At 44.1% G+C, this 144179-nt stretch overlaps 1 protein-coding gene across 1 annotated transcript; it reads left to right on the top strand.

Moving 5' to 3' along the window:
- Positions 1-29081: 29081 nt before the first annotated feature.
- LOC137369264 (histone-arginine methyltransferase CARM1-like) lies at positions 29082-140027 on the top strand. Its single transcript, XM_068030213.1, has 13 exons — positions 29082-29327; positions 56420-56545; positions 66077-66183; positions 75311-75415; positions 76781-76891; positions 99435-99612; positions 100594-100684; positions 105799-105880; positions 116745-116830; positions 117587-117676; positions 120057-120194; positions 125485-125574; positions 137908-140027. The coding sequence occupies exons 1-13, from the start codon at positions 29171-29173 to the stop codon at positions 137918-137920; spliced, it is 1374 nt and encodes a 457-aa protein (XP_067886314.1). The 5' UTR covers positions 29082-29170; the 3' UTR covers positions 137921-140027.
- Positions 140028-144179: the final 4152 nt, after the last annotated feature.

The raw sequence follows: 144179 nt of genomic DNA, 5'->3' as shown, positions 1-144179 counted from the left end.
AGCAGAATACAGAAAGAGCAGAAGGAAGTTGAAAAAGGATGAAAGAAGGGAAAAAAAATGAGGAAAGATTACCGAGTAACATAGAAAGGAAACCAAAAATATTTTATAAAATATTGAAAGTAAAAGGATAGCGAGAGGAATGGTGGGGCCACTTAGAGAAAGAAAAGGAAATGTTCTTATGTTGCCATGAAATAATTTTGTTGAGGCAGAGGGCATGATAGAGATACTAAAAGAGTACTTCATATCTGTCTTCACAAAAAAAAGAGGATAAAGTTAGTCACTGTAGAGAACAGAAAGTGGAGATAATGGATAGGATAAAAATAGAAAGGAGGTACTGTAGTGTTTAATCTGGGTTTGATTGTATTAGTCTGTCCACTGATCTGTAGTTGCTGTGCTTGATTGCTTTAGCCTATGGGTGGAGCTGAAGAGTTGAAACTGAAACTAAAAAGAGGCAAAGCTAAAATGTTCTACTAAACACAGACTGTTCTGAAGAAGACATTGTACTGAGATCTTGTAGTGCTGAGATAGTTTAAAGTGCTGTAAATAAACCAGTTGGTGATTTAATACAAGTATGATATCTGCATTGCACTGAGATAAATCAGATATATATATAAATATGCAGCAACCCGGCTTAAACATAACAGGTGCTGAGTAGGTTGGCATGACTGAAAATTAACAAATACCCTGATCCAGATGGAATGCATCCAAGATAGTTGAGGGAAGCTAGGATAGAGATAGCAGAAGCTCTAACCACAACCTTTCAATCTTCCTTGGATATTGGTGTCAAAGGACTTGAGGATTGCAAGTGTTGCACACCTTAAAAAAAAAAGGGTGAGGGATAAACCTGGAAGCTACAGGCCATTCAGTCTAATGTCAATAGTGGGAAAAGTACTAAAGACCATTGTCAAGAACAAAATTAATTCTCAGTTGAAGAAGCATGTGTTAATAAGGAAGAGTCAGCCCAGATCCCAAAAGCTGAGATTGCATGACTTCAGTCTGAGCTTCCACTGCAGCACTCAGACATTGGGTGACTTCTGTTTGTGTTGCAATGGAAGCTGAGACATGGGCAATCAGATGCCACAAGTGCTCTCATGGAGTTGCCCGCTACTGGGCTCCAAGCTGTGTGCAAAGCCGCATGCCAAGTTGCTGCCAGACTCCTCCATTCTCTTAGGCAGCGACAAAAGACTCTCTGACAGCCCTGCCAATGCTCCAAGCATTTTAATGTGCATGCCTATCAACCTTCTCTGTAGTTCACCCCATCAAAGTACTCATCTGAGTCCTCTGAATCAGAACTCACGCCACCTCGCCCTCCAGGTTTAAGAAATGGGACCTTTAATAAATGATAATTCTTATGGAATTAGTGGGCCTAGTATTGAGATTGCCTGGAAAGAAGCTGTTCTTCTCTCTTCCTCTGTTAAGAAAGGTTCTATAGCAGGAAGTCAGGACAGCGTAGGCCTGTTATCTCTGCCAAGGACATGATTCTAGCACAGGCTCTGAAACAAGACATTCCTAAAGCTGATAAGGTGGGATCTCATGATTAATGGTTAAACAATGTTCTAGCAAGCGATGAGCCATGAGATGACCTTCATGGCCTCCAGATGGAAATAGGACAGATTACCTTGAATATTAAAAAAGTGATTGACCTGGTACACGTACAGGCCACCAGAAATAAGTACATAAACAGGTGCTCGGGAGGGAAATCCTCAGTCGTCTTTGGATGCGAAAGATCCATGCTGGTTCCGGCCTAACACTTTTGGTTCGCTCAAGAAGACTAAGGACCCCGAGGACTGAAGGGACCACCACCACCTTGGCCAGTTCAAGGAAGCAGAAGACAGCTGTTAACAGACAGGAGTCTGCCACTTCCAGCTGCAGGATCAGCTACAGATAGACTGTCACTTCCAGCCGCAGAGATCAAAGACAAAGAGATTGTCACTTCTAGCTGCAGAGATCAGCTACATTCGCTCACTCGTTCTCCATGATTGGTGTACCATTCTCATCTGTCACAGGTCATATACTTTTCCTGTCTTTTTAACTTATGCATCATCATATTTAAACTGCTGCTTCTCAATATGCATCATATTTTAAATTGCTGCATCGTAACAAATAACTTTAAGATCACATTATAAACTCGACTCCCTTCTTTGGGTATCTGTGACTCCGGAACCTAAATCTTACACAGGGAGCACTCCCATTTTCCCCTGCCCTGGCGGCATGCCACTTGTGTATGGTGACTCACCACATGCAGATCCCACCTCTATGCTACCCTCTAAGGACACACAGTGCCAGTATCTGAGCTGGTGACTGGGAGTGTCAGATTGAGTGATGGTGTTTCATCATCATTTTCTTCTTCCTCTTGCACTTCATAACTCTGCAGTGCTGTCTGGCCAGGTGTCATTTCTTGGGCATTTGAAAGAAGCAAGGCATAAGAGTAGGGTTGCGGATGGGAACAGGGGGAAAGCAAGAGTTGCATCGTTACACTGTCTGCAGCTTGGGAATCGGAAGAGATTATGAGATGAGGAATAAGTGGAATGTGAGAATTAGATATGAACAAACCATCATCTTCAATCGTTTCAGCCCACCATTGACCACAGCCCTCAGTCATGGCTGCTCCAATGATGGCGAGGAACATCTCCTCAATTGGGGTGAAGATATACAGTCATGCCTATCACCTGTCAGTTAGGTGTTGCTGCATCTGGTTATGCACCATCTTGTCCTGCAAGAGAAAGGGAAGAGTGGTGGAATGTGTTTGGGTGATGTGGTTGTCATGGTTAAATAGCTGGCATTTGTCCAAGCTGTGAGATGTGGGGGTGAGGATTGCAGCACTGCTAAGTGTGTGAAGGTGAGGAAAAGTTATTAATGTAAGGTATGAGTCATGATGGACGGAGATTGTTGGCAGGTAAGTGAAGTGAAGTGCATTGAGCAGTGGGCAAGGCTAGTGGTGCAGTTGGTGGAATGTACCATTTGAAGATGCATTTACTAACTTTGACCACTTGATTGAGGTCATTGAATGTCTTTCAGCCCTGAATCCAGGTCCTCGGGGCTACACTCCTGGCTTTAACCTGCATGGCTATCCAATCCCATTGCCTTCTCAGAGTTTGTCTGGAAGGCCTCCTGACCTCCTATGGGTAGAACACCTCTCGCTTCCTGCACCAAGGCCTCCAGTGCTGCGTCAGAGAAACTTAAAGCCTGCTCTCTGCCATGTTGTTCCATTCTTGTGCACAAATTCACTTATGCAATGAATTCCAGCACTTGCTCCATCTAAAATGCACCTCTCCTTTAAGAGGTGCAGGCTTTCTTAGAGTATCAGGCTAGCTTAAACTCATAGTAGTCTCTCAAGATTTTGCAGCCCCTATTCAGTAGTGCAGCCACCCAACAGTGTGTTAGTGCTGGCTGCACCCCGCAGTCATGCAAATGAGCAGGCAGTGCAAAGTTTGTGTGCTACATGAATGAGAATGAGTGGGTGCAGGTTAATTGTGCATCGTGATCCTCGCATCCATTTTTTGGTCTTAACAATGTTTTTCTCCTATATCTTTAATCATCCAGGGAGCTTCAGTTTTGGATGCCATTATTTCCCTCCTCATGGGAATGTGTCTAGTCTACCCAAACAATCTCCTCCTTGAAGGCCTCCCATTGCTCATATACTGTTTTTATCTATCACTCTTTGATTCCAATCTACCTGGGTCAGATCCCCTTCCAAGTCACTGAAATTAGCCCTCCCCCACTTGAATATTTTCACATTTAATTGTTCCTTTGATAACTATTCTAAACCTGATGATACTATGATCACTGTTCCCAAATGCTGTTCCCCCACTGAAACATGCTCCGCTTTCCCTACTTCATTCCCCAAAACAAGTCCAGCACTGCTTCCTTCCTGGTTGGGCTAGAAACATACTGATCAAGAAAGTTCTTGTGTATGCCAACCCCCTCTTTACCCTTTATACTGTTATTTTCCCAGTCTATATTAGGACAATTGAAGCCCCACATTATCATTAATCTAAAGATCTTGCACCTTTCTGCAATTTGTTCCTCTGCCTTTCCCACTATTTTGTGGCCTATAGTACACACTCAGCAGTGTAATCATTCCTCTATTGATATTGATCCCTATTTTTAACCAAGTAGATTCTGGGCCGAATTTTGTGGCTAGGCTGCAGGACCCGCCGTCGGGACTGGAAGCAGGAGCCGCTTGCGTTGGACAGGGATCAACTGGCCGCACGCAATCATCCGCTACCAGCCAATTAAGAATTGGCAAGGCCATTGAGAGATTGGAGGTGGGCAGAGAGGCAGCAGAGGCGGCATGAGGTTGCACTGCAGCACAAACTGGCGCCATATTTAAAGGGCTGCCAGCACTCAGTGAAATGGGTAGTCGTAGCAATGGGGTGAGGCAGCAGCATATCCTGTCAGCGGCATGACTGCATCTCGGTGAGAGGTGCCCGTCTGACTCCAGTAATCACCCCAAGTCTGGCCACATGCAGGATGCATTCGTGTGCCCCCATTATGGACCGCTGGGCTGCCACTAGCATAGGCATTGTGCTTGTCTCTGTGACACGACTAACCATGTTCAACTTTCTTCTTGCAGGTGAAGACATTCGATAACTTAAAGGAATAGGGTCAAGACTGGTGGAGGGTAACCATACCTAGTCATCGTTCTAACCCCCATGGAGGAGGAGGCTTGGAAGTGGCAATGCAGCACAGCTGTGACTACATCACCGATGGCAAGGAATGAATGCAGACCCAAGAGAATGAGTGGCCAAGTGAAGAGGGTCAAGGGAGCCTCTGCCGCATACGAGGCTTATGTGCTTTTTTTTATTCGTTCATGGGATGTGGGCATCGCTGGCTAGGCCAGCATTTATTGCCCATCCCTAATTGCCCTTGAAAAGGTGGTGATGAGCTGCCTTCTTGAACCGCTGCAGTCCATGTGGGGTAGGTACACCCACAGTGCTAATAGGAAAGGAATTCCAGGATTTTGACCCAGCAACACTGAAGGAATGGCGATATAGTTCCAAGTCAGGATGGTGTGTGACTTGCAGGGGAACTTACAGGTGGTCGTGTTCCCATGCATCTCTTGCCCTTGTCCTTATAGGTGGAAGAGGTCGTGGGTTTGGAAGGTGCTGTCAAAGGAGCACTGGTGCGTTGCTGCAGTGCATCTTGTAGATGGTACACACTGCTGCCACTGTGCGTCGGTGGTGGAGGGAATGAATGTTTGTGGATGGGGCGCCACTCAAGCAGGCTGCTTTGTCCTGGATGGTGTTGAGTTCCTTGAGTGTTGTTGGAGCTGCACCCATCCAGGCAAGTGAACAGTATTCCATCACACACCTGAATTGTGCCTTGTAGATGTTGTACAGGCACTGGGGAGACAGGAGGTGAGTTACTCGCCGCAGGATTCCCAGCCTCTGACCTGCTCTTGTAGCCACAGTATTTATGTGGCTGCTCCAGTTCAGTTTCTGGTCAATGGTGACCCCCAGGATGTTGATAGTGGGGGATTCAGCGATGGTAATTCTATGGAAAGTCAAGGGGAGATGGTTAGGTTCTCTTTTGTTGGAGATGGTCATTGCCTGGCACTTGTGTGGCACAGATGTTACTTGCCACTTATCAGCCCAAGCCTGGATATTGTCCAGGTCTTGCTGCATTTCTACACGGACTGCTTCAAAATCTGAGGAGTCTCGAATGGTGCTGAACATTGTGCAATCATCAGCGAGCATCCCCACTTCTGACCTTATGATTGAAGGAAGGTTATTGATGAAGCAACTGAGATGGTTGGGCCTAGGACACTACCCTGAGGAACTCCTGCAGTGATGGCCTGGAAATCCAACGATGGCCCCAAACCCAATGGCTCTCTCAGCTTGACTGTCCGGATCGGTGGGAAAACGCACATATTCACTGGCCCTCTTGAACAGACCATCAGTCACCATCTTGATGCATTGCTGTGCTGCAAACTGCGAGATCTCACACATATCTCCAGTGGATCCCTGGAAAGATTCAGAGGCGTAGAAGTTCAGCCACCGGCATTGGATGGCCACCACTTTCAGTGAGGCTCGGTTCGTCCTCCAGCATGGCACACAGCTCAGTGATGACCCCCTGAAGAGGCGGAGTATTCAGTGACACTGCCGCTTGGATATTTGAAGGTAGCTGAGCCTCTGATGGTACACTCTCTCTGGAGGGTAGCCTCTTCTGCACTCAGGAGGCTGATTGTGTGCTCTTCTGCACCTTTCTAGTGTGTCCCCACCCCATCGAGACAGTTGGTCCTAAGGTTGCTGTTTTCCCACTGGCTATGGATGGACCTCCCTCTCTCTCTGCTGCTACTCCTCACTGGAGGCTCTGAAGCCTGGATGAATGAGGCCCATGGCAGTTGGCCCCTCTCCATTTCCCAGACTAGGCGCAGTGGTGAGCACCGCAGCCTCACAGCTCCAGCAACCCGGGTTCAATTCTGGGTACTGCCTGTGCGGAGTTTGCAAGTTCTCCCTGTGACTGCGTGGGTTTTCGCTGGGTGCTCCGGTTTCCTCCCACAGCCAAAGACTTGCAGGTTGATAGGTAAATTGGCCATTATAAATTGTCCCTAGTATAGGTAGGTGGTAGGGGAATTGTGGGGATGTTGTAGGAATATGGGATTAATGTAGGATTAGTATAAATGGGTGGTTGATGGTCGGCACAGACTCGGTGGGCCGAAGGGCCTGTTTCAGTGCTGTATCTCTAAATAAAAAATAAATAAATAAATGCACCATTGCATTCCCCCCTGCCCCCAACCCCCGTTTCTTGTGCTCAGGTTGCTCAAGTGCTAATGCCAAGTGGGTTTCTGGCAGCACACTCCTGCAGTGCTGGCACCGTTTCCCCCTCCAGCCTGCAATTGCCAATGTCTGCACTGCTCTACATGCCCTGGCACACCATGGTTGCCAAATGAAGCCAGCACAGAGCTCCCACTGCTTGCCCCCTCCTTTTACCAGGCAAGACTCTGAAACCCTGTTCCAGTGCACCGTTTGTAAAATTGAAAACCCCCCACTCTCAAATAACGAATTAATGCCTTAATTACTTTCCCACCACGTTTCGGCACGATGTCCTCACAACATGGCAGCCACTGTCGGGAATATCCGGCAGCGACATGAAGACGTTGGGCTTCAGTCCCGGCGTCCTTTATCCTGATATTCCACCCCCTCCCACCTCCCAGCCCATCCCCAAAAGGCCTAGAAAATCCAGCCTTTTGTCTTTCAACCTTCAAGTACGTCATCTCTTTCTAGTGCTGTAAAAGTATCTTTGATCAAACTGCCACCATGCTCCTCATCTTTGCTGAATACACTGTAGCCAGGAATATTAAGTGCCCTTTCCTCCTCTTGTTTGAGCCATGTCTCTGACATTGCCACTATATCATAAACCTGTGTGGCTACATCTCAGCAACCTTATTTACCATGCTCTGTACATTTACGCACATGCACTGCAAACCCATCCTAGGCTGCCTCGCATTTCCCCCTCCCTTCTGTTTCTGAGCTTTATTCTAATGCTGTTTGTTGCTCCAAGTCCTCTGTGCACCTTACATCTCCTCTCTAATGCTTCATCCTGGTGCTCCCCCCCACCCCCCACCCCCCAAAATTAGTTTAAACCTTTTCCGCAGCATTAGTTAACTTCCTTACAAGGACATTGGTTCCTGCTTTATTGAGGTGTAATCCGGCCATCTTGTGCAAGCCACCTCTTCCTATCCTGCCTGATGGCCACCCATTTGCTATTCTCCTGAACTCTATGTGGCTGTGGGTGGTCACTCCTGGAACATGTGAACCATAAATTCTCAGCCTCCCATGTGCAGTGTAGTGACTCCAGCCATTCCTCACAAACCCTGAGCTTGAGTTCAAACAGCTTCTTGCTGTGTCCTGGTGTTCCTACTTAGCACAGGAATTACAGGCAACAGGTCTCAGCTCTTCCATCAGCTATTTTGTGAAACTTGCTCTGAATTTAAGGGGAGTTCTATATTGTGCAATAATTTCTCTCAGGGGATTCCATTGTTCCTATGTTTGAGGAGGACATAGCAGAGGAAAGGTTGGAAGCCAAGTGACCATGGCATCATACATGCAGCCAGGAATCTTATCCGTACCACAGAGTCTACAGACCACAGAATTTCTAACTGGATTTTTCTTATCGCCAGTACCGCAGAAGGTTGGATTTCCCCTGACACCGAGACAGAGAAAAGCCAGCTGCTGGAATCTGATTTGCAGTCTCTTTCCACCTGGATCACTATCTGTAGCTGTGAAGGTGACAACAGCAGTTAACGTTTCTGCATCTTGATGCTTCCGGGCAGTAATTTTTTCCCTTTCAAGTATTTATCCAATGTTCTTTTGAAGTTACTATTGCATGTGCTTCCACCATCTTTTCAGACAGTGCATTCCAGATCACAACAAATCGCTGTGTAAAAAAAATGTCTCCCCCATGTCAGCTTAAATCTGTGTCCTCAGGTTATTGAGCCTTCTGCCCTCTTCTTTACTGTTATCAAAACCCTGTATGATTTTGAACACCTCTGTCAAATTTCCTCAACCTTGTCTGCTCTAAGGAGAACAACCCCAGGTTTGCCAATGTTTCCACATAACTGAAGTCCTGCATCCCTGGTACCATTCTAACAAATCTCTTCTGCACCCCCTCCAAAGTCTTGAAATCCTTCCTAAAATGTGCTGCCCAGAACTGAACACAACATTCCAGCTGAGGCCTAAGCGGTGTTTGATAAAGATTTAGCTTTTGTACTCTATTCATCTCTTAATAAAGCCAGGATGCCATATGCTTTTTGAAGTCTTCTCAACTTATCTCGTCACCTTCAAAGATTTGTATACACACACTCCCAAGTCTCTGTGTTCCTGCACCTCCTTTAAAATTGCACCAATTAGTTCATAATGTCTCTCCTCATTCTTCCTACCAAAATACATCATTTCACACTTCTCTGCGTTAAATTTCATCTGCCGCGTGTCTGCCAATTTTACCAGTCTCTGTCCTCCTCCAGTCTGTTACAATCCTCTTCATTGTTTACTACATTTCCAAGTATCATATCATCAGCAAACTTTGAAATTATGCACCGTATACTCAACTGCAGGTCATTAATACACAGCAAAAAGAGCAGTTGTCCTAATACTGACCCCTTGGGAACACCACTGTCTACTTCCTTCCAATCTGAAAGACAACTGTTCACTACTCTCTGCTTTCTGTCCCTTAGTCAATTTTGTATACATGCTGCCATTGACCCTTTAATCCTAAGGGCTTTAATTTTGTTAATAAGTCTATTATGTGGTACTTTGTCAAATGATTTTGAAAGTCCAAATAAACATCCACCACACTACCCTCATCAATCCTCCCGGTTACTTCAAAGAAACGAGCAAGTGCATCAAAAATGATTTTCCTTTAACAAATTCATGCTGACTTTCATTTATTACCCCATACTTTTCCAATGCCAATTAATTTTGTCCAGGATTATTGTCTCTACAAGAACCCTACCATTGACATTGGGCTGACTAAGAATATTAAAACCTAAGAAATAAGGGCAAGAGTAGACCATATGGCCCCTCAAGTCTGCTCCACCAGTTAATATGATCATTCTTGATCTTCTGCCTCAACTCCACTTTCCCGCCTGCTTCCCATATCCCTTGATTCCCTGAGCGATCAAAAATCTATCCACCTCAGCCTTGAATATACACAATGATGTAGCATCCACAACCCTCTGACTGGCCTGTAGTTGCTGGGTTTACCTCTATCCCTTTTTGTGAACAGGGGTGTAAGATTTACAAACGTCCAGTCCTTTGGCACCACTCCCATATCCAAGGAGGATTGGAAGATTGTGGCCAGAGCCTCTGCAATTTCCACCCTTACTTCCCTCAGTAACCAAGGATGCATCGCATTCAGACCAGGTGGCTTTCCTAGTTTGAGGACTTCCAACATTTTAAATACCTCCTCTTTATCTATTTTTATCCTATCCAATATAAACTGTCTACACCTTTATTGCTACATTATCAGGACCTGCTTCTGTCGCTCCCACTTGCCCAGTTTCTGTTTCACCATGGCTGCTCACTCTTTCCAGTTTTTGCCTCATGCCCCGGCCCCTCCGAACCATATCCCCAGCACCTTCAGGTAGTTTGACCCTAATAGGGATCAATTGGCCCAGTTCCCAAAGAACATGGCCTCACTCTTGCCACGATTTACTTTGGCTCCCGAAGCCAGTTTGAACTGGTCACAAATGCTCATCAGTCTGCGAATTGACAGCGGATCCAAGCAGAAGACGGCAACATCGTCCATGTACAGGGAGGTTTTGACCTGAGTGCCTCCACTGCCTGGGATTGTCACCCCTCTTATGCCACATCCTTCCTGATGGACATAAAGTTTTATACAGCACAGGAACAAGACAGAGGAGAGAGGACAGTCCTGCTTGACTCCAGGTTTGATTGGAAAACTTTCCAATTCACACTGTTACGACCAGGTGAGAAAGAGGACTAAGGTCCCCTTTCAACCTTCACCTGGTCTTACTGTAACAGGGTTTTATTTTTAAACAGCTCCCCCTTTGGTGAATCCTTGTTCACCGCTTTCCAATTATAAGGCAAAAAAACTAGCACAAACAGGCTTTCTTAGGTTTAAAGAAGAAAAGTTGAAATTTATTAAACTTAAACTCCAATTCAGTTAACGCCTACAGATACAAGTCGTGCCCCACGCTCGCATGCATACGTGATACACACATGCAAATAGAGACAGAACAGAGCAGAAGAAAAATACAGTGGAAAGGTTTGAGGCAATATCTGAAGAGCTTTTGTTACGGTTCTTTGAGCTCACTGTAGAGTCCTTGATTGTAGGTAGATCTTGCTTTTCGTTGGGGCCCAGTATTCTTCTTAAACCTTGTTCACTGTAGGAGACTTTTCTCTCTTGGGGTTCATGTGTCCTCAGTGGATTCAGAGGCTTGTGAGTAAGAGATGGGAGCAGACCGACAGGAGAGGCTGTGGTGAGTCAGCCAGGAGAGACCTTCTCAGTCCAGGAACACACTGCTTTCTGTACAAACTGTTTGTACAAATTCAAAAAACTCAGATTGCCCAGCAAGTTAGTCATGTGACCAGCTGGTTTGTTCATGGCCGTTTGTGTATTCGGCCATCTTCGCAGTCAACCTGGAATGCGAGCTCCCCCACCTTCTACATCTGGTGATCAAAAGCCATTTGTGGGTTGAATGTTAGGGAATGGCTGCTTTGTCCTTCCTAACACCGTCTGCCAATATGCAAACGTCCCTTCCAGCCACGGCCGATCTGTTCAACAAGTCCTCCCCTCACTCCAGTAACAGTTTAAAATCAATGTTCATGACAACGCCCTCTGTGTACCTTTTGGAAGAAGAAACATGAGCACATCTCATCCTGCACCACGGAGCGGACTCTGGATTGGAAGATGATCTTCGAGGCCTCCGCAGCAAAGAGTGAGGCCTGCTCGCTCTTCACCTCTTGGAGATCCTCCTTGATCTCGACCCCCATCAACTGCAGCAGCAGATTCCGCATGCTTTTCTGGAGTCGGGATATTTCCCTCTGTCCCTCATTTACCTTCTGAATACCTTTGAGGATGAAGAACCTCTTGATGTTCACCTTGATCGCTTCCCACTAGAGTGTCGGGGAATCAAAGAGGGGTTTTATGGTTCTCCAACCTTTATAATCCCTGATCAGTTTCTTGATACTTTCTCAGTCAACAGTTTCACGTTCAGCTTCCATGTACCTGTGCCAACCCTCTGGTCTTCCTGTAGATGACAGTCAGCCAGAAGGAGGCAGTGGTCAGAGAAGAACACTGGCTTAATGGGGGGCATGTTTGTTTCAACAGAAGGAAGAACCAGATGTGTCAATTTAACTCTTGGCTGCATTTATTTTAAATAAATTACAATAGTAAATAATATATTTATATATTAGTCAGTTGCCAGCATTCGCCAGAGCTGGCGGGCAGCCATAAAGACAGGGCTAAATTGTGGCGAGTCGAAGAGACTTAGTAGTTGGCAGGAAAAAAGACAGAGGCGCAAGGGGAGAGCCAACTGTGCAACAGCCCCAACAAACAAATTTCTCTGCAGCACCTGTGGAAGAGCCTGTCACTCCAGAATTGGCCTTTATAGCCACTCCAGGCGCTGCTTCACAAACCACTGACCACCTCCAGGCGCGTATCCATTGTCTCTCGAGATAAGGAGGCCCAAAAGAAGAAAGAAGAATATTTATATTAAATTATGTTGATTGTAATTCACATTACATGTTCATTTCATCGAACTTTACTGGTCTTCAGTAAGAATGATCCAGTTCATCTTGGCATTACTATCAGCTGCTACTTGTGATGCTGCTCACAGCTGCCCTCATGTGGGCAATGAATTTATAACACTTCGATGTAGATGAAGCTTCATTTTGTCGAGACCAGAGATTCCCAAACTCTTTTTTCTGGCCTCTGCTTCGGAGATTCATGCCTGTGTGTGTGTTTCTTCCTAAGAAACAGAGTTAATGTTATAACTGTGGAATCGGGGCCACGGGTTATGAATGTACATCCATTCCTGACCTCTCCCCATGACTTTCAATCTGTTAAGTTAATGGAATCCACATTTATAAAATTGTCCTCGTTACCTTTAAGTAGTGAGAACAATAATTGGATGGTGGCCATTTTACACCACATGGACTGCAGCAGTTCAAGAAGGCAGCTCACCACCACCTTCTCAAGGGCAATTAGGGATGGGCAATAAATGCTGTCCTAGCCAGCGACGCCCACATCCCATGAATGAATAATTTTTTAAAAATTGGTTTCTCTCTTCCTTTCTCTGGGCAAAATGTCACATTTTGGTCGCCAGATCAGTTAGAATGGAAATAGGGAAATGACAGCATCAGGGACAGTAGGGAGAGGAAGCACTAACAATAAATTACCTCCAGCAGCAAGTACTGGCTTATCAAATGAAAGCAATAATCTGTTTCATAGAATCCTAGAATGGTTACAGCACAGAAGGAGGCCATTTGGCCTGTTTTGTCCATGCTGACTCTCTGCACCAGAAATTCAGCTAGTCGCACTCCCTCACTCTTTCCCTGTAGCCCTGCAATTTTTCTCTCTTCACATAATTAACCAATTTCCTTTTGAAAACCACGATTGAATCTGCCTCCACCACACTTTCAGGCAGTACATTCCAGGTCCTAACCACTCACTGCGTAAGAAAGTTTTGCCTTATGTCACTTTTGGTTCTTTTGCCATTCACCTTAAATCGGTGTTCTCTGGTTCTTGACCCGTCTGCTAATGGGAACAGTTTCTCCCTATCTACTCTGTCCAGATCCCCTCATGATTTTGAACACCTCTATTAAATCTCCCCCTGAACCTTCGTTCTCAAAGGAGAACAGCCCCAGCTTCTCCAATCTATCCACAAACTGAAGTGCCTGATCCCTGGAACCATTCTCGTAGATCTTTTCTGCACTCTCTCTTGTCTCCTGTCCACAACCTTGGACAGAATTGGACACAATACAATTGAGGCTGAACCAGTTCCTTGTTTTTGTACTCTATGGTCCTATTTATAATGCCCAGAATCCTGTATGTCTTTTTAACCATTTTTGCAACCTGTCCTGCCACCGTCAATGATTTGTGTACATATACCCCAAGGTGCCTCTGTTCCTGCACCCCCATTTAGAATTGTATCTTTTAGTGTCTATTGCCCCTCCTTGTTCTTCCTACCAAAATGTATAACCTAATAACTACATTTAAATTTCATCTGCCACATGTCCACACATTCCACCAGCCTGTCTATGTTCTCTTGAAGTCTATCATTAGCCTCCTCACAGTTCACAATACTTCTAAGTTTTGTGCCATCTGCAAATTTTGAAATTGTGCCCTGTACACCCAAGTCTAGGTCATTAGTATAGATCAAGAAAAGCAGTGGTCCTAGTACGGAACCCTGGGAGGCCCACTATATACCTTCGTCCAGTCCACAAAGTAACCGTTCACCACTATTGTCTGTTTCCTGTCACTCAGTCAATTTCATATCCATGCTGCCACTGTCCCTTTTATTCCATGGGTTCTAATTTTGCTGACAATACTGTTATGTGGCACTTTATCAAATGCCTTTTGGAAGTCCATGTACACCACATCAACTGCATTACCCTCATCAACCTCCTCTGTTACCTCATCAAGCAAGTTAAGATAAACATGATTAGCCTTTAACAAATCCATGCTGGCTTTCCTTATTTAATGCACACTTGTCCAAGTGACTATTACTTTTGTCCCGGATTATTGCTTCTAAAAGCTTTCCCACCACAGAGGTTAAACTGACTGGCCTATAGTTAGATTATGATTAGATTAGATTAGATTAGAGATACAGCACTGAAACAGGCCCTTCGGCCCACCGAGTCTGTGCCGAACATCAACCACCCATTTATACTAATCCTACACTAATCCCATATTCCTATCAAACATCCCCACCTGTCCCTATATTTCCCTACCACCTACCTATACTAGTGACAATTTATAATGGCCAATTTACCTATCAACCTGCAAGTCTTTTGGCTTGTGGGAGGAAACCGGAGCACCCGGAGAAAACCCACGCAGACACAGGGAGAACTTGCAAACTCCACACAGACAGTACCCGGAATCGAACCCAGGTCCCTGGAGCTGTGAGGCTGCGGTGCTAACCACTGCGCCACTGTGCCGCCTAAGTTGCTGGGTTTATCCTTGCAGCTTTTTTTGAACAAAGGTGTAACATTTGAAATTCTCCAGTCCTCTGGCACCACCCCATCTGCCACATGTCCAAACATTCCACCAGCCTGTCCATATCCTCTTGAGCTGGATCATTGCTTCGGAAACACACTGATCTAGAAAATTCTCCTGAACAAACTTCAGAAACTCTTCCCCCTCTCTGCCCTTTACACTATTACTACCCCAGTCTATATTAGGATAATCAAACTCCCACATTATAACTATTCTGTAGCTTTTGCACCTCGCTGTAATTTCCTTGCAAATGTATTCCTCTATATCTTTCCCGCTAGATGACGGCCTATAAAACATAAGCAGTAATGTAACGGTGCCTCTCTTGTTAGCTGTAACCAAATAGACTCTGTCCTTGACCCCTCTAGGACATTCTGTCTTTCCAGCACTGTAATATCCCCCCTAATTAATACTGCCACTCCTCCTCCTTCCTTTCCTTCCCTATCTTTCGAGAGCACCTTGTATCCAGCACTGACTGTTAAGTGTCCAGCTGAAGCAGTTACTCTGAGTGCTGGGTTCATGATCAGAAAGAATGACAGAAATTCCAACTATTTAAATAAATGGTTTTTTTGGGGGGTACGGGGTTGGGGTGGATTTTTAAGGTGGCATTTTTAAACTGAAGACGAGGGAGTTTGAGACTCAGAACTTCAACCTCAATGCAATTACTGCCTTTTAATTCTCTCATGTTTTCTGATCACTACTCTCACTTATAACATTTCCTTAATATTGACAGCTCTGGTGAAATGCAAGAGTAAAGGTCAATTTCTAACTTTCATCTGAAGATAGGATTGACGACTTTCCCAGATTGTTTGGAAATGTCCAGCGATGAAAGACTAATCCCCCAGGCACTGCAGCAAGCAAGCCAGGAGATCAGTAACGTTCACGCTTCCTGGTTTGCGCCTATGGTTTTCACCTTTCTTTGTCCGCTCGTGATTGGCTCTCTGCTTGTTAGAACCTCTTTCATGACAGCTGCTGGAATGAAACCCTTCTCACTGTCACCACCCTACCTACTGTCTCTGGCACTCAAAGTTCTGCATGCAAGCTGTTACAGCTGTCTGTCTTCTGTTCACAGGCTCCCAGCAATTCCCAGTCTTCCATTTCAACAAATAGCCTGGAATTCCTTCAAAGGTTGTATGGTGAATTAAATGGAAAAAACAAAAGCTGCAGCGGGGTTAATTTCTCTGCTTGTCTCCAAGGGGGCAGAGCAAAACATTCTCAGATGCGCCACTTTACGTAACTTTAAAAAAAAATTCTCCATTTTTACAACCAGGTGAGAAAGGGGTCTGGGCTTCCCTCTCAGCCTTCACCTGGTCTTAGAGTAACAGGGTTTTTTTTTAAACACACTGCTTTTTTAGCTCCCCCTTAGTGAATCCTTGTTCACTAACTTCCAATTATAAGGCAAAGAAACTAGCCACACAGGTTTTCTTAGTTTTAAAGAAAAAAAGGTTGAGAGTACTCTGATTGGCAGGATGTAACTAGTGGTGTCCCACAGGGATCTGTGTTGGGGCCTCAATTATTCACATTATTCATTAACGACTTGGATGATGGCATAGTAAGTCATATATCCAAATTTGCTGATGATACAAAGTTAGGCGGCATGGTAAACAGTCTAGATGATAGCATAAAATTGCAAAGAGATATTGACAGACCAGGTGAGTGGGCAAAACTGTGGCAGATGGATTTCAATGTGGGCAAGTGTGAGATTATCCATTTTGGACCAAAAAAGGATAGAGCAGAGTACTTTCTAAATGGGAAGAGGTTAAGTACAGTGGATGTCCAAAGAGACTTGGGGGTTCAGGTGCATAGATCTTTAAAATGCCACGAGCAAGTGCAGAAAATAATCAAAAAGGCTAATGGAATGCTAGCCTTTATATCTAGAGGATTGGAGTATAAAGACACAGAGGTTATGCTGCAGATGTACAAAACCCTGGTTAGACCCCACTTGGAGTACTGTGAGCAGTTCTGGGCACCACACCTTAGGAAGGATATATTGGCTTTGGAGGGAGTGCAATGTAGGTTTACAAAAATGATACCTGGACTACAGGGGTTAAGTTACGAGGAGAGATTACACAAATTAGGCCTGTTTTCACTAAAATTTAGACGGTTAAGGGGTGATCTGATTGAAGTCTTCAAGAAATTAACAGGAAAAGACAGGCTAGATAAAGATAAACTATTTCCACTGGTTGGTGATACTAAAACTAGGGGGCATAGTCTAAAATTTAGGACCAGACCGTTCAGGAGAGATGTTAGGAAGCACTTCTTCACGCAAAGGGTGGTAGAGGTTTGGAACTCTCTCCCACAAACAGCAGTTGAAGCTAGAACAGTTGTTAATTTTAAATCTAAGATAGATTTTTGTTAAGCAAAGATATTAAGGGATATGGGCCAAAGGCAGGTATATGGAGTTAGGCCGTAGATCAGCCATGATCTCATTGAATGGCCTACTCCTGTTTCTATCTTCCTATTCTTCTTTCTTCTTCTTTTGGCCATGGATACGCGCCTGGAGGTGGTCAGTGGTTTGTGAAGCAGCGCCTGGAGTGGCTATAAAGGCCAATTCTGGAGTGACAGGCTCTTCCACAGGTGCTGCAGAGAAATTTGTTTGTTGGGGCTGTTGCACAGTTGGCTCTCCCCTTGCGCCTCTGTCTTTTTTCCTGCCAACTACTAAGTCTCTTCGACTCGCCACAATTTAGCCCTGTCTTTATGGCTGCCCGCCAGCTCTGGCGAATGCTGGCAACTGACTCCCACGACTTGTGATCAATGTCACACGATTTCATGTCGCGTTTGCAGACGTCTTTATAACGGAGACATGGACGGCCGGTGGGTCTGATACCAGTGGCGAGCTCGCTGTACAATGTGTCTTTGGGGATCCTGCCATCTTCCATGCGGCTCACATGGCCAAGCCATCTCAAGCGCCGCTGACTCAGTAGTGTGTATAAGCTGGGGGTGTTGGCCGCTTCAAGGACTTCTGTGTTGGAGATATAGTCCTGCCACCTGATTCCTATGTTCCTATGTTTATTAAACTTGAACTCTTATTCGGTTAATGCCTACAGATACGTGACGCGCCGAAGCTAGCATGCATACACGATATACACATGCAGATAGAGACAGAAAAGAGCAGAAGAAATAAAGTGGAGAAGTTTGAGGAAACTGAAGATGGTTTTGGTTACTGTTCTTCGAACTCACTGTAAAGTCCTTGATTGTAGGTAAGTCTTGCTTTTTGTTGGGGCCCAGTATTCTTCTTAAATCTTGTTCGATGCAGCAGACTTTTCTCTCTTGAAGTTCATGTGTTCTCAGTGGGTTCAGAGGCTTGTGAGAAAGAGATGGGAGCAGACAGGAAAGGCCTTCCCACTCCAGGAGCAGACAGTCTTTCTTTCTAGTTCAGACTCTTTGTACAATTCAGAAAAACCCAGGTTGCCAAACAGGTTAGTCATGTGACTAGCTGGTCTGACCACATCTGTTTGTGAATTCTCTGGTCTTAGCCGACCCTGGAATGTCTCTTCTTACATACAATACCTGGTGCTCAAAGTCCATTGTGGGTTAAATTGGAGCAGGGAATAGCCCTTTTGTCCTTCCAAGCACTGGCTGTTAGTATGCAAAAAATGTTTTTCCAGGCAAGGGCCTGGTGATTTTTTTAAACAAGCCCTTTCTTCACTTCAGCGATAGTTTTAAATTGAATGTCCATATGGCAAAATTAATATGCCTCATTCTTGGCAGGTGGGGGTCTAGCATGACACCATCGATAAAGAACTAAACTCCATTTTAAACTGTTCTTTTCCCAAATTCCTTTTGGTATCCTTAGGGTTTGAAAACAACAAAAATCATGAATAACATTATTAACTTCCAAGGAAAACATCTCCATCAAGGATGACAGCATTTTAGATTAAACTCCAGTTGTTTCCAAACAAAGGTTTCTAACCCAAATATGTTTTCTTCATACAACCAGGATGATTCAAAATTTCAATTCACAGCAATAAACATTTAAAATTCAAAATTGCCAATGTTATATGAGCAAGCCTTATATCTGGAACTAAACTCCCTCATACCTTGACGTGATAACATGGAAGTTCATTGTTGCCACAAATGAAATTCCAGTTTTCCCAAATTAACAGGTAAGTTAACCCTAACAATTTAAACTTAATTCAGACCAATGTTTACTTACTACACATAGAACAGAATAGCATATGCTTTTTTAAGAAAAGGTAAATTACATCATTTGTCTTGAGCTTTCTTCAGGTGCCTTTTCAAATGACTGTAATAAAATTTTAAAAACTAAAGAAAATGTTATTTAACATTCTTACAACAAAAGACTTAACACCAGCCTCTTAAACAAACTTTGAATCTTTCCCATATCTTTTATTTATCTTTTCTCTCCCTTAAACCAATTTCCAATCCCTGACATAAAAGCAAAATACTGCGGATGCTGGAAATCTGAAACAAAAACAAGAAATGCTGGATTCACTCAGCAGGTCTGGCAGCATCTGTGGAAAGAGAAGCAGAGTTAACGTTTTGGGTCAGTGACCCGAAACGTTAACTCTGCTTCTCTTTCCACAGATGCTGCCAGACCTGCTGAGTGAATCGAGCATTTCTTGTTTTTGTTCCAATCCCTGACGTTTGCTACTTAAAAACAGTCAGTAAGACATGTCTTTAATTTAAACTGCAAAAAAGCAATAGCAGATTTTAAACTTTGGTCCAATTAAAGCAAAGTGTTTTAAAACATGAAATAGAGTTTCTGCCAGGATTTCAAGCCTTCAAGGCTGAAGCTTATCTCTTACAAAATTGTTCATTGCCTTTTCACAGTTACAAAATCAACTTTTAAAATAAAAATAAAACATTACACCAGCATCTTTAATTTAAAATATAATTCAATTTTTAATATCCCATTTCTGGGTGCACAATGTTAAATTGAAATGAACAGACTCAACAATCACATTCACACTTTCCAAATTCCAAGCAACTTAGAAATATTGATTCCTGTAATGGGTTATCAATTCAAAGTACCAAAAATCTGTGTTAAATTCCCAGTCCCGAGCCCAAGGAACACATAGGTTCAACTAGTTCACAACCAAAACATGACTCAGAAACACTGAAAAAATAGAACAAGTAACAGACTCATGCTTTCAACATTAAAGTCAGATTACAAAGTGTTAACGACTGTTAGCTCTACGGAACACAAGCTACACAGATAAAGACATTCATTCGTGGAAGCTTCCAACATTCATACAGACTCGAATAAAAAACACGATAACTTGCTTTTACTCACTTTAAATTTCACTAAAATTTTCTTATTTAATTTGTCCTACTTTCCTCAGTCTGATACATCTCACTTCCCCACTCCGGCTCTCCCCAATCTATGTTTCCACCATCGGCCTCGTAGGTCGAGACAGTGCCTCCCACGGTTACAGCAGACACAATTGTCCCAATCTACCCTGCAGTTCCAAATCTTTTCTTAAACACTCATTCTCCTCCTTCTGTTGTTTCAACTGACTTTTATTTTACTGAGTGTCAATCACGGCTGTGCCAGCGTTCAGGTTAGAGACATGCTGCTGTTGTAACAGAGCAGTCGTACGCTTGTAGCACAGCTCCAAATCTCGAACCCACTGGTTCAGTCGTTCAACCTCTTTATCTTTCTGAGTAGTGGCCTCTTGGATCTGCTGAATGCTGTAAGCAAGAAGGTTATTTGCCTTTTCTATCTTGAACAACTTCTGGCATATCTTATCTTGAATGAAAGCTATAACTATCTTGTATTTTTGCTCAAAGACCTGTTTAACATCTTTAGACATCATGACTTCATTTATTAGCTTTATATATTCTCGTATAAGTGCCTGTGAACGCTGATGGGTCTGTTAAGATCTTCACTCTCCCTAAATGGGTTTTCCCTCCCAAGATGCATGTTGGCCAGACTCATGGACTCAAGATCCTCATTTTCTCACATAAACATTCACAATGCGCCAAGTCCCATCTGGGGTGCCAGATGTAAGATTAGATAAGATAGGGATGATTTACACCTCCTTCTCAGGTGGGAACAGACTTGCAGCACAAAGCTTGTTGGGAGTCGACTTTATTGAGATAAAGGTAAGGACAAGTTTGTTACGTTTTCAGATAAAGCATAGTCAGAGGCTCGGGCGGCGATTAACAGTTCAACACAGATACTACCCATATTAGAGACTGAACAGCAGACTGTACAATTCTTGCTCTTGCAGCTTCTGGTCTTCAAGTTTTTTGGTTGGTCTCTCTTGTCTCTTTTTTTTTGTTTCTTTTTGCAGCGGCGACGGAGAGCGAGGTGGCAGCTGGGTAAGTAAGTCCTATATATTTGGGCAGCGGCTGAACCCGAGACACTACACCTGTAGTGTCTCCCACCCGCCCTCCTCCTCTAACCAAAAAAAAAGGACTCGGTGGTGTGTAGATAAGGTAAGGCTTTTTCTATTTCTTTTTTATTTTTCGTGTGATTGGTAAAAACTTTTCGTTCCTTTTTCATTTATCTAAGTTAAGACTAAGTTAAGCTTAAGATTAAAAATGGCAGGAGATCTCAGACCCGTGTTATGCTCCTCTTGCTCAATGTGGGAGCTCAGGGACACGGCTGATGTCCCTGGCTCCTTCACGTGCTGGAAGTGTGTCCAGCTGCAGCTCTTGTTAGACCGCATGACGGCTCTGGAGCTGCGGATGGACTCACTTTGGAGCATCTGCGATGCTGAGGAGTTCGTGGATAGCACGTTTAGTGAATTGGTCACACTGCAGATTAGGATTGCTGAGAGAGAAAGGAAATGGGTGACCAAAAGGCAGAGAAAGAGCAGGAAGGCAGCGCAGGTGTCCCCTGCGGTCATCTCCCTCCAAAACAGGTATACCGTTTTGGATACTGTTGAGGGAGATGGCTCACCAGGGGAAGGCAGCAGTAGCCAGGTTCATGGCACCGTGGCTGGCTCTGCTGTTCAGAAGGGCGGGAAAAAGAGTGGAAGGGCTATAGTCATAGGGGATTCGATTGTAAGGGGAGTAGATAGGCGGTTCTGTGGTCGAAAACGAGACTCCCGAATGGTATGTTGCCTCCCAGGTGCACGGGTCAGGGATGTCTCAGATCGGCTGCAGAACATTCTGAAGGGGGAGGGTGAACAGCCAGTTGTTGTTGTGCACATAGGCACCAATGATATATGTAAAAAATGGGATGAGGTCCTACAAGCAGAATTTAGGGAGTTAGGAGCCAAGATAAAAAGTAGGACCTCAGAGGTAGTAATCTCAGGATTGCTACCAGTGCCACGTGCTAGTCAGAGTAGAAATGAAAGAATAGTCAGGATGAATGCGTGGCTTGAAAGATGGTGCAGGAGGGAGGGGTTCAGATTTTTGGGATATTGGGACCGGTTCTGGGGGAGGTGGGACTATTACAAATTGGACGGTCCGCACCTGGGCCGGACTGGAACCAATGTCCTTGGGGGTGCTTTTGCTAACGCTGTTGGGGAGGGTTTAAACTAATGTGGCAGGGGGATGGGAACCAAATGAGGAGGTCAGTGGACAGTAAGGAGGTAGTAACTAAAGCCTGTAAGGAACTAGATAATGAAATCAGCGTGACTAAGGGGAAGAGTAGGCAGGGAGCAGATGATGAACACAAAGGGACTGGTGGTCTGAGGTGCATTTGTTTTAATGCAAGAAGTGTAGTAGGTAAGGCAGATGAACTTAGGGCTTGGATTAGTACTTGGGAGTATGATGTTATTGCTATTACTGAGACTTGGTTGAGGGAAGGGCACGATTGGCAACTAAATATCCCAGGATATCGATGCTTCAGGCGGGATAGAGAGGGAGGTAAAATGGGTGGAGGAGTTGCATTACTGATCAAAGAGGATATCACAGCTGTGCTGAAGGAGGGCACTATGGAGGACTCGAGCAGTGAGGCAATATGGGCAGAACTCAGAAATAGGAAGGGTGCGGTAACAATGTTGGGGCTGTACTCCAGGCCTCCCAACAGCGAGCGTGAGATAGAGGTACAAATATGTAAACAGATTATGGAAAGATGTAGGAGCAACAGGGTGGTGGTGATAGGAGATTTTAATTTTCCCAACATTGACTGGGATTCACTTAGTGTTAGAGGTCTAGATGGAGCAGAATTTGTAAGGAGCATCCAGGAGGGTTTTCTAGGGCAGTATGTAAATAGTCCAACTCGGGAAGGGGCCATACTGGACCTGGTGTTGGGGAATGAGCCCGGCCAGGTGGTTGAAGTTTCAGTAGGGGACTACTTTGGGAATAGTGATCACAATTCCGTAAGTTTTAGAATACTCATGGACAAAGACGAGAGTGGTCCTAAAGGAAGAGTGCTAAATTGGGGGAAGGCCAACTATACCAAAATTCGGCAGGAGCTGGGGAATGTAGATTGGGAGCAGCTGTTTGAAGATAAATCCACATTTGATATGTGGGAGGCTTTTAAAGAGAGGTTGATTAGCGTGCAGGAGAGACATGTTCCTGTGAAAATGAGGAATAGAAATGGCAAGATTAGGGAACCATGGATGACAGGTGAAATTGTGAAACTAGCTAAGAGGAAAAAGGAAGCATACATAAGGTCTAGGCGGCTGAAGAAAGACGAAGCTTTGGAAGAATATTGGGAATGTAGGACCAATCTGAAACGAGGAATTAAGAGGGCTAAAAGGGGTCATGAAATATCTTTAGCAAACAGGGTTAAGGAAAATCCCAAAGCCTTTTATTCATATATAAGGAGCAAGAGGGTAACTAGAGAAAGGATTGGCCCCCTCAAGGACAAAGGAGGAAAATTATGTGTGGAGTCAGAGAAAATGGGTGAGATTCTAAATGAGTACTTTGCATCGGTATTCACCGAGGAGAGGGACATGACGGATGTTGAGGTTAGGGACAGATGTTTGATTACTCTAGGTCAAGTCGGCATAAGGAGGGAGGAAGTGTTGGGTATTCTAAAAGGCGGACAAGTCCCCAGGTCCGGATGGGATCTATCCCAGGTTTCTGAGGGAAGCGAGAGAGGAAATAGCTGGGGCCTTAACAGATATCTTTGCAGCATCCTTAAACACGGGTGAGGTCCCGGAGGACTGGAGAATTGCTAATGTTGTCTCCTTGTTTAAGAAGGGTAGCAGGGATAATCCAGGTAATTATAGACCGGTGAGCCTGACGTCAGTGGTAGGGAAGCTGCTGGAGAAGATACTGAGGGATAGGATCTATTCCCATTTGGAAGAAAATGGGCTTATCAGTGATAGGCAACATGGTTTTGTGCAGGGAAGGTCATGTCTTACCAACTTAATAGAATTCTTTGAGGAAGTGACAAAGTTGATTGATGAGGGAAGGGCTGTAGATGTCATATACATGGACTTCAGTAAGGCGTTTGATAAGGTTCACCATGGTAGGTTGATGGAGAAAGTGAAGTCGCATGGGGTCCAGGGTGTACTAGTTAGATGGATAAAGAACTGGCTGGGCAACAGGAGACAGAGAGTAGTAGTGGAAGGGAGTTTCTCAAAATGGAGACGTGTGACCAGTGGTGTTCCACAGGGATCCGTGCTGGGACCACTGTTGTTTGTGATATACATAAATGATTTGGAGGAAAGTATAGGTGGTCTGATTAGCAAGTTTGCAGACGACACTAAGATTGGTGGAGTAGCAGATAGTGAAGGGGATTGTCAGAGAATACAGCAGAATATAGATAGATTGGAGAGTTGGGCAGAGAAATGGCAGATGGAGTTCAATCCGGGCAAATGCGAGGTGATGCATTTTGGAAGATCCAATTCAAGAGTGAACTATACAATAAATGGAAAAGTTCTGGGGAAAATTGATGTACAGAGAGATTTGGGTGTTCAGGTCCATTGTTCCCTGAAGGTGGCAACGCAGGTCAATAGAGTGGTCAAGAAGGCATACGGCATGCTTTCCTTCATCGGACGGGGTATTGAGTACAAGAGTAGGCAGGTCATGTTACAGTTGTATAAGACTTTGGTTCGGCCACATTTGGAATACTGCGTGCAGTTCTAGTCGCCACATTACCAAAAGGATGTAGATGCTTTGGAGAGGGTGCAGAGGAGGTTCACCAGGATGTTGCCTGGTATGGAGGGCGCTAGCTATGAAGAGAGGTTGAGTAGATTAGGATTATTTTCATTAGAAAGACGGAGGTTGAGGGGGGACCTGATTGAGGTGTACAAAATCATGAGAGGTATAGACAGGGTGGATAGCAAGAAGCTTTTTCCCAGAGTGGGGGACTCAATTACTAGGGGTCACAAGTTCAAAATGAGAGGGGAAAAGTTTAGGGGGGATATGCGTGGAAAGTTCTTTACGCAGAGGGTGGAGGGTGCCTGGAACGCGTTGCCAGCGGAGGTGGTAGACGCGGGCACGATAGTGTCTTTTAAGATGTATCTAGACAGATACATGAATGGGCAAGAAGCAAAGAGATACAGACCCTTAGAAAATAGGCGACGGGTTTAGATAGAGGATCTGGATTGGCGCAGGCTTGGAGGGCCGAAGGGCCTGTTCCTGTGCTGTAATTTTCTTTGTTCTTTGTTCTTTCTCTTGTTGTCATTCAGGGACAAAGTCAAGACATCTTTTATCCTGGATGCTATCAATTAAGCCTCCCTTTCTCCAGTTAGTGATTAGTCTTGTATTAACGGATGACTTTCTTAACCTTTCAGATTTATGAGGTAATACACCTTTGTGCTGACTATTGTATTCCATGCTTTTACATTCCAAAGTTCCTTATCTCATTACAAGATAAATCTACATTTTGTTCTTACAGAAGCTGTTTTCACTGACTGCTCTCAAGGTCTCACCCTTTTACTGCAAGTAAGCATTTTAAAACTTGACATAATCTCCCAGAATCCCTCTGCCTTGACATCTTGTCTATACTGTGCCCTATTTCCTAGGTTTTCCCACTTTAGCATACTACAAAGAAGGATTCGAATACAGCTCAATATTAATTTATGATAATAAGTTAGTTAGTTTATAATAGCTAGATTTTAACAATTAGTATTCTAGTTAGTAACTTTTTACTAACTTAATAATCTTACAGAGTGAACATTGATAACAACTGTGACTGACTAAGGATGATTTTGCGAATGGAAGGTGGTTTCCAGTGGTGTTCCACAGGGCTCAGTGCTGGTTCCCTTACTGTTTGTGTTACATATTAATGATTTGGACTTAAATGTGGGAGGCATGATTGGGAAATTTGCTGATGACACAAAAATTAGCCTTGTATTTGATAGTGAAGTGGATAGCTGTACTCTCCAGAATGATATCAATGGTTTGGTTGAGTGGGTGGAAAAGTGGCAAATGGAATTCAATCCGCAGAAGTGTGAGGTAATGCATTTGGGAAGTGCGAACAAAGCAAGGGAATACAAAACAAACAGGAGGATATTGATAGGGGTAGAGGAAGTGAGAGACCTTGGAGTGCATGTCCACAGGTCCCTGAAGATGGCAGGACAGGTAGATGGAGTGAAGAATGCTTACCTTTATTGGCTGAGGTATAGAATTCAAAATCAAGGATGTAATGCTGGAACTGTATAAAACGCTGGTTAGGCCACAGCTGGAGTATTGCGTACAGTTCTGGTCATCACATTACAGGAAGGACATAATTGCTCTGGAGAGAGTACAGAGGAGATTTACAAAAATGTTACCAGGGCTTAAAAATTGCATCTATGAGGAAAGATTAAATAGGCTGGTGTTGTTTTCCTTAGAACAGAAGAGGATGAACGGTGACTTAATTGAGGTGTACAAAATAGAGGGGCCTAGATAGATTAGACAGGAAGGACCTGTTTCCCCTAGTGGAGTGGTCAATTATCAGGGGGCACAGATTTAAGGTGATTGGTAGAAGGATTAGAGGGGACATGAGGAAAAACATTTTCAGCCAGAGGGTGCTGGGTGTCTGGAATTCACTGCCCGGATTGGTGGTGGAGGCAGAAACCCTCAACACATTTAAAAGGTACCTGGACCTGCACCTGCACCTGAAGTGCTGTAACCTGCAAAGCTATGAACCAGGCGCTGGAAGGTGGGATTAGATTGGGCGACTAGTTTTTTCAGCCAGCGCAGACACAATGGTCTGAATGGCCTCTTTCTGTGCCGTAACCTTTCTATGGTTGTATGGAACCACTCTATGCTAACTCTTTAAGTTGTCTAATACACGCATGACCAATCAACACCCCACAAACCACAAGACTCTTCTGTTGATGAAGTGACGCTCTATTCCCCTTTAAATTGTTTCACTGTAGTGTGGTTCCTTGTGTTAGCTGCTTCATCATTGTGACTAGCTGTGACTTGAACAGCTGCAGCAATCACAGATCCTGCTCAGAGACTGGTGTCAGAGAGAAGAGCAGGAAGCATAGAGGAATGGTAATCAAACTGATGAGCCCAGCACAATTTAAGTGCATTGTTTCTTTGGGCTAAATTTCCAAATTACCACTTAAATTACTGTTATGTAGTTTTAGTTTAAATAGGGCACTTTTTTATATTAATGATGCCTCATTTTGAGGGGAGTGAGGGTGCTCAGTTGTTCAGCTCGAACAAAACTGAATATTGTGAACTAAAACCTCAATATATCATTGGAATTTTGGCCTTGTTTGCTCAGACTAGGTTTAATCATTTGCTGTCATAAACTGCTGGTATTTTTTATTGGTACTTTTGCCTTGAACCTTCTGCAACATCAGTCATTTTCAGGCTCCTGTTCTTACTCCAAGGGCTGGATTTTACGTTGGGCAGAAGGGAGCTGACCACTGACGTAAAGGTCAATGGCAAACCCGCTTCCGGCCGGTCCAGGGATCTGTCCCGCATTTTACAGGTCCCCAGGCTTTAATTGTTCCGAGGCAGGACTTGCATCCATTTGAGAGAGTAAGTCCCGCCTCATTGAGCTGCCGGCCAATTATTGGGCCAGCAGCTCTTTTTCTCAGCCGAGGACATGGTACCAGGAGTCTGGGTAAGTTGGAATTTGCCTCACTGGGGGTAATCAGTCGTGCCCTGACAAAGCAAGGATGGTCGTTTGGAGGGAAGGGGGCGTCGGGTCCTGGGGGTGGTTGGGGAAGTGGGGGTGGCCCTCAATCGGGCACTCTGTGCCCATTTGTCTGGGTCCACCCCCGGGGCGCTGAGAGGCTGCCAGGTTTCACTGGGCGGACTTTCACGCCTCCCGGACGCCGGCCTTAGTTGGCCTGGGGCGGGCGGCCCGTTTCTCGCCCCCGCCAGCCCACGTAAAGTGGGGCGGAGGCGGAAGCGGGTTGGGAAGGCCTCCCGGAGCCTCGCGCTCAATTTTACGCCACACCCTGCCACCATCCGGCTCACTGGGGTGGCGTAAAATTCCAGCCTAAGTGTTTGTTGTTTTCCTCTCTCAAACTCTGGATCCTAAGGGTTTGGTCTTTCTCTCCGTTTCAAATGTCATGAGATCAAACCCAGTCCAACCAGAGTTGACAACCCGAATGATCATAAGTATAAACATTAAAATAAAAACAGAAAATGCTGGAAATACTCAGCAAGTCTGGTAGCATCTGTGGAGCGAGAAACACAGAGTTAATGTTTCAAGTGGAATGATCTTCCATTAGAACACTGGAACCCTGTTTCCCCACAGATGCTGCCTGACCTGCTGAGTATTTCCAGCCAAGGCCTCTGACAGTCAGAGGACTGTGGATGAACAAGCCTCTACTGAGCCCACAGCTGATGACGAGCCTCTGGTGCCTCAGAATATGCACTAATGTCCCTCAGTGCCCACTCCTGCAGAGAGCCCAGCACCCAATACTGTGCCCACTGAACCCATGCACCCAAGCTATAACCCACCGGATCCTTGCACCCTACAATGAGCCCAACCGTGCAGAGTGCCCAGCACTGCAGGCCGACAATGGCGTCCGCTTCCCTTTATCCACTGCTCACCATGGCTGTCTTCCCGCAGCATAACTGAGGCCTCGCCTTGCTACCACCACCTTTAAATGGCCGGGGATCAGAAGGCACATGATCCCCGTGCGCCTTTGACTAAATTTAAAACCCCGCATAAAATTGCAATCACTTTAATGCAAATGTATTACTGCTAGCTCGTCAGCAGTTTAAATTACAGCGCAGTCAGTTCGGGATGCCAATGCTGCCTTGGACCTTTCCTGCTGCTGACAAAATCCAGAACTGACATCACAACGTCGGGTTTCCAGGAGAGTGCATCCATCACTATTTTTCCCCACGCCTCCACTCCACTAAGTTCAGCCCATTGACTGTGAATCTGTTCCCCCTATCTATTACTTGTTAGGATTTTTTAAAAGCTATCTTTAATTTGTTGTAAAAGGCTTGTTGCTTTTGCAGACCTGGGGTTGTCCATCTAATATACTGTGTTGACTGGGTGAAAGATGTTGCCCCCCAAGCTGTGCCAGTGAGAGAGATGCAGGGAGCTGGTCCCCCAGGGAGCTGCTGCTGCATTCGGGCCGCTTCAGGACACCGGTTCTGCCAGCAGGGGACGGAAGATGTCCAGGCTTCCCGAGCACAGTCTTGTTTTGATCGCGCTCAGGTTGGCTGGTTGCGCCGATCCGTCTTTGTGCGTTTCTCTCTGCTGATGGCCACCTCGGTGCAGGAGCACAGTGTCTCGATGCTCTTTGTCAAGGAGGATCAGATGGGAGGATTCCAGTTCTCCAACTCGCTCGAGAGTCAACAGCCGCTTAAGCTGGAAGTGAAAGCGGAGGAGGAAGGAGCGGACCTGCGTCTGATTGACGGTAAGTTTAGTTTTAGCTGAGCGCCGAGATGCTGCGAGACTGACCTGGCCATGAGACTGGTTCAATTTGAATGGCAGGGCAGCAGTAACACTGCACTTCCCAATGTGACACCGTAGGCCCGGGTTCCAGTGCAGACTAAACTCATTCTGACCAAGACTGTGGTGCAGCCTTTCATCCATACACAGAGCTCTGCTCACTCCATTGCTATTTCCTTAACTCTAGAATAGAGAGTACAGGGAGAATCTGTTTTATGCTCACATTAAAAGGGACTCGTTATGGAGTTTAGAAAGTTCCCACATTACCCAATGGATTAACTGATCACACCAGGCTGAAGTCATGCTACAATGGTATAAATTCAGACTGGATTACTGGAGGCAATCTAATACCCCAACTGTAATGCAGTTAGGAATCTGACTGGAACCTGACAATCGAGTTACACAGTTATCATTTGTATGGTAGCATAGTGATATGTTACTAGAGTAATATTCCTGAGACTTGAGTTCAAATCCCACCACAGCAGTTAGGGAACTTGAGTTCTGTTAATTAAATAAATCTAGAATAAAACATTAGTAACGGTGACCATGAAATTACTGGATTGTTGTAAAACCCAACTAGTTCCTTGAGGGGAGGAAACCTGCTGTGCTTACCCAGTCTGGCCTGTATGTGACTCCACACACATAGCAATGTAGTTGCCTCTGAAGTGGCCACTCAGTTGTATCAAAAACTGCTATGAAAAACTGTAATTGACACAGACTGCAGCAGTTCAAGAAGGTGGATGGTCATCTGAAACCACTTGGTATCATTGTGAAGTGGCAGTATAATTCCAACCAAGTAGTAGCTTGGAGGGGTTTCCAGTATACTAACGCAAAGTCACTATATTTTCAAAATACTCACAAGATCTCACGATAATTAAGGATGAGGACATCTATATATCCCACCTTTATATATCCAGAAACCCTGCCCCATCACCTCCATCTCCTCCCATTACAGCATCCAATTATTTCCTAAATGATTTCAGGGGTTTTGCCTCTGCTATTGTGTGGAAGTACATTCCAAGCGTTTGTAAAGAAAAATTTCCTGATGATATTGATCCTAAATGTAACTCTTACTGATTTGAACGTGTGTCCCCTTGTCCTACGCTCTCACATTTAATTTAAAGTAGTGTTCTGGATTGTCCTTTTTCATAGCATTAACTATCTTAGAAAACTCAAGAAGACTGACTCCCAGACACCACCTTTCTTGGCTGAAAAAAGCATCTTGCATTTATATAGCACATTTGTAAAGTATTAAAACATCCTAATACACTTAATAGGAGCATTATCAAACAAAATTTGACACATAAAGAGATTTTAGGGCAGGTGACCAAAGAGATCAGTTTTAAGGAGCCTCTTAAAGGAAGAGAGAGCGACGTGGAGAGGTTTAGAGAGGGAATTCCAGAAGTTAGGGCCTTGGCAGCTAAAGGTATTGCTGGCAATTAAAAATCGGGAATGTTCAAGAGGCCAGCATTGGAGGAGCACAGCAATCTTGGAGAATTGGTATGGCTGGAGGAGGTTACAGAGATAGAGAGGGTTGAGGTCATGGAAGCATTTGTAAATCAGGATGAGAATTATAAAATCGAGGTGTTACCAGTCCCAGAGCCAGTGTAGATTAGTGAGCATGGGTGATGTATGAATGGGACTTGCTGTGAGTCTTTTTTTTATTCTTTAATGGGATGTGAGCGTCGCTGGCAAGACCAGCATTTATTGCCCATCCCTAATTGCCCTTGTCGTGAACCGCCTTCCTGAACTGCTGTAGTCCATTTGGTGCGGGTACTCCCATAGTGCTGTTAGGAGGGAGATGCAGGATTTTGATCCAGTGACAGTGAAAGAGCAGCAATATTTTTCCCTGTCAGGATGGTGTGTGGCTTGGAACAGAACATGCAGTTGGTAGTGTTCCCATGCATCTGCTGCCCTTGTACTTCTAGGTAGTTGAGGTCGTGGGTTTGGAAGGTACTCTTGAAGGAGCCTTGGTGAGTTGCTGCAGTGCATCTTATATCTGGTACACACTGCTGCCATTGCGCATCGGTGGTGGAGGAAGTGAATGTTGAAGTTGGTGGATGGGGTGCCAGTCAAGTGGCTTTGGCCTGGATGGTGTCGAGTTGCTTGAGTGTTGTTCGAACTGCACCATCCAGGCAAGTGCACAGTATTCCATCATACTCCTGACTTGTGCCTTGTAGATGGTGGACAGGCTTTGGGGAGTCAGGAGGTGAGTTATTCGCCACAGGATTCCTAGCCTCTGACCTGCTCTTGTAGCCACAGTATTTATGTGGCTACTCCAGTTCAGTTTCTGGTCAATGGTAATCCCAGGATGTTGATAGTGGGGGATTCAGCAATGGTAGTGCCATTGAATGTCAAGAGGAGCTGGTTAGATTCTCTCTTGTTTGAGATGGTCATTGCCTGGCACTTGTGTGGTGCGAATGTTACTTGCCACTTATCAGCCCAAGCCTGGATGTTGTCTAGGTCTCGCTGCATGTGGGCACGGACTGCCTCAGTATCTGAGGAGTTGTGAATGGTACTGAACACAGTGCAATCATCAACGAACAACCCCACTTCTGACCTTATGATGGAGGGAAGGTCATTGATGAAGCAGCTGAAGATGTTTGGGCCTAGGATACTACCCTGAGGAACTCCTGCAGTGATGTCCTGGGGCTGAGAAAATTGACCTCCAACAACCACAACCACCTTCCTTTGTGCTAAATATGACTTCAACCAGTGGGGAGTTTTCCCCCGATTCCCATTGACTCCAGTTTTGCTAGGGCTCCTTGATGTCATACTTGGTCAAATGCTGCCTTGATGTCAAGGGCAGTCACACTCAACTCCGAATACAGACAGCAGTGTTTTGGTTGAGCTTAAGGTTACAGAGGCCAACCAGGAGAGCATTGGAATAGTCTTGAGGTAACAAAGGCATAGATGAAGGTTTCAGCAGCAAATTAGCTAGGGCAGAATCAGAGTCAAACGATGTCACAGAAGTAGAAGCAGGCAGTTTTGGTGCTGCAGTGGATATGGGGTTGGAAGCTCAGCTCAGGGTCAAATATTCGATTTCGAACAGTCTGGTTCAACCTCAGACTGTGGTCAGGGAGAGGGCTGGACTTGGTTGCTAGGCAACGGAGTCTGTGGCAGGGGCCAAAGTCAATGGCTTTGGTTTTCCCAATATTTAATTGGAGGAAACCTCTGCTTATCCAAATTTCAGACAAGCAACGTGACAAATCAGGGGCAGTGGAGGGGTTGAGAGAGGTGGTGGTGAGTTAGAGCTGGGTGTCATCATCCTATAGTTGGAACGCGAGGTTGTGTTTTTGGATAATGTTGCATGTAGATGAGAAGTAGGAGGAGACCGAGGACGGATCCTTGAGGGACTCTAGAGGTAACCGTGCAGGAACAGGAAGTGAGCCATTGCAGGTGATTCTCTGACTACGACTGGATAGATAGGAATGGAACCAGGTGGGGCCAGCCTTGTCAAAGGCTGCAGACAGGTCAAGAAGGATGAGGAGGGATAGTTTACCAAGTTTTTTCAGACTTTCCTTATAACTTTGACCTTTGATACTAGGGAATAGCCTTGTGTCTCTTCTCTGCAGTGCTTCCAATGCTTGTCTCAGCAACGAGAACTTAAGGCAGTACTCAAGGTGCAGTCTGACCAGAACGCTGTTTGAATTAATCATGTTTTCTCTAACTTGTATTCTACTGTTTTGGCTACATTGCTCAACATTATGCTGACTTGGTTAATCGCTGCTCTGCATTGGTTGGACATGTTTAACATCAAGTCTGCCTTGACTCCCACTTCTCTGTCAACTTCTTCCTCAGCTCTTTCAATGCCATTCATGGAATACACATGTTGCTTATTTTCCCTTCCTGTCATTGTACATGAAACACTTAGGGGTGTCCCTGAGAAATGTGATGAGGTGCTATATAAATGCAAATCTTTATTTACATTATTGTGATTTGTTATATATAGTGGTTATGGAAGTTCCAAGGGTCAATTCCAGATCATTATTTTGCTGATCTTCTGCGTGAAAAAAATGCAGAGAAAAATAACAGAAGCTGCTTTAGTAACTGACAATTACACCCAAAAGGATCTCAAAACTCAGTAAAAGCACCCTGTGAAATTGAAGTGCATTTTACTTAACAAAAATACTCTGGTGTAGTCACAAATAAAATTCAGTGACATAACAATTCAAATTGTGAGAAAATATTATTTTAGCTGAACTCCCTCATGATATCTATTAATAAAGTTGAAAGGTACCTCCATGGAATAAATCAAATGCAGCCTCGATGATCCATCACAAACATTCTTTTATTCAAAGGCCTCCGATGTGTATCTTTGGGAGGAACAAGAATCTCTTTCAGCAAGATCTTCAGATTCAATTTTAACAGCTTTATTAATCCTGCTCTCCCTCTGTAATTTCAAAGCTAGAAATTCCCCTCCCCCTTCCCCTAACAGAATTGTTTAGTTCCTTCCCCACTGCTTTTTTACACTGCACAATCTTGGCAGTGTGCCAGGTGTATCAGACACCCGTGCTTCAGTTTAGGTGAAAGGCATAGCCCTTCTTTGTTCCAGAACTTGCTCCAGTGTTCCATGACTGTGAGCCCTTCCCTCCTACACCAGCTTACAGGCACATGTTAATCTTCCTTTCCTAAACCTGTCTAGTAGGCAGCATTACCACCTTTGCAGTCTTGCTTATCAATCTCCTGCCTAACTTGAAAACTCTGCAAGACCTAAAATGTACTTCTATCGATGTCATTGGTTCCTCAGCCACAGTGAAGTGATGGAAGTTGGAAATGCATAAGAGGCCAGAATTGGAGGAGTGTAGATATCTCTGAAGGTTGTAGGGCTGGAGGAGGTTTCAGAGATAGGGAGCGGTGAGGACATTGGGGGATTTGAATACAAAGATGAGCATTTTAAAATTGAGGCATTGCCAGACCAGGAGCCAATATACATCAGCAAGCACAGGGTGATATGTGAATGGAACTTGGTGTGAGTTAGGATAAGGGCAGAAGAGTTTTGGATGAGCTCAAGTTTACAGAGGGTGGAAGACCCGTATATCCAAGTTTTCTGATGACACTGAGGCCGGGATTTTACAGAGCTCCTGACATTGGGCTCCATGGCGGGAGGAGCCAGAAGATCGTTCTGGCAGCAGCCTGCAGCAGAGCCCGACACCGGGAGGGCCAGGGCTGATCTTCCCGGCGGTGACGAGGCCCCATGTGGCCACCCCACCCCCGGGCCGCTGGGTGACGGGACCCAGATTTACATATGTAAATTAATTAAAAACATACATTTAAATAAACTTACCTCCAAGCTTATCGTTGGGCTGTGATCTCTGAGTGGTGGCCAATACTAATGAACTTTCATTTTCCTGTCTGGGGAAAGCAGGTGCCACAGTGGTGGGGAAGGGGGGAAACGAGAGATTTTTAGTGCAGGGGGCAAGGGGGCGAATGAGGTCAAACTTTCATCATTAGTGTGACGGAAACCACATCTTCCAAAATGAGACCTATTAATTTCGTTATATGGAACATTATTATTTGAACGCCTGCTGGACCTTGAACATAACTTGTTTTAAAAAGACCATAGAACTGTGGCTGAACACATGTCCGCACATTTGCATTCTAAAGGACAGTTGCATGGAGAGATAATGGGAGCACTCTCTGATCCAATTAGCCAGATGGGTTTTGTCAATAGTGATGATCAAGAGACATTGAGCCAGCGTTTTTTTATTATTTATTATTTATTTATTTATTTAGAGATACAGCACTGAAACAGGCCCTTCGGCCCACTGAGTCTGTGCCGACCAACAACCACCCATTTATACTAACCCTACAGTAATCCCATATTCCCTACCACCTACCTACACTAAGGTAAATTGGCCATTGTAAATTGCCCCATCTCCTGCAAGTCTTCGGCTGTGGGAGGAAACCGGAGCACCCGGCGAAAACCCGCGCGGTCACAGGGAGAACTTGCAAACTCCGCACAGGCAGTACCCAGAATCGAACCCGGGTCCCTGGAACTGTGAGGCTGCGGTGCTAATCACTGCGCCACTGTGCCGCCCATTTCAGTGCGCCCCCCGCCAACCCCCACTGAGAGTGCCTGGTAAGCTTGGAGGAATCTACAAATCTCACAGGCGAGACAGCTCCAAACAAGGAGCTATCTCATGCTGGCCAACCTGGGTTTTTTTGAATTGTGCCCGACACGCACAGATTTGGAAGAGACTGCAATTGAACTTCAAGAAGAGGGAACTCCCTCTCTCTGTCTGTCTCACGTAAAGTTCCAGGGACCCACAGAAGTAACTCAAGCTTCAAGACAGAAGAGTCCTGCAGGCTTCTGGTACCAGCTAAACAAGTTTGAAAGTGTGCACTGAGCCATAACGAGAACTGCATGACTTAACTTCAATCAAAGACTTTACATCCAACACAAAACCAGTAACTGAACTCCATCTATTACTTAAAGCCTTTCCCCCTTAATTCTTTCTCTTCCTCTGTCTCTATTTGTGTGTGTGTTTATCGCATATGCATGCTAGCGTGGTCATGGCGAGTATTCTTAGTAGTTTAACTGAGTTAGAGTTTTAAGGTTAATAAACTTATACCTTTCTTGTTTAAATCTGAGAAAACCTGTCTGGTTGATTTCTTTGCAATTACAATTAGAGAACAGTGAGCAAGGACTCACTGGGGGGGAAGCTAAAAACATTCTGTTTTTAAAATTTAAACCCTGTTACGGCCAAACCAAGAAAAGGCCGCGGGGGGACCCTGCCTCACCTAGTCGTAACATTAGTGTCAGGGATGATGGGAAGGGGGTGACCTGTGCACTTGGTTCAGTTCTTTGCGGGCGAAGGTCATGTTTGAAAGGTAATTGTTTTGGGGGGACAGGGTAAATACTTAATTTTATTGTTATTGAGGGGGTGGGAAAGGGGCAGCAGTTTATGATCAGAGCAGTGGGGGGCTATCACTTTAAAATTTTAAACTAGCCGGCTGCCCTTTTAAAATGGCGCCACGCCTGCACACAGGCAGCTAATGCCATTGCCGGTGTTGGAGAGCCCACCCCCTCCACGTGATTGAGGGGGGCGAGCTAACCAGGTCATTAACATGGGTGCGGTGGCATGGCGGCACGCGGGCCGCCAATTTTTTCGCCCACCGCTGGGAGCGGCAGTGGGTGAATAAAGTACTGCCCCAAGTTAGGTGACACAGTAAATAGTGTAGATTGGAGCAGAAAGTTGCAAAGGGACATTGATAGATTATGTGAGTGGGTAAAATTGTGGGGAATAAAGTTCAACATGGGGATGTTTGAAGTCATCCATTTTGGACATAAGAAAGATGGATCAAAGTTTTTTCTAAATGGTGTAAGGCTAGGAACTGTGGAGGAGCAGAGATTTAGGAGTCAAAGTACAGAACTCACTAAAAGCTAGTGGAGAGCTACAAAAAGTAAGTTAAAAGGCTGCTGAAATGTTGGCCTTTATTTTAAGGGGACTTGAATACAAAGGGGTGGAAGTTATGTTACAGTTGCATAAAACACCAGTTAGACCCCACTTAGAGTACTGCATTCAGTTCTAGGCATACATCTCAGGAAGGATGTATTGGTGTTGGAGAGGGTGCAGTGCAGATACACCAGAATGATACCTGGGCAATAAAGGTTATATTATGAGCACAGTTTGCATAGCGAGGCTTTATATTCCCTTGAGTATAGAAGATTAAAGGATGATCTAATTGAGATGTTTAAGAGAGGATCTATTTCCTTTGGGGGAGTGTCAGTCAAGTGAGAAAAGCCTTAAAATCAGTGCTAGGCTGTTCAGGAGTCTGGAAACCCTTCTTTAAACAAAGAATAGTGGAAACTGAAACTCTTTTTTTCCTGTCACCACTCTCCCCCCACCCCCCCCCCACCAAAAAATATCTATTTTTGGGGGGCAATTGAAAAATGTGAAATGGAGAATGATGCACTTTTATTAGGAAAGGGTATTAAAGGCTATGGAACCAAGGTGGGCAGGTAGAATTAAGATACAAATTGGCCATGAACTAATGGAATGGCGGGACAGACTCGAGGAGCTGAATGGCCTACTCCTGTTCCTATCCTGTATCAGACTCCTTCAGAATTTATACCTATGATCAGCCAGCAAGGGCAGTATCTGATACATGGATAGTTAGTTTCCCTTCATTTATCTATGCTCTTGTGGTGAGTAGTGCACAATGAAGCTGTTTACATAAAGTTGATAACATCAGATTTTCATTTGATGTTCAAATAGTTGGTATCATTTAACCAGCTATTAAAATTATTTTTCATAAGATCAGGATCATGTCAATATAATTTCAGATGATGAGAGATGGGTTGACAGTTATGATTTTATTAACCTCTGGCCTACAGATATGACCGCAAAACCAGTGAACAAATCACTGCCCAAACAGCACAATGTAAATTAGTTTACGCTGTGTTTCTAGCATTTGCCAGCACCGTGGAGGTGAAAGTAGCCATTTATTGCTTGTTTAGCCGCCGTGCTTGGAGAACTTGGCAACAAATTTTGGGATCCTGATGACTGGCAAAGAAACTGTTATCTACTATTTAGTTTAGTTTAGTTTAGAGATACAGCACTGAAACAGGCCCTTCAGCCCACCGAGTCTGTGCCGACCATCAACCACCCATTTATACTAATCCTACACTAATCCCATATTCCTACCACATCCCCACCTGTCCCTATATTTCCCTACCACCTACCTATACGAGGGGCAATTTATTATGGCCAATTTACCTACCAACCTGCAAGTCTTTTGGCTTGTGGGAGGAAACCGGAGCACCCGGAGGAAACCCACGCAGACACAGGGAGAACTTGCAAACTCCGCACAGGCAGTACCCAGAATCGAACCCGGGTCCTTAGAACTGTGAGGCTGCAGTGCTAACCACTGCGCCACTTTGCCGCCCACATTTATTTAAAATGAAACAACCATATCAGTCAAAACAAAATTGACACAACTAGAACATTCAAAATGGAGCAGTGATTATGGTTAGCTTTTGTCTTGTTTGAGTTAGAATTGGATCTGCTAATTTGGTAATTACTTTTACTAATGTAAGTAATCAATGCCGTATGAATTCCTTGAAAATTTCTTGAAAAGGAAGGATGTACAGGGTTACGGGAAGAAGGCGGGGGAATGGCACTAAGTGAATTGCTCTTTCGGAGAGCCGGTGCGGACATGATGGGCCGAAAGGCCTCCTTCTGCACAGTAACAATTCTGTGGTTCTGTGATTCAGTACAGGATGTTACCAGTCTTTACGAGCCTATCTCTTGCTTGATTTGGGTACGCTGGTGTTTTTAGTTGAAGTCAGTGTCTGGAGGGAGTTGTTATGAAGGAACCAGTTTCTCCAAGCTCAACAGTACTTCCTTTATTATTGTGAAGCCTTCCACAGTGGTATTTTGGGGTAACAGATTTTCAGAGGCAAAGTTCTTCCTGGACTTCAACCTTTTGGGTGGTGGAGTGTGTCCATGCAGTGGGTATCTAGGATCATATACCTGTTTTTGTGTGTTCTCTCTTTTTTTACTGCAGGTGATGGTGATGCAACCTCTAGGATTCAGTATAACGAGTTTGAGGGAGTTAAAGTCCCTGTGGTGATCATAGAGGGTTGATTGAGCTTTCTTTCAATTTCGTGTGCATTGTTCAAATATGATCCTACTGGGGCACAGTTCTCCACAACTGAGTAAGATAGAACATAGAACAGTACAGCACAGTACAGGCCCTTCGGCCCCCGATGTTGTGCCGAACCTTTAACCTACTCTAAGATCAAACTAACTACCTACCTTTCATTCTACTATCATCCATGTACCTATCCAAGAGTCGCTTAAATGTCCCTAAAATATCTGCGTCTACCACCACCGCTGTCAGCGCATTCCACGCACCCACCACTCTCTGTGTAAAGAACTAACTTCTGACATCTCCCCGAAACCTTCCTCCAATCACCTTAAAATTATGCCCCCTGGTGATAGCCCTTTCCACCCTGGGAAAAAGTCTCTGGCTATCCACTCTATCTATGCCTCTCATCATCTTGTACCCCTCTATCAAGTCACCTCTCATCCTTCTTCGCTCCAATGAGAAAAGCCCTAGCTCCCTCAATCTTCCTTCGTAAGACATGCCCTCCAGTCCAGGCAGCATCCTGGTAAATCTCCTCTGCACCCTCTCTAAAGCTTCCACATCCTTCCTATAATGAGGCGACCAGAACTGAACACAATATTCCAAGTGTGGTCGAACCAGGGCCTTATAGAGCTGCAGCATAACCTCGCGGCTCTTAAACTCAATCCCCCTGTTAATGAAAGTCAACACACCATACACCTTCTTAACAACCCTATCAACTTGGGTGGCAACTTTGAGCGATCTATGGATATGGACCCCAAGATCCCTCTGTTCCTCCACACTACCAAGAATCCTGTCTTTAAGCCTGTATTCTGCATTCAAATTCGACCTTCCAAAATGAATCACTTCACACAGAGAGTAACAAATGAAACTAGCTGTTCTTTATAATGACATCAGTAGATTTACAAAGAGTGGCGATGACGATTAAATATTGAATTATATTTTATACATAGTCTTGTTGAGGCACTTTTTCTTTGTGGTTTATTTCCTAAATGCACAAGTATTGAGGCACTAGCAGGGTTGTATTCTTCAGCAGCAGACACCATTTCTCTGGTGTTACAATGATAAGAATTCAGTGAGACACAAGATTCAGGAGCCATCAAGACAAAGAGAATAAAATTCCCCATACACCTTGCTTTGTGTTTTTGAGGAATCGCTTTCAAATTGCCTCACTCTCAGACTGGTGTCAACTGTGGCTCAGCTAATAGCAACCTCGCCTCTGAGTCAGAAGATCATTAGTTCAAATTCCACTCCAGAAATTTGACACAAAATCTAGACTGACACTTCTGTGCAGTAGTGAAGGAGTGCTGCACTGTCAGAGATGCTGTCTTTCAAGGCCACAAATGCCTTCTCAGGTGGACTGAAAGGATCCTCTGGTACTGTTTCAAAGAAGAGCAGGGGTGTTCTCCTTGGTGTCCTGGCCAGTATTTATCTCTTAATCAACATCACTAAAACAGATTATCTGGTCCTTATTGTGCAAAATGTCTTCCCCACTTCCTTCTAGAACAGGGACATCCAGTGGTCATGAACGGCGCTATATAAGTGAGCAGATTAGCAGATCCAATTCTAACTCAAACAAGACAAAAGCTAACCATAATCACTTCTCCATTTTGAATGTTCCAGTTGTGTCGATTTTGTTTCGACTGGTATGGTTGTTTCATTTTAAATAAATAGTAGATAATAGTATGTAAGTACAGGTCTTTCATTAAATGCTATGGAGGTGGTATTATGTCAACACACATTGTATCAGCAAAACAACAGGAATGATGGGTGTGTAGAACTATGCAGTAGGGTGGAAGGAGGCTTGTGTGAAGAATAAAGATCAGTAACCATGGATGATATGCTACTGTGCTGCAAATTCTACTTCGTTTTTGCTGTGCATTAGTCATCCCCGGGAGCTCTTTTTTATTCATTCATGGGATGTGGGCATCGCTGGCTGGGCCAGCATTTATTGCCCATCCCAATTGCCGTTGAGAAGGTGGTGGTGGTGGTGAGCTGCCATCTTGAACCGCTGCAGTCCATGTGGGGTAGGTACATCCGCAGTGCTGTTCGGAAGGGATTTCCAAGATTTAGACCCAGCGACAGTGAAGGAATGGTGATATAGTTCCAAGTCAGGATGGTGTGTGACTTGGAGGGGAACTTGCAGATGGTGGTGTTCCCATGTATTTGCTGCCCTTGTCCTTCTAGTTGGTAGAGGTCGCAGGTTTGGAAGGTGCTGTTTAAGGAGCCTTGGTGCGTTGCTGCAGTGCATCTTGTAGATGGTACACACTGCTGCCACTGTGTGTCGGTGGTGGAGGGAGTGAATGTTTGTGGATGGGGTGCCAATCAAGCGGGCTGCTTTGTCCTGGATGGTTTCGAGCTTCTTGAGTGTTTTTGGAGCTGCACCCATTCAGGCAAGTGGAGAGTATTCCATCACACTCCTGACTTGTGCCTTGTAGATGATGGACAGGCTTTGGGGAGTCAGGAGGTGAGTTACTCGCCTCAGGATTCCTAGCCTCTGACCTGCTTTTGTAGCCACGGTATTTATATGGCTACTCCAGTTTAGTTTCTGGTCAATGGTAACCCCTAGGATGTTGATAGTGGGGAATTCAGCGATGGTAATGCTGTTGAATGTCAAGGGGAGATGGTTAGACTCTCTCTTGTTGGAGATGGTCATTGCCTGGCACTTGTGTGGCACGAATGTTACTTGTCACTTATCAGCCCAAGCCTCGATATTGTCCAGGTCTTGCTGCATTTCTCCACGGTCTGCTTCAGTATCTGAGGAGTCACGAATGGTGCTGAACATTGTGCAATCATCAGCGGACATCCCCACTTCTGACCTTATAATTGAAGGAAGGTCATTGATGATGCAGCTGAAGATGTTTGGGCCTAGGACACTATCCTGAGGAACTCCTGCAGTGATGTCCTGGAGCTGAGATGATTGACCCCCAACAACCACAACCATCTTTCTTTGCGCTAGGTATGACTCCAACCAGTGGAGAGTTTTCCCCCTCATTCCCATTGACTCCAGTTTTGCTAGGGCTCCTTGATGCCATACTCGGTCAAATGCTGCCTTGATGTCAAGAGGAGTCACTCTCACCTCACCTCTTGAGTTCAGCTCTTTTGTCCATGTTTGAACCAAGGCTGTAATGAGGTCAGGAGCTGAGTGGCCCTGGCGGAACCCAAACTGAGCATCACTGAGCAGATTATTGCTAAGCAAGTGCCGCTTGATTGCACTGTCGATGACACCTTCCATCACTTTACTGATGATTGAGAGTAGACTGATGGGACGGTAATTGGCTGGGTTGGATTTGTCCTGCTTTTTGTGTACAGGACATACCTGGGCAATTTTCCATATTGCCAGGTAGATGCCAGAGTTGTAGCTGTACTGGAACAGCTTGGCTCGGGGCGTGGCAAGTTCTGGAGCACAGGTCTTCAGTACTATTACCGAAGTATTGTCAGGGCCCATAATCTTTGCAGTATCCAGTGCCTTCAGTCATTTCTTCATATCATGCGGAGTGAATTGAATTGGCTGAAGTCTGACATCTGTGATGCTGGGGACCTCAGGAGGAGGCCTAGATGGATCATCAACTTGGCACAGCTGGCTGAAGATTGTTGCAAATGCTTCAGCCTTATCTTTCGCACTGATGTGCTGGGCTCCCCCATCACTTAGAATGGGGATATTTGTGGAGCCAACTCCTCCAGTTTGTTCTTTAATTGCCCACCACCATTCATGGCTGGATGTGACAGGACTGCAGAGTTTAGATCTGATCGGTTGATTATGGGATTGCTTAGCTCTTCTCAGTGACCATCTGGCAATACTAAAATCCAACATGGTCAAGGTCACAAACTGAATACCAGATCATCTGGAAACTATCCCTGCCAAGTGCAGTGGACCAACAAGGATAGGACAATTATTGCTGATATTCCTCTGTGGAAAACTGTAACGTTTGGACTCTGAATACTGTTGGGAAACTGCTCCTTTCATGGAGCACACTGTGGATAGGATGTGATTGGCCAGTTTCTTGTGTGGATGAGGAATCTCAGAAAAATGACATTCATGAGTGAACTGGTACGTCTTTTCCCATAAATTTAACTCTCACTTATCCACAGTCGCTATTGTGTTTTCTGTTTTTAAACTGTCATGCTAGGCCCACACCTGCAAAGAATGAGGCACATTAATTTTGTCATGAGCATTGTTATTAAACTGTTACTGGAGTGAAGAAAGGACTTGTTAAACAAATCAGCCGTGGCTGGAAAAGACATTTGCATATTAACAGATGGTGATTGGAAGGTCAAAGGACCATTCCCTGACACATTCAACCCTTGATCACCAGGTATTGTGTATAAGCGGAGCATTCCACAGACTGCTAAGGTGATACAATCCAAAGATTTGGTCAGACCAGTTAGTCGCATGACTAACCTGTTTGGCAACCTGGGTTTTTCTGAATTGTATAAACAGTTTGAACGGAGAATATCTGTTTGCTCCGTGACTGAGAAGATCTCTCCTGTCTACTCCCATCTCTTTCTCACAAGCCTCTGAATCCACTGAAGACACATGAACCCCAAGAGAGAAAAGTCTCCGACAACGAACAAGATTTAAGAAGAATGCTGGGCCGCAACGAAAAGCAAGATCTACCTACAATCAAGGACTCTACAGTGAGCTTGAAGAACCGCAACAAAAACTGTTCAGATATTGCCTCAAACTTTTCCACTTTATTTTTCTTCTCTTTTCTGTCTTTATTTGCATGTGTATCGCGTATGCATGCTATCGTGGGTGCGTCTTGTATCCGTAGTCGTCAACCAAATTAGAGTTTAAGTTTAATAAAATTTCACAAAAGCCTGTTTGTGCTGTTTCTTTGCCTTATAATTGGAAAGCGGTGAACAAAGATTCACCAAGGGGGAGTTAAAAACAGTGTGTTTAAAATTAAACCCTGTTACAGTAAGACCAGGTGAAGGCTGAGAGGGAACCCTGTACCTCTTTCTCACCTGGTCGCAACACAGTAAAATGGTTTTATTGAGAAGAATGTCAAAAAGTACCACTTATTGATATGTAGGTGAAAATCCTGGAAATAAGTTTCTTGGGAATAATTACCAGAGATCTTGCCAATTCACTGTAGTTTTTACATTGTCTGTGCCAATTAGCTTGAATCTTCCTGGGACTGCTTTTCCATTTGTTTACAGTAGCATCATTCACATGACAATAAAGCAGTTGAACAGTCCTTTAACTATAAATGTTACCATAGAAAGTGTGGCGAGTCGAAGAGACTTAGCAGTTGGCAGGAAAAAAGACAGAAGCGCAAGGAGAGAGCCAACTGTGTAACAACCCCGACAACCAATTTTATCTGCAGCGCCTGTGGAAGAGTCTGTCATTCTAGAATTGGCCTTTATAGCCACTCCAGGCGATGCTCCACACATCACTGACCACCTCCAGGCGCTTACCCATTATCTCTCGAGACAAGGAGGCCAAAGAAGAAGAATGATTGAGAGCTTGGGAGGAGGCGGGGGCGGGGTGCTGTTGGGGAAAGACAAGGTCAAAAATGCAGAAGATGAAATTGCTGAGAATTGAAAGGAAGATGGATAAAAATAAGTGCAAATTCATTTGACAATTAATGCCCAATATTGCTATCTTTGATAGTTTTGCCAAAAATGTAGAATAAAATGTGCAGAAAATGTGCTAAAATTTGTGACGAGAATTTATTATGATGCTTTAAAAGGAAACTGTTTTGTGAGATCCATGGAGAGAAATCGTTAACAATTTAAATGTAAAACCAGGCTGTACTGTGATTCTTTCATTAGAAGTGAACTGAGACAAATCTGATTCCAATTACAATGGAAGCTGCATTTTACAAACTCGTTCATGGATAGTAGACTCACTTTATTTGGTCTGAGGAATGTGGCCCAAGGGTAACTGTGGCATCTGAATGTAATCAAAATGATGTTTGATTGACTTTGAGGTGGATAATCTTTCTTGTTGATCATTTTCCTTTCATGGTGGAATGAGATTATTGGCAGCAGTTTTGTATTTGGTCACTATGGCAGGAAAGTGTACAATCTATTTTCACCTTGAGCCCACCCAGATGATGTCACATTTTGCTTTCACCTAGTGCAAAGATCTGTTGATATACCAAACTGTAGCGCAAAAGTAACTTTGAATTTTTCGTTCTGATGGCTAAGAATCTGAATGAAGACTGGCAGTGAGTACATATACTGACAGGCTTGCATCTAACTAGCACCTTCTAATATCTCTCTTAAACATCTAAAAATACTTCACGTACAGTGAATTAATTTGAAATGCAGTCACTGTTGTTATGTAGACAAATGCAGCAGAACATTTTTCACACACTATGGACCCACTAACAGTGTGCGATTGGTTTTGGTGATTTTGGTTGAAGGAAGAATGTTGCTGTGGAGGACTTTCTGATCGTTTTCAAATAGTATCATGGAATGGTTCGCTCAGTACTGTGTTTGACAGTCAGCCTAGATTATGTGCTTAAGTCGTAGAGTAGGGCTAGAAGCCACACAATCTTATCTCACAAGGTGGCATTGGAGTATATCCCACCACCACCAAGTGGACTTTGGGCAGCCACTTGAGTGAATGCGCTGGCTGACCTCCTGGGAGTTCCAGTGGGAGATAGGCCCATTTTGATCTCTGGAAGCGGGGAAGCCAGTGTGGCAATGACCCAGGCTGGTTTTGTGGAGTTCAGGTGAGCACTCCTGCTTGTCCTGGATCTACAAAAGTATAAGGCAATTTACCTGTTGCCTCCTCTTCCGCCAGCCATCACCTAATACAGGGCTCTGCTAGTTCAGGCCTAAAACATCATTGGGAACCTATAGGACTCCACAAGCCTAGATTTCTGTGCCTCTGGCTGCCTATTTGGAGGACCCCAGCAAGATGCAGATAGCCAATTCAACAACAGGAACAGGGCGGTAAGTACTTCCATGCCATTTCCAGCTCTCCACTGCCCCATTTCTGGCAGGTGGAAGGCCTCAAAATGCAGTCCATTGTTACCAACTGACTTAAGCTCGTGAATTATTAGGAATTCAGTGCAGCTTCTAATGAAATATGTACTGACAGTTGAACTTAAAGACGGTTAAACCATTAAAGTAAATTTATCAACTATGAGGCTACCTGTTTCAGAAATCCCATATTTCTAAATTCCATTTTAAGAACACTGATACCTACCATTTCTATTCCAAATATTTCATCTGAGCTTGTATTCAAGCTAATCTGATATACTTTCCTTCAGAGCTCAGCCTTCCCTTTGAGATATTCTGCCACTGTTAGTTTCTGCCAGACCGAGACAGCTTGCAAATTCTGGCCCAGTCCGGGAAATTGAAGACCAGTCAGGAGCCCGGCTGTCTAGATCATAAAACTATGCTTGATGAAAAGTCCTGGATTCAAAATAGATAAAAAATCTTGTTAAATGCTAGCTCTGATTGGGAAGATTTAAGCAGTATAGAATAGTTCAAATTCAGATGTCAGTTCTGCTATTTTATTTCAGTGAATCTTTCACGTTGTTAAGTTGAGTGATACCAGTGGCAGTAAAAGAAACACTTTCCAGTGTCGGGGTCTCATTGTCAGAATCGAGCACTCTCAGGTCAGATAAAGAGAAGCCAACTGTGGAGTAAAAGTCTTGAGCAGACTTACATAATTGTGCTCCCAATGTGGAACTTTACATACCAGAATTTAAGTGTGGATGTTAGCAGACACCACATGATTTTCTGTCCATTAATTCTAATTTCTCCTGCCTTTGTTTTTTTACTCAGGCTGACCTTTTCACTAAAATTATTGCCAGGAAGAATTTTCTCCCTTAGATTGACTTAGTCACACCACTGTGAATTACTTTGTTTTCCATACCACCTGTTTCTGAATGGGAAGGGTAATCCTGTGCTAAATTGTGGAGTTTTGTGCTCTGGATTTATAGCAATGTGGTGAATACTACATTGTCTACCATATTTTACATAGGATCTTCAAGTAGCAACTAAAGTGACTCCATTGTGAGACTAGTGAATTTGGCCTTTTTTTTGTCTTGTTAAACGGAGTTGAAATCTACGATGTGTGTGTAGTCTTTTCTTCTACTTCCAATGTTTACTGGTCCTGTCAAGTTATCCCCACAAACTCAGTCCTTTCTCAGTGTGTCCTGTTGTCTTTAATGTGACCCTGGACTTTATCAAGCTTATACTTTGCTGCAGCTCCCTCAGAACTGCTTCAGTGCAATTAAAATCTGTAGGTTTGTATCCTTTACCTACTGTTACGGTGTTCAAAATAAAATATTAGACTTGCCCGATATGATATATTCAGTACCTTGTTTTTAAAGGTTAACTTATGTAACTTGTGAAAAAATTAAATTAATTGCATGAAAATTCCACCAGTTACTTGAGTTTTGTTTTTGAAAAAACGTTGGTGGGGCAGTGCCTCTTTACTATAATGTGGAGGGCTTTGGCCTCAGTGTGGTGAATCTAGAGGGAAAAACAGATGATAAGCAGCAAATCACACTGTACTAGAGGCATATTAATGATGAATAGATTGTGACACAGGCTGTTGAACTCTTGCACCATTGTTTGTTAGCCTGATTCTCTCAGTAATTTGTCATGTGTTAAAGACAGCAAAGGAAACACACAGCTGTAATACTGTTCTGGGTAGCTGTGCGATGCCTGTAACTTAGGTAACATAAGGACCACCAGGTAGGCTCTGTTCAGTTATCAGTCAGATAATCTGTGAGGTTTGCAATGAAAATTCAATGAAAGAAAACCACCTCTCATAATGATGGGCAGGAAGTTTAAAGGTTCTTTCAATGTAATCTATTGACATAAGTGAATGTGGATGACATATATAATTGATGTGTTTGGAGAGTACAGTTTTCAAACCAGGCAAGCTGCACTGTAGAATGAATATTGCTGGTTGCAATCTACAGTTTGCAGTCTCAGGCCAATAGTAAAGTATAACTGCAGCCGAAAAACAGGGCATGCTACAGATGCAGGATATTACTGTCATAGCATGCTGCTGCATTGTGTGTTTTGTAAGTTGCTAGGCCTTACATGGTAATTTCTCCATGCAGCTAGTTCCTGATTGCAGTCGAGGTGGCAGGAATAGTACTGAGCACGGACAAGGCATGCCCCACAGAAATAGAAAAATCAACAGGCCTGCCAAGCTGGGTCACTGTTACCTACATCCTCTAAAGTGGCTAAGGAGGGTAATACCATCTGTAGTGAAGTGAGAACAGGCTTGATTATATTAATCCCAGGTGAAATGAGGTGGCCTTTACCTGTAGATAAATGAAACTATTCTGTAAGAGTTGTATACTGCTGTCACTTGTCTAACGGTGAAATTGGTAAGCATCAGGAATCATTTAATTTCATAGAATTACGTAGGATGTACAGCACAGAAACAGGCCACTCGGCCCAACTGCTCCGTGTCAGTGTTTATAAGCCACACGAGTCTCCTCCCATTCCTCTTCATCTACCCCTATCAGCATAACCTATTCCTTTCTCCCTCATATGTTAATCTAATTTTGCCCTAAATGCATCAATGTGGTAGCATTCTAACCGCTCTCTGGATAAAGAAGTTTCTCTTGAATTCCATGTTGGATTTGTTAGTGTGTTCTGATGTGTTCTGATGAAAAGTCACAGACCTGAAATATTAACACTTTCTCTCTCCGCAAATGCAGACCTGCTAAGTATTTCCAGCACTTCCTGTTTTATTTCAGATTTCCAGCATCCGTAGTATTTTACTTTCATATTATTGGCTTTATTATGTGTATGGTAGCATAGTGGTTATGTTACTGGACTAGTAACCCAGAGGCCTGGACTAACGATTCAGAGACATGACTTCAGATCCCATCACAGCAGCTAGAGTCATTTAAATTCAGTTAATGAATTAAATCTGGAATAAAAGGCTAGTATCAGTAATGGTGACCATGATGTCTTATAAACCCACCTGGTTCACTAATGTTCCTTAGAGAGGAAACCTGTCGTCCTTACCCAGTCTGGCCTCTACGTGACTCCAGACCCACAGCAATGTGGTTGCCCATTACCTGTTTTCTCAAATAATCTAGCAAGCTATTCAGTTGTATCAAAACTGCCATCTTTAACTTCAGTAAGAATGAAACCAGACGGACTATGTGGTCATGAGCCCAGTCGACCCTGAAAACATCCTCCTCCCAACATCTGGGGACTTGTGCCAAGATTGGGAGAGCTGTCTCACAGACTAGTCAAGCAGCAGCTGCACATAGTCATATTCACAGAATCATACCTTTCAGCCAATGCCCCAGACTCCTCCATCACCCTCCCTGGGAGTGTCATGTCCCATCAGTACAGTGGTATACAGTCAGTGGTGATAATAGCTCCAGGAGGCCTCAACATTGATTCAAGATCCCATGAAATCTCATGGCATCAGGTCAAACATGGGCAAGGAAACCTCCTGCTGATTATCATCTACTGATTACCACCTATCAACCTCCCTCAGCTGATGAATTAGTATTCCTGCATGTTGAACACCAATTGAAGAAGCACTAAAGGTAGCAAGGGCACAGAATGTACTGTGGGAGGAGGACTACAATGCCCATCGTCAAGAGTGGCTCAGTAGCACCACTGCTGGCTGAGTCCTAAAGGACATAACTGGGCCTGCGGCAGGTAGTGAGAGAACCAACACATGGGAAAAACCTAATTGACCAGGCTGTCATCAATCTACCTGTTGTAGATTAATCTGTCCATGCCAGTATTGGTAGAAATGACCATTGCACAGTCCTGTGGAGACAACTTCCTATCCTTGCCATCAGGGCACCCTCACAATCTGTAACTCTGTGGCCCAGCATATCCCTCGCTCCCATTACCATCAAGCCACAGTGCCATCTTTGATTGAATGAAGGGTATCAAAGAGCATGTTAGGAACAGCACCAAGCATACCTAAAAATGAGATGGCAGCCTGGTGAAGCTACAACACAGGACTACATGCATGTTAACAACCGGAAGCAATATGTTCCAGACAAAGTTAAGTGATTTTTTCCCAAACAACAGTCAAATCCAGCTGTGAATAGTGGTGGGCAACTAAAGAGCTAATGGGAGGAGGAGGCTCCATGAATATCGCCATCCTGAATGATGGCGAAGACAAGCACGTAAGTGCAAAAGAGAAGGCTGAAACTTCAACCAGAAGTGCTGAGTGGATGATTCATCTCAGCCTCCTCCTGAGGTCCCCACTATCACAGAAACCAGTTGCATCTCATAGAGTTGCACCTCATAGAGTCACTTATGGCATAGAAGGAGGCTATTCAGCCCATCGAATCCATGCCAGCTGTCCATGGAGCATTCTGGTCCGTCCCACTCCCACGCTCAATCCCCTTGGCCCTGCAAGTTTATTTCCTTCAAGTGGCCATCCAATTTCCTTTTGAAATCATTGATTGTCTCCGCTACCGCCACCCTGGTGGGCAACACGTTCCAGGTCATTACCACTCGCTGCATACAAAAGTTCTTCCTCACATTCCCCCTGCATCTCTTGCCCAAAACCTTCAATCTGTGTCCCCCTAGTCCTTATACCATCAGTTAATGAGAAGTTATTCCTTGTCTAACTTATCTAAGCTTGTTGTAATCTTGTACACTGCTATCAAATCTCCCCTCAATCTCCTTTGCTCCAGGGAGAATAACCCCAGCTTTTCCAACTTAACCTTGTAACTATAATCCTCCATCCCTGCAATCATTCTGGTAAATCACCTTTATACCTCTCAAGGACCCTCATATCCTTCCTAAAGTGTGGTAACCAGAACTTAATGCAATACTCCAGTTGGGGCCTAACCAGAGTTTTATAAAGGCTCAACATAACTTCCCTGCTTTTGTACTCTATGCCTCTATTTATGAACCCTAAGACCCCATATGCTTTGTTAACCACTGTCTCAATATGTCCTGCCACCTTCAAAGATTGATGCACATGCACTTCCAGGTCCCTCTGTTCCTGCAGACTCTTTAGAACTGTGCCATTAAGTCTCTTTTGCCTCACCCTAGCCTTGCTGCCAAAATGCATCACCTCACACTTGTCAGTGTGAATTTTCATATGCCTCTTGTCTTCCCATTCTGCTAGCCTATCTATGTCCTGTTGCAGGTGGTTTGTATCATCCTCACTGTTTGCCACTTCTCAAAGTTTGGTGTCATTGGCAAATTTTGAAATTCTACTCTGTATTCCAAAATCCAAGTCATTTATATATAGCAACAAAAGTGTGGTCTGAGCACTGACCCTTGGGGAATATCACGGTCTACCATCCTCCAGTCTGAAAAACAACCATTTACTACGACTCGCTGTTTTCTGTCCTTGAGCCAATTTTTTTTAACCAATTGAACACTGACCCTCCTATTCCATGAGCCTCAATTTTGTTAACCAGCCTTTTATGTGGCACTTTATCAAACGCTTTCTTAAAAATGCATATAGACAACATCCACCGCATTCCCTTCATCAACCTTCTCTGTTACTTCATCAAAAAAACTCAGTTAGATTAGTCAAGCATGATCAGCCTTTTACAAATCCGTGCTGGCTATCCTTAATTAACTTTCCAGGTGCCTGTTGATTTTTTTCCCCCTTGATTATTGTTCTAAAATCTTACCCAACACCGATGTTAAACTAATTAGCCTGTAGTTACTAGGACTGTCCTTACACCCTTTCTTGGGTGTCACATTTGCCACTCTCCAATCCTCTGGCACCTCCCCGGTATCTAAGGAAGATCAGAAGATTATGTCAAGCCCTTCCGCTATTTTCCGCTATACAGTAAATGGAAAAGTCCTGGGGAAAATTGATGTACAGAGAGATTTGGGTGTTCAGGTCCACTGTTCCCTGAAGGTGGCAACGCAGGTAAATAGAGTGGTCAGGAAGGCATACGGCATGCTTTCCTTCATCGGATGGGGTATTGAGTACAAGAGTTGGCAGGTCATGTTGCAGTTGTATAGGACTTTGGTTCGGCCACATTTGGAATACTGCGTACAGTTCTGGTCGCCACATTACCAAAAGGATGTGGATGCTTTGGAGAGGGTGCAGAGGAGGTTCACCAGGATGTTGCCTGGTATGGAGGGCGCTAGCTATGAAGAGAGGTTGGGTAGATTAGGATTATTTTCATTAGAAAGACGGAGGTTGAGGGGGGACCTGATTGAGGTGTACAAAATCATGAGAGGTATAAACAGGGTGGATAGCAAGAGGCTTTTTCCCAGAGTGGGGGATTCAATTACTAGAGGACACGAGTTCAAAGTGAAAGGGGAAAAGTTTAGGGGGGATATGCGTGGAAAGTTCTTTACGCAGAGGGTGGTGGGTGCCTGGAACGCGTTGCCAGCGGAGGTGGTAGATGCTGGCACGATGGCGTCTTTTAAGATGTATCTAGACAGATACATGAATGGGCAGGAAGCAAAGAGATACAGAACCTTAGAAAATAGGCGACATGTTTAGAGAGAGGATCTGGATCGGCGCAGGCTTGGAGGGCCGAAGGGCCTGTTCCTGTGCTGTAATTATCTTTGTTCTTTGTTCTATTTCCACTCCCACTTCCCTTAGCAACCTGGGATGCAAACCATCAGACCAGGTGACTTATCTACCCGAAGCTTAGCCAGCCTTTCCAGTGCCTCCTCACTCTTGATTTTTACCCTATCCATTGCCTCTACACTCCCTGCTTCTACCGATATTTTGTCATTCCCCTTCCTTAGTAAGAACTGATACAAAGTACTAATTACGCATTCTAGCCTTGCCCAGTCTTCAGCCAATTTGACTCAATCCATGTGATCTCAAGAAATGGCTGAGCGCAGTGGATCCTGCAAAGGCTATGGGTCCCAATAAAATCCCGGATGTTGTGCTGAAGCCTAATGCTTCAGAATTAGCTGCGCCTCTAGCCAAGCTGTTCCAGTGCAGCTACAACACTGGCATCTACCTGACAAAGTGGAAAATTGCCCAAGTATGCCCTGTCCACAAAAATCAGGAGAAATCCACTCTGGTCAATTACCGCCCCATCAGTCTACTCCCAAACATCAGCGCAGTGATGGAAGGTGTTGTCAATAGTGCTTTCAAGTAGCACTTACTCACCAATAACCTGCTCAGTTTGGGTTCTGCCCGGCCCACTCGGCTCTAGACCTCATTACAGCCTTGGTGCAAACATGAACAAAAGAGCTGAATTCTAAAGGTGAGGTGAGAGTTTCTGCCCTTGATATCAAGGCAGCAATGGACCTAGTGTGGTATCAAGGAACCCCAGTACAATTGAAGTCAATGGGAATCGGGGGAAAACTTTCCACTGTCTGGAATTATACCTAGCACAAAGGAAGAAGTTTGTGGTTGTTGGAGACCAATCATCTCAGCTCCAGGACATTGCTGCAGGAGTTCCCCTGGGCCGTGTCCTAGGCCCAACCATCTTCAGGTCCATGTTAGTGATTTCCTCTCCATCATAAGGTCAGAAGTTGGGATGTTCACTAATGATTGCACAGCATTCAGTTGCATTCGTAACGGATAATGAAGCAGTCTGTGCTTGCAAGCAGCAAAACCTGGACAACATTCAGGCTTGGGCTGATAAGTCGCAAGTAACATTTTCACAACACAAGCGCCAAGCAATGACCATCTCCAACAAGCGAGTCCAAACACCTCAGCTTGACATTCACTTGCGTTCTCATTTCCAATATCCTGGGCATCACTGTTGACCAGAATCTTAACTGGACACGCCACATAAATATTGGGCTAAAACAGCAAGCCAGAGGCTAGGAATTCTGCAGTGAGTCAGGAATTCTTCCTGACTTCCCAAAGTCGTTCCACTATCTACAAAGCATAGGTCATGAGTCAGGAGTGTGATGGAATATTATCTACTTGCCTAGATGATTGCAACTCCAACAACAGTCAAAAAGCTCAATACCATCCAGGACAAAGCAGTCCACTTGATCGACACCCTATCCACCATCATAAACGTTCACTCTCTGCATCTTCCGCAATAGCGTTGCTGCAGTGTGTACCATCTACAAGATGCACTGTAGTAACTTGCCAACAACAACAACTTTTATTTATATGGTGCCTTTAATGTAATAAAATATCCCAATGTGCTTCACAGGAGCTCATAAAGCAACATTTGAAAGCATGTCACATATGGAGATACTCAGGCAGATGATGAAAAGCTTGGTGAAAGAGGTAGGTTTTGAGGAATATCTTAAAGGAGAAAGAGAGGCAGAGAGATTTAGGAAGAAATTCCAGACCTTAGGGCCTTGGCAGCTGAAGGCACGATGGAGAAATTAAAATCGGAGATGGTCACAGGCCAGGATTAGAAGAACACGTGTATCTTGGGAGGTTGTGGGGGCTAGTGGAGATTACAGAGATGAAGGGATTTGAAAACAAGGATGAGAATTTTAAAATCGAGGTGTTGCTTAACCAGGAACCAGTGTAGGTCAGCGTGCTCAGGGGTGATTTTTGAACAGGACTTGGTGTGAGAAAGACACAGGCAGCAGTTTTGGATGACTTCAAGTTTACAGAGGGTAGAACGTTGTAGGCCTGCCAGGAATATGTTGGAATAGTCAAATCTAGAGTTGACAAAGACATGGATGATGGTTTCAGCAACAGTTGAGCTGAGACAGGAGCAGAGTTGGGCGATATGACGGAGGTGGATATAGAGTCATAGAGAGATACAGCACTGAAACAGGCCCTTCGGCCCACCGAGTCTGTGCTGACCATCACCTACCCATTTTATACTAATCCTACATTAATCCCATGTCCCCTACCACATCCCCACCTTCCCTCAATTCTCTTACCACCTACCTACACTAGATGCAATTTACAATGGCCAATTTACCTATTAGCCTGCAAGTCTTTAGCTGTAGGAGGAAACCGGAGCACCCGGCGGAAACCCACACGGTCACAGGGAGAACTTGCAAACTCCACACAGGCAGCACCCAGAACTGAACCTGGGTCGCTGGAGCTGTGAGGCTGCAGTGCTAACCACTGCGCCACTGTGCTGCCCTTATAAACTTGAGAGGTCTAAATAGAGTAGATAAGAAGGCCCTATTCCCCTTGGTTGAGGGGTTTGGGGGGCAAAGATTTAGGATAAGAGGTAGGAGATTTAAGAGGATTCAAAGGGAGATTTTTTTCACCTAGAGGGTGGTGGAAATTTGGAACTCACTGCCTAAAAGGTGGCAGAGGAAGAAACCCTCGCAACATTTAAAAAATACTTGCATATGTGCTTAAACTGCCGTAACCTACAAGGCTATGGACCAAGAGCTGGAAAATGAATTTAGGCTGGACTGCTACTTGTCGGCCGCCATGGAGATGATGGGCCGAATGGCTTCCTTCCGTGCTGTAAGTTTCTATGATTCTGCTTCTGGTGACCTACAGCGCCTCATGGACGCCCAGTTTTATGTTGCTAGATCTGTTCTAAATGTATCCCATTTAGCACGGCGGTAGTGCCACACAACATGATGGATGGTGTCCTCAGAGTGAAGACAGGACTTCATCTCCACAAGGACTGTGCGGTGGTGACTCCTACCAATACTGTCATGGATAGATGCATCTGCGACAGGTTGGTTAGTGAGAACTAGGTCAGGTAGATTTAGGCGGCCTTAGGTGATTGCGTGGATATGTGATCAGAATCTCATCTCGGGATCAAATATGACATTAAGCTGGAGCTTTTTTGGCAGCGTCTCCAAAACCGGTGACCTCTAGCACCTAGAAGAACAAGGGCACAGATGTATGGCAACACCACGACTTCCAAGTTCCCCTCCAAGTCACACACCACGCTGACTTGAAACTATATTGCTGTTCCTTCATTGTTGCTGGATCAAATTCCTTGAACTCCCAAGCAGCAGGGTGGGGAGTACCTTCACCAGATGGACTGCAGTGGTTCAAGAAGGCAGCTCACCACCACCTTCTTGAGGGCAATTAGAGATGGGCGATAAATGCTGGCCTGGTCAGCAATGCCCTGTCAGTGAATGAATAAATTAAAAAATAGTTTCTCTGACGCCTGGTCCTGATCTCCCTCACAAATGGAAACATCTCCTCTACATATACTTTAAAACCCTTTCAGTCTTAAAGATCTCATATCGAGTCATCCCATTAGCCTTATCTTTTCAATAGGAATTTCAGTACTATATGCTTCTTAATTTAATTGAAATCGCTAACTGAGCCTTACAAGCAGCTTTTCTTGTAAGAAATACTGTTATTTTGACTCCACAACTACATCAGCGTGGATATACACCAGGACATCACAGGTGACAAGAAATAGGCCTCATGCTTGTGCACACATGAAAACAATTATTCCAAAGCATCAGTAAACCCAGAATTACACATGAAGACAGCACACATGCTGTTTGCCCATTTAGAAACAGTGTTTGTGCATTGCGATTGGTCCTGTGGAGGGGACAGAATGGAGCTGACACCGTCATAAATATTAGACGTTACTAAGAACTTGAATATACAGCTGGAGTCATATCACAAGATGCAAACCAAATGGAACCAAAGAAAGTCATCAGTGTTTTGATATTAGATTTCTTTTCTTTCAGGAAATGGAGTTTGTGTGTTCAAATGTTCCGTGAACCGGGAGACAGAAAGCTGCCGTGTGGGGAAACAGGCCTTTCTCATTACAGTGGGATACAGCAGTGTGCTGCTTCAGTTTAAATCACTTAATGGTGAGTATGTAATTGGGAGCTTGTTCTCTCCAGTCTGACGGTACTCCTGAGATGGATCTTTCACCTACAGTGCCTAAATGTGATGTAATAACTTGAACCAATATGCCCTCTGATGAGTTTATTTTACATTCGTGTTGATTTGTTTGGTTATGTAAAATTCTCCCAGTTTTGGATTGAATCTGGAATCATCTTGTCCATGTGTTTTGAGTGTCATTAAGCAGTATATTTACCCACTCGGGATCATGCAGGCCAGAACAATTTACATTTGAAACTTAATTAAGTGTTGCAGAACATTCGGTGGTGGAGCTGCTGTAATCAGACCTGTGTAAGAATTGCTCGTGGATGGCCCTCTCCTCAATATAGGGCCATCCTACCAAATGGCCAAGGACTTCGAACCTTTCTGCCTCTACAGGCAGAAAAGAAAAATGGTAGCACCCTAAGAGCTGTCAGCAGCCTTTCCCTGACTGTTGCTGCCCAGCACTGTCGCCTCCAATTTATTTCGTGTTCCCAGAGTAAAGACCTACTACAGGCTGGAAGCACCAAAAAAATTCAAATGGACTGACCTTGCATTATCATGTAAGGTGCATTCAGCGTTCAAGGAGTCAATATCTGCTCCAGTGGGTTATCAGTTTCTTTTTTTATTGGTGAAAAACCATTACTTGCTTTTGGATCATTGTATCAATGTAGGCGCCTGTAAAAGTCATGTTAAAAAAAATGTACAACCATGTCAATATGTAAACCTGTGTTTAAAAAAATGATTCAGTCCTTGTCCGTAACTGAACATTGTAAGGGCGGCGCAGTGGTTAGCACTGCAGCCTCACAGCTCCAGGGACCCGGGTTCGATTCTGGGCACTGCCTGTGTGGAGTTTGCAAGTTCTCCCTGTGTCTGCATGGGTTTTCGCCGGGTGCTCCAGTTTCCTCCCACAAGCCAAAAGACTTGCAGGTTGGTAGGTAAATTGGCCATTATAAATTGCCACTAGTATAGGTAGGTGGTAGGGAAATATAGGGACAGATGGGGATGTTTGGTAGGAATATGGGATTAGTGTAGGATTAGTATAAATGGGTGGTTGATGGTCGGCACAGACTCGGTGGGCCGAAGGGCCTGTTTCAGTGCTGTATCTCTAATCTAATCTAAAAAGCCAAAGCTCTCAACATTGATCGCTAATACTATTAAATGTGCCAAACATGAGTCATGCCTTTAAACTAATGTCAGGTCCCCAGTAGTTGTAAAGGCTCTTCAAATGAGGCACAGTGTAGGAAATTCTGGCTGACTATGCAACGCCAACCCCTGGCTTCCTTTCTCTGCTGCAAACTGGCTTCCTTTCTCTGCTGCAAACTCTCTTCTTAAACCTGTCTCCTCCACCCTCACCTTCAGCAACAAGTGTGGGGAGCTCATGAACTTCTTTGTCACGAAGATTGAGGTCACCCAACTGCTGACCACTCAACTTCCTTTCCTGGCTCCCATGTTAGCTGATATTGTTAATGTTTCTCTCTCCTCAGGTACTGTCCACTTGTCCTTCAAATCTGCTGTCCTCTCCTCAAAAAAACCCTTGACCCCTCCATCCGTGCAAACTACCGCCCCATTTCCAACCTCCCTTTCCTCTCCAAAGTCCTTGACTGTGATGTCACCTCCAAAATCCGTGTCCGTCTTTCCTGGAATTCCATATTTGAATTCCTCCAATCAGGTTTCCGCCCCTGCCACAGTACTGAAGTGGCTCTTATCAAAGTCACATTTGTCATCCTATGTGACTATGACAAAGGTAAGCTTTCACTCCTCATCCTTCTTGACCTGTCTGCAGGCTTTGACATGGTTGTCCACACCATCCTCCTCCAATGCCTGTTCACTGTCATCCAGCTGAGTATGCCTGCTCTCACCTGGCTCCATTCCTAGCGATCTAATCCAGGGTTGATCCAACCTTTTCGCGTGGCGCTGGGGGGGGGGGCACATTACAATTTTTGTCTTATATGAGGGGCTGGTGAGACAATTTCAGAAAGATAAAGGCATTAAAAATGTATCTTCATATTAATCAAAACAACAAATGTTTTGTTTTCGTAAAGAAGCTTTAAATGGGAAGATTAATTTATTGACTTACTTTCTCATCTCCATGTTGGACACTGATTTAGTGAGATACCTGGTATTTTTCTGCCCGCACAAGTCGAAAATGTTTGCCCGCACACTTGCAACGATGCGGAGTATTCCAGATAGATGCCCATCTCTTTTTCTATCTGACTCTCTCTCTCTCTGACTCTCTTTCTCCCTGCGTTCCCCCTGTCTGTGTTGTTCCCACCCCCGCTGAGCCCCCCTTTCTCTCTCTGTCCCCCTCGCTGTCTGCCCCCCTCCTCTGTCCCCCCCTTTCTCCGTCCCAATTTCTCTCTGTCTCCCTCTCTCTCTCTGTCCCCCCTCTCTCTGTCCCCCACTTCTGTCTCTGTCCTTCCCATCTCTCTCTCTCTCTCCCTCTCTCCCCCACCCCCTCTCTTCCTGACAGTTGCAGGGAGCAGGAGCGCTCACCTTTGTGGTTGGTCAGTTTTTAAAAACATCACGCTGAGTTTCATAGCTGACAGGTGCTGACATCGGGAACAGCCGTTTCCCAACTTTGTACAGACTAGGATTTTTCCAGCCGCCTTTAAATAAAAGTTGGAAAACCCTGAATCTGTCCGAAGTTGGGAAACCACTATTACTGCACTCATGCAGCACCTGTCAGCTGTGAAACTGACTTGTGATATTTTTTAAAAAGCCGGTCTGGAAGAAGAAGTGAGTGGGAAATTTCTCATCTGTGAACTACATCCACAGGCCGGATGGAAACCTTTGGTAGGCCGGAACCTGGCCCATGGGCCATATGTTGGATAACCCTGGTCCAATCATTGCCAGAGAATCACCAGCAGTGGCTCCTCTTCCTGCTCCCACACGATTACCGCTGGTGTACCCCAAGGATCTATCATTGGCCCCCTCTTATTTCTCATCTACGTGCTACCCCTTGGCGACATTATGCGGAAGCACTGCACCAGTTTCCACACGTACACTGATGACAACCAGCTCTACTTCACCACCACCTCTCACGACCCCTTCACTGCCTCTAAATTGCTAAGACTGATTGTCAAACATCTAGTGCTGGATGAGCAGAAACGTCCTCCAGCTAAATATTGGGAAGACCAAAGCCATTGTCTTTGGTACCTGCCACAAAATTTGTTCCTGCTTAAACTATGGAGGAAAAATTTGTTTTTGAGCGTGACCTAGTTTTCTGGGCCTCCCACAATCTCGCAGACTACAATTTACCTCCTGGGCCTCATTTGCATATTCTGGTGAAGAATGACGTGAAGCCTGGTGGAAAGTGGAAAATTGCAAGGTGGCAGAACACCACTGAGGATCCACAGAAACAGTCAGGTAAATCAGGAGGTAGGGGTTGTAGGGTGGCAGAGGACAGTGTCGGGAACAACTGCAGTTGTGTGATGGGAGAATCTGGGACAGGAAGGTTCAAAACCACCTCCTGCTTCTCATTGTTTCCAATAAAATAAAACTTGGGTCTTCCTGACCATAATGTCTGGCACTCAGTGGTCCTTAGTTGACCTACAGTTAAAATGGCGTTTGTGTCCGAATTACATAATCGATCCACAACTTCATCATTTAAATTAGGCCCCTGTTAGACTGGGAGCCAAAAAGTCACCAGTTAAAATATTGATCACCGTGAATGAGTCGGGAACGATAGGGGATGCTTCCAAGCCCAATTTTACTCTGTATCCGATCTATTCCGGCTGGATGGCAGGGTCAAAGCCCATCCTGTTCTGTTAGATTTTGCAAAATTGCATTAGCATATGTAGTTTCATATGTAGTTCTTTCAGTGCAGGGCGGTATCTTTAAAAATCCAGTACTATAAGCTTAATTTGTTTTGGGTGAATTTTGTGCTGCTCAGGATTAAAGACATTGGTAAAATAGCCATGCATTTGGTTTTGAACTGAGCAATTTATATTTGGAGATGGATATTGTCATGGAGGCCCTCACCTGCCAAAAATGAGTCAAGTTAATTTCGCCACAGGAACATTGATTTTTAAACTGTTACCGGAGTAAAGAAAGAACGTGTTTAAAAAACACCAGACCCTTGACTGGAAAGACAATTGCATAATAACAGACAGCACTTGTAAAGGAAAAAGAGGCCACTCCCTGCTCCAATTTAATCCATAATAGACTTTTGACTACCAGCCGTTGAAGGTGGAGAATCTAGTATTCCAGGTTAACTGCTAAGATGGCCGAATACACAAACAGACGTGGTCAGACCAGTTTAGTCACATGACTATAATAAAAGCAAAATACTGCGGATGCTGGAAATCTGAAACAAAAACAAGAAATGCTGGAATCACTCAGTAGGTCTGGCAGCATCTGTGGAAAGAGAAGCAGAGTTAACGTTTCGGGTCAGTGACCCTTCTTCGGAACTGGGAAAAGAGTTGGGGGAGGGGGCCTGAGTAGGACTGGAACAAAGAATGCTCGACATATCCCACAAAAAGACAGGCATAACTAGGACCCATGCGGGTACCCATAGCAACACCTTTTACTTGAAGGAAGTGCGTGGAGTTGAAGGAGAAGTTGTTCAATGTGAGAACAAGTTCAGCCAGGCGGAGGAGGGTGGTGGTGGATGGGGACTGGTTGGGCCTCTGTTCCAGGAAGAAGCAGAGAGCCCTCAAACCATCCTGGTGGGGGATGGAGATGTAGAGCGATTGGACGTCCATAGTGAAGATAGTCAAAATAACGTAGGGCGTCAGAAGAGTCACGGATGTAGGTGGGAAGAGACTGGACCAGCGGAGAAAAGATAGAGTCTAGATAGGAAGAAATAAGTTCAGTGGGGCAGGAGCAGGCTGACACAATGGGTCTGCCGGGACAGTCCCGTTTGTGGATTTTGGGAAGGAGGTAGAAGCGGGCTGTCCGGGGTTGTGGGACTATGAGGTTGGAAGCCGTAGAGGGAAGATCTCCAGAGGAGTCACATGACTATGTTGTCTTTGGAACTCTCTTCCTCAAAAGGGAGTGGAAGCAGAATATTTGAATATTTTTAAGGCAGAGGTAGATAGATTCTTGATAAGCAAGGGGGTGAAAGGTTATTGGGAGTAGGCGGGAATGTGGAGTTGAGGTTACAGTCAGATCAGCCATAATTTTGTTGAATGTCGGAGCAGGCTTGAGGGGCTGAATGGCCTATTCCTGCTCCTGTCATGCTGCGGAGGCAATGCTGTCATTGTGATTTCCCACTACTGACAAAATCCAGAACCAATGTCACAATGCTGGATCTCCAGATGGATAGTTGCGATGTGATCCTGCATCCCTCCCATGCCACCATACCTGCCCTTGATGGCCGCATTAAATTCAGCCCACTATTGTGTTGAAATTTTCGATAGGAATTTCACGCGTTGGTTGATTTCCTGTCTCATGGCAGTCTATTTTTAAAGATACCAAGTAAAGGCAAACAGCGAAAGACGAGTAAAATTCAGATGAGGTTTACTGATAATTAAACACAAACTTGCTGGAAATCCACAGTAGGACTGTCAACATCTGAAAATCAAAAATTTCAAGTTCGCATTTCATCAGATGGTTAGTTCTAATGTTCAATATGCGAAATGGGAAATATGGGCTGGATCTTGTTCTCCCCCAGGCATTGGGTTCCGTGGCGAGGGGGGGGGGGCATGAAGGTGGCTCCGGATGTGTTCTGCCACGCACCTCGATGCTGTGAGGGCTTGGTTCGATCCTCCCAGCGACGGCGAGGCTGCATGGCAGCCCTACCCCCCACCGCTGGGCAACCTGACCACAATTAAAATATTCAAATTAATAAAATCTATAACTTAACATACAGTTACCTGAGATCTTGAGGGCCCGTCGCGTTCTTTGACATGGCGGCCGGCACGCCCACATCTTTAAGTTCCCGTCTAGGGAAAGGTGGCACCACACTGCTGGAGAGGGGGTGGAGGTAAAATTTTCAGTGCGGGGGGAGGGAGGACGGGGTCAAATAAACATAGTGGGTGTAGGGAAGGTGGGAAGGGTTGAACTGTAAACTTCGTGCAGTTTGGGGCGGTAAAGGTCAGATGTAAAAGATAAGTGTTTTTTGGATGGAAAGGGAAATTAGTTAATGTAATTGTTATTGGGGGGTGGGAAAGGGATGTTAGAAATTTATTTATTTAATTTTGGAGGGGTCTGTCTTTAAAAATTAAACTAGGCGGCAGGGCTGGCTGCCCTTTAAAAAGGGCAACAGTGCCTCCACACAGACAGCTGACGCCATTGCCAGGGCAGACAGGCCCCCCCCCCCACCCCTCCAACGAGAGTGGGAGGGGCGGGCCACCCCGGCTATTTAAATGAGTTGCCGCGCTTAAGACCATGGGGGCAGGCCGCAATTTTTTGAGCTCGCTGCCGAGATGGGTGGTGGCCTCTTAAAAATCCAGCCCTTTAATTTATCGGTTGGAAATTTACATTAGACATTTAATGGGAAAAAAAATCCTACAGTCAACGATTAAAAAACTGGCAGCCAAGGTGGCCACCGCCAAATGACCTGGATATTTCCATTTGCATCTGCCCTAGGCACAAACCCATCCCTTGGTCAAGGACTGCATCCTGAGTAGGGGATAGAAATCCAGCCTCAGGTTTCCGGCAGTGCAAATGGTTGTTAAGTGTATGGCTCATTTTCTACTGTCAGCAACCAGAAGACCTCCAGCTGTGCACCTTGTGGAAGAAGGCATTTACCTTTTTAGGCCTCCAATCTGAGGATGAACAGGTGCATTGCTGACTGCACATCTGCCTAGCCTGACAAACGAAAAAGAGACAAAAGGCCTCTTTCGGGCCCTTCCACTTCATGTAAATGGCTGCCCTTTACTGCACCTGTTTTTTTTTCATTGGCTATCCCTTGCTGGCGGGGATGATTGTCTTCTGCGAGTCCGAAGATGGCTGATGAGGCCAATTTGGGATCTACAGACTTCATGGCACACCCCTGCTCCCATCGTCATTTGCTGGTCACCAAAGGGCTTGGAGAATGTACTTGGAAAGAAGACACCTGTGCATAACATCTTTTAGCGTGGGGAAACCGTTCCACACCAGCTTCCACACGTATCTTGACAGAGCGACACCTTGATCTAATGGCAAGGAAACCAAGACGATTGGGGGGTTGCATTCTCCTGCAGCCGTTGTCTGCCAGAGCATTGAGATATTTTAGATGGCACATCTTCCTCTGCCTGTTCTACCGTTGAGGACTCGTTTGCCAGAGCCCTGTCTGCTGAGTATTTCTAGGGTTCCTAACCGGCCTTCACGGTAACCGAAGCGACCCAGGACACAAAGAGTCCCACTGTACTTCACCCTATTTTGGTTGACACTTTCTTACTCATTTTCCAGGTTCCATGGCAAGGACGAGGGGGTGGACTTTGGAACCCTGGCCCCACCCAGAGGCATTTAACCAGCAGGGGGCGGGTCGGCGGGGGAGCCTTCCACCACATGAGTGGGGGGCACCCAGTAAAAGCTGGCAGCCTCCCTAGGGTTGGGGGAGGTGTGCTGTCCTATTTGGGCAATCTGTGGCCCATGGGGGGCTTCCAGCAGCAAAGGCTGCCCCTGTGCCAGCACCTCCCCCCGCTCACACCTACTAATCCCTCCCTCCCCCCAAACCTATCACTGGGGTCTGTCTGACTGGCCCCAGCAAGCCCACTCCCACATACCTGCAGTCTGAGGCACCAGCTGCTCCTGGTCCCAGGTCTACTGCACTACCTCAAGTAGCCACCACTCCCAGTGGCATTGCTGGTACTGCTAAGCTGCTGGCCCTCTGATTAGCCAGCAGCTCTTGGAGGTGGGATCCCCATCCTTAAAGGAACAGTTAACTGCATGAGCGCTGTAAAATGCAATCGGGGGTGCCCTAAATTCCCAAGGCGGAGTTCCCCTTGCCTTTTTGGTCCGGTGTTGGGGCCCTCGTTGCCTGCATAAAATTCAGCCCATTTTGTGGGCTGGGACAATTGATGTGTAGGGAGTTGTATTGACTATCAATGATAAATAAACATCCTAGAAGAGACTAAACTCTCATTATATTAACTGGTTGATTACTAAGTGACTGTAATAATTTTTAAACTTCAGTACAGTACAGTTCAGGTGAACTAGACAACAGTATCAGCCCAAGCAACAATGAGCATGTATGTAAATTTCTTTGATCTTGTCTAGACAGGACTGTCAGTTTGTTTGTACATTTCTAGGCCTTTTTGTAATGTTTATCTTCCATCCATCCTGACCATCCACTGTGCAGTTCCACGCAAGTCCAGATGCTTTTGATTTGTCCATTGGACTTTGGACATTCCGGACAAGCCACGACTGTGCTATAAATAGCTTACCATATTATTACAAATCTACAAGAAACTAGTTTTTTTTAAATAATGGGTATCCGTTTGGATCAAATTGTAATTAGTAATAATGAGGTTTCACTGTACCATGTTACAACCGAGGCGGGAGGAATGCACTGCTTTTTCTAGTTCCACTTTTCCACATATATTTGAATGTTTACCCAGTTACCGATATGGTCAATCATAGACTCTGTTTTTATTCCAGAATAAAATACACCAACCAGGATTCTTTAATAAACAACGAAATTATCAGTTTATTATAAAACAAGACTTAACCAGTAACGAAGCAAAGCATTAACACACAGATTGAAATATGAAAGTTCCCTTTATACCTTAGCCCTACACACACTGGTTAACCGAAAAATAGAGATTTTCTTTCCAGAGCTCTGTTACAAAAAAAAGACAAAAAAAAACTTAGGCCAAATTCCTGCTAATTCTTGAAGAAAAAAAGAAGATATAGAAAGGTGTCAGTTGTCCCTTTTTGGTTTGGCGTCCCAAATACACGTAGACGGCTGCCACTGGGATCTTTCTAGAACAGTTCTTTTTAGGTGACATTGACGATCTGTTTGGCGGGCCTTCCAGGAGAAATGAGGCATCAGTTTCTCTATTTCTTACACTTGATTCTCTGGAAGTTCTCAGAGATGGAAGAGGATGCTAATGGTGACTGCTCTCTTGGCTGGTTTTCTCCAACTGCCTTCAAAACAGTTCACACTCCAACACACTGTCCAAAGCGAAACCAGAGCAATATCTCAAGAGTGAAGCCTCCTGACCCCTATAAACCTTGACCTGTCACTTCTCTGTAAACATCTCGCACAAGTCAAAAAAACCCTGTTGGGTACTTAACTGAAGACAGGTGACTTCCAGTGTCTTTTCAATGACCCCAATGAAAAATAACATCCATGGAATCTTTTTCAGTTTTCCCAAATAAAACAATGTCCATAATTTTAAAATTCATGAGTCCTCAAAAAAAAAACCTAACAAAAATTATGGAAGCACCGTCATGACAACCAACATTTCCTCCTGTGGCATTGTATAAACTGCAAAGTTGGTCAGTTTGGCACAGAAAATGCTGATTCTATTTAATGCACCACATTACCAAGTGGTGTCAGGGGGAGCATTTCTAAGACTACTCTGAGTTGGTAGCTTTGATCGTAATGACCATTCTTATTGGAATCTTTATTTCTTTGTTTTTAGAGTTCTTTACCTTTTACAATTCCTTAAAGATCTTTAAAAGCTCCAATAAAGCTCGTTCAGCATTCAGCCAACGAACAGAAGATGCATCTGCAGTACAATATTTCCAGGTAAGAACCAATCAGCTACCCAGGCTAGATTATCGCCCATTCCTTGTCAGTGGGTGGGAAGTTTAGCCTTTGATAAAAGAAGTGCAGGAAATTTGCAGTACAAACAGAAAATACTTGACATGCATAACAGTTAATTCAGCATCTGAAAGAAAAAATAATGAGTGAATGTTCTGGGTGAGATTCATGAACAGAACTCCTTTCAATAGAACACTGAAGGAGCTTAGGAAATAGCAGCGGAATTAACCATTATTTTCCAAAAATCTTTGGAAACAGAATTGTGCCAAAGGACTGGAGGATGCCAAATGTATATCCTTGCTGAAAAAAGGAGAAAAACATAATTAAAAACATAACAACATAATCTTACCTCAAAACAGATGGTGTGTAAAAATCTACGATTTATGATTGCCCGTTTTGTGATATCGTCAAAGACCAATTTCATTCCCATAGTATTAAAGGAAAGTTAGACACATTGATAGAGGGAAGCTAGGAGATAGAAAACAGTGTCAGGATAAATGGATTTTTTTTAGATTCACTGGGTGTATGTAATAATGGGCAGAATTTTACTGGCACCCGAGTAGCAGTCTGCAAGGCAGGGCCGGGGGTGGGGGGTGGTGGTTGCTGGTTGGGGGGCTGGTAAAATAGCAGTGAGCTGGCTCCCAATGCAGTCCTGCTGCCAGGGCATTTCCTAGCAGTGGGCTGTGATGTGGCTAGTCAATTTGCATACTTAAAAGCCCTATTATGGCCATTTTATGGAGCCACTGGCATTTTACCAATGCCGAAGTGCCCCCCCCCCCCCACACGTGGGGAGGCCGCCAGCTTAATGGAGGCAGTCTCTCTGTGGCAGCCTAGGGGACCATCGGAGCAAGAGGCTCCATGTCCCAAAGAAGGGGGCATGGGCAGGGAAGGCAGCCCCATAGCCCTAACGATCTCCCAGGAGGAGTTTCCCCTCCAACTCTTGTCCCTTAAAGTTTCCATTTTTATTTTATACTTAACTGTCCAAGCTCCTGAAATCTCCTGCAGGCCTCAGCAGCAACCACCTGTCTCGATGGCGTTGCTGAGGATTCAGAGCCGCCGGTCCTCTGATTAGTCTGGCAGCTTCAGGAGCTTGCCCGCCATCCTAAATTGGAAGGCGGACCCGCAGGCGGTTAATTAGGTACCGCTGCTAGCAAGTGCGAGCTCAGGCCCATTTTTCACCCTGACGTTGGGGACCGGAAGCCTGCAGTAAAATCCAGGCCAATGTGTCTGGAATATGTGCTTAGACTTTTTTTTTGTTGCCTATTTATAAATGCTTTGAACCTAGCATGAATAAAATCGGTTTGTTGATAAACTAGGAGACATAGCAAACTTGAAGTGTGCAAGAGATTTCAGGAGGACTGAGACAAGGTAGTAGAATGGGCACATAGGTGGCAGATGCAGTTCAAGGCAGGTAAGTAGTACATTTTGAGAAGAAAATAGTGAAAGGAATCATTCTTTAAATGGTAAGATTCTTTGTGGAGTAGAAGAGTAAAGAGATTTAGGGGTGCTGATATGTGGATCTTAAAAAGTGGGAGTGCAGGTAGGAAAAGCCATCAAAGGCCCCATTATAGAATGGATATTAGAGTCATGGAAAAAATTCAATGAAGATGCATGAGAGTGACACCAGGAATGAGGTTATAATGATCAGGAAAGAATAAAAAAGCTCGGGTTTCTTTCACTGAAACAGAAAAGTTAAAAGGGGATCTGATAGAGATTTCAAACTATTAATGATACTGAAAACATAAATAGTGAAAGATTGTTTTCACTGGTTGACAAATAAACTAGAAAGGGACATAGACTCAGGATTATCACCAGAAGAACAAAAGAAATTTCCATACCGGGTTATTCAAACATGAAATACTTTACTGCAAGTGGCTGTTCAGGCAAAAACTACAATATGATTTAAAAGGAAATTAGTTAAGTATATAAAAGGATACACAAAATGGGCAGGGAAATGGGGTCAGATTGAATAGCTACCATTGAAGAGCTATCAGCAGCAAATGGATGATGGGCCACATGGTCTCCTCTGTTTTAAGTTCTAGGATTCTGTCCTATAAAAATCAACCTATCCTTTTCTTTTAGATGCTGAATGACCTGCTGCGCAGTTCCAGTGTTATTATTGCCAGTAGGCACAGGACTTTCTCTGGTTCATTGCATCTGGAGTTCTAACCTCTATCGTTAAATACTGTTTACAAGCATTGTATTTCAGGTATCACTGCATAGGCGCACAGTTGAAGCTGCATTTTGATGTAGGAAATATACAATAAAGAGCACATTGGAATGGCAATAAGTTTTGATTCAACCTTGAACTTGCATATTCCCAATGCAAGTGGGTCATCAAGAGACAGGTACTTCTATAGAAAGAAAATGAGTAGAAACCAAGTTAGATTAATTTCCTGATGACTCATATGAACCACATTTATATTTTTCCTATCCCACTGGCTCCTGTGGTGTGGCATCAACATTCAACCTGTTGGGTTTTAAACTTGGTTTTAAACCTGCTGCAAGGAAAATCCATTTTTCACTGGCTGGAGTTAATAAAGGTAGTTCTAGGGTGGCTGCAATGCATTTCAGTTGTGATAGTGCATCACAGCTAGCTCAAAGTCCTATGCAATTACACAGGGTGCACAACCCTAATACCATCCCTGCCTGGGCTGCAATGTTAAAGCAGCTGTTGTCTGAAAAAGTCATTTTCCCTCATTCTGAGAGACTGCTGGAATGAATAGTTAAAACTGATGAATGTGAATTGTGATGTTCTATCTCCCTTTCTTTCCTTGCAAAGAAGACTCGACTAACTTTTGGACAATAGAGGTGTTAAACTACAGGGTACAGAAAACCTGAGCTTAAGCTGAAGCTGCTGGAGACGCTTCCTACACATGTGGGTCCCCCAAGACACGTGAAGTGTCCTGGAAGTCCACATGGTGCAGGAATTTCAGGGAACAGCTGCCCATCCATGATCTATTCCCTGTTTTAGAATCTAGTTGGTGCCTTGTTTAAACTATTAATTTTAATTAATGCCTCTAGATCTATTCTACTACTCTTATTAATTCACTCACTGTTATACTCACCCTGATTGAGATTATTAATTTCCCAGCTCCTAATTTGAAAGACTGCCCTCATTTAGAGAGAGTAAAGAAATATTCCCTATATCACTTTACCTGGTTTCCTGTGACGTCGCATTCTGATTTTTCTTCTTCTTGATTTCCTCTTGTAGTGCTCTCTCTCTCTCCCCACTGCTGCTTTTTCCCCGCTATGCTCTAGGACCTTCTGCTGTTCTCGCAGTGCTCTCTCTCTCTGCCGTTGTTTTATACCCGCTGTGCTCTAGGACCTGCACTATTCTTGCAGTGCTTTCTCTCTTTCCCTGCTGCTGCTTTATCCCCGCTATGCTCTCAGACTTTCTGCTATCCTTGCAGTTCTTGCTGTCTCTCTATGTTGCTGCTTTATCTGCGTTGTGCTCTTGGACCTTCTGCTGTTCTCGCAGTGCTATCTCTGTGTCTCTCTCTGTCTCTCTCTCTCTCCACACTACTGCCTTATCCCTGCTGTGCTCTTGGACCTTCCGCTGTTCTCATAGTGCTGTCTCCCCTATTTCTCTCTGCTGCTGTTTTATCCAGGCTGTGCTCTTGGACTTTCTGCTGTCCTCGCAGTGCTCTCTCCCCCCGCCCCCCTCTCTCCGCCACTGCTTTATCTGCGCAGTGCTCTCAGATCGTCTGCTGTTCTCACAGTGCTCCCTATTTCTGCCATTGCTTTATCCCTGCTTGCTCTCAGACCTTCTGCTGTTCTCACAGTGCTCGCTGTCACTCAATCCCTTCCACTGGTTGCAGAAGGTCTGACAGCACAGCAGGGTTACTCTGCTTCTCTCTCCACAGATGCTCCCAGACCTGCTGAGTATTTCCAGCATTTCTTGTTTTTATTTCAGACTTCCAGCATCTGCAGTATTTTGCTTTTATTCCACAATACCTAGGATTGAAACTGGTCCAAATCTATGTGCCACAGTAGCACACTAACCCACTATGACAGTGACATTGCATTCTAATATTTAGCAATACGACAATAATTCATATACACTTTTATTTCACTTAACAAGTTTAGTTTGTATATAACAGAACTGCTGCACTGGCAATTTTACCCATTACAACAGACCCACCAAAACATAAAAGTGAAACTTGTATAAATCTGGCACAAAATACAAAAATGTGGAAATTTACTTCCATAATAAAAACTTCTGTTTAAGAAAAAAAATGAGAGCATTACATTTCCTGACAGAGTCTTAACAACTACTGAGGGAATTACAACATTAAAAATAGTCCTGGCAGTTCCAAACAATTCGGCTGCAACCTATTCTAATAGCTTTCAGAGAGAGAAGTTTTAAGAAGAGTCTTAAAGGAAGAGAGAGATGGAAGAGGTTTGGGGAGAGAATTTAGAGCTTAGGGCCTAGGCAGCTGAGGCCATAGCCTTTTAATTTGCCCTTAAAGGAATAAATCCAAATTAAAGTGCACAATTCAGCCATAAAGACTTGCCACAAAAGTATTTGATCTTACTAACAATACCAGTGCAGAAAAGTTTATAAAGTTTGCTACCTTGTCACAAAGTCCTGGATATGAATCCGACACCTGGCTGTTGCTCAAATATATTTATCTCAGTGGCTAACAACACACACAACTTGTTTATTTCTCATCTTTTTCCCCATTCTGCCCTATTCTACTGAGGGCAGTGACCTGCACTGGAGGATGACTCCATGGGCACCAACAGCCCTCATTGTGGCCCTTCTTCATTTTAGTTTACAGCGGTGGGGGGGAATGGAAGGGTAGCACAATCAAATCCAATTGTAGCCTCACTCATTCATCTTTGTCAGCTGTACTTGGATATGATCAAGCATGGGAACCTAGGCTGATTTGTTTCCTCCTTGAGCCAGAGATACTGAAGCCAACATATAGGACCCTCATTGTTCTCCTACCTGAGATCAGCTAGCTCAGTATTAATTTTATCTGTGGCCAATGAAGGTACTGCGAATAAGGATAAAATGTCCTTGCTTTGGAAAGGGTATATTTGGATTGCTTGGAGACGCTGAGGTTATTCTTCTTAGAGCAGAGAACGCTAAGAGGAGATTTGGTAGAGGTGTTTAAAATCATGAAAGGTTTAGATGGAGCGCTGAATTTTACTGGCGCCGCGGTTCGCTGTGCGGGGGCCGGTGAAATTTTGCGGAGAGAGACATTGAGAAGGGCCCGCCACACATTACCGGTGGCAGGGAGTACTCGGTGCAGCCTCCCCACTGCTTGGCGGCGGGCCCTTCATCTGCATATTCAAATGAACCTAAATTAGATGTTAATAAACTTACCTGCAGGTGGCAGACCTGCACACCCATTTTACCAACTTCGAACGCAGCTCGCGCGCCTTTGGAACTCCATAAGTTCCAAGGTGAGAACCTGACGGGGAGCGGAGAGGAATAAAATTTTCAGGGCGGGAGGGGTGGAGGAGCGGGGAAAACATTTTTCATTGGCTGTGGGGATGGTGGGAAGGGGTTGAAGGGCAAAGAGTGCAAAGATTGGGGTTTAAAGGACGTGACTGTCAAGAATGGTTTTTGGGGCGGGAGGAAAATAAATTTATTGTGTGATCATTGGGGGGACGGTAGAAGTGGCGCTTTGATGTAAAATGTATTTTTTTAAAATTAAAAGTTGAAGTCCTGGTCCCTTTAAAAATGAAAATCTCTGCTCATGGCTTAAAGCTCTTTAAAAATGGCACCAGCCCCTACGCATAGTATCGCGGGGGCTCCTTGATGGCACTTCCTTGTCAGAAGGCTGCCAAGTTGAAAGCGTGCCACCGAGGAGTGCGGCATGCGAATAAAAATCAGCCAGAGTCAATGAAGAGAAACTGTTTCCAATTGCTGAAGGGCCGATAACTGGAGGGTACACGTTTGAGGTAATTGGCAAAAGAACCAGAGGTATCATGAGGAAAATCTTTCTTGTGCCATGAGTGATTGGGATTTGGATTGCCCTGCCTGATAGGGTCATAGAGTTATACAGCACAGAAACAGGCCCTTCGGCCCATTGTGTCTGTGCTGGCCATCAAGCACCTACTATTCTAATCCCATTTTCCAGCACTTGGCCCATAGCCTTGTATGCTCATCTAAATATTTCTTAAATGTTGTGATGGTTCCTGCCTCTACCAGGGTGGTGAATACAAATGCAATAGTAGCCTCCAAAACGGAATTGAATCTATACTTAAGGGGGAAAAAAATTGCAGGAGTATGGGGACAGAGCAGGGGAGTGGGACTAACTGGATTGCTTTTCGAAAGAACCGGTGCAGACACCATGGGCTGAATGGCCTCCTTCTGTGCTGTACTATTCTATGATTCTATGTATGACATTAAAGTGGTAACTGAATTACGTCTGTACACCCTGGTCCCATTATCTCCCTCTGTCTAACCTCAAGATTAGAGTTGGTCTAGATTCTCAGTGCTCGATACTACAACTGATAAATTAAACTCTTGCATTGATGTGCATGCTTCCTGGCACCTTTCTCCATTATAAATTCCTATATCCATTTACAATGAAAACCCCAGGCTAGATTTTGTGTTGGAGACAGGGCTCCTGGCACTGGGGGAAAGCCTGCCTCTGCCTTGATGTGCCCCCACCGCAACCCCCCACCCCCCTCCCTGGGAGTGATCCTCCATTGTTTCCAAGACTAAAGGTCCCGTGCCAGGATCCCTGTCCCTTTGAAGACGGGGATTCCACTTCCAATAGATGCTGGCCAATCAAAGGGCTGGCAGCTCAGCAGTATTGGCAATGCCACCAGAAGCAGTGGCCACTGCCGGTATTGCAGAGACCTTGGACCCAGGCCCAGCGCTCGAACCCCGGCCTGCAGATAAGTGAGGGTTGCCAGAGCCAGTCCGCAAGGCCCCGTCAAGGGAGGATTGGGGGATGGTCGTGTAGTCCAGGGGAGGGGGAGGTCCCGGGGGTAAACTGGTTCCCGGTGCTATTCCTGCAAGGATCCCAGTAAGATCCAAGTGGCTTTGGGAAGAGGTCCTTAATTGGCCGTTAATAGGCCAGTTAAGGGCCTCAATTGGCCACTGGGCGGGGAGGCTGTCGTCTGCCTATCCCATCCCTGGGAAGATCGCTTGGCGATGGGGAGGCAACAGGCCCTCTGCCCTCCCACCATGGCAATACTCCATGCTCCTCCACCTCTGACCCGCCTCAGGGGGCCACATAAACTCCCGGCCCCCAAGTGGAAGCATTTCATTGTAGGCAATTCCATAATAAAATGGACAGAATATATGGCTTTAAAATGTGGACTAAATTACACCTCAAATTCCGTGGTTCAATTATCCACTGCCCTCCAACCCCATTTCAGATTACACCTGGTCTTGACGGACCATGAGCAATGCTACAGTGGATTAACTTGTATATATTCAACATGTTGTATCAGCAACACCAGCTTGTACTTACAGTGCAACTTAAGAGCAGAAGATCATCCTAAGGTGCTTCACAGAGGCATAAGGAAGAAACAGACACCGAGCCAAAGATGATAAGAGGAGTGACCAAAAGCTTATTCAAGGTGGTTTTAAGGAGGGTCTTAAAAGAGGAGAGGGGTTTAGGGAGGGACTTGGAGCTAGTTGGCTCAGATCACAATCACAATGGTGGAATGAAGGGATGCATTAGAGGCCAGTCAGAGGAATGGAGATTTTGTGGGGGACTGATTTTAGGGCCAGAGAAAGCTAACGAAATAGGATGGCATGAGGTCATGAAGAGACTTAAACATAAGGATGGAAATTTTAAATTTGAGATGTTGGGTGTCTGGGGGACAGTGCGGGCCAATGAGGAACAGTTTGATTGGTGAGCAGGGCTTGTTTCGGGATACCTTACAGGAGTAGTGTTTTACTGGGGGTAGAGGACAGCAGGTGGGCAGAGGTGGGCGATGTTATGGAGATGGAAGTAAGTAATCCTTGTGATGGAGAGATTATAGGGTCAGATGCTCAGCATGGGTTAAATAGGATGATGAGGTTGCAAACCGTCTGGATCAGCCTGAGGCAGTGGCTTGGGCAAAGGATAGAATCAGTAGCAAGGGTATGGAGTTTGTGAAGGTGATGCCTTCATTCTTCCCAGTTTTAATAATGGTGGGAACTGCAGGTAATCCAACACCAGATATTGGTCTAACAGTTTGATGACACAGAGGCAGTGGAGAGGAGGAGATAGATCAAAAAATAGAGCTGGATGTCGTCAGCATACATGTGTCTGCAAATGATGTCGCCAACCAACACAATGTGGCTGAGCAAGAAGAGAGGACCGTGAATAGATATCGCTGTGAGGCTGGGAAGAGAAGCCATTGCTGGAGATGCTCTGGCTACGATTGAATAGATAAGAATGGAATCAAGCAAAGGGAGTCCAATGGAGCTAGACAATGTAGGAGTGGCGTTTGAGGAGGGATAATGCACCACGGCCACCATCATAGAGGATGCCATTTGTGACCTTAGCCATTCTGGTGCTGTGGCAGGGACAGAAAACTGATTTATAGAGATTCGAACATGGAGTTACTGAAAAGATAGGCACACATTTGCAAGGATTTTGGAGAGGTAAGTTGAAACTAAAACTTTTTAACTCCATGGAGAGAATGGAAGCCTAAACAAATTAAATTTAAATGCCCATTTACTTTTAAGAAAATTAAACATTGAAATAATTGTGATTGATTCTCGACGAAATACGGAGACCAAATTGGCAGATTCTTACCAGAAAAAGATCTCCAGAAACCATGTTCAATGGTTCTTAAATCTCCTCCCCACTCATCTTCCTTCTCAATGCACCCCCACCAAGAAAAAAAGAAATGAGGAACTACCTGGCAACTGAGCATGTTACATCTCCACCTGTCTCATCCACATTCCCACACAGACCAAGTGTTTTGTCACTTTATTGAAAAGGATCTTTTTTGTTCTGTGGGTGTGTTGTCAGTTTGATCACCATTCCTAACATCTGAACCCATGGGTAAGGGGAAACTTCATTGAATTAAGTGGACCATCAAGGTTTTGGCAATACTCAGCAGTGAGAAAACTAAGATGCCTGAAAACAGGAAATTGGACTCATCAGCTGTTGACTAAAGCCATGTGTTCTTTTTTTTCTTTCAGTTTTATGGCTGTTTATCACAGCAACAAAACATGATGCAGGACTACATAAGGACAGCCACTTATCAAAGAGCAATACTCCAGAATCATGTTGATTTTAATGATAAGGTGAGTGCTCAAAAAGTGACGTGGGATAGAGCAGGGCAGGGCTTAACCTGATCATTAATACCTGTTAGCATTTAATCCCTCAGTTTGGCCAAAACTATATTTTTCCTCAAAATATGATCAAGCTAACTGCAGCAAATAATTATTCAGCCTGTGACAAAACTTTCATTTTCTGCAATGTTGTTTCATCAGGTAAATATGGTATTTATTTTTAAATCCGTATTTATTTTAAAAGCTTGTTGAGAGTTTAATCGTGCTGAGGCAATGGCCCAGATTTTGTGGTTGCAATGACGACAAAACTGTCAGCGTTCGCCATCATTATTCCTCTGAAACTGACAGCAACTTCTGGAGTCCACACGTGTAGTTAAACACAGAAACCCAGAAGTTTGTCAATGATTCTATGCTTTTCCATTAGGTGTACTGTTGAAGTCCCCACAGATTGCAATCAATTAGAAATCATTGAACTGACCAGAAAATTAATACATTAATAGAACAAACCCTACCTACTAGAAACCCTCACACATTAGTTTAGCCTTACCTATTAAAATGATAAAAGTATACTTTTTAATTTCTATATTAAAAACATTCTAAATTATCCATCTAGGTCACACCATCTGCCACCATCAGCCTCACCAACAGCAAACCTGGAAAGAAACTTCTAATTTGACTTATAAAATTGCACTGCAGTAGGGATTGAAACCAGCAAATTGTCCTTGTGTCTGTATGTGCACGTATCTGTAAAGCCAGTTAAAGGGACCGGACACCAAACTGAATGAATGCATAATACAGTTTCATCACACATCCATGGAAACATATCACTTCAAAGGTTTGTGCTCTCATAGCTTTTAAATCCAAATTATGCCAGTTAATTAAATAAAAAGTTGCATTGGATGAGAGCATATTTTACAGTTTTTTTCACATGCAGCAGATTTAATTTTGAATTTAGAACATTGTTCTGAGCCATGTTTATCTATTCATGAACAGGGATGAGATGAGCACAGCATGATTTATTGTGTAAATGTAGCTTGGCTATAGGATACCCACTGATATGGGATTTGCACAATTTTCTGTCGAAATTAACTTCCCTTTCACTGTGCAGAAACACCCAGTTTTCACTCGGTCCTTAACCAGTGTTATGAGCTCAAGAGCTCAGAGTTGCAGAGACTTGTGCAGAGAAACTTATGTCCCACCTATCATGAAATGTGCCAGTTTACCTCCCCCTAAAAAAAGGGCATGTTCACAAATTGCATTAATTTGTGTAAAGCCTACTCAGCAAACTTAATGCGGACACAGGCATTTGCCGTGATTAAAGTTTAACACAGTCAGGAAACTGTGGAGTCTGATTGTTGTGTGTTTTTTTATTTAAAGGTTGTTCTTGATGTTGGTTGTGGGTCAGGAATCCTTTCATTCTTCGCAGTTCAAGCAGGAGCTAGGAAGGTCTATGCTGTGGAAGCCAGCTCAATGTCAAAGTATGCAGAGGTACTGCACAAACACACTGCCAGGATTAACATTAATACATGCACTACTAACTTCCAAAGATTGAACAGATTGTTTTACAGAGAATTTATAGATTTTTTTTTTAGCAGAGAATTTTCCATTTTCTATATGCAAGTTTCCGTATGCTTGGGGTTCAGTTGGTAGCCCTCTTGCGTCTCAGTCAGAAGGCTATGGGATCAAGGCCCATGCCAGGACTTGAACAAATATCTTTTGTATATAACATCAGACAAAAGCCTTATCTGCCTGTTCAGACAGATGTAAAGGAACTAATGGCAAAGATGAACGAGGAATCCGGTCAGCGTCTGTCTTCAACAAATACCACAATGATTTCATTTGCTGACTGTGGAATCTTGCTCTGCACAAATGTGTTGTCGCATTTACCTACATAACAATAGTGACTACACTTAAGAAGTAATTTATTAGATGTGAATCATTGTGAAATGTCCTCAGGACAGCATGATATGCCATTTAAATCCAATTTCTTACAACCTCCAGAATTCCAAATATTTTTAGGGCAGGATTTCCCCCATAGGCTTCAGGACCCTGACGTCAGGGTCAAATTGGGTTCAGAAGCCTGCAGTGTGTGGGAAACAGTCACTTGGTTGTGATTTTCCCCAAATTGCCCTATTAATGGCCAGAGGGCGCTCTCGCCATCCAATTAAGGATGACAGGCGAGCTCTCGAAGCTGGAGGGCCAATAGGACTACCTTTTGAGGTAAATGAGAGAGAGGGCACCCCAAGTGGAGGCACCCTCTCTCCAACTTTATAAATTGTTAAATAAAAAAATTCCCCTCAGCAGCCATGCCACCATTGTGTGGGGGTAGCCTGTAGCTGCAGCTCATACCAGGAAGTCTGGAAAATTCCAGTCAGCCTCTGACAATAGGCCTTTAACAAGCTCTGTTAGCTACCCACTGCTTGCAAGCCTCCATCCTGCTTCCGGGAAATGGCCTGGGAGCAGGATGGTGCCAGGGAACCTGCATACCAGTCGATGGCGTAAGTTTTCACACAGGCCCACCTCCGTTCTCGCCCCCATCAGGGGATAAAAATCCTCCCCTTAGTTTATATTATTAAAAGTGAGGCTTCTGTGTACAGTCTTGCGAGAGGGGAACATGGGTCATGGAATCAGCCCTCTCTCTGACCCCTGCTTCCATCTGGTAAGGCTCCATGCCTGGAACTGAGCATTGTTAAATTACCTCTATATAGAGAAAGACTGAAAAACTGATGCATTTAGAAACAGCTATTTTATAGTAACAAGCTACATTACCAATGTTTATTCAAATTAAAGTGTTCAAGGTAGTCTGGTGTCACGCAAAGGATAAAGACCATTAGGCCCATCGTGTTGTGTGCCACTACCACTGTGCTAAATGGAATAGATTCAAAACAGATCTGGCAGATCCGTGAAACACTGTGGGGCATCAACAGCAGCAGAATCACACTCAGATTAGGTAAAGCGTGCCTGGATGAATCCATTGTGGGTTTCTCTGGCAGCCAAGTGAGCAGCTGCAGGAACCATGGCTACATCTGGCTGAGGAGGTGGAGGATGCCAATTCTTCTGCACACTCCTCTCGCTGCAGCTCCTCTCCACCCTGCAGCACAATGTTGTGCAGGGCCCAGCAGATCACAGCCATCTGGAGACTCTTAATGGGGCATACTGAAGGGCACCTCGAGATCTATCGGGGTATCTGAAGCGCATCTTGAGCAACTCAATGGCTTGTCCTATTATTGCCCCAGTGGTGGTCCTGTTATATCTCTCCCCTCGCTCAGGGTTCCTCACAGGAGTCAGCAGCCAGGTCTTCAGAGGGTAGCCCTTGTCCCCAAGGAGCCAGTCACTGAACCTGCATGGAGGAGCAAAACCTGCAGGAGATGTGACTGTCTCAGAATAAATAAATCATGGCAGCACCCTGCATATCTCGCGCAGACGTATGATCACCTTCCAGTGGTCACAAACAATGTGAACATTGAGGGAGCGGAATTCCTTGCAATGATCTGAGGGCATCTTGATTTCCATATGTGTGCAATCAATGACTGCCTCGGCCTGTGGGAATCCAGCCACTTCAGCGAAGCCGATAGCCCTCTGGATTTGACTGGTCTCATCCATGGAAAAGGTGAAATAAGTGGTGGCCTTAACAAACAAGACATTGGTGACCTGGGAGCTGCACTTGTGGGCAGCAGATTGTGAAATCCTGCAGATGTCACCAGCAGATTCCTGGAAAGAGCCAGTGGTGAAGAAATTCCAGTAGTGGGCGGGTCTATCCTGAACTCTCCTTCAGTGCTTTGCTGAATCATGCAAAGGCTATTGACTTTAGGGGGATGGGTGGTTTTCTTTTTTCTGACTACAGGGAGGATTCTTTGCTGCTCTGCCCTTTGTCCTCTGGGACACTTCTGCCTGCAGGTATTCGTGCAGACTCTACAGCACTCCCCTGTGGTATTTTGACTCAGTGAGGCAACACTTTCATGCTTTCTCTGTCCCCTAGAGGTCTTTCTTTATCTCTGCAGGTTCCTGTAAAGGCAGTTAGCAACTCTGGTTGGGTGCTTCGAATGTCTACATTTACTTAGGAGGATGTGGGGTCTACCTTTTCACATTTTTCGGGGTTGGCTGACCGGACAGTAGGGATTTTCATCCGGGATTCCTCCCGGACTTCCTTTAACTTGCCCTCTTGGTCACTTTTTCCCCTTCCCTGTCTAACCTTTTGCCAGCCTTGTGCCTGCCTGTCTCCCTGGAGTACAGTTCTAGGTAGTGCTCCACCCAGCGGTCCATTTGCTCGCGTTGGTCAGTGATCGTGTCCCCTGATTTAGACTTGAGGGGGGCAATCTTCTTGATGGTTGGCCCAAAAGCTCTCTTAATGCCATCATACATTCCTCTGATGTTTCCAGTGTCAGAAACCAGCTGAATACGACTGCATAGGTGTTGCCAGTAGTCATTTGCACAGCGCCTGGCTGTTCTTTTTATTTTATTTTTTATTTAGAGATACAGCACTGAAACAGGCCCTTCGGCCCACCGAGTCTGTGCCGACCTACAACCACCCGTTTATACTAACCCTGCAGCAATCCCATATTCCCTACCACCTACCTACACTAGGGGCAATTTACAATGGCCAATTTACCTAGCAACCTGCAAGTCTTTGGCTGTGGAGGAAACCGGAGCACCCGGCAAAAACCCACACAGTCACAGGGAGAACTTGCAAACTCCACACAGGCAGTACCCAGAATCGAACCCAGATCCCTGGAGCTGTGAGGCTGCGGTGCTAACCACTGCGCCACTGTGCCACCCTTTGTGCGGCGCTTCTGGCTACTATAAGTGCTACGGATGTTAACTCGCTGGGGGCTTTCTTGTAGTTCAACAGTGCAATGCGCTTAGCGACTATGACAGGTTCCAGCTCTTCAAAGTGAGATTGAAACCGGTCTGCATTCTGCTTCTCACGTTTGCCAAAGGTGGTCATTGCTGAGTAAATTACAGCAAACTCATCGGCCAGAACTGCCATTTGCCGGGCTCTCTGAACCCACTGCTCCTCTACTTGGTCTTTATGGAGAGTGGGAGAGAGTGTTTAAATTCCTCTAACAGAATTACTTCTCTGAGATTCTCATAGCTGAGCTGTACTTTAAGAGCCTTCAGCCACTGGTCAAAAGCCAGCTGCTTACTTCTTTCAAACTCCAGATAAATTTGATTGGCTTGCTTCTTGAGGGTTCTAAACTTCTGGCGATAGGCTTCGGGTACTAAGTCATATGCCCCGAGGATAGTATTTTTGGTCGGTTCATAATTTGATGAACTCTAATCTGGCAACAGGGAATGAAACTCATGGGCTTTTCCCGTTAGCTTCCTTTTTGCAGTAAAAGTGGTCAGGTCTCAGCTGGCCATTTTAGCTGCCTTGCCATTTCTCAAAGGGCACAAAAAACTTCTACATCCTCCTCATTGAATTTTAGAATTAGTTGAGCGAGTTTTAACAATTTTGTACCCAGCCCTGAATTATGCTCCTCCTTATTGGCCATGCTTTCATTGGGGTTACACTGTCGACCCCTAGTTAACTCAAGCCACTTCAACGCTCTTTCTTCACATTCCTTCCGGAATATTCTTTCTCTCTCTCTCTCTCTCTTTCTCTCTCTCTTTTTCTTCACGTTCCTTCTGGAAGGCTCTCTTTCTCCCTCTTCTCTAATTCAAGTTTCCTCTGTTCCAGTTGTATCTTTGCTAGCAGTACCCTGTCTGGGTCTGCTTCTAACCCTGATTCTGCTTCAGATTCAAGGGAAAAATGGTTGGCCACTAGCCTTAGGAGTTCAGACTTTCTAACCTTTCCATGTACAGTGATCCCACACTATTCAGCTATTTTTCTCAACTCTTCCATAGACAGTGCTTTTAACTTATCCCAAGTTACTTCACCCTGGCTTGGGAAGCTACTAGCTTCAGTTGCAGACATGTTAGTCTTCAAGCACATACAACCACAAGAAAACCTGTATTGAAATCTTGGTCTTCTTTGGGAACAATTTGACTTCCCACTTCCAATTTCTCTCATTTGTCTGTGGGTAAAATTCCAGATGCTAGCACCTAAATTTTAGCTGAGAAAGAGACTAGGGTTCCCTTTCAGCCTTCACCTGGTCTTACTGTAACAGGGTTTAAGTTTAAATGCACTGTGTTTGTAGCTCCCCCTTGGTGAATCCTTGTTCACCACTTTCCAATTATAAGGCAAAGAAACCAGCACAAACAGGCTTTCTTAAGTTTAAAGAAGAAAAGTTGAAATTCCTTAAACTTAAACTCTAATTCAGTTAACGCCTATAGATACACGACGCGCCCACGCTAGCATGCATACACAATACACACATGCCAATAGAGACAGAAAAGAGCAGAAGAAAAAATTGGAAATGTTTGAGGCAATATCTGAAGAGTTTTTGTTACGGTTCTTCAAGTTCACTGTAAAGTTATTGATTGTAGGTAGATCTTGCTTTTCGTTGGGGCCCAGTATTCTTCTTAAATCTTGTTCGCTGTCGGAGACTTTTCTCTCTTGGGGTTCATATGTTTTCAGTGGATTCAGAAGCTTGTGAGAAAGAGCTGGGAGCAGAGAGGAGAGATCTTCTCAGTCTAGGAGCAAACAGACATTCTCAGTTCAAACTGTTCGTACAATTCAGAAAAACCCAGGTTGCCAGGCAGGTTAGTCATGGGACTAACTGGTGTGAATACCTCTTGGATTGTCTCTGGAATACTCTTCTTACACACAATACCTGGTGGTCAAGGTCCATTGTGGGTTGAATGTGTCAGGGAATGGCCCTTTGCCCTTCCAAGTACGATCTGTTAATATGCAAATATCTTTTCCAGCCACTGCTGATCTGTTTAACAAATCCTTTCTTCACTCCAGTAACAGTTTAAAATCAATGTTTATGACAAAATTAATGTGCCTCATTCTTGGCAGGTGGTGGCCTAGCATGACAGCTTCTATCATATTTTCCTGCGTCATTTACAGCACAGAAGATGTCATTTGGCTCATTGTGTCCATGCTGGCTCTTCATGTAGCTATCCCACTCCCCCGCTTGATCCCTGTAGCTCTGCAAGTTTTATTTCCTTCAAGTGGCCATCCAATCTCCTTTTGAAGTCATTGTCTTCATTTCCACCACACTGGTGGGCAGCGAGTTCCAGACCATTACCTGCGTAAAAATGTTCTTCATCTTTTGCTCGAAACATAGAAAATAGGAGCAGGAGTAGGCCATTCAGCCCTTTGAGCCTGCTCCACCACTCATTATGATCATGGCTGATCATCTAACTCACTAACCTGTCCCTTTAAACCCAAGAGCTGTATCTAACTCCTTCTTGAAAACATACAATGTTTTGGCCTCAACTGCTTTCTGTGGTAGCGAATTCCACAGGCTCACCACTCTTTGGGTGAAGTAATTTCTCCTCATTTTATTTATTTTATTTTATTTTTTATTTAGAGATACAGCACTGAAACAGGCCCTTCGGCCCACCGAGTCTGTGCCGACCAAGAACCACCCATTTATGTTAACCCTACAGTAATCCCATATTCCCTATCACCTACCTATACTAGGGGCAATTTACAACGGCCAATTTACCTATCACCTGCAAGTCTTCTGGAAGTGGGAGGAAACCGGAGCACCCGGCGAAAACCCACGCAGACACAGGGAGAACTTGCAAACTCCGCACAGGCAGTACCCAGAATCGAACCCAGGTCCCTGGAGCTGTGAGGCTGCGGTGCTAACCACTGCACCACTGTGCCGCCCATCTCAGTCCTGAAAGATTTACCCCTTATCCCTAGACTATGACCCCTGGTTCTGGACTCCCCCACCATCGGGAACATCCTTCTTGCATCCACCCTGTCAAGTCCTGTTAGAATTTTATAGGTTTCCACGAGATCCCCCCCTCACTCTTTTGAACTCCAGCGAATATAATGCTAACCGACTCAATCTCTCCTCATACGTCAGTCCCGCCATCCTAGGAATCAGTCTGGTAAACCTTTGCTGCACTCCCTCTATCTGTGTCCTCTAGTCCTTGTACCAGTAGATAATGGATACAGTTTTTCCTTGTCTAATTTCTCTACGGCTGTCATAATCTTGTGCACTTCTTTAAATCTCCCCTCAACGCCAGCTTTTCCAACCTCACCATGGAACTTATTTTTTATTTGTTCGTGGGATGTGGGTGTCGCTGGTTAGGCCAGCATTTATTGCCCATCTCTAATTGCCCTTGAGAATGTGGTGGTGAGCTGCCTTCTTGAACTGTTGCAGAACTTGGGGTGTAGGTACACCCACAGTGCTGTTAGGAAGGGAGTTCCAGGATTTTGACCCCACGACAATGAAGCAACGGCAATATAGTTCCAAGTCAGGATGGTGTGTGACTTGGAGGGGGATTTGCAGGTCGTGGTGTTCCCATGCATCTGCTGCCCTTGCCCTTCTAGGTGGTAGAGGTCATGGGTTTGGAAAGCACTATCAAAGTAGCCTTGGTGAGTTGTTGCAGTGCATCTAGTAGATGGTACACACTGTTGCCACTGTGCATCTGTGGTGGATGGGGTGCCAATCACGTGGGCTGCTTTGTCCTGGATGGTGTTGAGCTTCTGGAATGTTGTTGGAGCTGCACCCATCCAGGCAAGTGGAGGGTATACCATCACACTCCTGACTTGTGCCTTGTAGATAGTTGACAGGCATCGGTGAGACAGGAGGTGAGTTACTCACCACAGAATTCCCAGCCTCTGACCTGCTGTTGTAGCCACGGCATTTATGTGGCTGGTCCAGTTCAGTTTCTGGTTAATGATGAAGCCCAGGATGCTGATAGTGGGGGATTCAGTGATGGTAATGCTGTTGAATGTCAAGGGTAGATGGTTAGATTCTCTCTTGTTGGAGATGGTCATTGCCTGGCACTTGTGTGGCGCGAATGTAACTTGCCACTTATCAGCCCAAATCTGGATGTTGTCCAAGTCTTGCTGCATCTGGACACAGGCTGCTTCAGTATCTGAGATGTCACAAATGGTGCTGAACCATCAGCGAACATCCCTACTTCTGACCTTATGATGGAGGGAAGGCCATTGATGAAGCAGATGAAGATGATTGGGCCGAGGGCACTACCTTGAAGAACTCCTGCAGTGATGTCCTGGGACTGAGATGATTGACCTCAAACAACCAGAACTACCTTCCTTTGTGCTAGGTATGACTTCAACCAGTGGAGAGTTTTCCCACGATTCCCATTGACTCCAGTTTTGCTAGGGCTCCTTGATGCCATACTCGGTCAATCGCTGCCTTGATGTCAAGGGCAGTCACTCACACCCCAACTCTGGAGTTCAGCTCTTTTGTCCATGTTTGAACCGAAGCTGGAATGAGGTCAGGAGCTGAGTGGCCCTGGCGGAACCCAAACTGGGCGTCAGTGAGCAGGCTTTAATGAGTCAGTGCCGCTTGATAGCACTTCCATCACTTTGCTGATGATTGAGAGTGGATTGATGGGATGGTAATGGGCCGGGTTGGACTTGCCCTGCTTTTTGTGCACAGGACATACTTGGGCAATTTTCCATATTGCTGGGTAGATGCCAGTGTTGTAGCTCTACTGGAACAACTTGACTAGGGGCGCGGCAAGTTCTGGAGCACAGATCTTCAGTACTATTGCCAGAATGTTGTCAGGGCCCATAACCTTTGCAGTATCCTGCACCTTCAGCCATTTCTTGATACCACGTGGAGTGAATCGGATAGGCTGAAGTCTGGCATCTCTGATGCTGGGGACCTCAGGAGGAGGCCGAGAATGATCATCCACTGAAGATTGTTGCAAACGCTTCAGCCTTGGCTTTTGCACTGATGCGCTGGGCTCCCCAATCGAGGATGGGGTTATTTGTGGATTCTCCTCCTCCTATTAGTTGTTTAATTGTCCACCACCGTTCAGGACTGGATGTGGCAGGACTGCAGAGCTTTGGTCTGATCCATTGGTTGTGGGATCGCTTAATTCTGTCTAGTGCATGCTGCTTCTGTTGTTTGGCATGCAAGTTGTCCTGTGTTGTAGTTTCACCAGGCTGACAGCTCATTTTTAGGTAGGCCTGGTGCTGCTCCTGGCATGCCCTCCTGCACCTTCTGCAGGGCAATTAGGGATGGGCAATAAATGCTGTCCTAGCCAATGATGGCCACATCCCATGAACAAATAAAAATAAACTCTTCATCGATCCAGGGTTGTTCCTGCCGGCTTGATGGTAATGGTAGAGTGAGGGATATGCTGGGCTATGAGATTACAGATTGTGGTTGAGTACAATTCTGCTGCTCCTGATGGCCCACATCGCCTCATGGATGCCCAGTTTTGAGTTGCAAGTTCTGTTTGAAATCTATCCCATTTAGCACGGTGGTAGTGCCACACAACACGATGGAGGGTATCCTCAATGTGAAGACGAATTCTAACTCCACAAGGATTGTACGGTGGTCATTCCTCCCACTACTGTCATGGACAGATGCATCTGCAACAGTGAGATTGGTGAGGGCGAGGTCAAGTATGTTTTTCCCTCTTGTTGGTTCCCTCACTACCAGCTGCAGACCCAGTCTAGCAGCTATGTCCTTTAGGACTCAGTCAGGAGTGGTGCTGCTGAGCCACTCTTGGTGATGGACATTGAAGTCCCCCACCCAGAGTACATTCTGTGCCCTTGCTACCCTTAGTGCTTCTTCCAATTGATGTTCAACATGGAGAAGTACTGATTCATCAGCTCAGGGGCAGGCGGTTGGTGGTAATCAGCAGGAGGTTTCCTAGCCCATGTTTGACCTGATGCCATGAGACTTCGGATGAGGGATCTGGAGTCAATGATGAGGCCTCCCAGGGCAACTCCCTCCCGACTGTATACCACTGTACCTCTGGCCTGTTGGTGGGACAGGAAATACCCAGGGATGGTGATAGTGGTATATGGGACATTGTCTGCAAGGTATGATTCCATAAGTACCACTATGTCAGGCTTGTTACTTGACTAGTCTGTGGGACAGCTCTCACAATTTAGTAAGGAGGACTTTTCAGGGTCGACAGGGCTGAGTTTGTGTTGTCGCATCCAGCACCTAGGTCGATGTCGGGTGGTCCATCCGGTTTCCTTCCTTTTCTGACTTTGTAGCAGTTTGATACAACTGAGTGGCTTGCTAGGCCATTTCAGAGGGCATTTAAGAGTTAACCACATTACTGTGGATCTGGAGTCACATGCTGGCCAGTTCAGGTAAGGACGGCAGATTTCCTTCCCTCAGGGTCATTAGTGATCCAGATGGGTTTTTACAACAATCGACAATGGTTTCATGGCCATCATCAGGCTTGCTTTTTAATTACAGACTAATTGAATTCAAATTTCACCATCTGCCTGTGGTGGAATTTGAATTCATATCCCCAGAACTCTGGGTTACCACTACGCCACCGCCTCCCCATAAAACTCCCCGTCCCTGGAACCATTCTGGTAAATCTCCTCTGTAGTTGGAGCCTAATCAGAGCTTTCTGAAGGTTCAGCATAACTTCCCTGCTTTTGTACTCGTTGGCCAGAATTTTTTGTTGGGCGGGAGGGGCGGTCCACTGGCTGAAAAGTCGGTGGCGAGTGCGCCTCCACCGAGCCTGGGGAGCCAGACCAGGATTTTATGCTGCCCGGGCCTTTAATTGCTCTTGGGCGGGACTTCACCTCCTTGAGGAAGGAAGTCCTGCCTAATGGAGCTGCTGGCCAATCAGTGGGCTGGCAGCTCTTAGTCCCAGCAGTGCCACCAAGAGCGGTGGCCACTACTGGGACTACACCCAGCTCTCAGAGGAAGAGGAAGGACAATCTGGAATTAAGGTAAGTTTTAGGGTCTCACCAGGGACAATTGGTCGGGACCCGGCAAGTGAAAGGGGGGTTGGTTAGGGGGTGCGGGGGGAGTGTTGTGCGTTGGGGGCCGTTGGGGCTTTGGGGGCGGCCCGCCCAGGGGCACAGTGTGTCCAATCAGGAGAGCCCACCCCAGCCCGCAAGAAGGCTGCCTGGTTTCACCTGACGGGCCTCTTGAGGCCTCAGCCGCCCGCTAGCCAACAGTAATATACCCGTGGCGGTGGGCAGAGGCCGTTAAGTGCCAGTTAATTGGCCACTTGAGGGTCTTAATCGGCCTGGGGCGGGCAGGCTGTTTCTTGCCACTGTTGCCCTACGTAAATTTGCAACAGGGGCGGGAGGGGGTCGAGAACAGCCCTCATCCCCCCCCCTCCCCCACCTCCCACTCAATTTCCCCTCCAACCACCAGCCCGCTCGTTTCGGAGTGGGGGGGGGGGGTGGTGCGCATAAAATTCTGGCCAACGCCTCTATTTATGAAGTCAACTCCAAAGCACAAACAATGAACTCTAAATCTGGAGGTACTGAATCCTACACTCAAGCCTTTCTAGATTCTTATCTCTCAGTGGATGGAAGCTGGCCATTGAATCATCATGGAGGGTAGACCACAACACCTTGATGGATTCAGTGTATGTCTCTTGTTGCCTGCTGTTCAGTGGCAACCAGCAAATAAGTGAACCCTTCCTTCATGACCATGTCCAAATCAAGTTTATAACATGTCCTGTAAAGAGGCACATGATTAGTGCACACTTTTGTGCTCATGAAATATTGTAATATTGAATCCAGCTTTGCATCAGACACCCTGAAATATTCTGGGTTGCATAGATGCTCCCTTGAAGTCTGAATCTCAAAGTGAATCAATAAGGAGGGCCAGCATCAATACTGTTCATTTGCTCAGCAGCAGCTTGCAATCCTTTAGAACATGTACCTCTGATCAAGTGCATATTTCAAACGATGATGATTGGTGTTGCAGTGAGGTTTGTTGCTGAGAGTTCCTGGCTTGTTGCTGCTGCTGCTGCTGCTGCTGCTACTGGGCGGCGCAGTGGTTAGCACCGCAGCCTCACAGCTCCAACAACCCGGGTTCAATTCTGGGTACTGCCTGTGTGGAGTTTGCAAGTTCTCCCTGTGTCTGCGTGGGTTTCCTCCCACATGCCAAAGACTTGCAGGTTGATAGGTAAATTGGCCATTAGCAATTGCCCCTAGTATAGGTAGGTGGTAGGGAAATATAGGGACAGGTGGGGATGTGGTAGGAATATAGAATTAGTGTAGGATTAGTATAAATGGGTGGTTGATGGTCGGCACAGACTCAGTGGGCTGGATGGCCTCTTTCAGTGCTGTATCTCTCAAAAAAAAATCCAACAAAAAGGAAAGGCCTTCAATCTTCCTCAGCCGCATCATTCCAGTATCCTTTCTGATCCTGCTGTGCTCGTTTCAACCATATTTATGTCTTCCCTTTGCATTACACTTAGATCAGGTTACTGAGTCAATTTTGGTTTACCTAGCACCTAGGAGCAGGAGTAGGCCATTTGGCCCCTCGAGCCTGTTCCATCACAGCTGATCTGCAACCTAACTCCTATACCTGCCTTTGTCCTCTATCCCTTGATACATTTGGTTAACAAAAATCTATCAATCTCCGATTTAAAATCTACAACTGTTTTAGCATCAGTTGCCCATGGAAGTGAGTTTCAAACTTCTACCACCCAAAATGCAGATGTAAAATTGTAAAACAAACAAAAGTTAATTTGCAATGTTAAGGTGAAGATATCAAAAAAAAATTTTAAGTTTCTGCAGTCCCTGATTTAAAATCCCTTCACAGAGAAACAAAACACCCGGCTCTCCATTTGCAACTTTTGATGAGACAGGCGGCACGAGCACTCTGCAGGCTTTTAGGTTTTCAAGCAAACTCATCTGGCATTTGTACTTGTTTAGTATCAATATCAGTAGTTATCTATGTATACATGATACTTTCTATAAATGAAATGATATTTTAATCAAACGTACTCAGTTCTTATTCAGGTGCACAACACTTCTTTGTGTAGACCACTGGTTAAAATAGCAATTGGGTCCCAATGATGCCATCAAAGACCAATTTGCATGTTTAAGGAAGGACCCCATTGGTGGCTTGACACCTGCTTAGGAGAGCAGGCTAAAATGACAGATCGTGAATCTGTTGGGAATGTCGGCAGGGGAGTTGCACGGGGAACTTTTAACTTCCTGCCTGTCCAGTTTCGCAGAGCGGGCTGAGTTAATATTTCCCCTGTCGACTTTTTTGTGATTTGAATTGTGGCTGAACTCTTTTTCATCACAGTAGGGATTTGCCTGTTTAATAGCCTTGTGGATGCAGTGAACCATAATGGCAACTTCGTGAGATTTTTTATCCCTGGTTCTCATCTTGGTTACCGTCGGAGGACTGCATGTGAGGGGGAAAATTAGTTACCTGTCCAATCAGAAAATTAGGATTGACTTTAAAGGAGCGGAACATGTTGGTTATTCATGGTAAAACTGGTCATTCACAGAGATCTTGACTCTAAAACTCATCCTGAGTGTCCAGTACTGTGTTAGACTGAGGGAAAAGCAGAGGCTGGTCTATAAAGCAGAAACCTCTAGGTATGGCTAACGAGTGGCTGGTTTTATAAATAGGTTTTATGCTTCTTTCAGAAATATAACATTTTCAGTGGAAGCCCAATTCAAAGATGTTAATTAAGTGCCCTGCCTCTCCATGGTGGAACACTTGTATGCCTCAATATCCACCGGCATGTGCGGTGAGTTGTGGTTGCATTCCCCTATTTAACTCTTTTACCCCCAACCTCTCCTGCCCATCTTGGGGAATAGGGTGGTGGGTAATATCTAGGCCCTTATGACTACATGTAACTCCTGTCAGCTTTTTCCATTACAAGTTCCTATATCCAGATTTATAATGTAAACGTGTAAAACTAATTATATCCTCTTCACAGGAGAGGAACTGCAGCACCACTACATGAAAAAGAGTACAATTACATTGTGACAAGATTGCATAGGCAGCTGATTCCTATGTCCAAATTTATCATGGAAATATAAAAATGAGGACAAAATGTATGACTTTGACAAATGAAAGTCTAACTCTTGGTTTAGACTCCATGGACATCAGTAAATGAAATAATAAGATATTAGAAATTTTGTGTATGGCTGTATGGCATACACTTCTTGTTACACAGTAGTCTTGCTTCCTGTGCCAGAATTTTTGAGTAAAGCTCTTCAGAATGGAAAAGGAGTCAGCCCATTGAGCCTGTTTTGCCATTCAGTTAGATCATGGCTAATCTGAACTCAACTGCATTTACCCATCTTTGTTCCATAACCCTTTATACTGCTTTCTGACATCCTAAACGGCCTAGCTCTAATTTAAAGGTTATGCCCTCTTGTTCTGGACCCCAGAGGAAATAGTTTCTATCTATCTACCCTATCAACTTATTTAATTATCTGAAACTCTCAATTAATCACCCCATCTGCAACCTGTCTTCATAATTCAACTCTTTTAGCTGTGGTATCTCTATTGTCAACATTTATAATAAAAATATCCTATGTTCACATTCATCTATCAAGTTCTGAATACAGGTTTCCCAGTACTAAGTGCTGCAGTTGCACTTCATTTTGGGCGTTGTCAGCCTCCTCCACCTCTTACAACTCTTTCTTCCCACCTCTAGCCTCCCTCCTCCCTCCTCTTTAGCAGGCAAGTTTAGGCTTCATCCTAGGGATATTTCCTATCACTATTTAGTTCACCAAGGCCCTGCTTCTGTACTGTGAAGCTTAGCTCCTGCTTCCAAACCTTTTGCTGCTTTGCACTGGTGATCTTCTCCAAGGTCCCACTTCCATCTTACAAAGCCCCACTCTTGCTCACAGCCATTTATGTGCACTTTAAGCCTTTTCCTACCTCCAAGCCCGTCCTGGTAATCTGTTCCTAGGCCCTGCTCCTGTACTCCCAATCTATATGTGCTGCAAACCTTTATCCTGCCTTTCGCTGTTTTCACTCTGGCTCAGTGGGAAGCACTCTCACTTCTGAGTCAGAAGGTTGAAGGTTCCATTCCAGAGAGTTGAGCAAAAAAATCTAGGCTGATGCTGCAGTGCAGTACTGACAGAGTGCTGCACTGTTCGGAGTGCCGACTTTTGGATGAAACGTTAAATGTCTGTCCTCTCAGATGGACGGATGTAAGCGATCCAATGGCACTGTTTCAAAGAAGAGCAGGGAGGTTCTCCCTGGTCTCGTGGCCAATATTTATCCCTCAACGAGCATCTGTAAATCTGATCATTATCACATTGCTATTTTTGAGACCTTACTATGCCTAAATTGGCTGCCACATTTCCTATATTACACCAGTGACTACACTTCAAAAGTACTTCAGTGGCTGTAAAGAGCTTTGGGATGTCCAGAGGCCATGAAAGATGCTATATAAATGCAGATCTTTATTTCTTTTTCTTTCATCTGATCTCTCAATACCATTTTTCGAAGCCACACTGCTGTTTCTTCCCACTCACAGCCATTCTGAAGTTTCCAAGTTTTTTCCTGCCCTATTTTAGTGACCTGAACTCACATCTCGGTCTGCTATTTCTACAGAACTGAGCTTCCATCTGTTGTTGAAGGAATACATTATCCTCTGGGTGAAGAATTAAAGCTCCATTAAACACATTTATGAAGAGTATGATCTCCCTCACCTTCTCTACCTGCCACCACATACTCACCTTTCTAACGTCGTTCGAAAGCCAAACACCAATATCAAATGTAAAGCCATTGCTACTTCTGTTACAGCACTAGATTGATTCAACAACTACAGATCACTAAGGATGGAAGTAAAGAGAGACCTAATATGTAATGGGAGGATGACAGGGGAAGGGATGCAGATGGGACAATAAATTTGGCTAAAGCAGATGAGGAAAAGGTAGGGATGTGAGTTGATGACATCAGGAGAAAGAGCTACTAAAACAGAACGCAATATAAATACAACCATTAATGCCTACAAATCACATTTTCCTCAGACTTGCTCTGACATTAAATCCAACCTACAATACCCTATCATGAAGCCAATCACATCCCATCTGAAAGGAAAGAAACAAAGAACAAGAAAAACAAAAAAATAAGACCGCACAGAGAAAGGCAACAAACAAGAAAATACGAAAGATTACTGCAAGACAAAAAATGTAATTAGAAGAGTAAACAATATGAACACAGCAGAGAACTAATATCTTCCAACACAGCTACTTTTAGATTACTAGTTTTGAAAAGTTTGAATACTATGTTATTGAAATAGAGGATAAAGGACATATATGATTATCGCCTTGTTTACCTGCAGAGAACACAATAATGTTTTTAATTATAATTTCTGCAGTGATACTAGATACAGATAAATTTAACATTTATGCAGTAGTAAATTTCAATAAGCTGCTCACTAGCACAATCCTCTGCCAAATGTTCCCAACCAAATTCTGTGCAGAAATCTAAGCTGTTGGATGGGACTTGGGCACCTCCCTTCCTCGCATTTCCTGCAATGCATTATTGGCTACATCGAATCACAGTGCAGCCTGCACTTTTACAATAGTTACATAGTAAATGTACAAGCTACTTCCAGGGTTAGGATTTCATTCTATCCAGAATTCATTGACTTTCTTCAGGGTGTCAATCCAATATAAATAAATAATGTAAATTGGCTTTTTTTTATTCCGAGGCACATATTGAGTTCTCAGATTTGTTTAATTTCCCCAGAGAGTAGGTGGCATGCTCTGGCTTTATGAAGACCAGATGTTGGGAAATCACAGAACCAGTACATGTAAAAAAACAGGCGTGAGTAAATAATGATTTATCCTATTTGTTAGGACCAGGCAAGAAAGGTGTCTAGGGGTCTTTTACTGTCTTCACCTGGTCTTATTGTAACAGGGTTTAATTTTAAACACACTATGTTTTGAGCTCCCCCTTTGTGAATCCTTGTTCACAGCTTTCCAATTGTAAGGCAAAGAAATGGGCACAAAAAGGCCGCCTTAGGTTTAAAGACGAAAAGTGAAATTTATTAAACCTTAAACTCTAATCGGTTAACGCCTACGGATATACGACGCGCCCATGCTCGCATGCGCATGCGATACACTCATGCAAATAGGGACAGAAAAGAGCAGAAGAAAAATAAAATGGAGAGGTTTGAGGCAGTCTCTAAAGGGGGTTTCTTGTTACTGTTTCTGTGGTTCCAGCTCGCCGTAGAGTCCTTGATTGTAGACAACTCTTACTTTTCGTTGGGGCCCAGTATTCTTCTTAAACCTTGTTCACTGTAGGTGACTCTTCTCTCTTGGTGTTCATGTGTCTTCAATGGTTTCCGATGCTGGTGAGAGCAGATGAGAGCAGACAGGAGAGAGGTGTTCTCAGTTCAGGAGCTATCAGCCTTCTCATTTCAAATTCTTTGTTGGAAGCTCAAATTCAAAAAGCTCCAACAGACAGTCAGTCATGTGGCCAAACTGGCCCGACCACATCTGTTTGTGTATTCGGCCATCTTAGTAGTTAACCTGGAATGCTTTAACGTCTGGTAATCAAAAGTCCATTGTGGATTAAATTGAAGTAGGGAATAGCCCCTTTGTTCTTTGAAGTACTATCTGTGGATATGCTAATGTCTCTCTCCAGCCAAAGTTTCCAATTGTTTTTTAAAGCAAGTTCTTTCTTCACCATCAGCAGTTTAAAATCAATGTTCATGTGGCGAAATTAATTTTCCTTATTCTTGGCAGTTGGGGGTTTGCCTGACATATTTCATTGACTGGATTCAAGCTAGTTCACAAACAAGCTGCCTGTAGATAGGTTTTTAGTTGCCTTATTAGAGGGTGACATTTTTACAGTTAATGCTTTTAGCAAAATAAAGTCAAAAGCAGTACAAAATAGGGCTTTTTCGTGCTGTGTGCTGTCTTTTTCAGTAAGATTTTCAACATGAGGGATTTGCTCCATGAGTTTTCAGAGTTCTGAAAATTTAGCAGCGGCTTCGCTTGAATTACAAAGAAAACTTCCAAATAGTTGTTAAAGTTTGATATATCTCAGCAAACACAAGATAAAGGTCTCGCTGAGATCAGTTCTTACCCGTCTACTAGACACTGTCAGCCTGTATTTACTTTCTGATCCCTTTATCTGCATATTTTTGGAAAAGTACTGCTTGAATGAATTGGGAATATGACTCATTCCATTAATGAAAGAGCTAAGTAATCCAGAACAAGGGCAAAACAAAAATTGTGCAGAGCACTTGAATAAACAGGAAATCATTGCAGTCACATAGGAGTGTGGATTTCACTGCACAGGAGAGTCTTTTTAGCATTGGATCACTGAAGTAAAATAACCAAAACCTTACCCAACTCAAGCACAGCTTGGAAAACATCTTTAAACAAAGACAGAGGAATGCCATCTGTTCAAAAAACAGGACTTTGTTTTAACATAAATCATGTTCTGATTAGATTCGATTAATGTTCAAAAGGTATACAAATGTCAAAAATGGATCTAATTGTGCTTGGCATGAGCCAAAAACTTAATGCCTATGTGGTAATCACTTGTTAGTTATGGTTCACACATTATTATGCAATACTGAATACTGTAGGAGATAATTGGTGGAAATCAAACCCTGTACTCAAAGCACTATATTAGTGTTGCATGCTGGTGCTTGGGCAATCAACTGACAAGACATGGTCTCGTACCCCCACCAGGATTTCTGCTGTTAGCAGGAGAACCAAAGGACCTGTACACTCCCCAGGGCAAGTGGGCAGTGTGGGAAAAAAAATGCTACTGAGTCAAGCCCAGGATGCACTTGTGCATCAACCAATTGGCAGCTACCTGGGGCAGGATTTTTGCCCCATTATGGGGGAAAGTATGGAGATGGGTGGGCGTGAAAATGAGCACTGCCAGCCCCTCATACTGGTCTGCCATCGCCATTCTGACTGCTGGCGATTTTGCTCGAGATTGGGGGAAGGCAGTATCCAGCAACCTGCCCTATTCAGATAATTGGCCAATTGATCTTGCTAACAACTTGTCAGTTCGTCAAGGGCCCGTTTGGAATTTTGGTGGGGGGCGCACAGGTTATACGATGCATCAGTCCAAGTGGAAGCAGGCAGCAACACAGTGGGGAGCCAGTGATGGCTGTGTCATGCAATTAGATGGGCCCATAACAGGGTACATGGCTGAGAGGGGTACTTCGCCTTTGGCACACATCAGGTGCCATCGGGTGAGCAGCGGTAGCAGAGCAAGTGGAGGGTGTGGTGGCCTTCCAGGGATTGTGGGGCCATTCGGGGAAAGGGGGATCCAGTAAGCATTTTGAGTCCAGCTGACCACAAGCAAGGCAACAGCTAGACATGGGATTAAGGTACTCACTGATAGGGACGAATAATGATGAGGATCAGCATCCTCAGGAGCAGATGCAGAGCCTCAGACATCTGGAGGGCAGAGGAGAAGAATGAGGGGCATGAAGGCCATACCCTCAGCATCGAGTGTACTGCCGAGGAAGATGTTGCCTGGACATGTCAAGAGAATCAGTGAACAGAATCAGGAGTCTTTGCCTATCTAGACAGATGTTGTCTTGATCCTCTTCGCTGTCCTCCTCCCCTGCACCCCTCCACTCATCCTGCCTCTAACTAAAAATTGTGCTCAGTCTTGACTCCTCAGGTGAAATTGATTTGCGGCAGTAGTACAAGACTGGCAATGGCGAATCAGCAGCTCATTTTATATCCCACCATTTTTTTCTCCATTGAAGTCAATGGTGGGTGTATAATGCTGCTGATCCAATATCGCTCATTTCGTGCTATTGGCAAAGATCTATTTCACCCTCCTTTGCACACAGTGCCACAGAAGATCGATCAGGCTCAGTAAGTTATTTTACAATAGAAAAACACTGTGCTGCCAATCACTTTGAACTCAAACAATTTATCTATAACTTATACACAATGCTTCTGTAAACTTTCTCTGGTCACCACTGTTTCTCCTTATTAAGTCAGTAGTTATCTATATTGGCTGATGTGATGGTTCACTTAGGAATGAAAATAAAGCTTTGAGCAGATTTGTTCCAGAATGGGTCCAGGCATAACATTTGTATCTAATTCAGACTGTTAATTTTCGAGAGAAGATATCTGTCTCCTATAGCTAACAGAAGGCAGGCTGGCTGTGTTTGTTCCTGGAATTATTCCTAATAGGACATTTATTCATAATTTCACACTTCACATATTATTGAGACATAAGTTGGGGGGCTGCTCAGACCTTTTATTCATCTATGGTTTGTGAAATGGTGTGATAGCTTAGTTAACACTAGCTGCTCGTTGCTTTAACGACATCAACTTAGATTTTTTTTAAAGAAGCAATTTGCTTATTTTGGACTGTCAAGCAGAAAAGGACTTCATACAGTTTTGTGCTGATAGGCATGTATACTCCCCACCCAGCTATTAAGCCTAGTCGAGAATTTTTATAATAGCAAGATGTTGGGCTGGATTTTGTGTATGAGGTGGGTCTTCCTGCTCCCATCGCCCCCTCCCCCCACCCCCCCCCCCCCCCACCCACAACCTAGAGTGATCCTCCAGTCGTTTTACATCAAAGTTTCATTTAAGACGGAGAACCCACCTCCACAAGCTGCCCGCCAATCACAGGGCCGGCAGCTCGGCAGTATCGGCAGCGTAACCGAGACCAGTGGTCGCTGCCAGTACTTCAGAGGCCTTGGTCCCAGCACTCTCTTCTCATACAGTATAAAGTTGTTGCTTCCCTTTACGTTGGTATTCTTGCAGATTGTCCTGATTGGGGCAGGATTAAAAGCTTCGACAAAATGTCTCTATTTTCAGCAGTACTCAAGTTCTGTACTACCAAATGACTAAATCACAGTTTATTAAAACCATTTTTATTCACGTTACGTAGAGTGACGAATTACTAAATAGAATCAGGATAATTATCGATGACAGATATTTTAGGGCAGATGTTACCAGTAAAATCAGTGAAATTCCCTAGTAATGATGCTAGGACCCCTTTTGTTCTCATGTTGAATGTGTCATGTCATTTAGTAATAGTTGCCAGCACTAATGCAATATTAGGGTATATCAGTAATCCAGACAGTATAAAGATAATGGGCTGCATTTTACAGCCCCCCCACCTCACCCCCGACGTTGAGGGTCGTGGTGGGGGGGTGCCGGAAATGTCTCTGGGAGAGACCTGGCCCAATATTGCTGGCTGCAAGGCCTCTCAGCGACGGGCACAGCATAAATATAGTCAAAAAAGTGCAAATGAATGAATTAAATACTTGCCCCTCTTGCTGTCTGTTCCGGTGCGATATCGATGGCGACAGGCACTGCCGCACCTTCAGATTTCCATTCGGAGATCCGTTGTGGGGTACTGGTGGGGAGGGGGGAGCAGATAAGTATTTCAGTGCAGGGCGGGGGGGACAGGATCAAACTATTCTGATTGGTGCAGGGAATGGTGTGAAGTGGTTGAAATTAAAAGTTCATGAACTTTGGGGGGCAAAAGTCAAGGAAAGTATTTTGCGGCGGGGTGAGAGGGCAAAGAATGAACTGAACAGATATTGGGGGGGTGGTGGGAGAGGGGATAGAAACATTTTAAGTTTTTAAATTAAATCGAACATGCCTATTCCTTTAAATATTTAAACGAAATGTAAAGGCTGGAAGCCCTTTAAAAATGGCGTCGGCGCCTGCACAGTGGTGCCGGACACCATTGCCGGGTCGGACTGCCCGCCCCCTCTACGTCATCAGCGGGGTGGGGGGGGGGTGGCGGGGGTATCGCGGTGGCCCCGCGATGAGTGGTCCGCAGGAGCGAGCATTTAATATCCAGCCCAATATATAAAATGCTGGTGAACCCACAGTTTGAAAAATGCTACAATTTTGATTGCTGTTCTAACAAAGAAAGAAGGACATTGGCACGAGTGCAAGAAGGTTAATCGGGGATGGCATCAGATCTTGGATGGATGAATGAACTATGAAGGCAGGATTTATAAAAACTAAATTTGCTCCCCCTTACCGAAAAAAGATGTAAATTTCTTTTCAAAAATAATGACGGATACTGTTGGGGATAGATGTGAGGAAATTATTTTTGTTTTGATCAGAAAAGAAGTAAAAATTATAATCATAAACGACATAAACTCCTAGCCAGAGGTGATTTAAAGATAAACTACTTCACAGGGAGCTGTTGACATATGACACTGGGTCTCGCTAGCAATGGGCATGGTGATGGACATACGAACATATGAATTAGGAGCAGGAGTAGGCCACTCGGCCCCTCGAGCCTAGTCCGCCACTCAACAAGATCATGGCTAATCTGATTGTAACCTCAACTCCACATTCCCGCCTACCCCCGATAACCTTTCACCCCCTTGCTTATCAAGAATCTATCTACCTCCTCCTTAAAAATATTCAAAGACTCTGCTTCCACCACCTTTTGAGGAAGAGAGTTCCAAAGACTCACGACCCTCTGAGAGAAAAATTTATCCTCATCTCTGTCTTAAATGGGCTCCCCCTTTATTTTTGAATAGTGACCCCTATTTCTAGATTCTCCCACTCGAGGAAACATCCTTTCCACATCCACCTTGTCAAGACCCCTCAGAATCTTATATGTTTCAATCAAATCGCCTCTTACTCTTCTAAACTCCAGCAGATACAAGCCGAGCCTGTCCAGCCTTTCCTCATAAGACAACCCACCCATTCCAGGTATTAGTCTAGTAAACCTTCTCTGAACTGCTTCCAACGCATTTACCTCCTTCCTTAAATAAGGAGACCAATACTATGTACAGTACTCCAGATGTGGTCTTACCAATGCCCTGTATAACTGAAGCATAATCTCCCTACTTCTGTATTCAATTGCCCTCACAATAAATGATGACATTCTATTAGCTTCCTGGAGATGGGCTACAACATTGTAGCTTAGATTTTCTGACCTGTCCCCACCGTCAGTGAGGCTCCACATTGGGAGCGGAGCCTCATAAAATTCCACAGTGAAGCAAACCACAGTACTTTGAATGGTAACTTCCTTGCAGCATTGAATAAAGTGATGGACAAGTTCCTAATTCAATAGAGTGATTAAGACTTGTTGCCAAGGCAGGAAGAACACATAAATAGCTAAGGCACCCTTGTACATCAAATTATGATAGGGTGAAGTTAGTGTGGTGAATTGTCTTTTCTCATTCTTCTGTTCTGTCTGTTCAATTTTTAAGTACAATGTAGGTTGGCTCACAGAAAGTCACACCTGCTTGTGATACCTATCTGTGCTAAGATATTGCTTTCTGTTTATATCTTCAGATTCTAGTGCAAAGTAACAATCTTTCAGAACGTGTAATGATCCTGGAAGGGAAAATCGAGGAAATTACTATTCCTGAGAAAGTGGACATCATTATTTCAGAACCTATGGGATATTTGTTATTTAATGAGAGGATGCTCGAAAGCTACCTCCATGCAAAAAAGTGGTTGAAGCCAAATGGTAGGTCAACAAACGCAGAGACATGTAACTTGTAGTCAGAATGTTTATAAGTTGCCTAAGGTGGGGTGTGAGATCAGTTGCTGTGATATTAGTGCTAATGTGAATGGGAGGTGAATAAATTGAAGAATCTAGCAATATTTTGAAGGAGGGGTGAAGCTTTTGTGTTTTTTTTTTAGCAAGGATATTTGTATTGGGAATGGAACTATCTACTTTTGGGACCCAGTGTTAGCATCAAGTGCTCTGAAGTCAGGCTAGATGCAAAGTAAAGCTTCTTTGGTTCTGTTCCTAACAATGTCCTTTTACTGGGTTAAGAAGGAAGAGGCCCACTGTGATAGTTCCTTTCCCCCATTAGCCATTTGGATGCTTTCCCAGGGTGAGGTATCTAATTCCTGAATTGTGGATAGCTTGATAAAGTGTGACCTCACTAGTTTTAAAAACTGTTGAGGTCACCCAAATTAAAGGGTTTATTTAGGCCCTTTACTGCTGGTAGCAAGAGGACACTCAATCGAGGCTGCATTAAACCCCAGATTCCAGAGGCAAAAGGACAATGTTCTAACCGACTGCAACCCCAGACTTAACTATCCAGAAAGAAAATCGTTGTAGCATGTACCTCCTTACAGTACATAAAATCCTTGACTAGCAAGGATCGTGCTATAATGAAGGTGAAGTATCTTATTTTTAAATAGAGCACCTGTTCATGCTGTGCATTGGTGCTCAGTGGTGGGACCGCAGGTTTGTATCTGTAATTTCCCCGGTGATAAATTTTTAATGACTATGGAGAAATGCCAAGCATCCTGCCTACGTACAAAGAGGCATCAGAGAGTCAGACACCCTGACTTCTCTTCCACATTTTTATGCTTTAATGAAAATAATGATAACATTAGCTATCCATTAAAATAAGGCACTATTTAATTTTATATTCACTATTATAGCCCTGTTCAAGATAGCATATTTACCCCGCTGCTGTGTATGTTTTCTTAGGGATGATGTTTCCTACTTTTGGTGATGTTCATCTAGCTCCGTTTTCTGATGAGCAGCTTTACATGGAACACTACACGAGGGCAAATTTCTGGTATGTCCTCATGAGAGGCTCTGGCAATGTTTGATATCACCATCTGTAAATCATTTCGGGCCAACTTGTTTTCTAAGAAAATGGCCAGATTAGTACTAAATGAATAGATCACCAGAGAGAAATGAAAATTGTTCTTTTGTTCTGTCCCACCTGAATACATTATGTAATTGATCTTGCAAGGTAAGATGTAGTTTATAAATACCAAACTCCAATGGGCTTAAAGTTGCTATGAACAGATGTGGGAAAGTTTAGCTTTTGTGGGTGTATTACTGCTCAGTTGTCTATTTTAATGGTATCCTGTTGCAACACTGATTAATTCTGGTAACAGCTTTGAGCAGCTTTTTCAAAATCACAGCACAGAACAAGTCTTTTTTTCGGAGTCTGTCTTTCAGAAGTGCAGTCTTCATTTATCTCATTATTTAAACAAGTTCAAAATCCCAGTGTTGAAATGTTTGCATTAGACTTGCTCTCTGCTGCCATATTTGGCATAGCCTCAGGAATTTTTACCCCACAAATCTTGACTTACCTTTATAGAAATGCCTTTAGACAAACGAAAAAGCAGCGACAATTTGCACCCATAAAATCAGAGCAATTGCCACATGTAGCCCTGATGTCTTGAGCAAACACACACACACATGTATAAAATGTCTTATGCCTTTGCACATGCACATGGTCCATTATTCAGGTCAGGCAGATTAGAAAGCAGTGGGTTAACAGGAACCAGGTGATGGAGAGGGTTTAGGTGAGGTGGGGGAAGGGGGGTGCAGTGGAGTGTGAGAGGATAGAAATGGAGAGGAGGAGAGAGTAGGGGAAGAATGCAGAAGCGGCAGGTGGGAGAGAAGGAACAACAGAAGACGATGAAGGGGTGTGTGTCGTTGGGCTAGTGCCCATTTCTTTACGGTAGCGGAGAGAAAAGAGAGAAGAAGGATGAGGGAGGAGAGTAAGAGGATAGGTAGTGGAGAAAAGGCGACAACATAAGATGGGGAAGGGTTGAGTGGCACTGGGCCAGGGCTAATCTTCCTGTCATTAGGAATGCATGCTGCACCTTTGGGGTCCAGTTCTGTCATCTTTATGTGTGGGAAGGAATTGTTTTTCTTCTTGGGAAGAGAATAAGCGTTGATTTTTTATTCAGAATAGGGAATGGTGCTGAGTTGCTTTTGGATGAGAGGCTGGATTGGGCACAAGCTGTTTCTCAGGTGGGAGGATTTGCTTTTTATAAACTGGGATGATGGTTTACTGCAGGAATACGTCCAAATTGTTCAAAGCAGGGAGCAGGCTTCAGCTCTGTAGGGTATTGGAATTCATTCCTTGAAGGGGAAGGCTGATTTTTTTCTTCAGTGGGAGGAAGGTCACTTTCATCTTCTGTGGGAATGGGTTGGAAGCCCAGATTTGTCCTCACTGTGGGCGAGAAGTGGTTTAATTCCCATGGCACTTAAGCTAGAATTTATTTTGTAGATTAGCAGCACGGGCCCACATCTAACCATGTAGTCTAAAATGTGGTGATAGACAATCGATTGTTTAAAAACAGTTTCTCCCACTGATAATAAGTTGGCAACACTGCTCAAAATGCATGGGTATGAAGCAGCGCAAGTGAAATAAGTGATCCATCACAGGAATTCAGTTTCCCTGTGAACAAAACTTTAAGGACTGTGCACATCACAGGTTTCCACAGGAGCAGAAACTCCCAGTATTTGCACATATTTCAAATAAGCTTTCTATTTGACTATTATTGACATTGCCCACATTAGTGCTCAAGTCAGCGCTGACAGCAGTTCACTGAAGCCTGTATACTTGGGTAACTCCTCAAAATAGAGTGAGTTGATCAGCACACTGTGGCTGGGTTGGTATTATCACAATCAGAAAAGTCCCTGAAATCCTAATCTAACAAACTTAGCATTTAAGTTATCTTCAATGGGCAGAACTTTCAACTTTGGCCAGTCTGTTGCCGGCAAATTTTTTCCCCCTTTGAAATTGAAAGTTCAGTCCCCTGTATCATGGACCAGCTGGTGTTTCTGTTCTTTTGCAAGAGAACACTAAAGCTGTTGATGTCTCTTCCCAGTTGAAAGATCCAAAATGCAAATTTGCTTTTAGAGTTATAGTTTATGGGATAGATCCTTGACTTTGTGCGATAGTGTAAAGCAGGTAATAGCGAGTCTAGGCAACTCACTTAATATGTCTCTCAATTTTTCCATTGGCTTTTATTGAAATAAAAATTGGGACAGATGTAAAATAGACTTCCCAGACTCATTGTCGCCTATTTTACACTATCGCACAAAGTCATGATCTACCCCTATATGTCTTTGTCAGAGATTAAATTGTCTATGACTGCTTCACGGGTTCACGAAAAGAAAATTAAACAGGTCATACTGGACTTCTCCATTCTCTGCTGTAAAAGAAAACAAACCAAGTACACAGACATCAATCTCAGGAGGTGGACACAATGTAAAAGGAAGCCACAGGGAAGTTGCATAAAAATAATTATTTTAAAGACATATGTGCCAGGAGCTTCCTCAGGAGTTCTCCCAGTTGTCTGGTGTAATTTCGGTGGAAGATTTGTAAATGTGTGAACAGTGCTTCCAACAACCTTCCACTGAAGTAATGGCAACTAATTCAGAGAACCCTCTAAAAACAAATAAATAATCTCCTGGAGCACACCTAGCAAGAAACACTTAACATGCACAACAATTAACCTTACACAGTACTTAACTTTGGCAACCTGTTCTTAAATTTAAGCCTATATTTAGGTTTTTCCCAGTGAATGGATTAATGATGTATTAGCATTTTGTGAGTATGAGACAAGAGTATGCATACATTAAAAAAATTCTACTTGTCTTTAATACTTTTACCTTAAGCATTGAGTTGTTAACGAATGTGGCTGTGCTGTGCAGGTTGCCATTGCACTGAAAGATTCTCTCTGAAGCATTAAGCAATTAGTGAAGTTATAATATTAAACTGTGCCAGATAGGTAATTTGTTCGTGGAGTGCTTCTATAAACATTTTTCTTTTGTTGCTGCTACATATTACAAAGCTTGTAAGGAGAAGGAAGAGGGAGGCCATTTGGCTGAATGTTATATATAATTAGGTCAAAAAAGAGTTTTATTGTGCCAAGAGAGAACTAGAGAAAACGTTTGAACAGATGTAATATGTATGCAAGAAAATTCTTCCAGTACTCTTGGAGCAAGGGAGATTAAAAACCCTAAAGCTGGGCTCAGTATCCTTTTTTTAATCTGAAGAGCCTTTTTAAAAAACATTGCCAAAAATAAAAACTATTGGAAGCCGTAAGACAAAATTTTGGCATTTCTAAATCAAATACTTGTCAAATTGCCAAGTGTTTCTGGTAGAATGTGTAATTTGCATATATAATAAATAAAATATGTATTGAATTTATGTATCAATAGATGTAGATATGCCACTCGAACAGATTTATTTAGAGCACAATGATGCTTTTCATTAAAATAATCATTTGAAACCATAAAGTACAGCATAATGATTAGCTTTTATCTCCCCACAAAAAAAACACAGCTCTTACTTTTCTTGATTTAATTGCTTTTAAGCTTTTTTCATGTTTATGCAATCCAATTGGAAAAGGTTGGGAGCTTCAGATGAGATGTTAATGAGCTGCATGTGACTCCAGAACCATAGGTTGCAGACCCCTTGCCCTAAAAGATAGTGGGTATCAAGTTTTTTTTTATTCGTTCATGGGTTGTGGGCATCATTGGCTAGGCCAGCATTTATTACCCATCCCTGATTGCCCTTGGGCAATAAATGGGCAAAAAAAACTTGATACTCACTATCCCTTAGAGCACGGGTCTGCAACCTACGGTTCATGTGTAAAACATGGATGTGGATTATTAACTGGCTGAAGGAATTGAAGCAGTCATTATTTCTATGGTTTCTATAGTTCTATTATAGAGGAAATTCAGTCAAAATGATGACGGTATTGTGTAAGGTGTTATAGGGGTTGGTGCTGATGCTGGCACCCTTTCTATTCCTGGTATGCATAAATGATCCGGAGTTGTAGTCTCGGCGAAAGGAGTTACATTTGCAGATGACATCAAACTATGGGAAACTGTGGACTCAGTGCTGGCAGTCATGATCTTACAAAGAGACTTCAGTTGGGGGAGGGGAAGAGGGGTGTGGTGCACTGATTCTAATTAGTGGCAAATGACATTTAATAAGGACAAATATAAAGTACTGCATTATGGAAGTAAAAATAGGCGGCGTGTGTACTTGAAGTGTGGGTTAGAATCTGTCAAGTGAGAACTTAAATGAGGCCATGTGCAAATACTGTGAGGCAGCAATCAACAAAACACATTGAATGGTGAGTTATATTGCCAAATCATTTGAGCAGGAAACCTCAGAATCATGCCAAAGCTATACTGTGCCCTGGTCAGGTTACACCTGGAGTACAGAGTACAATACTGAGTACTTTGACTAAAGGAGACCATCTAGTCTCCCCTTGGTGTTTGAGGGATGAGCTATAAGGAAGGACCTGGTAAGCTATGGCTTTCAACCTTCTCAATCTCAGAGTGGACCGTATAGAGGTACATAAGATACTTAACAGGATAGAGAAAGTTAGCCTGCAGCAACACTTTCAGATATGCCAAAGCTGCAGGACCTGAGAGCATTAGTACAGAGGGATGAGGGACAGACATTGGGACATATTTCTTCACATAGATCAACAGCAGAACTGTTTACCAGGGATGGTGGTCCATCTCAGGACACTGGACTCATTTAAAAAGTGGCTGGATGTCATAATGGGAAGGAAGTAAAGTTGGTATTTTGGAAGATTGGGATCAAACGGTTAAATAGTTGTCTTCATACAAACCTCTCCTGTGATAATAAAACCATGTTGCACAGCTTCATAGTGCCTGTGACAATGGATGTTACTGTGGTACCTAACTCAAATGTGCCCCAAGCACAGCTGCTACAAGTGACATTTACAGGCAAAACCAGAGATGAGCCAATCACAAGAAATTACCTTCAGAATAATGCCACAACAAAATCACACAAGGCATAAGTTAGGTCCCTGAGACTAGGCTCATAATCACTACTCTAATTACAATTGTCTAAATCTTCCTCTGTTAATTTACTGATTTTTTTCCCCACCCCAGGTACCAGCAGTGTTTCCATGGGATTAATCTGTCTGGTCTTTGCAGTGCAGCTATGGAAGAGTACTTCAGTCAGCCAATCGTAGTAAGTGTGACTATCAACTCTTATGCCCAGATGAAAATGAATGCCATGGGTATTAATGGTAAATTTTCAGGGTTGGCATTTCTTCTAATCAAATTAAGCTGATAAGTTGACCAATTATTGACGTAAGTACGTAGATGTTTCATTCTCTCACCTTTAGAGAAATTCAGAATTGGATCTCTTAATAAATTGAAACATATAAGGTGTGAATTTGGTTTCAAAAGTGCCACTGCAGATGGTGCTGTGGAAGAGGAGGAGCACCATTTTCCTGCTGTGTGCTGTGCCACCGGCACTTACGGAGCAAACCACGCAGCTCGCCATCTTGAAAAGAGTGCATGCGTGGACGTTTCCTGCGGGCACCGGGAGCAACTGATTTGGCACTATCCTGAGGTCACACAACTCTACCGGCAAATGTAACGCCCATCTACCAAATTTGGTCCACGCAGGGCCATTGGATGAATTCGCATGTCACTCATCAAAGATCTAGTGTTCAGCTGCAAGATGGGCCCTGCACCAGCGTAATTTACTTGCAAGGGATATCAACACAAAAAGTATTTACAATTATATTTAGGAGAAAGAGGATGGTCAAGCACATTGTGGTCCCCTTGATAGCTGATAATGATGATGATATCAATGAAAATAAGGAAATTGGCATGTTGAATATTACCTAGTGTCAGTATTTACAGTAGAGGAAGAAGTTAGCATGTCAGAAATATCAAGGAAACTAATATTGATTCAGGGACAGGGACTCACCAAAATTAACAGAAGCAAATTAACAGAATGAAGAACTTAATGGCAATAAAGAATGACAAATACCCAGGACCAAATGGTTCCCATCCCAGGGTATAAAGAAAGTAGATGACAATATTGCAGATGCCCTCACCATAATCTTCCAAAGTTCTCTAGATTGGGGAATTGTTCTCTAAATTGGAAAATTATACATTTCACTATGCTATTTAAAAAAGATGAGGTAACTTAGGCATTATAGACCAGTTAACATAACATCTGTTGTTGGGAAATTACTATAATTAAGGATAGGGTGACTGAACACCTTGAAAATTTTCAGCTGATCGGAAAGAGGCAGCATGGACTTGTAAAGGATAGGTCATGCCTGACGAATCTGATTGATTTTTTTGAAGTAGTGGACAGGAAAATGTCCATGGATGTTATTTAGATGGACTTCCAGAAGGCATTTGATAAAGTCCCCCATAAAAGACTGTTAGCTAAAATTGAAGCTTATGGAATTGAGGCAAATTATTATCCTGGTTGGAAAATTGGCTGAGCAACAGGAGACAGAGAGTAGGAATAATGGGCAGGTACTCTAATTAGCAGGATGTGACTAATGGTACCATGCAAGAATCTGTTTTGGGCCTCAACTATTTGTCATGTTTATTAGTGACTTTGGTGATGAGATAGAAAGATACCTATCCAAATTTGCCAGTAACACAAATGTAGGGTTTATGTTTCAGATCAGGTCTGTATGATTTTTCATCAGAATTTGATGAAAGGTCACACAGACCTGAAACGGTTAACTCTGTTTTTCTCTCCACAGATGCTGCCTGAACTGCTGAGTATTTTTTCAGCATTTTCAGTTTTTGTTTCAGATTTTCAGCATCTGCAGTATTTTTGCTTTTGTGCACAAAGATAGGTGGTATTATAAGCAGTGTAGATGGAAGCGTAACATTTCAGAGATATTGAAAGGTTAAGTGAATGGACAAAACTCTGGCAAATGGATTTCAATGTAGGAAAATGTGATATCATCCGCTTTGGATCTGAAAAGGTTAGAACATGGTACTTTCTAAATGGTGAAAAGCTAGAAACAGTGGATGTCCAAAGATACTCAGGGGTCCAGGTACATATATCATTAAAATGTCATGAACGGGTGCAGAAGATAATCAAAACGGCTCATGGAATGCTGGCCTTTATATCTAGGGGACTGGAATACAGAGGGGATAGAAATCATGCTTCAGCTATACAAAGCCCTGGTTAGACCACACCTGGAATAGTGTGAGCAGCTCTAGGCACCACACCTTAAGAGAGATATATTGGGCTTGGAAGGAATGCAGTGTAGGTTTACCCGAATGATATCTGGACTCCAAGGATTAAATTACAAGGAGAGAGATTACACAAACTTGGGTTGTATTTTCAGGAATTTAGAATGTTCAGGGGTGATTTGATCACAGTTTTCAAGATATTTAGGGGGAACAGGTTGGGTAGAAGGAGAGAAACCATTTCCGCTGGTTGGGGAGTCTCAGACTAGGGAACATCATCTAAAAATTAGAGCAAGATCTTTCAAGAGTGAAACCAGAAAAAACTTCAACGCACAAAAGGGTGGACGAAGTTTGGAACTCTCTTCTGCACATGGCAATTGATGCTAGGTCAATTGTAAATTTTAAGTATGAAATGGATACATTTTTGTTCTCCAAAGATATTAAGGGATATTAGGTAAATGGCATATGGAGTTCGGTCACAGATCAGCCATGGTCTCATTGAGTGGTGGAACAGGCTGGAGGGGAAATGGCCTACTCGTGTTTCTATATTAAAAGGCCACTCAACAAGTTGCTAGTGAGGTGCTTTTGACTTGCTTTTGCTTAGGCTGAGTTTGTGGAAGAACTGTGCTTGTTTCTATAGTTGTTTTTCGGCACTTGGTGCTTACATTCAGGGAGGACAGAGGAATGCATGACCAAGTATGGGGGCTGTGGTTGCAATGCCTCTTGGTCTATAACGTGACTGGGACATGGAGCAGAGAATGCAGGGAAGAGATCTCTGTAAAGAAGGAGGAAGAGGAGGAGGACTCTCCACAGAAGGACCTACCCCCCTACAGTTTTCAGAGAGCAGTTCTCCTACCTTTACCTGACCCAACAGCAATGCCTGATGTGACTCAGATTGAACATGGACGTGGCCCCTGAGCTGTGCCACCTCTTGCAGCTCGACCTTGCAGCTCACAGCAGGGTGAGGACAGCCCTGCCAGTGGCTGTGAAAATCAACTTTTACGCTTCCGGGCTGTCCCACGCAGGATAGGGAGATATTGCCAACAATTTCCAGTACAGCATCTAGAAGGCCATGGAGATGAGGGGAGTTCATTATCCTCTCACTCAGGAGGAGCAAGCAGGATGAGAGGGCACATGGTTTCGCCAGGATAGCGGGATTCCTGATAGCGCAGGGCATCACCGACTGCACGCACATGGCTCTGCAGACCCCTAACCCCATGCCCCATGTCAGCTGGGAGTGATACAGGAACCACAGGGGTTTCCACTCAATAAATGTGCAGTTGAGGTGCGACCATGCCAAGACCTTTATCTCAGGGAATGCTCGCTGCCCTGGCAGCAGACATGATGCATTTACCTTGTGCAAGTCAACCTGACCCACCATGTTCGGGCCTCCTAGAGGAACCACAGGCTGACTGCTGGGGAATAAGGCCTACCCCTTCTGCACCTGGCTGATGACCTCTTGCTGCTGTCCCGCCACGTGAACAGACCAGTCCTTCAACGAGAGCCACGGAGCCACTCGGAACGTTGCCAAGCAGGCAGTTGGCCTCCTCAAACAATGGTTTTACTGCCTTGACTGCTTGACACGAGCACTGCAGTACATGACAGAGCAGGTCTCGAAGTACGTGGCGTCACCATTATGGGGGTGCAGCCGTTACCTCCAGAGATCCAGAGGCCACCCCGGGAAGATGGGGTGGAGGAGGAGGCATCCTTGACCCCTTGTAATTGGACGGGCTGTCAGAGATTGGATTATCAGGCTCAGCTTCCAATGAGACAAGTTCTCCACACCAACATAGATCCACCATTCCCCACCATCACATCAATTTGAGATGCCCCATCATAGCGTTTCGCTGGCCAGCAAACAATACAAGACACCGACGAAAAGCTTTGCAAAACATCTTTATCCAAGAACACATTAATTGTACAAGCCAAAATAAACTATTCTCCTTTGTGCATTTCCTTAGTGCTGTCTTGCAGGCCTTTCCTGGTCTAGTACTCCAATGCAGTGCTACCCCAGAGGCTGCAGCATGGCTGATGGAAGGCTGCTGACCTCCACTAGGGGAGACTGCGGATGGTCTTGAACAGGTCAACCTCGAACAGCTCTGGCCCTTTAGGGCCTGGCTTCAGACTGCACCACCTCAGCATGGGCTGTAGCAGTCTGGGCTGGCTGGCTGAGAGGCAACAGCAAGGGCATTGCCAGAGTGGTAGTGGTGGGAGCACAAATGTTATCCCAGAGTGGCACCTCCACAATCCTAGTAATCTGGTGAAGGTTAAATTGCTAGACTGCTGTGTAAGCCTGCAAGGCCCTTGGAGCACTGCGATCCGTAGCCATGATGGCAGCAGTTTGAGTCTGCATGGAACCAAGCATGGATCTCATGACCTCAGTGTGAGCTTCCACTGCAGCATTGAGACTTTGGGTAGCTTCCGCCTATGCTGCAGTGGAAGCTGAGGCAGTGGCCACCAGACATTCCATCACGGTCAGATCTTCTACTGCAGTCATGGAGTTGGCCACCACTTTCAAGAAAAGGGTGGGCTCCAACTTCTGCACAATGCATCTGCCACATTGGAGCTGGACTCCTCCATGATCCTTCACTGGATGCTGTCTGTCAGACCTGTCGATGCCCCAAGCACCTCGGTGTGCATTGTCGTCAGCCTTCTGTAGGCTTCCCCATCGAAGATCTCATCTGAGTCCCCTGCAGCAGAATTCATGTTTGACCTCACCTTCTGGTGAAATGGCACATGAGCCACCCTTTCCCCAGCCTGGATGTAGCCCACTCATGCCTTTTGACTCACAATGTGTTTATTCTGCCTCTGTGCTCCCCTGTAGTGCTACGGAGGGAGGGAAGAAATGTCAGTGATTGTGTGTCACTGTGTTTGGGTGACGTGCCCGCCATAGCTGAATAGCTGAAGGTCTGTGGAGACTATGAGAGTTGGGTGTGAGGCTGGCATCGTTGGAAGGTGTGTTTGGATGAGGGGGCATATGTGAATGTTAGGCATGAGTCCTGAGTGCCAGGATCTGCTCCTGGGTGAGTGAGGGAGGTGTGGTGTATTGAGCAGCATGACAGGTTGATGATTTGAGATATGAAGTGGAGATGCTTCACTGACCTTGACCATGCGTGTGAGGTCATTAAATATCTTTCTGCACTGTTGCCAGGTTCTCGGTGCCAGACTCCAGGCATTGACCTCCCTGACCACCTGCTTGCACACCCTTCGGAGGACATGCCTAGATGGCCTCCTGGCCCCCATGGAAACATCATCCCTCTGCTTCTATGCAACTCTCTCACAGCGACATTGGTGAACCTTGAAACCCTCTGCCTGGGCCAGTGCTCCATTTTCCTTCACTTCGAATGTTACTGTTTTGGTTGTTTTCAGACTTGAGTGTTCTAGCGCAGCTTTCCTTTAAGAGGGACAGACTTCCTTTGAGAGCTGTAGGCTAGCCAGAGCGCATGCTAGCCTCGCATGCTCTTCGGCTCCCTGTTGTGCTGTGCAGCCAGCCAGCAGCACTGGGCTGGATGCTACAATCATGGTGTTGAACAGGCAGCACAAAGTTTACATACTGCCTGCTTCCAACAGAACTGGTGCGCACAGGTTGCTAATTGTGATCCCTGTGCCCAATTAATGGTGCAGATGAAATTTTAGCCCATAGGATTTTTCCCTTTTGAAGAGCTGAAGATTACACAAAGGCTTAGATTTCCCAATCAATGCTATTTTGGTACCAGTATTAACCTTTCTAAAATAAATAGGTTAATACTTATGTCAATCACTCCATAGCCTCGCCGCTCCCTATCTCTGAAACCTCCTCCAGCCCTGCAAACCTCCAAGAACTTTGTGTTCTTCAAATTCTGACTTCTTGTGCATCCCCGACTTTCTTTGCCCCACCATTGGCAGCTGTGGCTTCAGCTGCATAGGCTCTAAGCTCTGGAATTTCCTCCCTAAGCTTTTCCATCTCTCCTACCTCTCCTCTTTTAAGGCACTTCTTAAAACCTACCTCTTTGATGTCCTTTGATCACCTATTGAAATGTCTCCTCCTTTGTCTGATATGCCTCTGAAGTTCCATTTTGGGATGCTTTGCTATGTTAAAGGCGCTATATAAATTTAGTTTGTTGTTACAATAACACCATTCAGAAAATCTCGGCTCAAAGTTTTGACGGAGTGCTCAAAATGTTCAACGTGTTGACAGTTACACCACTCCGAAAAATAATAATAGCAGCACTAATAACATCTTGTTACATGGTAATTATGATTCATGCATCCCTAGGTTTGTTTCAGTAATGACAGTTGTGTTTTCTAAATTTATCCTATTGCCAAGTCTGCCCTTGATGGTCTCTGCACACGTACATGAATCACACTGGTACTAAATACCATACACCTACTCAATGATATTTGGCACATGGTATAAATCTCGCTCTTTCCTCCGTACTACTATTTCATCTTGTCAGGCCAAGTGGTTGCTACAAGTGCATCATTAAGCTCTCCATGAGGGCATAAGCAAAAGTGGCTCTTCCTCTGATTTACTGTTCCTCCTTTGGGGAATTATCTTCCATAACAGTGAAACTGAAATCATGAACTCTGTGTGGTATAAGGGAATAAACCAACATCGCATCATTTCATGGTGCTGTTGCACCACCATAAGAATTCCTTTATAGAGATTTCTAACATTAGTAACCTATTTAGAGGGAAAATGCAACCATTAGTATCCTTTTAATCAATGAAGTTCACTATCTTTAACGGATCTTGATGCCGTACCCTTTTTAAAAGGGAAATTGATGTTTTTCTGAACATCTTTGTGAACATTACGCTAAATTTCTGGGAAGTTCTATTAGCAAGTCTTCTTGTCTCATGTTTTCATGGTCTTATAAAATTGACTGAATAATAACTTCTCACTAAATGCCAGTTACTTATGTTCTTATTGTATAGTGAAGGGAGAAATAGAGATGGATAAGATACAAGCAGAAAACAATTTAGGAAGAGAGATATGAAGTAGAAGAATCAAATCAAAGGGACTAGTTATAAATGGGGGGAAGAAAATTCGCAGGAAAGGAACAGTACAGTGTGTGGGAAATTTAGATGATTGAGAGGTGATCTCATTGAAACATACAAAATTCTTTTAGGGCTCAACAGGATAGATGCAGGAAGGATGTTTCCCCTTGCTGGGGGGTCGAAAACCAGTCTCAGAATAAGAGGTAGGCCATTTAAGGCAGAGGCAAGGAGGAATCTCTTCACTCAGAGGGTGGTGAACCTTTGGAATTCTCCACCCCAGAGGGCTTTGGAGGCTCAGTTGAGTATATTCAAGACAGAGATCAATAGATTTCAAGATATTAAAGATATCGAGGGATTTGGGGATAGTGCAGGAAAATGACGTTGAGGTAGAAGATCAGCCATGATCTAATTGAATGGTGGAGCAGGCTCAAGGAGCCAGATGGCCTGCTCCTGCTCCTATTTCCTATGTTCCTATGAAAGCAGTTACCTTACTGGAAGGAAGATCTGGACTTAATAGCATTAGCAGAAACCTGGGCCGGTATTTTACGCCCCCTTGGGATGGTGGTGGGGGTGGGGGGAGTGTAAACTGGAGTGGGAGGCTCGGAGGGCCCTTCCTGGTAGTTAAGAGCAAGGTGAACAATATTATGATAGATAAAAGGAAAATTTCAAATAATTAGAGAGGCTAAAGGAAGACAAAACCCCAGGGTCTGACTGGGAGGTGAAGGAAGAAATTGCTAAAGCCCGAGAAATTATTTTAAAATTTGCAGACTATAATTAAGAATAGAATTGCCATGTGTCTAGATCAAGAGGAAATATTTAGAAGTAGCTGGCAGGAACTTAAAAATGAACAATTGTGTTGTGACAATCCTGATATGTTCTTTGAGGAGCTAAGAGACATGCCGTCGGGTCGGGACTGAGTGCGGACCCAATTTAAAAATCGCAGTCCTGTAGGGCATGTCTGGATCCCAACGCTTCCGGGACAGACTCCAATTTTTAAAGTGAGGGTGGGGCGGGGGGGGTGGGGGTTGGTGGAGGGAATGGGGAACCCACTCACCTCCAATTAATGTCCTGTTAAGTTCCTTGAGGAGCCTGTTAAGGGGCTGGGGTGGCCAGAACTGCAATTTTCAAACGGGATTCTGGCGAACCCGAACAGTGCATGTTCACAGCAGAGCAAAGGGAAAACTTTTTTTGATCTTGAAAATTATGGGGCCTTCGCGGCTCTTAGGCCAGATCATGGGCATTACCTCTGTTTTGGATGTTTGAACAGAGTCTTATTCTTTTATGCTGCTGGCCCCATCATGGCTGCTGTCCGCCTTTGCCACTCACACTCTGCAGGCAACTCCCGCCTCCTGGAGACGGTCGGCGCCACTAATTGGGCACCGAGCTTGTCTCCTGCCCAGTTAGGGCATTTACATTTCAAAATAGTGTCGCATGCATGACGCAGTTATGCCACGGGGTCCGGACCGGGAAATTATCCGGATGTCGGATTCCTGACCCCGTTTTGAAAGTCCGGCCAAGGTAACTGGGATAAATGCAGTGGACATAGTGTAACATGGACTTTAGGAAAGCCTTTGATAAGGTACCACATTAGTATTATTAGACAAAATTAAGCTATGGTATAGTATTAGAGGGAAGATGGTAAACTGAATTAAAAATTGGTTAGAAAGGAGTATATCTCAACCACGTACACAAGGTCAGCTTTCACAAATATGCTGAACCCAGCTTTGTCTCTGCACCACCTTTTCTGACCTGTCACTACCTCTGTGTTATCAGACTGTTTATCTGACTTCCAGTCTTGGATGAGCTGTAATTTTCTCCAGCTAAGCGTTGGGAAGATTGAAACTGCCCCTTGTTTAAGAAGGGTAGCAGGGATAATCCAGGTAATTATAGACCGGTGAGCCTGACGTCAGTGGTAGGGAAGCTGCTGGAGAAGATACTGAGGGATAGGATCTATTCCCATTTGGAAGAAAATGGGCTCATCAGTGATAGGCAACATGGTTTTGTGCAGGGAAGGTCATGTCTTACCAACTTAATAGAATTCTTTGAGGAAGTGACAAAGTTGATTGATGAGGGAAGGGCTGTCGATGTCATATACATGGACTTCAGTAAGGCGTTTGATAAGGTTCCCCATGGCAGGCTGATGGAGAAAGTGAAGGCGCTTGGGGTCCAAGGTGTACTAGCTAGATGGATAAAGAACTGGCTGGGCAACAGGAGACAGAGAGTAGCAGTAGAAGGGAGTTTCTCAAAATGGAGACGTGTGACCAGTGGTGTTCCACAGGGATCCGTGCTGGGACCACTGTTGTTTGTGATATACATTAATGATTTGGAGGAAAGTATAGGTGGACTGATTAGCAAATTTGCAGACGACACTAAGATTGGTGGAGTAGCAGATAGTGAAGGGGACTGTCAGAGAATACAGCAGAATATAGATAGATTGGAGAGTTGGGCAGAGAAATGGCAGATGGAGTTCAATCAGGGCAAATGCGAGGTGATGCATTTTGGAAGATCCAATTCAAGAGTGAACTATACAGTAAATGGAAAAGTCCTGGGGAAAATTGATGTCCAGAGAGATTTGGGTGTTCAGGTCCACTGTTCCCTGAAGGTGGCAACGCAGGTAAATAGAGTGGTCAAGAAGGCATACGGCATGCTTTCCTTCATCGGACGGGGCATTGAGTACAAGAGTTGGCAGGTCATGTTACAGTTGTATAGGACTTTGGTTCGGCCACATTTGGAATACTGCGTACAGTTCTGGTCGCCACATTATCAAAAGGATGTGGATGCTTTGGAGAGGGTGCAGAGGAGGTTCACCAGGATGTTGCCTGGTATGGAGGGCGCTAGCTATGAAGAGAGGTTGAGCAGATTAGGATTATTTTCATTAGAAAGACGGAGGTTGAGGGGGGACCTGATTGAGGTGTACAAAATCATGAGAGGTATAGACAGGGTGGATAGCTAGAGGCTTTTTCCCAGAGTGGGGGTTTCAATTACTAGAGGACACGAGTTCAAAGTGAAAGGGGAAAAGTTTAGGGGGGATATGCGTGGAAAGTTCTTTACGCAGAGGGTGGTGGGCACCTGGAACGCATTGCCAGCGGAGGTGGTAGATGCGGGCACGATGGAGTCTTTTAAGATGTATCTAGACAGATACATGAATGGGCAGGAAGAAAAGAGATACAGAACCTTAGAAAATAGACGACATGTTTAGAGAGAGGATCTGGATCGGCGCAGGCTTGGAGGGCCGAAGGGCCTGTTCCTGTGCTGTAATTATCTTTGTTCTTTGTTCTTTGTTTGCCATCTTTGCCATCGCACTCCCCATCCCCACATCCACTCATTACAAACTCCATCCCCTCTTCCTGGCCATTATCTTAGGCTGAACCAGATTTTTGGAACCTCAGTGTCCTCTTTGACGCCAAGTTGAAGTTATGCCCCCATATTTTCTCAATCACAAAAAGTGCCTCCTTCCAGAGTAGTCCATCCTTTGGGCCTGTAATTTATTTGTTTCCTTTTTTAAAAAATAAAGTACCATTCATCTTTCCCAGGCCTGTGCTAATAGCAATCTACAGCCACTTGGTAGCAGGCATATGAGAATGGGCTAGGGTGATTCACACTGTAGCTTGTTCTATTCATTCTTGTGATCGAGGAGTTGTTTACTTGTTCTTGATTGCACTACTTGTATGGAGGCTGTGGACAACCTGCTGCAATTGCATGTGGCACTTCACTGGAGCGCCAGTGTACTGCTGTAACACATTGCCCTTTTTCTCTATCAAGTAACATATTTATCATCAGATTGAAAGTTAGATTGTTGCAAATTACATTATTACTTCATGGACTTCAAAAGTAGATTGTGCTTTATTCTTACAGGAATTTTCAGGCCATCATAATGTATTTGACATTTCCTATTTTAGGATACTTTTGATGTTGTAATTTTGATGGCACGGTCTTTCAAGTACACGGTGAATTTTCTGGAATCCAAAGAAGATGATTTGCATAGGTGAGTGGATGCTGCAGTTGAAATCCTAACTTGTTCTGCAATAAATAAAATTGCTGAAATTAACTGTGTGGACATCTAGAGCTGAGGTGTGACATACTCAGAGTAATGGATGTCGAAAAGTGTGTTACAAGGATATAGGTGGCAGAGATGAATTTGCCATCTTCTTGATAAGGGATGTCAGTGATGGACATTTTTCTACATTTTGCACTTAGTGTCAGAATTTAACATTAGTTGCAATATAGCACTTCTTTTACTTTGCCTTCACAATCTGACGAGCAGCATGTTATTGTGCCTGTGTGAATTTTTATGCTTCCCATACTAGTCTTCGGTGAGATTACCAGTTTAATGCCAGGTATGTGCTATGACCATATGCTTACCAGGAGCTGGTTTCAAAATCTTGCAATTTCAGAGAGAAAGGAAATGTTAGAGGTCAGTGGCCTTGCCCACTGCTTGCATCTATTGAAAATTTGAGCATGAGCTGCAGAAGACTTTCTAACTGTTATTTAAATGGACAGAAAATTGTGTGCATCACGCACCTAAAATTCAATATTTGCTCTGAGCCAGCGAAACTACCCACTGTGAGGATGAAGTTGGAAAATTACTCGTATTCATTTTATTATTCTGTGCTGGACTCAAGGCCAGATGTCATGTGAAAATACAGCATTTTTCCCCCTGTATTTCTTAAGGTAATCAGAATCATAATAAATAGCTTTTTGTTCCAAGTACTTGTAACAATTTTTAAATTTACTCTTGTAGAATGGAGATCCCCTTTGTTTTCCGAATTCTTCAGTCTGGACTTGTCCATGGCTTGGCATTTTGGTTTGATGTAGCATTTGTGGGCTCACAGTAAGTATATTTTGTTTCTCATAAAGTCCCATTTTACTACTTAAGGAGTTTGCGTTTTTGTTAATTTCATGAAATTTCTGTTTTCGGAATTTAACAAAATAACTGATTCAACCTACCTCCATAGGAAATACTTTTTGCCATTATTTAGGGGCTCTGTTGGACCATTTCTTCTCAATTTATTATTTGTAGGAGGACCTTGAAGTCTCTTCTCCCTAATGACAACAACATCTTGCATATACATATATAGTTCCTTTAGAAAAATATTTCAAGGTGCTTCACAAAGGCACAATCAGACAAAAATGGATGCTGAGACAAAGATGATACTGGGAAAAGTGACCAAAAGCATTCTCAAAAGAGGTGGGTTGAAGTAAGACTTTAAAGGAGAAGAAGGCGGAGAGGTTTAGCAAGAGAATTCAAGTGTAGGACTTAAGTGGCTAAAGGCACAGCTGCCAATAGTGGGTCAAAGGTGTTTCGGGGGTGGGGGGGGGGGGGAGGGGGAAGAGGAGAACACAAAGCCCAGATACAGAGGAACACAGAGTTCATTGGGGTAAGTTGGAGATCTGGAAATTACAGAAATAAGATAGGGCAAAACTATGAAGGGATTTAAACATGAAGATGAGAATTTTAATTTGAGGTATTGAGGAACTAGAGACCAATATTGGCCAGCAACAACAGGGGTGATGAACAAGCGGGACTTGGTGTGGAATAGGATACCGACTGTAGAGTTTTGTATGGGCTATGGTTAACGGAGGGTGGATTATGAAGAAAAGCCAGAAGGGCATTGAAATAGTCATGGTTGGACGGAACAAGTCATGGATAAGGTTTCAGCAGCAGATGATCTGAGGCAGGGGCGGGTGATCTTATGGAGATAGAAGTAGACAGTCTTCATGGTGGAGAGTGTATAGGGTCTGAAACTCAGTTCAGTATCAAATTAAATGCTGAAATTGTGAACAGTCTAGATCAACCTGAGAAAATAACCAAGGAGTGGGTTGGGGTTAGTCATGAGCGTACGGTGTTTGTGACTGGACTGAAGACGATGGCTTTTGTCTTTCCAGTGTTTATCTGGAGGGAAATGCAAGACTGGATATTGAACAAGCTGTCTTAACACAGAGGCAGTGGAAAGGTCAAAAGAGGCACCAAAGACATAGAGATAAGTGCCATCAATGTTTGTATGGACTTCATGTCTGTGGATGATGTCGAACAGGGGCAGCATCTAGATGAAGAGCAGTGAGCCAAGGACAGATCTTCATTGGACTCAGAAAGTATGCTGGGGGCCGGGGATAAGAAGAGAAGACATAGCTGGAGATGTTCTGGGTATGATCAGATAGGTGATTGTGGAACCAAGCAAGGGAAATGCCACTGAGCTAGAAGAATGGAGGAAACTTGGAAGAGAATGGTGTGGTCAACCATATCAAAGGTTGTAGAGGTCGAGGAGCAGGAAGAGCAATAATGTACCACTATTACAAAGGATGTCACTTGTGACTTTGATTAGGTTCTGTTTGGTGCTGTGGCAGGGACAAAATCCTGATTACAGAGATTCAAACAGGCAATTGCAGGAAACACCGTCACATATTTAGGAGGTGACTATGCTTTCAAGAACTTTGAAGAGTGCAATCACTTCTGTCACTAGTGTGGTAAAGTCTTCCCTTTCATTTATGTTCATTAATGCTAGGCTTGACCTGGAGTAGAATGCTTACTTTTTAATTTGATTGTGCCCATCTGTTCATTAATGACTGTAATAAGGCAGTGACTGCACTTCAAAAGTACTTAATTGACTCTAAGGTGCTTTGGGATGCCCTGAGGTCATGAAAGACACTATATAAATGTAAGTCTTTTTTTCAAGTCTGTCTTTTTAACAAGCACAAATAATGTTTTTTTGTCATGTTTTCCGGATTTCTTTTTTATCTCATGCCTACATTTTTGCTAAAACCAGTGGAGAGAAAAATATAGCCCAAAGAATGAGAGAATTGAAGAAGCTGAATCCAGGAGAGAGAGACATTTCCTCTTTCAGCACTTTCCTCTCAGATCTCTCTCACTTCTGTCAGCTCAACTCTCTCTCTTGCCCCTCTCCCGCCATACATCTCTCTTATTCTGCTCTCTCTTACTGTGTACCCTCGTACAATCATGGAAATTACAACACAGAAGGAGATTATACAGCCAATCACAGGTGCAAGTGCTCGCTCTTCCATTGGAGTTGTCCACGCTCATCTTATTTTCCTGTAGTTTCCCACAGCCTTTTATATTCTTTCTTATAGAACTTGTTCTCTTAGTTTTCTCAGCTAATTCTCTGAGGAGTGTATCATATCAGAATTCTACAATGTTTGAAATCGCTGTTTAACATTTTTTTAAAACCTAAATTGATAAAATCTTCCCTTTTCAGAAAAACAGTCTGGCTGTCAACATCTCCTGCTGAACCTCTCACACACTGGTACCAGGTGCGCTGCCTCCTACAGACCCCACTGTTTGCTAAAGAAGGTGAAACATTCTCAGGGAAAGTCTTACTAGTGGCCAATAAACGGTGAGAATCAAAATGCACTGACTCTTAAATGACCCAATAAAATCATTTTCCTATTTGGTATGCATATATTATAAGCTGAGCAGAAAAAAGTTTTGTAAAAATGGGCATGTTAACCAGAAAAACAGCAGGCAAGGTGCGATGCAATCACTTTAAATGTTTGGAGACAGAAAAATGGGCAGTTGGCAAATGAAAATTGGGATGGGCAGGAGAGTGGGGAGCAGGTGGGGTGGGTTTGGTGGGGGTGGTGGAATCAACTTGGCTGGTCCATTGATGCCCAGGCCTGTCTGATGCAATTTTCAGGCAGGCCTGTAAATGGGCAAGCATCCCGCCTGCCTGTAACTGGCTGCTTGACTATGCAAATCGGGTTCCTATGTTGTGGGATTTTCAGATACCAATGCTCAGGGCTTGTGACATGCATGCTCCACCCATTGGTTCTGGTCAGTGAGGAACCTACCAGTACTCCTTGAAGAGACTGCTGAAGTCCGCTCACAAAATTGCCCAGAAAATGTCTTAGTCTTGCTACTTCATGCCTCATTGAAACAGTCTGGGCCACTACCAGGCTTTCTAAGGCCCACCTTTAGGATCGCCTCCTCATCCCACAGGTTCCAAATATCAACCAGCTCAGTATGGGATCTGGCCAATCTCCCGCCCTACCAGAATGGGTGAGCTATCGCGGGGCACCCTGTTGCTGCCCACAACTCTCTGGTGGCTTGCAAATGAGGCCCGACCCTCAAAACAGGTTCCGCCTTCAGACCAGCAAAAATGGGTGGTTGGTGCAGCTGCTGTGCCTACTTTGTGCCCATTTCAGGTAGAAGTGAAAGATCGCAGTCTGGGTTATTTAAAAAGGCATAAATATGGGACAATGCAGAGGCACCGTGTTTTAGAACACCAACCCACAATGACAGTGTGGGAGGATGTCTCACTGCAGAGGAAAAGGACAACCAGCAGGGTATATATTTTTATATTTATAAAGAATACAATAACTTTTTAAAAGTTCGATCCAAATTACTGTCAGGGGCAACAGACCCACTTTTCTGATTTTTTATTTACTAAACTTGGAGATTAATAGCAGCTGTCAGGTGCCATGAGTCACTGTAAAGCTACTGCATCATCTTGGGAAAGCAAAATCAGAGTTACTGGTACAAGGTAAACCAACCTACCCCTCTCTTGATTATATTTCTCCCTCACATGGTGAGGGTAGTAGGGTCATTTGAGACCTCAGGGAGTGGTCATCCTTGCCCTCTTGAGAGTCGCCCCAGGCCCCGGTAAGGATCCCATGCTCAGGGCTAGGAGCCATGGCTAACAGCGAAACCAGTGAATTTTCGGGAGTGATGATGGAAGAGCTAGAACCTCAAGTGACAACGGCTGCTTACAGGTGGAGGATCCTTTGAGAAGAGGACTTGTGTTTTCTTTAAAGCACCACATGAAGAAGGCAACAGGAAACCATCTTTTTCCCTTGTCATATTGCTCATTTCTCATTGAAGTTAAAAAATGTGAGGCTCTTACAAGCAACTGAAGAGGAAAGTGCAGGACCATGAGGCATGGAGAAATGAACAGATGACTTGCCCTTGGGAAAATCACCACTACTACTCGAATGGTGCAGTCACTAAGGGCTGTGTTTTTCATCATTTGCTAATTGTAGCAATAAGATTTGAGTATATAATGGTGTTTCCTACTTTATACTAATTTCTACATTTGCCGGTGTCTGATCTGAAAATAATTTGATCCTGTAACGCGCTCTTTTATGATCTGTCCTGTTCCAGGAGGGGAAGCTTGTGTGACACAAGATTATTTAGAGGGAGGAATGTCAGTTCAAAAAGGAACATGTGACTCCCCATTTGAAATTACTTGATCTGTCACACCAAGAATCATGGCAACCATAAAAGATTGACTAAGTTGCTTTTAATGAAGCTCAGAACACAAGAAAAATTAAAACATATGTCTTTATTTTGAAACCCCTTTAAAACAGGTATTGCACACATAACTAAGAAGATGCATCTGTGTCCCATCCACCCATTGAAGCACAGTTCTAAAGAGTGTGCAGAAACAGAAGGACCTCGAAATTCATGTGCATTGATCTGTGAAGGTGGCAGGACATATTGAGAGAGTGGTTAGCAAAACGTATGGGATCTTGGGCTTCATAAATAGAGGCATAGAGTACAAAAGCAGGGAAGTTATGCTGAACATTTATAAAGCTCTGGTTAGCCCCAACCAGAGTATTGCCTCCAGTTCTGTTCATCACACTTTAGGAATAATGTAAGGGTCCTTGAGAGGGTGCAGAGGAGATTTACCAGAATGGTTCCAGGGATGAGGGTTTTAGTTACAAGGTTAGAGGAATGCAGACTGGTTTCAATCTCATTTTGAAGAGCTGGAACCTGTCATAGCCGCTAAGCGCATTGCACTGTTGAACTACAAGAAAGCTCCCAGCGAGTTAACATCCATAGCACTTAAAGCAGCTAGAAGCACTGCACAAAGAACAGCCAGGCGCTGCGCAAATGACTACTGGCAACACCTATGCAGTCATATTCAGCTGGCCTCAGACACCGGAAACATCAGAGGAATGTATGATGGCATTAAGAGAGCTTTTGGGCCAACCATTAAGAAGATCGTCCCCTCAAATCTAAATCAGGGGACACAATCACTGACCAACGCAAGCAAATGGACCGCTGGGTTGAGCACTACCTAGAACTGTACTCCAGGGAGAATGTTGTCACTGAGACTGCCCTCAATGCAGCCCAGCTTCTACCAGTCATGGATGAGCTGGACGTACAGCCAACAAAATCGGAACTCAGTGATGCCATTGATTCTCTAGCCAGCAGAAAAGCCCCTGGGAAGGACAGCATTACCCCTGAAATAATCAAGAGTACCAAGCCTGCTATACTTTCAGCACTCCATGAACTGCTTTGCCTGTGCTGGGACGAGGGAGCAGTACCTCAGGACATGCGCGATGCCAATATCATCACCCTCTATAAAAACAAAGGTGACCGCGGTGACTGCAACAACTACCATGGAATCTCCCTGCTCAGCATAGTGGGGAAAGTCTTTGCTCGAGTCGCTTTAAACAGGCTCCAGAAGCTGGCCGAGCGCGTCTACCCTGAGGCACAGTGTGGCTTTCGTGCAGAGAGATCGACCGTTGACATGCTGTTCTCTCTTCGTCAGATACAGGAGAAATGCCGCGAACAACAGATGCCCCTCTACATTGCTTTCATTGATCTCAACAAAGCCTTTGACCTCGTCAGCAGACGTGGTCTCTTCAGACTACTAGAAAAGATTGGATGTCCACCAAAGCTATTAAGTATCATCACCTCATTCCATGACGATATGAAAGGCACAATTCAGCATAGCGGCACCTCATCAGAGCCCTTTCCTATCCTGAGTGGCGTGAAACAGGGCTGTGTTGTCGCACCCACACTGTTTGGGATTTTCTTCTCACTGCTGCTCTCACATGTGTTCAAGTCTTCAGAAGAAGGAATTTTCCTCCACACAAGATCAGGGGGCAGGTTGTTCAACCTTGCCCGTCTAAGAGCGAAGACCAAAGTACAGAAAGTCCTCATCAGGGAATTCCTCTTTTCTGACGATGCTGCTTTAACATCTCACACTGAAGAGTGTCTGCAGAGTCTCATAGACAGATTTGCAGCTGCCTGCAACGAATTTGGCCTAACCATCAGCCTCAAGAAAACGAACATCATGGGACAGGACGTCAGAAATGCTCCATCCATCAACATCGGCGACCATGCTCTGGAAGTGGTGCAAGAGTTCACCTACCTAGGCTCTACTATCACCAGTAACCTGTCTCTAGATGCAGAAATCAACAAGCGCATGGGAAAGGCTTCCACTGCTATGTCCAGACTGGCCAAGAGAGTGTGGGAAAATGGCGCACTGACACGGAACACAAAAGTCCAAGTGTATCAAGCCTGTGTCCTCAGTACCTTGCTCTATGGCAGCGAGGCCTGGACAACGTATGTCAGCCAAGAACGACGTCTCAATTCATTCCATCTTAGCTGCCTCCGGAGAAGACTTGGCATCAGGTGGCAGGACCGTATCTCCAACACAGAAGTCCTCGAGGCTGCCAACATCCCCAGCTTATACACACTACTGAGTCAGCGGCGCTTGAGATGGCTTGGCCGTGTGAGCTGCATGGAAGATGGCGGGATCCCCAAAGACACATTGTACAGCGAGCTCGCCACTGCTATCAGACCCACCGGCCGTCCATGTCTCCGCTTTAAAGACATCTGCAAACGCGACATGAAGTCCTGTGACATTGACCACAAGTCGTGGGAGTCAGTTGCCAGCGTTCGCCATAGCTGGCGGGCAGCCATAAAGGTGGGGCTAAAGTGTGGCGAGTCAAAGAGACTTCGCAGTTGGCAGGAAAAAAGACAGAAGCGCAAGGGGAGAGCCAACTGTGTAACAGCCCCGACAAACAAATTTTTCTGCAGCACCTGTGGAAGAGTCTGTCACTCTAGAATTGGCCTTTGTAGCCACTCCAGGCGCTGCTCCACAAACCACTGACCACCTCCAGGCGCTTACCCATTGTCTCTCGAGACAAGGAGGCCAAAGAAGAAGAGGTTGGAAAAGCTGGGATGTTCACCTTGGAGCAAAGGCGATCGAGGGGAGATTTGATAGAAGTGTACAAGATTATGACAGGCTTAGATAAGGTAGGCAAGGAAAAACTGTTCCCATTAACTGATGGTACAAGGACTAGGAGACACAGATTGACGGTTTTGGGCAAGAAATGCAGGGGGAATGTGTGAAAGAACCTTTTTACACAGTGAGTGGTAATGAGCTGGAACTCGCTACCCACCAAGGTGGTGGAAGTGAAAACAAACAATGATTTCAAAAGTAAATTGGATGGGAGTTTGAAGGAATTAAACTTGCAGGGCTACGGGGATCAAGCCGGGGAGTGGGACTGACTGGATTGCTCCGTGGAGAGCCGGCATAGACTCGATGGGCCAAATGGCCTTTCTTTGCTGTAAATGACTCTATGAAACAGATATCAGAATGGCAGGAATTCCATCAGCATTTCAGAATTGTATCTTTTTTTTAAAACTAGCTGAATATCAACCAATCTGTCAAAGAATTACCATTGGGAGGGGGAAATGGGAGGAAATAGCATTGTCGTATGAAACCTTAACAGTGCATTGTAGTATTTCCCAGAGTCTCAGCCAAAATAGCAGTTCGGAAGCAATTTGTCCACCATTTTCCCAGCTGTAATAAAACCTTGTGCCCTGAATCTTCAACCAAAGATAAGTAGGTTTGCTTACTTGTGTTTTCTTCTGCCTTCATACCACAGACAAAGTTATGATATTCACATTATGGCTATGGTGGACCAAACAGGCATCAAGTCTGGAAATCTGCTAGACTTAAAGAATCCTTTCTTCAGGTAAGCCTTTCAATTCCATTTCCTAAAATACTACAGTTCATAATTACATTATTCCTTAGAATAATGTGACAGTAGTATGATATTACTGGTTTGTAGAATGTTTTAAACATAGAGGCCGGAATTTTACGCCACCCCAGCGAGCCGGATGGTGGCGGGGGGCTGACGTAAAATTGAGCAGGAGGCCTTCCCGACCTGCTCCCACCTCCGCCCCACTTTACGTGGGCTGGGGGGCAGGGGCCAAGAAACGGGCTGCCCACCCCAAGCCAATCAAGGCCCTTAAGTGGCCACTTAAGGGCCTTCAACCGCTTCCACGGGGCAAGTAGGCATCCTGGAGACTTGAAAGGCTGCCCAGTGAAAGCTGGCAGCCTCTCAGCACCCTGGGGGTGGGCCCTGACAAATGGGCACAGGGTACCTGATTGAGGGCCACCCCCACTTCCCCAACCACCCCCAGACCCGAGACGCCCCCGCTTCCCCCAAACGACCACTCTTGCCTCACTGGGGCGCGACCGATTTCCCCTGCGAGGCACCCCTAACTTATCTGCAGTCCTGGCTCCATGTCCTCAGCTGTGCTACAGTCCCAGTAGTGGCCACCGCTCCCGGTGGCGCTGCTGGGACTATGAGCTGCTGGCCCAATGATTGACTGGCAGCTCAGTGAGGCGGGACTTCCTCCCTCAAGCGGGTAGAAGTCCCGCCTGGGGCCATTTAAAGCCCGGGACCCGTAACATGCAGGACAGATCTCCGGGCTGGGCGGAAGCAGGTTCGCCACCGACTTTTACTTCTGCCCAATGTAAAATCCAGCCCAGAGTATCAGGTGGATGTACACAATAATTCAGTGGGATGTAATACTGCTACATAATAGGGGTCAACGGTTATGAATTTTTGGATTCCAAGTTAGCAGCGTGAATTGGCCCAGTCTGCACTCAAACATACAAAAATATTAATCATTACCCATTTCCTTACTCCCCCTGCATGAGTTCTGGATTTAGTTGCCCTCAGATTTTCTTTGCCTTCTTCCTTTTGGATGAGATGTTAAACCAAGGCACCACCTGCCTGCTTAGGTGGATGTAGAAGATGTAAAAGATCCCATGGTACTATTTCGAAGAGCAGGGGAGTTATCCCCAGTATCCTGGCCAATATTTATCCCTCAATCAACATTACAAAAAAACAGATTGTCTGGTCATGATCACATTGCTGTTTTTGGGAGCTTGCTGTGAGTAAATTGGCTGTCGTGTTTCTTACATTTCAACAGTGACTACACTTGAGATGTACTTCATTGGCTGCAAAGTGCTTGGTCGTATGAAAGGCGCTATATAAATGCAAGACTCTTTCGTCCGTTCTTTCTTTCTTTCTCACATCCATCATTCACTGTTGAAGTTTTTAGGCAAGATTTTGGGTATGCACCCTGACATCAGGGTCAAATGGGGGGGAGTCACAACCCCACACTATGTAGGAAATAGTCATCCGAGAGTGATTTTCCCCAAATTGACAATTAGTGACCAGAGGGCGGTCTCACTGTTCAACTAAGGACGATGAGCAGGCTTTCAAAGCTAGAGCACCAATAAGAGGCCCTGCAGCTCGGAAGGAGCAGCAGCCTGCAGTACAGTTAAGAGAGAAAGTAGGCAACTCCATCCGGAGGCACCTTCTCTGCAAATTTTTAAACTTTTAAATTAAAAAATGCCATCAGCAGCTGGGCCATCTCTCCACAGGGCGGTCTGCAACCAGGCAGGTGGGGAGGGTCTGCTGTCAGAATGCTGCCTCCAGGCAGCTGGCTTAGTCCTCAGGGGGGCCCACGGGCCGACTGGAAAATTCTCGTCGGCTTCTGCTAATGGGCTGGTAGCCCTTCCGCCGCCGATCCCATCCCCAGGAAAATGGCCCAGAGGATGGTGCCAGCAAACCGGCATGCCAACCAGTGGCTTGAATTTTCACACCTGCCTGCATCTGTACTGGGGGCGAAAATTCAGCCCTTTGTATCCCCTCAGCATTTACTAGTACAATGCACTGTGGATCCAACTGCCACTGAAACAAAAGCAATGTGAATAAATTAAGTGTTGCACTCCCCATTTGAATGACTTTAGACCTTCAAAGTAATAGAATAGTTGGATTTTTCAAAAAGGTTGAATATTTTTTATTTCTTCCTATCTTGACTCTATTTTTTCTCTCCTAGTCCAGTCTCTTCCCACCTACACCCGTGACTCTTCTGACGCATTACGTCTTTTCGACAGTTTTCAGTTTCCTGATCCTAACCGCCTCCTCTTCACTATGGACGTCCAATCTCTCTACATCTCCATCCCCCACGGGGATGGTTTGAGGGCTCTCCATTTCTTCCTTGAACAGAGGTCCAACCAGTTCCCATCCACCACCACCCTCCTCCGCCTGGCTGAACTTGTTCTCGATTTGAACAACTTCTCCTTCAACTCTATTCACTTCCTCCAAATAAAAGGTGTTGCTATGGGTACCCAAATGGGTCCCAGTTATGCCTGTCTTTTTGTGGGATATGTTGAACATTCCTTGTTCCAGTCCTACTCAGGTCCCTTCCCCTAACTCTTTTTCTGGTACATTGATGACTGTATCGGTGCCGCTTCCTGCTCTCGCCCCAAACTGGAAAACTTATTCAATTTTGCTTCCAATTTCCACTCTTCTCTCACCTTCACATGGTCCATCGATATTTCTCTTCCCTTCCCCAATTTCTCTGTCTCCATCTCTGGGGATAAGCTGTCCACTAATATTCATTATAAGCTCACCAACTCCCACAGCTACCTCGACTACACTTTTTCACACCCTGCCTCCTGTAAGGACTCCATTCCATTCTCCCAGTTTCTCTGTCTCCAATGCATCTGTTCTGATGATGCTACCTTCCATAACAGCGCTTCTGATATGTCTTCCTTTTTCCTCAACCGAGGATTCCCCCTCACTATGGTTAACAGGGCTCTCAACATTTGTGCTTATGACAGATGACAGGTAGAAAATACTATTGAGAACCAGGCTGAATATAGAAGGTCCAGAGGGGAAGTGAAAAAGTAAATTAGAGAAGCAAAGAAAGAGCATGAAAAGAGACTGGCAGCTAGCATTAAAAGAAATCCCAAAGTTTTCTATAGGCATACAAATAGTAAAAGGGCGGTAAAAGGAGGAGTGGGGCCGATTAGGGACCAGAAAGGTGATTTACACATGGAGGCAGAGGGCATAGCTGAAGTATTAAATGAATACTTTACATCTGTCTTTACCAGGGAAGAAGATGCAACCCAGGTAATGGTGAAAGAGGAGGTAAGTTAGACACTAGAGGAGTTTAAAATTGATAAAGAGGAAGTAGTACATAGGCTGTCTGTACTTAAAGTGGATAAAACACCAGGACCAGCTGAGATGTATCCAAGGATACTGAGGGAAGTGAGGGTGGAAATCACAGAGGCACTGGCCATAATTTTTCAGTCTTCCTTAGACGGGGGTGGTGCCAGAGAACTGGAGAATTGCAAACGTTACACCCTTGTTCAAAAAAGGGTGTAAAGATAAGCCCAGCAAAGACAGGCTCGTCAGTTTAACTTCGGTGGTGGGAAAACATCTAGAAAAAATAATTTGGGTCAAAATCAATGGTCATATGGACAAATGAGTTAATTAAGGAAAGCCAGCATGGATTTCTTAAGGGAAAATCATGTTTAACTAACTTACTGGAGTTTTTTGAGGAGATAACAGAGAGGGTTGATGAGGGAAATGCTGTTGAAGTAGTGTATGTGGACTTTCAAAAGGCATTTGATACAGTGCCACACAACAGACTTGTGAGCAAACGTGTAGCTCATGGAATAAAAGGGACAGCAGCAACATAGATAGGAAATTGGCTGAGTGACAGGAAACAAAGAGGTTAATGGATGTTTTTCAGGCTGGAGGAGGGTTTATAGTGGAGTTCCCCAGGGGGATCAGTGTTGGGACCCTTGCTTTTCCTGATATATATTAATGACCTAGACCTTGGTGTACAGGGCACAGTTTCAAAATTTACAGATGATGTGAAACTTGGAAGCATTGTGAACTGTGAGGAGGATAGTGTAGAACTTCAAAAGGAGATAGACAAGTTGGTGGAATGGGCAGACAGGTGGCAGATGAAGTTTAATGCAGCAAAATGTGAAGTAATTAATTTTGGTAGAAAGAACACTGAGAAACAATGTTAAATAAAGGCTACAATTCTAAAGGGGGTGCAGGAGCAGAGGGGCCTAGATGTATATGTGCATAAATCATTGAAGGTGGCAGGACAGGTTGAGAGAGCGGTTAATAAAGCATACAGTTTCCTGGGCTTTATTAATAGGGGCATCGTGTACAAGAGCAAGGAGGTTATGTTGAACTTGTATAAGCCACTAGTTTGGCCTCAGCTGGAGTATTGCGTCCGGTTCTGGGCACCACACTTTAGGAAAGATGTGAGGGCATTGGAGAGAGTACAGAAATGATTCATGAGAATAGTTCCAGCGATGAGGAATTTCAGTTATGAAGCTAGATTGGAGAAGTTAGGACTGTTTACCTTGGAGAAGCGAAGGCTGAGAGGTGATTTGATAGAGGTATTCAAAATCATGAGGTGTTTGGAGAGAGTAGATAGAGAGAAACTGTTCCCACTCATGAAAGGATTGAGAACGAGAGGGCACAGATTTAAAGTATTTGGTCAGAGAAGCAAAAGTGACATGAGGAAAGACTTTTACACGCAGTGAGTGGTTAAGGTCTGGAATGCGCTGCCTGAGGTGGAGGCAGGTTCAACTGAAGCATTCAAAAGGGAATTAGACAGTTATATGAAAAGGAAGAATGTGCAAGGTTGTGGGGAAAAGGCGGAGGAATGGAACTGAGGGAATTGCTCTTTCAGAGAGCCAGTGTGGACACGGGACACGTTGGGCCGAATGGCCTCCTTCTGTACTGTGACTATTCTGTGATTCTGTGAACTGTGTCCAACGCATTCCCCAGACTTCTGCCCTCACCCCTTCCCCTCCCTCCCAGAACCGCGACAGGGTTTCCCTTATCCTCACTTTCCACCCCACCAGCCTTCACATCCAGAGGATCATCCTCCGCCAAAGCCGCCACCTCCAGCATGATGCCACCACCAAACACATCTTCCCCTCTCCTCTCCAAGGGATCGTTCCCTCCATTACCCCCAACAATTTGTCCCTTCCCACGACACCTTCCCGTGCAATTGCAGGACGTGTAATACCTGCCCTTTTACCTTCTCTGCTCTCACAATCCAGGGCCCAAAACACTCCTTCCAGGTGAAGCAGCGATTTACTTGTGCTACTTTCAATTTAGTATATATACTGTATTCGCTGCTCACAATGAGGAGAGCAAACGCAGATTGGGTGACCGCTTTGTGGAACAGCTCCGCTCAGTCCACAAGCATGGCCCTGATCTTCTGTTTGCTTGCCATTTCAACACTCCCCCCTGCTCCCATGCCAACATTTCTGTCCTTGGCCTGCTGCAGTGTTCCAGTGAACCTCAATGCAAGCTTGAGCAATAGCACCTCATCTTCTGATTAGGCATTTTACAGACTTCTGGACTCAACATTTAGTTCAACCATTTCAGAACATGACTGCCTTTATTTTATTTTGTTTTATTTTATTTTATTTTATTTTTTAACCATGGACCTGTTTTTATCATGTTTTTCGGGTTTTTGCTTTTGGACAGAGCTGTTCATTATTTTGTCATTCTCTGGACTAATGCTTTGTCTTTTAATACTACTGTTTGCACTCTCTTTGCCTTTGTTCTGTGACATCTTTGTCATTTAACCTCTCCTGCCCTCTTCCCTACCACACACCTTCCCTTTTGTTCTTCTTCTCCCCTCCTCCTTTTCACTTGCTCAAAGCCTATTATATTTCCAACCTTTGACAGTTCTGATGAATGGTCACAGACCTGAAACATTAACTCTGTTTCTCTCTCCACAGATGCTGCCAGACCTGCTGAGTATTTCCAGCACTTACTTTTTTATTTCAAACTTCCAGCATCCACAGTATTTTGCTTTTATTTTACTGAATATTTTAGAAAATTTGGAAACTGCTGATAGAAAACACAAATGCAGAGCTTATATTACCTTATTAATGTAGACTTAAAAATTAAAACATTTGTTTGTGATTGCATTATACAAGAATAGCAAAAATTAGTGAGGAAATATATAAACCACATGACGTGGGCAGGGTGTGGACAGTTACCCAGATTAAAGTTCTGTGTGAATGCACATAGCATAAGAAATAAAACATGTGAGTTAGAAGCACAAAATCAGCTGATGATGAAGCCATTGCAGAGACACATCTACATCTTGAACTTGGGAGCTAAATATTCCAATCTATAGGATCTTTAGAAAGGATGGGGTTATTGGGAAAGGAGAATGAGTAGCAGTGTTGGGCTCTGGCCAGTGATGTTCCCCAGGGATCGGTACTGGGGCCACAACTTTTCATCAAATATATTAATGACTTGGATGAAGGAATAGAGAATTATATATCCAAGATCGCAGGTGATAGTAAGTTAGGAGACACAGTAAGTTGTGTGAAAGCAGCAGGAGGTTGCAAAGGGACATAGATTAACCAAATGAGTGGGCAAAACGATGGCAGAAGACATTCAATTGTGGGGGAGGATGACGTCATCTACTTTAGATGCACCAAGAATAACCCGGAATACTTTCTTAATAGTTTCATATGAGGAGCTGAGGGGGAGTGAAGGGATTTAGGTGTCCATTTACACTAATCATTAAAAGCAAGATCACTGCTTCAAGAAGTAATCAGAAAGGCTAATGGAATATTGGCCTTTATCTCAAGGAGGTTGCAACTCAAAGTGAGGAAATGCGTAGAGACTTGACCAGACCCTATCTGGAGTACTATGTTCAGTTTTGCGAATCAAATCACAAGCAAGGTATATTGGCCTTGGGAGGGATACAGTGTAGATTCACCAGTCCGACACTGGGGTTAAATGGTTACACTATGATGACAGAATGCATAAACTTGGATTGCATCCCCTTGAGCTTAGAATGTTGAGGGGTGATCTAATTGAGTTGTTCAAGAAGAAAAAGAAATTCAGTGGGGTAAATACAGAGAAATTATTTTCACTGCTGTGGAATCCAGAACGAGGTATAATCTTAAAATTGGAACTAGGCCATTTATGAGTGAAATTAGAAAAGATTTTTTCATACATAGGGTTGTAGAAATCTGGCACTTGCTGCTGCAAAAAGCTGTAGTTGCTGAGTTAATTGAAATTTTGAAGACTGAGTGATAGATTTTTGTTAGGAAAATATTAAGGGCTATGAATCAAAGGCGGGTAAAGAGAATTGAAGTACAGATCAGCCATGATCTAACTGAATGGCGGAACAGGTGGGATATTTTTATATATAATTATTGAATGTTTAATAATTCTGTACATTTATCTATCAAGATCGTTGGAAAAGAGTATCAATAGTAGTGCATTATGCGGTTCCTTTCTTCCTCCATGGCTCTTTCTGTAAAACATAAACAAAAAATGCTGGAAACATTCAGTAGGTCAAACAACATTTGCCGGGAGAGAACATACCAGTTAACGTTTTGGCGTCGTCAGCTTCAAATCTCAATTGGACCGTGTAGAGAAACTGGCCAGATGAGAGCTTCGTCTGCGTGAGAGACAGCAAGTCATTATGTACAGTTGTTGCATGCCTCTTAGTATTTTTTAGAATGGCATTGGCAGAGACTTCCAAACAGATCAGCTGTGTCGCTTTATTTTGATGAGTCCAACAACCCTCCGAGTGCTCTATGCTTCTCCAATTCTGGCCTCTTGCGCATCCCTGATTTCCTCTGTCCCACCATTGTTGACTGTGCCTTCAGCTGTCTAGGCTACAAGCTCTGGAATTCCCTCCCTAAACCTCCCTGCCATCTCTCCACCTTTAAGATGTTCCTTCACACTGTTACGACCAGGTGAGAAAGGTGTCTAGGGGTCGCTCTCAGCCTTCACCTGGTCTTACCGTAACAGAGTTTTATTTTTAAACACACTGTTTTTAGCTCCCCCTTGGTGAATCCTTGTTCACCGCTTTTCAATTATAAGACAATGAGACCAGCACAAACAGGTTTTCTTAGGTTTAAAGAAGAAAAGTTGAAATTTATTAAACTTGAACTTAAACTCTAATTCAGTTGATACCTACAGATACATGACGCACCCACGCTAGTATGCGTATGTGATTCACACATGCAAATAGAGTCAGAAAAGAGCAGAAGAAAAATAAAGTGGAAAAGTTGAGGCAATATCTGAAGAGTTTTCGTTACAGTTCTTCGAGCTCACTGCAGAGTCCTTGATTGTAGGTAGATCTTGCTTTTCTTTGGAGCCCAGTATTCTTCTTAAACTTGTTTGCTGTAGGAGACTTTTCTCTCTTGGGGTTCATATGTCTTCTGTGGATTCAGAGGCTTATGAGAAAGAGGTGGGAGCAGACAGAACGGATCTTCTCAGTCCAGGAGCAAACAGTCTTTCTCAGTTCAAACTCTCTGGGGCTAGTTCAGAAGACCCTGGAACAGACAGTTAGTCATGTGACCAGCTGGTCTAACCAGTCCTGGATTGTATCACCTTAGCAGTCTCTGGAATGCTCCTCTTACACACAATACCTGGTGATCAAGGTCTATTGTGGGTTGAACGTTTCAGGGAATGGTCCTTTGTCCTTCCAAGCACTATCTGTTAATATGCAGATGTCTTTTCTAGCCACGGCTGATCTGATTAACAAGTCATTTCCTTGCTGCAGCAACAGTTTAAAATCAATGTTCATGACAGAGAGGGAGTGCAACAAAGGTTCACCAGGATGGCGGGACTCTCCTATGAAGAGAGATTGGGGAAACTGGGCCTGTATTCTCTAGAGGTTTGAAGAATAAGAGGTGATCTAATTGAAACCGACAAAATACTTAAAGGGATAGACAGGGTAGATGTAGCTAAGATGTTTCCCTTGGTTGGGGAAACTAGAACCAGGGGACACAATTTCAAAATAAGGGAGAAGCCACTTAGGACAGAGATGAGGAGAAACTTCTTTACTCAGTGGGTTGTGAATCTTTGCAATTCTCTACTCCAGAGGGCTGTGGAAGCTCAGTCATTGAGTACGTTTAAAGAAGAGATTGACAGATTTCTAAATACAAATGACTTAAGGGTATATGAGGAAAGTGTGGGAAAAAGGCACTGAAGTGGAAGATCAGCCATGATTGTATTGAATGGCGGGGCAGGCTTGATGGGCTGAATGGCCTACTCCTGCGTTCCTCTGAGATTAATAAACTAGCAAAAAAAGCAAAGGGGAAAACAGTTGAACTGCCTATCGAACAGCTGTGTACACATACAAGCGAAGTACTGAAAGAGAAAAAAACAGAACACTGTCAAGCACCTGTTGCACTTCGTCAAAGCAGCTAACCTGAAAAAAAAAATCTTAAAGGGGGAATAGTGCAGAGTTAATAGAACAAGTTTTAAAACAGGCTTTAAGCTGCAAATAGAAAACACAGAGATGAACAAAGTTACATACAGAGCTGAGAGTAAAAGAACAGAAGGATGGATATTAAATTTCCCAGAATGATCTGGAAGGCCATTGATATCCTATCCGAGTTCAAACTTTTTAAACAAAGAATGCAGTTATGCTTCATAGACCAAGCGGTTGCAGAACCAGAGAAGCAGTCTGTGAAAATACTGATAGCAGTTGGAAATGAGGGGTTATACAGAATCAATACCTCTGGCTTATCTGAAGAGGACCAGAAAGATCCCGCAAAGATATGGAAAGTGCTAGAAGATGAGCTTCAGGTAAGAGTAAATTTTAGAATTCATCATCTGGAATTGATATCCTGCAGCAACAGCCACAGGAATCAATCGATCAATTCGTCAGTAGATGCTGTAATAAGGTCAACAGATGTGATTTTCCAGAAACTGAGCTGTCAGAGCGAATACTGGAGCTGGTGATTGTCTCAACACCTACTGAAGCATTTCAAAAAGACCTCTTGGGGGAAAAAGAAAGGTTACCACATTAATGCGCTGCTGGAAGCTGGCAGGAAATACAAAGCCATTGCAGTTGGACAACAGCTGCTGCAAGCATTAGGGGCAGCCGACAGTATCGGCACAGTAACCAGGTCACAAAAAGCAAGCAAGCTGTGTGGTAAGTGTGGTTTGTCCACTCGCCGCAAAGTTGCCCTGCATTCCAAGATCTGTGCAAGGCGTGCGGTGCAAAAGGACACTGGGCCCACCTATGCAAGACATCCGGCTCCAAAGACGCAGCCAGAAGTCACAATAGGACACAAACAAACAGAAGACAGGCGCAGTAACATGGCAATAGCAGCGAGGAGAGCGCCATTGACCTGCGTAAATGCAAGCCAATACACGAATTCCACAGTGAAATAGACCTGGGACAAGAGTCAGAGTGGAGCGATTCGCAGCCAAAAGACGAGCAGGTGTTTCACATTGTGAACCTGACACATTGTGTTGATGAAGTCAAACAACTGGAAGCTTTTGCTACTATTAATATTATGTACCCAAAGAAAGTTGACAAACATACATTCAGGACTAAGATTGACACGGTAGCAAGTGCAAATATCCTACCAGTCTGAATCCTGAAGGATATGTACCGGGGCCATTGGAAATTAATGATACAACTGACAACTGCAAAGTTAACTACATACAATAGATCACCCATCCCTTGCAGTGCCACACTAACAATGCAATGCAGCACTGGCAATTCGGCATGGAAACCGCAAATATTTTACCTGGTAGAAACGAGTGGACCAACAGTGGCAGGACTACCAGCATGACAGGACCGCAACATCGTAACTATCCACGCGATCACCAAGGTACCCATTACAGCTGAAGAGAGCAAGCGTACCTGCATTGAGTTAGTCCAGGACTTACAACAAATGTACCCAGACAAGTTTGGCGCCATGGGAGATTTCAAAGGCGATGCCGTACTGCAACTCAGGAGGATGCATTCCATGGGCTGGATTTTAAAGCCCTTCTGCCGGTGGGAACGGTGGTGGGGGGCAATGAAGATCGGTGCGGCGGAGGCCCTGTACTGATCTCAGCGGCGGCAGCGAGGCCTCGTTGTGGCGACCCACTGCTCGGCAACGGGATCTGCATTAAAATATGTAAATGCCTACTTACCATTCATCCCGGAGCGATTCTGCCATCACGTTTTAATCTTCATTCTTGCCGCCAGCAATGCCGCACCTTCGAATCCTTGTTCTGGGAAACGTAGCACGACACCGGTGGGGAGGGGGGAGGAGGTTTTTTTCTCTGTGTGGGCGTGGGGGAGCAGGGTGACAGCAGGGGTGGGGGGGGTGATGGGAAGGGGTAAAGCACAAAGGTGCTGAACTTTGCGGGGAGGAAAGGTCAAATTCTCAATTTTGGAAATCTGGGTGGGAAAAGGGGAGGAATGTTTGGAAATGCCATGGGGGTGGGGTGAGAAAGTGCGTGGAAAGGTCATTTAATTTTGTTTTGCGAAACTTTAACTTACCTGGCCCTTTAAATTTTAAATGTCCATTGAGGGCTGTAAGCCCATTAAAAATGGCGCCTGCGGATTGGCACCAGATGTCATGGCCATGCAAATGAGCTGCTGCATTTGAAATCACGGTGGCTCCGTGACGTGATGCTCCTGCGCACGGCCCGCATTTTTTTACATCCGCCGCTACTTCGCCAACAGAGTCTTAAAATGCAGCCCCATGTGTCCAGCCTCCTGATTTCTGAGATTGAGTCACAGTTCTTCCAGGATATCAGTGGTTCTGTCTGGAGAGTATCAGCCCCTTCTCAGAGATGTCACACCAAAGGAATGAAGATCCAAATTCAGAAGGTGAAAGTTATTTGTCAATAGGCAGTGTCTTTTCACACTCCAGCGAAACTGCTACCCAGGATAACCCTGCCAGTCACACAGGGTCAGGTCCCACTTTCAGTTCCGGCGGCGCACCTTCTTACCTCTTGAGAAAATCCAGCCTACTGTTATTGTTGAGGGAACCCTGTGCACCAAACATTAACCAATAAAGTATCTTGCGAAATTATAGAATTTCTCTTTCAGGTATGTTAAAGAAGGAAAATAAACATTTTTCAATTTGAAAGTGTTGTTCAGCATTCAAACAAGCTTTGAAAATTTGACTTATCTTTATATGTTAAATGTTTCAGTTAGTTGGTTGGCATCCTTCCATCTACGAAAGATGATGGACATGCAGCAAACAATATATTTAGGTGGGGTGTCTTCTGTTGGTGCACCTTTGCTCATGGCTCTGAAGGCCAACTTGAGAGGCAGGTTCTGCCACAAGTGCTGCACGTGAAGCTGCCAAGTGATGAGTTGTTGTTTTGAGTCATCAATTTCTCTGATTTAAACATTAGAGTTCTTTATTCTCTCATTTTTGCTTTCTGTTTGTTCATCAGTTTTTACGAATGAATCCCCTGTGAAAAATCCCTCTCTAAACTGACACCAGCATATCTACCGAACAAGACACTCAGGTGATTCGTTGGAGCAGGACTGCAGTGCAACAATATCTGGGTGGAACCAGAATTTTTTGCTGATGCCTCTAAGTTGCAGTATCTCCTTTTCTGGAACATTTTATGAGCCTGCATTAATGAATAAAATAACCATACACTGTGTGAATTGATGCGTAAGGTATCAGATATAGTCTGAGATCTTGAATCAGACAAAGGCAGCCAACCAAAGCATCAGTTGTCAGCTGCAAGGCAACAGAAATAATGTGATAATCATATAGATAGTCATAATTTTATACATGTGCATGTATCTGTGCACATAGTCAAATGTTTTTATATGTAGTAGGTAAATCCAAGCAAAATATTGTATAGAGTTATATCAAACTGGACAGTGATGTGACTTTTGTATTGCAACTTTAATAATAATGGATAAATCACGAGAAAATGTTTTATGTCTTGCCTAGAGGAAAAGATTTTAGAATCAAAACATGGCTTATTTATGTCTTGGCATTTTATGTAATATATTAAACATATGTAGCCACATTGTAGTGGAAAATATAAGTGCTGTATAGCCTACTGTGTGATTGCCTTTAAGAGTGATGTCCCCTTAAGATCTTAGTATGCTAATGAGCTATGTGCCAGGATGTAGTCGTGTGACTACGTGTCAGTGTCACTCTGTAACTGTAACACCAAGAGGCAACTATATGTCGCATCAGACAACATAAAAAGCTTCTCGTTACAATGACAACATAGAATTATTAACTTTTTTAATGAAATTTTACACTCACTAGATTGGGGGATGTCAGTACAAGGTGATGTAACATATTTTGTCATCCAACGCTAAGCACTCATTCCTGGGTTGGATACAGTACAACCAAATGTAGAGCAGAACACCCTGCCCCAACAATGAGCCATAGCCTGAAGGTCAGAATATTGCTCGCTACTGCACCAGCTAGGAATTGTACTTTCCAAACCAGCCATTTTTGCTTTATTTCTAAGCAAGACTGCCAGTTTAGTTCTAACTTCTGCCAGGTTATGGATGGTTTTATAATGGCACTCGACTTGCATGGGACAGCCATGAGAGGTGAAAGGCAAATGTGTAACCACCTCCCCGCTCGGGCCGTCGGTACAGAATTATTGCTGTTGTTTATTATTATTTGAAAGAGGTTTTATTTAGTTATTATTTGCAAAAGTTGTCCAAATGTTACCAGTTCGCCCACTTCAAAAGGAAACCAAAGCAGTTGGTCGACTTTATATTTATTTTTCTAAGACTATTGTAAAAGGGATACAATGGCTTCAAACCAGTAACTTGAAGTCAGTATTGAAGAAAGAGGTTTTGAGAACATTAGACAAGTGTTTTGTTTAATTTTCCAGGGATGCCTAGAGACCATACTTCATAACATTTTTGCAAATTCACACTGTCAATGCATCTCCAGGCCATGAGATAGCTGCAGGGTCCCTTTCCCATAAGGCTCCACGCTAACTGCCAGCTCTGATGCTGCATCGAATTACACACACCCAGTTATGAACTGTAAGGGAATTGAAGACTTTGCTATGTTTTCCTTCCAAAGGATTGTACCCTTCTGTTTTCTGTCGAAAACACAGTTTTGCTTCAGAATCTGAGTTTACCAGAATTCTCAACATTTTTAAAGAAGACCAGGCTCTGAAACCTATTGCATATCTGGAACTTGTGTGTGACTCCAAATGTAGAATTAAACAGAGATATTTCCTGATACATGTAAACAAAAATTGTTAGCGCTGAAGATTAAACTTCTGCTTGTATTAAGACACATTTCTTGTATTTAGAGAATGGAGGATTCGTAGTTCTAACACTAATAGCAGTTAGCATGGATGAGTGCAGTCGGAATTGGCCAAGTCAATACCATTGTTTTTGTAACAAACCTCTATTGGTTACAGGCTAGGAACCTACTGCTCACTGATCAACATCAGGTGATATCAGTAGCATAACGCCTCATTTGAACTTAATGATATGTGAAAAAGCTACCTCATACCAATGGCTTTTTGCTTGTATCATCTATTGTAAGAAAATAAACTGCAGCATTGTGTTATGTTTTGTTGTGTCTTTCAGTCTGTATTCATCTGACATTTGCTAGTATTTTTGTCTAACATTTGGTATTTTTTTCTAATTACTGAAGTGTTGGTATCTGGACAAGTCTAGGGTTTAGATTGTACACCATATCATATTTTTGCCATTGTATACAGTTTCACATTTAGAGGCGGTCTCATTAAACCTTTTACATACAATCCCAAATCAAAATTTGCATTTTCCACGGGTGGAAAAATACCCTTCCGAGCCACTTTTCAGCCAATCTAACCTCTCTTTTTCAAACATGCTCCCATCTTCAAAATGGACAGTGGGAGCCAGGAGAAAGAAGAAACAAGTAAAATGTTCGGAAGGTTTTTTTTTATAAAGGGAAAAAAGTTTGGATAAGATAGACTAGGGGTGATAACGCAGTAAAGAAAGGAAATGTGAAGTTAATAAAAATTAGGACTGATAGTAAAAGGGGAAATGGGTGATTTTTCTTTAAGCTAAAATTATGTTTTAAATGTATATTTTAGTTCTTTCAGGTTAATATGCCAGTAATGCTCCTCCAGCTGTTTGAGTAGCATTATTACAGTGACGCCAGTGTTATCTTCAGATTCAGATCTGAAATAAAACAAAACTGGTCAGTTCTTTTAGGGCAGTTGGAATTTCTCTGGAACTGTCAGAAATATAATGGTTTATGTTTATAGCTTTTATAATCTGTAATCTCTGCTTGAACATATTTTGGTTTAAAATTCTACTTTATCAATTTGACATCTTCCTGATATTTTCGGCACTGCCATTTTTGAACCAGAGTTTGGAAATTACTGTGTGAATTTTCATACAAGTTCCCTCCTTTGCTATTTTAAGGGCCATCTTAATCCATTTATTTTAAGTGGATTAACACCTATGTTAAAGTAATGGAGAGGAGATTTTGATACAAATGCATTTAGTGTGCAGATTTTAATACCACTCATTGTAATTTCCAGGTTTGGGTGGACTGTTGGTTTACCAATTAGGGCTGATATTCCTATCCAAATTGCTTGGTTAGTGCTCAATTCCAAGGCATAAAGGAGAGGGAGAAAGGGTGGTATGGTGCTGGGGTGGGGGATTGGTGGGGGGGGGGGGGCTGCTGCGGGTGGGTGGATAGTGCTTGGTTGCAGGGAGAGACAAGACCTGTGATCTTCATGGCTCTGCCTCCTTTCAATTGTAAGACTTCCTGGGCCTCCCCTAATAGAGTGCCTGAAAATGTGTGTTCATGGCTCTCCTGTCTCAATTTCCTTCCCCAATGCCAGAATATAGGAATTGCTAGTTCATATTAACATATGAAAATGACAAACAGAAAAAGATCAGCTCGTCAATTAAGCCTGGCCCACACCCAGGATGCCTGGAGGTTCATAACTTAGGCACTTACTACAGCCAATGAAGTACTTTTGAAGTGTATTGTTACAACCAGGTGAAAAAGGGGTCTAGGGGTACCCTCTCAGCCTTTGCCTGATTTGACTGTAACAGGGTTTAATTTTTAAAACACAGTGTTTTTTGCATCCCCGTCAGTGAATCGTTATTCATTGCTCTCCAGTTGTATGGCAAATAAATCAACGAGACAGGTTTTCCTAGATTTAAACAAGAAAGGTGTAAGTTTATTAACCTTAAAACTCTAATTCGATTAAAACAACTACGAATACGCAACATGACCACGCTAGCATGCATACGCGATAAACACACGTGCAGATAGAGACAGAAAAGTAGAAAGAATAAAGGGGAAAAGTCTGAAGCAATAGCTGGGATTCATTTTCTGTCCTTTGAGTTCGATGTAGAGTCTTTGATTGCAGGTAAATCTTGCTGTTCTGTTGGGGCCCAGTGCATGCTTTCAAACTTGTTTCGATGTAGGAGTCTTCTCTCTTGAGGTTTAAGTAGCTTCAGTGAATTTTGAAATTCGTGAGAGAGAGAAAAAGGGCCAGGGAAAGAAGAGACTTCCTTCTCTCTTGTCTTCAAAGCAGTCTCTGTCTTCAAAACTGTCCTGTGACAGGAGAAATGGCTACTTGTCCAGGGATTGGAGAGGGACAGGCAACAAACTGGATCAGCACAAGAGGCTTGACTACTCTTTTTGGAGGTAAGCAGAAGGCCTCCAAGCCAGTGATCATTACAGCTGCTAGAGGACTCAATACTGTAGCAGCAGCTGCACTTTCATTTCCTTATCCAGGCTCAAAGCTCTGCTAAAGGGCCTGCGTGCATTAAGCTGAGAGTAATTACCTGGCACTGCAATTACAAGAAGGTTTAGATCAGGCCAGGAAGAGCACACTTTGTCGTCGGGCGGGAAAGTTGCATTGTGGTAATGCAAATATTTTAATTACCAGCTCAATATTTAAAGTCGCGGATAAAAATGAATCTTACTGTGAGAAAGTGTTCAGGATAAACATTCAAGTGATTCCTTCTAGAATCATTACACTTTACAGCTCAAAAGGAGGCTGTGTGGCCCATTGATTCCCAGCAAAATCTCTGAAAGAGCAATTGCTTCCCCGTATTTGATTTTTAAAAAATATTTATCCACTTTTCTTTTAAAAATTATCATGGATTCAGTTTCCATTACAGCTCCTGATAGGGCATTCCATATGCTACAACCCTCTGCGTAAAAAGTACTCCCTTTATTCTTTTGGCATTTGAAAATGTTCACCCTTGTGTTTAAGTTTCACTATGGCCTTGCCCTTCCCTATCTTTACAACTTCCTACAGTCTTACAAACCCCACTCAAACTCTCTCATCCTCTGACTGATCTCTGGTGCACTTCCCCTCATCACCCCATCTGCTTTTAAAAGCTCTGCTTTGAGCTGCCTGGTCCCCATGTTGTGAATTCCCTTACTCAAGGCCCCTCCCTCTCCACCTCTTCTTTAAAACCTTTCCTAAAACCCACCTCTTTGATCATGTTTTTGGCCATCTCTCCTAATCATTCCTTCTTTGGCATGGCATCTGTTTTCCCTTTACACCTTTGTGAAGTGCCTTGGAACATTGTTCTCTTTAAAGGTATAGCAACACAATTTGTTGTTGTACATTGGCAGATAGAGAATACTTTCACATATGAACATTATTTATGTGCAGTCAATACATAAGGAGATATTTGACACTATTTGGTTCAATATTAAGTCGTTCCGGGTCACTGGACAATGTGACAGCAGCAGGTAGTTTATTCCTGATGATGTGATCTATTATCAAATTCTGAAAATTATTCAGTAAGCTACCAACTTGAGTTTGCCAACAGAAAATGACTTGATCATGACAATTCATTAAAAAATGATCACAAAGCTAACTTTAAATGTTATATGTGGAAGATATTTTGAGGTTTTCTGGTTTTATTCAATTATACATCAGCTGTTGTAAAAATTCCAGAACTACTTTTATTTTTAGATACTTTAACATATACTAACAAGTCTGTTATTACTATGGAAATAATCTACAAAAGACCTACATGGCAACAAGTAATAATGACGTACTGCACTTCTTTGATTAAATTCAAACTAGTGTTTTTTGAATGGAATCGTTAGAGACCACTGGAAAAAGTAACTGAGGTAGTTACTGAGGTTGGAATAGTGAAAGCAATGCTTCGATGATGATTCAATTTGTACTTCTAACCCTGCACGATGTGCTAAAGTGTACTGCTTCCTTGCTACAGAATATTCAAAAAAGTTCTGTAACACTCGATACTGTATTAGGTTCTGTAACGTGTCATTTGTGATCGAATCTATTATAATTACTGTTTGAGAATAAAGTGTGAATGTTAAAGTGACAATTAGATCCAAGATTCTGAAAATATTTGCAATGTTGCATGGGTCACTTTGCATTTTTTAAAATTGTGCTAATGTGGTGTTTGCTTTATGGCAGTTAACTATTTTCAAAATATCAACGGCACAATGGATTTGCATTCATTTTAAGCAGATCAAAATAAATGCATAGAAAAAGGGAGAAGTGGGTCATTGTAGTTCGGAAGTGCTTGAAAATTGCAATTCATTTAAAGTGACAGGAATGATGCAATCCAAAACGTTACCAATGTTTTATTGCTGAGATATTGTACCATGACTAACATAAAAAATATAAATATGCATTTGTAGTAATTTTACTCAGATAATATATAGATATTTTATATTGTTAATGTCTTAGAAACAAATAAGTGATCTTTCAGCATA

Source organism: Heterodontus francisci, chromosome 4, assembly GCF_036365525.1.
Source record: "Heterodontus francisci isolate sHetFra1 chromosome 4, sHetFra1.hap1, whole genome shotgun sequence".
Lineage (NCBI taxonomy): Eukaryota > Metazoa > Chordata > Chondrichthyes > Heterodontiformes > Heterodontidae > Heterodontus > Heterodontus francisci.
Note: the sequence above shows the minus strand (reverse complement) of the source record. Positions and strands in the feature narration are given on the sequence as shown.

Bases quoted from the DNA above. Each gene is read 5' to 3' on its own strand.
- LOC137369264 (XM_068030213.1), top strand. From the start codon at position 29,171: ATGGCCACCTCGGTGCAGGAGCACAGTGTCTCGATGCTCTTTGTCAAG. The intron at 75,416-76,780 runs GTGAGTGCTCAA...TTTTATTTAAAG, and splicing joins ATGTTGATTTTAATGATAAG to GTTGTTCTTGATGTTGGTTG. The intron at 76,892-99,434 runs GTACTGCACAAA...TTATATCTTCAG, and splicing joins CAATGTCAAAGTATGCAGAG to ATTCTAGTGCAAAGTAACAA.